Source organism: Ursus americanus, chromosome 13, assembly GCF_024610735.1.
Source record: "Ursus americanus isolate L20-20 chromosome 13, mUrsAme1.1.p, whole genome shotgun sequence".
Taxonomy (NCBI): Eukaryota; Metazoa; Chordata; class Mammalia; order Carnivora; family Ursidae; genus Ursus; species Ursus americanus.
Window position 1 is genome coordinate 61,370,711 of NC_142139.1, and position 121,896 is coordinate 61,492,606.

At 47.2% G+C, this 121,896-nt stretch overlaps 3 protein-coding genes and 3 pseudogenes across 6 annotated transcripts; 4 read left to right on the top strand and 2 right to left on the bottom strand.

The window, feature by feature from the left end:
* LOC148109105 (uncharacterized) overlaps positions 1 to 5,525 on the top strand; it is an 18,594-nt pseudogene extending 13,069 nt beyond the window's left edge.
* A 12,979-nt stretch (positions 5,526 to 18,504) lies between these two features.
* Positions 18,505 to 19,479, top strand: LOC123793552 (small ribosomal subunit protein uS14 pseudogene; annotated as a pseudogene).
* A 21,399-nt stretch (positions 19,480 to 40,878) lies between these two features.
* CTSB (cathepsin B) lies at positions 40,879 to 59,850 on the top strand. The gene is made up of 10 exons (XM_045799410.2): positions 40,879 to 41,033; positions 52,404 to 52,554; positions 53,528 to 53,613; positions 54,397 to 54,511; positions 55,596 to 55,714; positions 56,486 to 56,571; positions 56,819 to 56,962; positions 57,176 to 57,292; positions 58,283 to 58,411; positions 58,870 to 59,850. Exons 2-10 carry the CDS (start codon positions 52,429 to 52,431, stop codon positions 58,965 to 58,967), a joined length of 1,020 nt encoding a protein of 339 aa, XP_045655366.1. The 5' UTR covers positions 40,879 to 41,033; positions 52,404 to 52,428; the 3' UTR covers positions 58,968 to 59,850.
* A 3,361-nt stretch (positions 59,851 to 63,211) lies between these two features.
* FDFT1 (farnesyl-diphosphate farnesyltransferase 1) lies at positions 63,212 to 96,512 on the bottom strand. 3 transcript variants are annotated; one of them, XM_045799409.2, is made up of 8 exons: positions 96,328 to 96,512; positions 87,311 to 87,408; positions 86,210 to 86,393; positions 80,995 to 81,123; positions 78,402 to 78,593; positions 73,121 to 73,297; positions 71,674 to 71,826; positions 63,212 to 64,158 (listed from the first exon to the last, which is right to left on the bottom strand). In XM_045799409.2, the coding sequence occupies exons 1-8, from the start codon at positions 96,424 to 96,426 to the stop codon at positions 63,937 to 63,939; spliced, it is 1,254 nt and encodes a 417-aa protein (XP_045655365.1). In that variant the 5' UTR covers positions 96,427 to 96,512; the 3' UTR covers positions 63,212 to 63,936. The 3 variants fall into 3 exon arrangements, with proteins under 3 accessions (XP_045655365.1, XP_045655364.1, XP_087722715.1); XM_045799408.2 differs by lacking the exon at positions 96,328 to 96,512 and having other exon boundaries at positions 87,311 to 87,796; XM_087866589.1 differs by lacking the exons at positions 73,121 to 73,297; positions 96,328 to 96,512 and having other exon boundaries at positions 87,311 to 87,802.
* A 7,180-nt stretch (positions 96,513 to 103,692) lies between these two features.
* On the bottom strand, positions 103,693 to 121,416 carry NEIL2 (nei like DNA glycosylase 2). 2 transcript variants are annotated; one of them, XM_045799407.2, is made up of 5 exons: positions 121,258 to 121,416; positions 119,230 to 119,369; positions 112,391 to 112,746; positions 106,253 to 106,449; positions 103,693 to 104,763 (listed from the first exon to the last, which is right to left on the bottom strand). In XM_045799407.2, exons 2-5 carry the CDS (start codon positions 119,365 to 119,367, stop codon positions 104,450 to 104,452), a joined length of 1,005 nt encoding a protein of 334 aa, XP_045655363.1. In that variant the 5' UTR covers positions 119,368 to 119,369; positions 121,258 to 121,416; the 3' UTR covers positions 103,693 to 104,449. The 2 variants fall into 2 exon arrangements, with proteins under 2 accessions (XP_045655363.1, XP_087722717.1); XM_087866591.1 differs by lacking the exon at positions 121,258 to 121,416 and adding an exon at positions 121,035 to 121,175.
* Positions 106,859 to 108,796, top strand: LOC123793539 (26S proteasome regulatory subunit 7 pseudogene; annotated as a pseudogene).
* Positions 121,417 to 121,896: the final 480 nt, after the last annotated feature.

The following is a 121,896-nucleotide window of genomic DNA, read 5'->3' on the forward strand; positions in this document are numbered from 1 at the left end:
TAAACTGCTTGGCACAGCTTAGAGCGTGATGTCGAGAAAGCAGCTTTCTCATCTGCACTTGGAGGAGAGGGTCTACCCCAGCTCTGACTCTGCCAATGTCACTAGAGCCTGACTGCCTGGGTTCAAATCCCAGCCCCACCAGAGACTAACCACGTGGCTTGGGCCAGGTTTTTCCGTATGAGTCAGACTACCTGGTTGGAATCCCGATCTGCTACTCCACCGCTCTGGCCTTAGGTGATTTGTTGACCCTCTCTTGGCCCCCATTTCCTATCTGGGCTCCTGTTAGGGTTTTCATGGAGATCAAATGAGTTCACCAATGTACAGAGCTTAGAACAGTATCTGCTCATACTGAGTATTCAAGAAATAGAAGCCACTATTATTAAATAAATAATTCAAATAAAGTACTGGGCACTTCATAAGGGCCCAATTATAGTTATGAATCATGCCTCAGTTGACTCATCTGCAGAGTGAGAATAACAATATCTACTTCAAAATACGTGAGAAAATGCTGAATGGAATGCTCCATGCAAGTTAGTCAACTTCATTTATGTGTTCCATTTTACAAACATCTTTTATCTCTCCCCCAAGTGATGGTGAGCCTGGAAAGATGAGGGCAGTTATAAAACCAGAGAACCTATCACAAATGGGGTCCAGGAGCCAGAAGAGCAGTGGGGGATGGGAGCTAAGTCCACCGCTTTTCAGCTTCACCTCCTGGCAGCCACCAGCCAGCTCTGTCACACAGACCCCTTCAACAGGGACCTTCGAGGGCAGATGTGGAAAGAGTGTTTTTTACAACTGAAGAGGCCAGAGGCTTTGACCACAGAGCTGCAAGAGGCCATGGAGAGCCCCTGGTCCAAACCCAGCAGCCCCACGCCGTTATGGAATGCACCAGCTGACGCACAGCCCGGGTCCTCTCTGCACCAGCTGTGTCAATATTTGTCACCGGGAGAAGGCTGTATAAGGGGGCAAGATGCTGGTGAGAAGGCACAGACAGAACCCAGGAAAACCCAAGACTGGGCTCAGCCCTGGAAGTCAAGTTGCCTCTCTGAGCCTCAGTTTCTCCATCTGTAATGAACATACTGTCCTTGGCCCGCCTACCTCCCCAATGGGCTGAACCTCGTCCCAGATGGTAACTTGGAACTCTTTGTATCTAAAGCATTTCACAAATATGGGTCAGGCACTCCCCCAGCTCCCTGGCTCCTCCCTTCCAACACAGGCAGCAGGCACAACCCTCCTTGGCCTCTAGAGATTGCATGAAAAATCCTGGCCAAATCCAAGTCCTGCCCCCATTTTCACCCCACAAGCATGCCCTCTCATGGCACCCTCCTTCACCATTAGATATCTCCTAAATTTCCAGTGAGCATAATCCGGGGTTCGCTTTCTACCCATTCATTCGCTAAACCAACAGTCTGAACAGCTACTGCACGTGTCCGGCCCATGCTGGCTCCGGGGCCGTAGAATTAGAATGGCCTCTGCTACCAAGGGAAGCAAATGAGCTCATTGAGGCCGGGAGTGATCAAGGAAACAAAACAAAAAAGTTTGGGGTCTCTAGTGGGGGGTGGGGAGTATGCACTCAGCCTCATTGGCCAGGACAGGCTGCCCGGAGGAGGAAGGCCCGAGCAGAGTCTTCCATGAGTAGGTGATGCCTGGACAAAGGAGGGGGGAAGGGCATGCCCAGAGGAACAGCCTGTGCAAAGGGAGGGGTGGCGTCTACATGTCCTTTGGGGGGGGCACAACTCCTCCCCCGACAAGGAGCACATCCACCTCCTGGGACTGAGGGCACAGGAGCAGCAAAGCTCAGAAGCCACCAGCTGAAAACCTGAGTCCCAGACTCCATGTTGGGTCAAATCTTCAGGACCTGTCCCTAAAAATAAGATTCTTTTTTTTTTTTTTCCTCTTATCATGGAAATACCTGCACGTGCTTCCCCTGGGCTGAGACCAGGTCAAGTCTCCAACTTCTGAGTATTTCCTTCCTCAGGCCCTAACCCTTTCCCCTCAGCCCGGGGAGGGGGGAAAGGGGGGCATGGCTCCACACTGCCACCACCACTGCCCCCTCTCAGCTCTGTGTCTGCAGCCACATCCGAGACACTGGTGTCTCAGAGGACAAGCAGGCATATGGGGACACCACCGGGAGATCGAGGGTGCTGGCCGGGAGAGGAAAACAGGAAGGTGGAGGTGATAAGGAGAGAGTCTGAAAGGAACTGGGAGAAACTTTTAAGAACAGCAGGTTTGGGAAAGTCCTGGCCTGAAAATTACTAGTCCCTAGTCATCAGGATATCAGAGCTGGCCAAGAGATGCCCTTTGGTACAGAGCGGGAAAGGAAGGTGCATCTGCGTGCTGTTGCGACTGGCTCCTCAAGGAGGCTGGCCCATTCATTCATTCATTCATTCAACACGACATTTACAGAGGACCTATTTCTTTTACGTTTTGCACAAACACAAATCTGGCAGGTCCCCATGGGCTGAAGTGCCTGGAGAGCAGCCACATTTACTTTTCCTGAACATGCCAGGTGCATTCCTGCCACAGGGCCTTTGCACTTACCTTTTCCTCTGCCCAGAATATTCTTCCACAGAGATTCACATCACTCCTTTCCTCATCTTTCTCTGGTCTTTAGTAAAATGTCACTTTCTCCATGATGCCTTCCTTGACCATTCTGTTTAAAGTTACAGTGACACCCCCCACCCCAGAAAAAGTCCCTATCCTTTCACCCAGGCCTGCCCTGAATATTTGTAGAGCCTGAAGCAAGAGCAAAAGTGATGGTTCCCAAAATCTGACCTGTCCCCTTTCTCCTCCCACCCCTTTTGACCCAATACTGCAAGGAGCTTCATGCATACGTGCCCCTCAGACACGGAGGGACATGCATCTGTGTTCCATTCCACTCTTTAAGGACAGACCCAGGGCAAATCCATGCAAGCCCAGACGTGGACTCAGTGTCATTTGAACAAGAACTTTTGAGGTCCTAAGTAACCAGGGTGTGGTCTAGAAAGAGGATTCAGGCTCCCAGGGGCAGATCCCCTTGGCCTGGCAAGCTCATCCCCTGGAAAGAGGGCCAGAGCAGGCCTCTAAAGTGTGGAGCTTAAGGCAGGGGTCCCATTTGCCCAGGTCTGAGGATGGACTGTCCCTTTCCTACTTTATTTTCCTCCCTCTGATAAACCATCTGTTTTACTTATTTAACTTGTTGTCTCATTCCCTTCAGGAAACTACGAGCCCCAGAAAAGGTCAGGATCTGTTTTGATTATTACTATATTCTCTGTACATTATCTGTCACATAGTTAGTGCTCAATAAATATATGTCGAACACATAACGGATTTGGGGGGTTCGAGATGCAGAATAGAAGCCAGGCTGGGGGATCCCTTGTCTTCCTAAAGCTTCCTTGCTCACCAGAAGGCTTCTGGCACCAAGGGTGATAGGTACATGGTGCCAAACTCCTTCTTTTCAAACAGATAAACCCTAGAGAGGAAACTATGAATGTCACTTTTTTAGTAGCAGCTAAAAAGATACCGCAGTGTGTTTTAATTATGTGCTTGATACTTCCTTCAATATATACACTCTCAATGAATATGTAGTGTGACAAACACTCTCTTTGACGGACTTTAATCGGGCTCCTCGGAGGACCCCTCTCAGCAAGGCCTCGACCTTGGCCCCCATCCTGTCTTCAGACTGCCTAGCTCAGTTTTAGCACGAATGCTGCTAAGTCAGTTTGGCAGGAGTCCCCCACCCTTGATATCTGACCACCCTGCATATCTGATCAAGTGCCTCACACGGCACCCCTGAGGTCTAAGCCTTCAGTAAGAATCCTGTTACGTTGTTCAGCAAGAATCCCCCTACTCTGACGTTTCTTCTTACTAATTTTCCATCTACTGACTCCCCCCCTCTCCTTGGCTGTGAATCCCCACTTGTCCTGGTTGTATTCAGAGTGTAACCCCATCACTCTCCCCTCCTGCCAGAGTCCTGACCCCTACTGCAATACACTTGAACTGAATCCTCCTTACCATCTTAAGAAGTGTCCCAATAATTTCCCCTTAACAGTCAGGAATACAAAAATCTATCACAAGGGTCCCCAGCCTCAAAGATTTCCAGTCAAGTGGGGAAGTCAGATGCATAAACCAAATACAAAACAGTAAGTACTGATATAAAAGTATGCTCAGTAGGTCATCGACACCCAGATAAGAGACCAGTTACTACTACCTGTGCCAATTGGAGTCCTACAGGGAAGCGTGACATCGGCTGGGCTTTGGAGGGTGAGTAGGAGTTCTACTTTCTCACACCTCAATAAACTAGCCGCAGAAGCATCGCTTTTGCACCTTAAAAGATGTTTAAAATATATGATCTTCTATCTGTAAAATGCATGTGTTTGCAGAGAAAAAAATTTATAAGCCTAAAATGAGTTTTAAATTAATAGTAATTATGTAGGATAATGGATGATTCCTTTTCTTTAAACTTTTTTTGTGTTAAACAGCAACTATATTGCCCTTCTGGTTAAAAGACATTAAGATAATTAACAGACGGCATCCACAACTCAACCTGAGCTTTTGATCTTGGAACTCCTGGTGGCCCACTGTCCCTGGATGTCCTGGGAGGCAGAGACGGGGGGGGGGGGGGGGGGGGGTGTTGGACACGACGGTTGGCTGCAGGCAGCGCTTGTAGGAATGTGCCGGTTTCAGGCAGAGGGCGCTGGGGTCTTTGCCTTCCAGCCTGCGGAATGGAACACCAACGGTGTGGAGATGGGAAATCATGGGGATGGTTGTGGCCATCGCGAGCCCATCTGCCGGGGCAGAGAGTCAGGCTGGAAGAATCAGCCTGGGTCTGGAATTGCAGGCGTAGTCTCTCGTCCTCTAACCTTCAGGCTCAGGGGGCTCCGTGGCAGGGCCAGGAGGACGCAAGCCAATCAAGGAAACTCTATTTAATGGCGAGAAGACGCGGCACAGCTGCATCTAAACCCCAAGTCTCTCCACGGCACGCTTGGCTCATTCAGCCGCCAGACACCTGGGAGTCCAAATCCTAAGGATGAAGTTGCGGGAGAAGGTGGGGGAGGAGGGAGGAATTCCCAGGGAGACCTGAGCGGAAGGAAGAGATGGAAACCTGCAGGCACCACGCAGTCTGTGACGTGCTGCGGGCCCACGCGGGGGGCTTCCCCCTTGCACAGCCCCGTGCACGGGTGCACAGGAAAGGGGGGGAAGCTTCGGTCACAACAGCAGAAGCCACGGAGGTGGCTCCGACTAGCCTGTGTGTAGCCATCCAGCCTCCGTGGGGAGAAGACCCCGCCCTGCCTGGGATGGTTTCCGCGGGATCGGGATCGGATCGGGATCGAGATCGGGATCGGATCCGCATCCGGATCGGGATCGGATCCGCATCCGGATCGGGATCGAAGCTGGGCTGTGCCCATCCGCTCCGCACCGGAGCCTGCGTCACAGACGCCTGGAGAAGGATACTAGTTCTCCAGGCTGGCCGCTGGGTGGCGCTGTCGGCAAGAACGGAGGGCGCCGCTGGGCTCGCAGACGCTGGCAGGACACCTGACCTGTAACTTGCCCACACACCCCGGCCCTACCAGGCCCCGCCTGGGTCAGGGAAGACCGAGGCTCCCCGTGACTTCAAGGGGCCACTTGCAGGCCTGAGTTAGAAACGATTACAAGCCCGGGCCGCTAGCTCTTGGCTGCTTTCGGAGTGGGGCTCCAGGAGAGGGTCCGTGGAATCTCCTACGATGACTGGTGGCTGTGGATTTTACAGGGAAGGAAGCTGGCCCCTGGAGGTTACAGGACTTACAAGTTTGTTTGCTTCCGAAGTCTAGTAGGCACAGTTGTTTCTCTTTTTGTTGTTTTGTGAACAGTGCCTGATTGTGCAATAAATCAACAGGGAAAAGAGAGAAGAGAAGATAGGTCTGTTAAAAACAAAACCACAGGCTCCAAATGATATCACTTAAACCAAGTTCCCAAACCCGAGCTTGATACCTAATCTAACGGCAGCGTCAACCTCCCCCGGGAATGTAGTCTTAACCAGCCAGTTAGGAACTTTTCCATCAGCGCCAATGAGCGCACCACATGGGCTCCCTCTCTAGCCCCTGAAGAAAGCTGAGATAATCTGCATGATGAGGCCGCTTGCTTTTCCCTCTCTGGGAACGCAGCCTTGCCTGGAATGATCCTTTTCTTTTGCTGGTAACTTTCTTGCCTGGCCCTCCTTCTATAAAAACTTTCTACTTTGTACACCTCCAGGGAGCCCCTCTACTTGCTAGATTGGGATGCTGCCCGGTTCATGAATTGTGTCATAAAACCAACATCTTTAAAATGTGCTCAGTTGAATTTTTGGTATTAACAGGACAGATCTATGATTTTAGGCCTGGTAAACATGTGGGAGGTCACAACGAGGTGATGCTAGACACTGCCCTGGGAATGACTTCACCCAGGTCTCTGGACTAGAGAAGGAGTCCTGGCCTCACTACTCCTAACTTGGCAGAACCTCAGTTTGTTTCACTGTAAAATGGGCACACTGACCAAAGCCCTGCCCATCACAAAGGGAAGGAGTATACTAGGCCAGGACTTACTTTCAAAATTGTTAGATGCACAAAAAGTATAGAATCTCCCAATCCTAATCACCGCTGTGGGCAAAGTCATTGCCCAGTGATCTGCAAAACCTCTCTGAGGCAGCAGAGCAAAGATCACGAAGCCCATACTCCTGGCTGCTTTGACTTCACACAACTAGCAGTTCGGAGATGGTATTAAGCTATAGTGTTTATGGTTTGCAGCCAAATTTCCTGGTAATTTACGGCTGTAGTCTGAAGGATTTTTGACTCGGAGCCATGGGCTGGAACCAAAAAGTGAGAAGAAGCCTGCAGATGGAATGACCCTCCCAGTCACATGGGTCCCATTTTAGAGGTTCGAATGTTATGCCCGAAACCTCATCCTTCCCTCTCTTCCACCTGCCCTCCTCCCCTGCTATGTGACCATCTTTGCTGCACTTCCCCATGAATTTACAGTGCCCTTCCACCACCACCAACAGCTTTCTGGTCATGACAGGAGCAGCTACAGACAGAACCCACTGTCCTCGTGCAAATAGCTTTCATGTTTATAACTCTATATATGCTTTGTGTTTTATACGCTCAGAAGATGACAGCCCAATTTCAAAAATGGGCCAAGGGCCTGGATAGACACTTCATGAAAGAAGGTACATGAATGGCCAATAAGCACATGAAAAGATGCTCAACATCAGTAGTCATCAAGGAAATGCAAATTCAAACCGCAGTGAGACACCACTGCCCACCCACTGGAATAATTACATGGAAAGACTGCCCACACCAAGTGTTTGTGAGGCTGGGGAACAACTGGAACTCTCAGACACGGCTGGTGGGAAAGTAAAATGGTTTGACCACTTCAAAAACCAGTTTTGACAGTTTACTTAAAAAGTCACTGACAGGGGTGCCTGGGTGGCTCAGTTGGTTAAGCATCTGACTCTTCATCTCAGCTCAGGTCTTGATCTCAGGGTTGTGAGTCCGAGCCCCATCCTGGGCTCCACGCTGGGTGTGGGATCTACTTTAAAAAAAAAAAAAAGTCACCTACATATGACCTAGCCATTCCACTTTAAGGTATTTACCCAAAAGAAATGAAAATATACATTCACACATAGACTGTACTCAAATATTCATAGCACGTTTCTTTATAATAACTCAAAAATGGAAACAAACCAAACTTTCATTGACTGGTGAGCGGATGGATGGATTGTGAAGTACCACTCAGCCGTAAAAAAAAGTGAACTATTGATACATGCACCTGCGTAGGTGACTATCAAACAAAAGACCACGTACTATATGATCCCGTTCTAGAAAGTGCAGTCGAATCTGCAGAAAGAGCAAGATCAGTGGTTGCTTAGGGATGGAGACAGAGAAAAAAGCAGAAGGGAGGGATTCCCAAGGGGTACAAAAGAATTTGGGGGAGTAATGTATGATTTCATTATCTTGATTATAGTGATGTTTTACGGCTTATTTTCATGAATCAAAACGTTCCCAAGTGCACATGCTAAATACACGTAGTTGATTGTATGTCAATTACACCTCGATAAAGCTGCTTAAATTGTTTTAATTTTTAAAAGGGAACAAACTATTGATACACGTAACAGCCTGCATGAATGTCAGAATCATTAAGCTGAATGAAAGAAACCAGACATAAACTAGAAGGCACTGTGTGCTTCCACGTATTTAAAATTCTTGGAAATGAAAACAAATAGTGACAGACAGTATATCAGTGGTTGCCTGGGGACAAGGGTGGGAGTAGGGATGAATTACAAAGGGCAGAGTAAAACTTTTGAGGGTGATGGAAGTATCCATCTTCTTCATTTGGTGATGGTTTCATTGATGTAGGCATATGTCAAAAATCATCAAATTGTACTATATATATATATATATATATATATATATATATATATATATATATGTAGTTTACCATAAGTCAATTATACCTCAAAATAGTTGTTAAAAATGCATTAAAGCATCAAAACATTATGAACACAGTTGCTTGAAATCATGCAACATGAACCAATAAAAATCCACAAATCCAGGATGATAACCAAAGCAGAGAAATCCAAGGCAATAGGAAAAAAACATTCACTTGTTATTCTTTGGAGTGACCATAAAACCTACCCCTTACTTTGAAAATTAGTCATGTAAAAGAAAGGCTTTAACATTGATTCTACTTTTCCAGCAGAAACTGTATTTCGGTTAATGAGAGAAAGTTCTGCCTTACAGGAAAATGCCAGCCTATGAACATAAACGTGTTGACAGAATTGGAAAATCATTATTTTCCAAGCCTAATGCAATTATTGATTCCATTGAGGATTACTCCTTAATGTTGAAATTGTGAAGTGAACTGTAAGTGGGGAGCTGGCTTTTGTGTAATGCCAAAGTAACACCCGGTCATTACTGTCTAGCCACGAGGGGAAGAACACGACTGCCTCGCGAAGGGACCAGGCCAGCAACCCCTAACTCTGGAGTTACCATACACACAAGGGAAAGCGGTTTCTAGGCTCACAGCACTTTTTTTTTTTAATAATTTTTTATTATATTATGTTAGTCACCATACAGTACATCCCTAGTTTTTGATGCAAAGTTGCATGATTCATTAGTTGCGTATAACACCCAGTGCACCATGCAATACGTGCCTTCCTTACTACCCATCACCAGCCTATCCCAGTCCCCCAACCCCCTCCCCTCTGAAGCCCTCATGTTTCCCAGAGTCCATAGTACCTCATGGTTCATTCCCCCTTCTTTTTAACCCCCTTTCTTCCTCCCTTCCTTCTCCTACCGATCTGACACCAAACATGTGGGGCTATTTTTCCCACACCAACCAGTTCTCCAGTTCTCATGAACACTACCTGGGTGTCCTACAATTTAACTCAATGTGACCGTAATTCCCCAGACTTAGCCCAGACCCCCTAGGTTATATTGTCCCCACTTCAAATGCCAGTCACAAGGCCAGGTGTCCCGTACTTCTGACCAACCGGCCACATATACATCAGAGTTCCCACAAACCCCCTTCTCGGGTTAGGTCATTTGCTGGAATGGCTCACAAAACTCAGGGAAAGATTTGCTTATGTTGACTGGTCTAGTATACAGAATATTACAAAGAATACAGAGGAAAAGCCAAGTGAAGGCATACATAGGGTGAGGACCAGAAGGATCTCTAGTACAAGAATTTCTGTCCTGGTGGAGTTGGGATGCATCACATTCCCAGCACCAGGATAGTTCACCAATATGGAGGCTCTTCCAATCCCTGGAGGCCTGGGGATGGGGCTGAGAGTTCCAAGCCTCTAATCACATGGTTGGTTCCACAGGCAACCAGCCCCCACCCTGAGGCTATGGAGGGATCCACCAAGAGTCACTTCATTAGTATAAACCCAGGTACGGTGGAAAAGGGCTTTTTAAATGAATAACAAAAGACACTCCTCTCTCCCATACCACTCAGGAAATTCTGAGGGTTTAAGAAGCTCCGGTGCCAGGAACCAGGGGTGAAGACCAAGCATATATTTCTTGTCTTATCACAGACCAAATATATATTTGTTATTATATTACAATACCACAAACACTAGAGTTAATGTGTCTCTTGATATGCAGAAACATGAAATCTGTCTCCTATGATGTCTCCTAGTTTAGAGAGTTCACTTAAACCTATCAAAATGTTAGACCTAACTTTCAATTATGGGAAATTCAAGGGTTAGATAAATGGGCTAAACTTCTCAGCAAGGAAGCAATTAGACAAGCCCAGAAAAGTGGGACATTCTGCAGAGCTGCTCGCTGGGGCACTTCCCAAGTCAGGGTCATGATAAAAGGGCCTGCTTTTGAATAAAAGAAACTTAAGGGACTTAATGAACAAATGCAATGTATGGTTCTGTATAACCAACTGAAAACGGTATTTGGCAGACTCCTTGGATTGTCATTACAGAATTACTGTTTTTTAAAGTACGATAATGTTAACTTGAGTATATTGGGAGATGGTCTTTTTTTTAAACCTATACTAAAAGTTTAAGATTTTTAATTCATCAACTACTCCCCCCAAAATAATACTATGATTTATGTTAATCCTTTCCAATGTTTACGTTATCGGCAAGCAAAAGCCCATAAGTCCAATTTTCATTATAAAACCATAGAAACCTAAAAAACATAAAATTAAAAAAAAATGGAAACCTGAAAGCTTCATGCTGTCAGCTTCTGGAACCCAATTAACACTAGGAAAATGCTATCTCTGTGTTGGATTTTAACCAACACCAACAGTCTACATTGCTAGGCTACATAGGTAGTATTGTACCCAGACTCCAAGATGGCACCCAATAATTCCCACATCCCACTATCCACGCCCTTGTGTAGTACCCTCCCACATCAAACAGGGCTGGCCTTTGCAACCGATGGGATATTACAGAAATGACAGTTGTGGTTTCTGAGGCAAAGTCATAAAAGACACCGAGGCTCCGTCTTGGCTCTCTCCTGGGTCTCCCAGTCCGGGAAGCCAGCCTCTACATGTGAGGACCCTCAAGCAGAACAGGTGCAGAGAACTAGGCCAGCTGCCAATAGCCGGCACCAACTGGCCAGCCATGTGAGTCAGCCAGCAGGGCTGGACCTCCTCCAGGAAGCACATCCTCCAGGCCTCGTCAGGTCCTCAGGTGGCCAGCAGCCCCCAGCCGACATCTTGGCTGGGATTCCGTGACGGACCCTGAGTCAGAGCAGCCCAGCTAGAAGAGCTCCCAAATTCCTAATCTATAGAAACCATGAGATCACAAATGATTGCCGTTGTTTTAAACTACTAACTTTGGGGTAATCAGTTGCTTAGCAAAGGATAACATAAGTAGTGATGGGCAAAAGCACTGAACAGGAGACAAAGCTGAGTTTCAGATCCTGTTCTCCTATCGCTGTGCCACTTTATTCTTTGAGCCCATTTATTGTCCTAGTCTGTTCGGGTTATTATAACAAGAATACCATAGAGTGGGCGGCTTGAGCAACAAACTGATTTCTCACAGTTCCGGAGGCTGGAAGTCCAAGATCTAGGTTCCAGCAGATCCCGTGTCTGGTGAGAGCCTGCTTCCCAACATGGAGAGAAAGGGCTTCTTGCTCTGTCCTCACGTGGTAGAGAGGCTAATCCCATCATGGGGACCTTGCTCCCATAACCTCATATAAACCTAATTACCTCCCACAGTTCCACCTCCTAATAACATCCTCCACGGCGGTTAGAGCTCCAAATACGAATGGGAGGGGGTGAGCCAACATGCTGTCCATAGCAGTTATCTTTTAAAAATAATGGCGTGAGAATACTATTTGCCTCACAAGTTTGTCTAAAGGATCGAATGAGCGTAAAGCACCTAGTGCAGTGGTAGGTCCGGGGGAGACACTTCATACACGTTGGCCGTCTTCTTCACCACACTGCGCCCCGTTCTCTCACTGAACAATGGATCTTCTACTCTGCCAGATGGACCTGAACCGCTCACCAGTGGGGCTGTGGCCAAGTCAAACAGGACTGTGTGTCTCTGCAAACTCTCAAGTACTTCACAGATGCTGTTATTAGCCTTTAAGAGCCTTACTCAGGAGAATCTGCCAAGCGTGGCCTCCTCTATCAGCGTCTCAGATCAGGGGTCCACCAGGAGTCACTGGGGTCATGTGGATGTTGACGGAAAGCCACAGAAAGACTTTTCCCTGCTGCTGACATCAGGCCCACATGCTATCTATTGCCAAAGAGCTGGAGCTTTATAAAGCTCAAACTCCAAAGTAGAGAAAGGCATGTGACTCCACAGTCAGGAGACACTGAGGTCACTGCATGGACCAGAGATCCAGAGAGGAAGCAGAAAGGCCAAAAATGAAAGATCCTTCGTAATGACTTCCAAGAAACCAGCAGAGTTTTGCTGTGCTGTGAAGTCTGGGCCTTGAGCTGATCTGTCAGGTGTCCCTCACTCGAGGACGGCGCCTTCCCCCACGTTCATCCTGCCCTCACCTCCTCCCACCCAGAACGGGAACTGGCCTGGGGGAGCCTGAGATAAATCACGCCTGACAGGAAATAGGAAATATGCAAAGTGGTGAAGAGAGAGAGACAAGAAAACAACCACCATGACTCGGTCGGATCGTGAGCTGCCTCGGTGTGAAAGTTGTACTGCCTCAAAATGGATCCTTCCCCTCTTCTCCTGTGTTCTAAGATATCTCGACAAAGCTACGAATGCATGCATTTTAAGACCAGGCTATCCATCAGTGAAGTGTAACTGTATGAATCAACACGTATGGTTGTTAGGCACATAACACTGGGTCAAAAAAGGGTGTCACAACACTAGGACGTACAACCATGCTCGTGAACCTCAAAATAAGGGGAACCAAGCAGTGATCATTTGCAGATGCATAATCCACACTAACACTATCTTTTAAAAGGCAAAATAGGGGCACCTGGCTGGCTCAGGTGGTGTAGCAGCCGACTCTTGATCTCCGGTTAGAGGTTACTTAAAAACAATTAAAAAAAATTTTTTTCAAGGCAAAATAGTGATACATACTCAATTTCGAGCAGCTGTAACCTCTGGAAGGAGAGATAGATAGGGAAGGCTATAGGTGAGACACTTTCATGGCTAATGGTGTTATTCTTTTTTCTCAAAAGATTTATTTATTTACTTTTAGAGAGAGAATGCAAGAAAGCTCGGTGGGGGGGTGGGGGGGGACAGAGGGAGAGGGAGAAAGTCTTAAGTCAACTCCGCGCTGAGCGTGGAGCCCCATGCAGGGCTGGATCCCAGGACCCCGAGATCATGACCTGAGGGGAAATCAAGAGTCTGACACTTAACCGATCAAGCCACCCAGGCTCCCCTAATGCTGTTAATTGTACGTCAGGTAGCTGGGTCACTTCATTTCAGTCTGCCGGTCCATAACCTGCATGTTTCTCCGATTTTCTCTCAAACTCTGGATTTCTTTTATTCAATTTTCCTATAATATTATCCACAAAAGTGAATATAAACACATTAAAGAATTTTGAAAAATTAGAAGGGAGAAAATCGTCCCCCACCTACCATCTTATTTCTATTTCAGCTCACAGCCTCCTCTTTTTCCCTATGCAGGCGGTTTCTTTTTAAACGAGTTATTATCATATTGTACATACTTCTGCTTTCTGCTCTTAACACTGAATTATAAGCAGCTTTCCAAATTACCGAAAATCTTCAAGATCGTCCTTCTTCATGGCCACGTAATGGGATATCTATAATTCTTCATGAATATTCCAAGAATCCTAGTGATTCTGTATAGTATATGCGAGTTTAAAAGAAAAGAAGTAATGATGTTTGATTAGCCTCCTAATGCTGCCATGACAAATTACCACACACCAGGTGGCTTAAAACAAGAGAAATTTATGCCCTCTCTCATGCGGGTTAGAAGTCTGAAATCAAGGTGTTGGCAGGACCACACTCCTTTCAAAGTATCTAGGAAAAATTCTTTCTTTGCCTCTCTCCTAGCTTCTGGTGACTCCTGGCAATCCTGGGATCCATCGGCTTGTAGCTGGTCACTCTACCCTTGCCTCTGTCTTCACATCTCCTTCTTCTTTGTCTCTCTGTGTCCTCTCCTCTTCTTATAAGGACATCAGTTATTGGGCTTAGGGTCCATCCTAATCCAGGATGATGTCAACCTAATTCTATCTGCAAAGGTCCTACTTCCAAATAAGGTTACCCTCTGAGGTTCCAGATGGACATGAATTTTGGAGACACTATTTGACCCGCTCCAGCTAACTTCTGCAAAAATCTGAAACACCAAACACTGGCTTTTATATAAGGCACAAATGGGCTGCCACAAGCCAACCAATCCAGGCGTACCAGCTGTGAGCTCTCAACCCGTGTTGTAGAAAGTTTGTACGCAAAGAGATCTCAGAGATCTTTGCAAACTTCTCATTTCATCCTACGGAATTTGAGGTCATCAGTGGTAAGGTGATTTATCCCAGGAGACTCAAATTTCTGGTCACACTCAAGGAGACCACCTCAAACCAATGCTAATTGGGCCCAAGAGAAACCTGTGTCTACACCTCAAGGGCCTTTCTAAGATTGTATTACTTACCTACCACTGAGTAACAAATTAGCACACACTTAGCACTTAAAACAGCACACATCTAATGTCACCAGTTTCTGTGGGCCAGGAATCTGGACTCAGCTTTGCTGTCTTCTGCTTCAAGGTCTCTCAAAAAGCAGCCCTCGAGGTGTTGGTCAGGATTGTGTTTTTATCTGAGGGCTCAGTTGGGGAAGAATCCACTTCAAAGCTCACTGATGTGGTTGTCAGCAGGCTTCAGTTCCTTTTGGGCTATAGGACTCAGGGCCTCAGTTCCTCGCTGGCTTTTGGCCAGAAGTGACCCTCAGTTTCTTGCCTTATGGGCCTCTCTACAGATTGGATGACGTAAACAAGGAAATTTATTTTCTCCCGGTTCTGCAGGCTGAAGTCCTCTTTGGTTGCAGATTGTCACCTTTTCACTGTGTCCTCATATGGTCCCCTCTGTGTGTGCTTGTCTGGTATCTACATTTTCTCTTCTTATAAGGATGGCAGTCAGACTGGATTAGGAGCCACCCTTAGGGCCTCATTTTAACTCAATCACCTCTTTAAAGAACTTATCTCCGAATACAGTCACCCTCTGAGATACTGGGGGTTAGGTCTTCAACATATGAAATTGGGATTGGCAGGGATACAATTAAGCCCATAACATAGACCCGATCTTATTTTAGCAGCCCTACTATCCTTGTCTCTCACCATCAGACTGGTAGCCTCTGAGTGCTTCTGACTGAGGACAATTCCACCAGCAGCCTCAGAGCTCATTGGAGACCCTTCTTATGGGGGAGGGTCTGGGGACCTGCGGGATTGCTGTATTCCCATGTCCCAACCCTGCCCCAGTCTCGTTTACTCTGGGGCTCAACCCCAGTATCTGGAGCTCACAAGGGACACCTGGACAGCTGTTTTCCCTAATCCACAAATTCCACTCTCTCCTCAGGGCCCTCTTCCCCTATACCCTGGCCCTCCCTGAGCTGCTCCTCAATCCCCTTTCCTAAACGCTGGCTCACTCCTTGACTTACCAGTGACCCTCACTCTCAGCAGGTGTGTGGGCAGATCCCATCAAGGACAAACCACCATCAATTGCATAGAGCTCCTTGGAGCACATTCTTCACTGGAATTCCATAAAGACACATCCTTCTGGTTGTCCTTCCCTGGCTGCTTCTCTTCATTTTTTCCTCCTGATTCCTTCTTGTATCTCTGACCTCCTAACCTTAAAGAGTCTTCAGATTCACTCCCAGCACTTATTTTTCTGGCCATTCTCTCTACTTTGGTAAACTCAATCAGTCTACGGCATTAGACACCATCTATACGTTGCTTGCAGATCTTGCTCCTCCATTTGGTGTCTGTGAGCTCCAGACTCAGCTCTCTATTCAACATCTCAGCTTGAATGTTGAATAAGGTATGTCATTCTGGATGTGTCCAAAACAGAGCTCCCGATCTTGCCCCAAAAAACTTCCTCCTCTGATGTCTTCCCCACCTAACTTTACAACAACTCCAATTCTTCCAGTTGCTTAGCCAAAAAAATCTTGCAGTCATCCTTGATTTCTCTTTTTCTCTCATAGCCCTTATCATATCCAGACGAAAGTCTTGTTTGCTCTGCCTTGAGAATATTACTTCTCACTGCCTCCCTTGCAACCGCCCTGGTGCAAGGCTCCATCTGCTCCCACCAAACTAGCCTCCCTGCCTCTGCCCCTCCTCCCCTTTACATCATTCTAAACACAGCAGCCAGATGTGTCTGTTGAAACGTAAGTCAAATCATAGCCCTTCTCTGTTCAAAACCCACCAGTAGTTCCTACAACACTCAAAGTAAAAGCCAAAGCACAGGAAATAGGGCAGGAGCTGCCAGGAGCTGGGAGGAGGTGGAGGAAGTAGTGCCTCATGGGTACAGAGCTTCAGTTTGAAAGTTCTGGAAATGGGTGGTGGTGACGGTTGCATAGCTATCTATCTAACAAAAGATAGATAAGCTTAAAAATAAGAAAAGCCAAGGCCCTACACATTCTGACTCCATTTTATTTTCCTGACTTTATCTCCTACCATTCCCATCTCACACATTCCACTTCACTCACATAGGCCTCCTGACTATTCTTCAAACACATGGGGCATTCAGGGCATTTGCCCTCACTAATCTCTGTCAAAAACATCCTTCCCTGGGGCGCCTGGCTGGCTCAGCTAGTAGAGCATGAGACTCTTGTTCTTGGGATTGTAAGTTGGAGCCCCACGCTGGGTGTAGAGATTACTTAAATATAAAATCTTTTTAAAAAAGTGCTCTTCCACAAATATCTGGATGGTTCAACTGCTTATCTCCTTTACTCTCTGGTGAGGTAGGGGATATTCCCACGGCATCCTATGAAAAATTACAAGCCACACCCTGAACTCCATTGGTACTTCCCATCCACCTTCTCTGCTTTATTTTTCTCCATAGCTTAGCATCGGGGACACATATATTATTATTTATTCGTGTGGTTTTATTGTCGGTCTTCTACCGCCATAATATGTGAGTTCTGTGTAGTTGAGATTTTTATCTGCTTTGATTTACTCCTGCATCCCTAGCTCCTAGCACAGTGTCCAGCACAGGGCAGATGCCCAATGAAATGTTTGAATTAGTATTTTTGTGGCATTGGCAACATTTTTTTAAACCAGAACTATTATAAATTCATGAAAAAAGTATGGTCTTTCTCTACGAGTCTTCCGTGAACAGTAGAAAAGTGAGATCATGAAAGCAATCAGAGACAAAGGGAATTATTTCTGATCAAAGTGGAGCTGGCTAGGTACATCGTGATAGCAAGGATCTAAAATACATTTTCATGTGGGCGAGAATGGAAAGAAATATGCAAAATGAGAATCGTTGTTAGGATAATGGGAGTACATTTCTCCTCAAAAAACCAATTGACATTATTATTAATTAGAATTTGCACAACCTACTGTGTGCCAGATAATGTTCTATGCAAATTACATGGATGGTCTCATTTAATCTTCATCGAAATAAGCTCCAGGCTATGGTAGGAAGAAGTTAAGTAACTTGGTCAGGATCACACAGGTGGTGGCAGAAGCCAAGCCAAACTTATGTCTGACTCACATCAAAATATTAAGCAATTCCTGTATGAGTCAGCTATAGCCACAATGATGCTGCATAACAAGCCACCCCAAACCTCGGTGATGTGCAGCAACAAGCATTTGGTCTCCCGCTCGCTGGTTTTTGAGTTCACTCATTTGGCAGATCTAGACTGGGCTTAGCTCAGGGGCTTGCTTCAAGCTACAGTCTGCACATGTGGTGCAGGTCAGCTCCATGTTCGTTCTGAGCCCCATTCTGAAGAGACAGAGACTCCCAGGGGCACGTTCTTTACCAGTGTCTTACGCAAGAAGGGCCACCTTCTCGTGTACACACCATGCTCCTTCCTACCCGTGTCCTTTGACTCAGAGCATTGTTTCTTTACCTTTTGTGACAACCTGGGTCTTCAAAATTTCATACTCAAAGCTGTGAAATATCTCAAAATCTTGTGCTTTCATAAAAAGAGAGTCAAATTAAGACCTGAGTTGACGGAGGTGGTTCATTTGGTTCAGTGTCTGCCTTCGGCTCAGGTCATGATCCTGGGGTCCTGGGATCAAGTTCCGCATCGGGCTCCTTGCTCAACGGGGAGTCTGCTTCTGCCTCTGTCTGCCACTCCCCCTGCTTGTGCTCATGTGAGTTCTCTCTCTCTCTCTGACACATAAATAAATAAAATCTTTATAAAAAGACCTGAGTTGATGATCTACCATTCACCAGGCAGGAGGTTGGTTATGGGCAAAACCAAGAAAAACTTTCTCAATCTAAAAATAGAAACCATGTAGATACTGTTCAAAGTATTTAGTGACACCAACTTGGTTGGTGCCAGGAGGCTTCCTGCTACCCTAGATATTAACTCGTTAGTATTCTTTAGTTTAAAGGGTTTCAAAGAGGGCTTGAAAGCTGGAAAGGGCACTCGGGGGCTATTTACCACTACAAGCCATGTCACTGTTTTATGACTGGTAAGGGCACACCATTGTATCCAAACTGACTGTCATCCCTAGAGAAGAAATGTCCCCACCTTGCTGTAAGGACAAAGATGCAATCATCAGGAAATTTGGAAGCAAGGTGGGGGAAAGTGCCATCATAATAGGAAAATCCTGCACATCCCGTAGGTAACACCTGGTCAGATAGCCTTTAAAACTGCAAGATGCTGCCCGAAAAATGTCTCCATCACCTATGGCAGAACCGCTGATGACAGTTTCCCTTCTCTGTGACAATTTTCCGTTTGGGGATATAAAGCAGAAATCACTACTCTCTGCAGCCTGTAGGACAAAAACAGTTCACAATCATCTTTCTTTGGTTCCATCTGGTATTTGTTTTTCATTTGAGCCAAGATTTTTTAAAAGATTTTATTTATTTATTTATTTGAGAGAGAGAGAATGAGCAAGAGAGAGAGCACAAGCAAGGTGAGTGGCAGGGGCAGAGAGAGAAGACTCCCCACTGAGCAGGGAGCCTGATGTGGGACTTGATCCCAGGACCTTGGGATCATGACCTGAGCTAAAGGCAGACGCTTAACTGACTGAGCCACCCAGGCTCCCTTGAGCCAACATTTAAAAGCTGGAGGCTTCATCTAAAAATCCAGATTTCCCTCACTCCCCTGAACCAGTTGGCCACACAGTGTCCGCCTCATTTGTCAGCACTGCATTCTGGGTAAACTGTGTCTCCTTCCTGCCTCCCCAAATTTGAATAGCACATGCATTTGGGAGCTCTTCCCTTTCTGCCTCATTGCCTCTGAAAAAGTAAGCTGGGTCACCAGCAGCTCTGCTGGAGCTATCCAAGAAACTTCAGCCAGGGTTCACGTTCTTGCTGCCTCTGCTCAAACCTGCAGGTTCCGATCCAGAAATACAGTCTCAATATGTGCCGCCATGCTTCCATCAGGGCGCAAAGACTATGGGCTTCATTAAGTTGGATTAAGTGGACTGCCTTGAATGGGTCATCCAAGATTTCCACCTTAATGCTAGCTTTTTGTACTTAAAATACAAATTCTTCAACTTAAAAAATAAATAAATAAAATAATAAAAATAGAAAAATCCAGATTTCATTTTCTTTAATTCTATTTATTTATTTTAAGTAATTTCTACACGCACTGTGGAGTTCAAACCCATGACCCCAAGATCAAGAGTCCTAGGCTCTACTCTACCCTATGACCCTGCAATTGCACTAGTAAGTATTTATCCAAAGGATACAAGCATAGTGATTCAAAGGGGCAACTGCACCCCAATGTTTATAGCAGCAAAGTCCACAATTGCCAAAATATGGAAAGAGCTCAGATGTCCATATGTCCATCAATAGATGAACAGATAAAGAAGATGTGGTATACACACACACACACACACACACACACACACACACACACAGAGGAATATTACTCAGCCATCAGAAGGAATGAACTCTTACCATTTGCAACAACATGGCTAGAACTAGAGGGTTTTATGCTAAGCAAAATAAGTCAGTCAGAGAAAGACAATTATCATATGATCTCACTCATATGTGGAGTTTAAGAAACAAAACAGATGAACATATGGGAAAAGGAAGGGAAGGAAAAATAAAATAAGACAAAATCAGAGAGGGAGAAAAACCATAGGAGACTCTGAACTTCTTAACTATAGGAAACAAACTGAGGGTTGCTGGAGGGGAGGCGGTGGGGGGCTGGGGTAAATGGGTGATGAACATGAAGGAGGGTACTTGATGGAATGGGCACTGGAGGTTACTGCAAAAGATGAATCACTAAACTCTACCTCTGAAACAAATTAGACACTATGTATTAATTAATTGATTTTAAATTTAAAAAAAAGACTCTTAGGCTCTACTGACTGAGCCAACCAGACGCCCCTAAAAATTTAGATTTCTACTTCTATCTAATAAACTAGAAGATACGGCAACATTCTTTGGGCATCCCTTGCATGGCAAGAATCTGCTAGAACTGAGTAGAAGTTACCCTTTATGTCGAGCCTATATTCTCCACGGCTCCTCTCTCCTCATCATTCTCCAAGCTCCTCCCTAATACTGAGACATGCACTTGTCATAATGAACTTTTTATAACAGAGAAATATATCTCTGTTCAAGGCTCTCTCAAGAATGAGGAAAGGAACTCAGAGCTGCCAACTCAAGGAAGTCTCTGAGGGACTCTGACATGACCAAGAAAGTGTATGAAGTATGGAAGGGGCCCACTGAGCCGTTATGCACCGTTGTGCAACTCACCTCATTGCCTCTGTGAATGGTGCCCCATAGGGTTGTGCAGTGAGCAACCTGCACAGCTGTTCAGTACATGCTGGCGGCATGAGAAAGATACGGATGTGGCACAGACCTGTGAGAACAGAGCAGGCAGGGAATGGCCCCAAATGGGGTAGGGGGCCGACAAAAGGAGCCCTTTCAGCTTTACTAGAAGAAAGAACAGACATGAGGAAGGCTTGGGTTGATCGTGACAGCAGACCGCGGAAGAAAATGGACGCGTTTGACTCTTGCTGCTTTCATCTTCAGGAAAGCACCTGATCCTCAAAGGGGAGAGGGCAGAGCAAACATCAGGAGGCCTCTGAAGTCCAGGGTGAGCACTGGGCACCTTGCCCTTGTCGGAGGGGCTGGAGGCTGGGCTTGCAGAGGACTCCAGACTCAGGAGCCAATGAGGCATAACTGACCTCCCTAGACTAGGCCTCAACATGATGCTTTTTACGGTAGTAAAGAAGAAGTTTCTAGACACGAGGAGACAGAGACTAGACCAAATGTTTTGTGTTCCCTTTATTTCCTTACCATTGGGCGGCCCTCCCTTGGCCACAGGGTGACGTTGATGGGTCCTGCAGCCAAGTCTGGGGAAGCCACCAGGTAGAAGCTTTCAAGCCCCTTCTTCCCTAATCCTGGGCAGAATGCGGGCTCGCCCAGACCTGCTGTCTTCGTTTACTTACTTCATTTATGGTAACAAGGGGCAAAGGCTTTGAGTTTTATCATGCAAGTTGGAAACATTAAAAAGCAAGCCTACTCTATAGACCCAGAGGGGCTCTGCAAGAGATTTTGCAGGTATGACACTTTCTCCTTTCTCTGCCTGGCTGTGCTCCGAGAGAGGGAAGCGCAAACCTCGGTGAGGGGTCAGGATGAGACAATGGCCCCAGCTTAGTTCCACCTGCACCCCAGAGTATAATGAATTTATTGCTCAGTGAGTTTCAAGACCTCTCGGGATTGACTGAGGGGCTGAGGGGCAGACCACGGATTAATTTAGCCCGAGGGGTCTGGGGAGGCGAGGACTAAGGAAGGAGGCTGCCATGGGCCCTGAGGGGACCATGGGCAGGGTCAGACACAGGGTCCTGAGAAGGGGCGGAGATAAGCAGGGCACCATCAGTCCCTCCTGGGGGCGCCCCAGGGTGCTCACCACCAAATAACCACAGGCTGCTGGCAAGGTGACTACAGAGAAGGGAGAACGGACTCCAGCAGCCTCAGGAGAAGGAGAGAGCACTTCCTGCCACAAGGATCCAGAAACACTTCAGGGGAAAGATGCGTTTATTCTTAGCCTGGAACTCCCGGGGGAGATGGAGAGAGGGAGAGCATTTGAAACAAAGGGCACCACAAAAACAAACTTCACAAGACTGCTGAGTCTATCATTTCTTCTTCCCGGTGCTTGACCCCCTGCCCCAGGTCCGACATTCTAGCCACAGCCGGCCCTCTTCAGGGATGTGCAGCGCCATGCCCCTCCTCCCAAAACTTTGTTCATGCTGCTCCCTCGCCTAGAAGGATCTGAGCCATTTGCTGTCTCACATCGGGCTCCTTATTCATCGAGGAGCCTGCTTCTCCCTCTGCCTGCTGCTCCCCCCACTTGTGTGCTCTCTCTCTGTCTCTCTCTCTGACAAATAAATAAATAAAATCTTAAAAAAAAAAAAAAGAAATCCATAAAATATTTAGGACAGGGCTTTTGTGACACTAGACTTTCCTTAGCTGGTCAACGTTTTTATAACTAAATGAATATTATTATTCATAATAATAAAGAAGATGAGAGACATGTGGCCTCATTATGCCACCCTAACGTGGAGAAGAGAGAAGTCAGGTGACTTCATAAAGTGTCTAAACATTAGAAATTAGCGGGAAAATACTCCTGCCCTTAGAAAAACTCTCTGTGACTTCACTGCCTCTGGAGGAAGAGGTGCGTGGTTTTAGTGGGGAGTGCTGTCCCTCCCCCCCGCCCTGCTGTCCCTCCCCCCCGGCCCTGCTCTACCCCCCAGGTGCTCTACTAGTCCAGGGTTGGGGCCATTCTGGAGGCTCGGCTTTTAGGAAGATGGTGGCGAATGGTCAGAGGCCGGCCCAGGATGATGTCAGGCCTGAGAACTGTATCCCAGGAGCATGAGCTGATGGAGCTAAAGCCATTTGGCTCTTCACCAAAGGATGTGGCAGCCTCGCCTGGACACAAAGTGATATTCGAACCTGAGGAGTGGGGCAGGTAGGGCAGAGATCCAACTCCATATTAGGAGAGTCAGAAAACGAAGAGGCCTCGTGAGGCAGCACGGTTCCCGGCACCCCAAATGTGCAGGCACTGGGCCAGCGATCACTGGCCAGGGGTTCACCTTACATCTGGAAAGTGCTACCACCTTGTGAACTTTTGACAGTGCATGTGTGGGTTGTTGTAGAAAGTTGACCTCTTGGCGCGCCCGGATGGCTCAGTCGGTTAAGGGTCTGCCTTCGGCTCAGTTCATGATCCCAGGGTCCTGGGATCGAGTCCCACATCAGGCTCCCAGCTTGGTGGGGAGTCTGCTTCTCCCTCTCCCTCTCCCTCTGTGTTCTTCCTCTCTCTCACTCAAATAAATAAGTAAAAATTAAAAAAAAAAAAAAGTTAGTTGACCTCTTGGAGAGCAGAGAGCCTGTCAAGAGCCAATCTTACCCCCAAAGCCCACTATGGTACTTGACACATACAATCGTGTTTGATATGCCTTTCAATTTTAAGATTACTTAGACTCCTTCAAGAATCGTACATATAAATAATAATGCTCCTGAGAGAGGCCTTCTCACCAAAGAGCCTCCACTGACGTGGGTATATAAATATCCACGAAACCCACCCTTTCTTCGCTCATGCAGCAAACAGCCCATCTCAAAAAGCACAAGAGGTGTGTGGTAACCACAGCATGTTTTGACCCATTTTCTGCATATACCAGAACCAGCAAATAATTTCTCAGTATTACTAGCCCGGGAAAAGTCCCTGAGGGTAGACTGCTTAGAGAGCAATGCTGAGCAGGCTTTTCGTGTTTTTCTTCCTGCCATTAATCGGCTTTTACTACTGAACTCTGTGAAAAATATCACTATCACCCCCTGCATAATTACCAACTCCCAAACCACAGAAACATTCCAGAAGAGGAGCAGGGAGAAAGAGGTTGGGGACAGAAATGTCCAGGTCTCCTCCTAGTGAGCATCTGTGGGAGCCATACTTAGCCAGAAGCTTCGCCTGGTGTCATGAGCTGAATTGTGTCCCTGCGAAATTCGTATGTGGAAGCCCTATGCCTCAGCATCTCAGAATGTGACTGTATTTGCACATAGGGCCTCTATTTATCTATTTATCTCCAGATTTTCTTTATTTATTTGAGAAAGAGAGTGCAAGCACGCACACGCGTGCACACATGCGGGAGTTGGGGGGAGGGGCAGGGAAGCAGACTCCCGGCCGAGCAGCACCCCGCCCCCATGTGGGACTCCACCCCAGGACCCTGAGATCGTGACCTGAGCCGAGGGCAGATGCTTGACTGACGTCCCTGGAGATAGGGCCTTTAAAGAGGTGATTTAGTTAAAAGGAGGTCATTAGGGTAGGTCCTAACCCAAGATGACCAGTGTCGTTCTAAGCACAGGAAGCTGGGACAGTGGGAGACATGAGAGGTCTCAAGCACAGAAGAAAGTCCGCACGAAGACAGAGAGAGAGAAGACGGCCATTGCAAGCCGAGGGGAGAAACCTCGGGAGAAACCAAACTTACGGACACTTTGATCTCAGACTTCTAGCTTCCAGAACTATGAGAAAATTAATTTCTGTTCTTGAAGCTCCCCCCCTACCCCCAGTCTGTGCAAACTATAGTATCCGGGACATTTCATTTCATCCTCATCACTACTCAGATTTTTTTCCTTATTTTGCAGAAAAAAATCGAGGCTCAGAGAAGTCAGTTAAATTTTCCCCAATTCTTACAGGGAGTGAGTGGCAGAGCCAGGATTTTGTATCAGGTCTGTGCATTGCATTATTTGCAATATAAATGTAAAACCTGTCTTGTATCAGGCTTGTGTATTACAATATGTTGTATTGTATTCTTTCTACCACATCAAGTTGCCTAGTAGTACTGACATTTTACTGAAAAGACTCGAGAGCCTCTTCTGTACCGCACCAGTCAACATAAAATGCTCCAGTGGAAGGGATTTCTTGCCAGTACCACAGGGAGACGGGGCTCTACTCCATTTCATCTCCCGGACGTGCTTTACCACCACCCATGGCAAGGTCGTCGGGACCTGCAGAGCTGGTGGCGGCCTGACAGGGAACACACCATCAGGGCCTCTCATGCTATTAGAGCCACATGGTGTCCAACAGGCCCCAACGGGAAGCCGTCGGGAGAGGAGCAGGCATTCTTTGGACTCTCTCAAAGAGACGCCATTCCACGAACCCTGACCTCAGCCCGCCTCTGTGATGGACAGCGGAGAGTCAGGCTCCTCTTCTGAGAATGCTGACGATGACCACCACCTACAGTTTCCATCTACCAAGCACGATGCCGGGCACTTGACGTCCATATTCCGAGGTGAATGCTCTCCCCCGTCACAGAGGACACAGAGGATGATACTGAGACTTAGAAAGCTGAGTGACTTGCTCGGGGAAACACCAGCTAGAAAGGCAGAGAGCCCAAGTTCAGCACCCCAAAGCCTGTCCTTCCTCTCCACCGCCCTGCCTCACGCTGAGATAAACCAAATGGTACATGGAGACCCACCTGCGCAGCCCACGAGCGCTGCTCCCAAGACCCCTGGGAAGACACCCCCAAGAGCCCACTGAAGCCTCTTCTTGTAGCCTCGCCACAAGAGACAGGAGACCTCCAGGGATAGCAACCTCATGGTCCGCCTCAAAATGGGAACCCAGCCAGGAGGAATCCAAAGATGGTCTACAGATGGCACGTTCCTGCCAAGCCATTTCCCTAACTCCTAGCACCCTGTTCCTCTCCACCCCACGCCCTCGGCCCACGCTGTCGCAGGCAGCCAGGAGATTAGGGAAGTAGCCAGTATCCACGCCAGAACCTTGGTGTTTGTTAACTCTGATTCTGGAAACGCCAGCACAATGATGATCCCTGCCAGGTGAGTGCCTGCGTCATGTTTGTTGACATCTGTGACAAGCAGCGATGCCAGTCATCTGCGTGTGCCTGAGAGGAAGGACAGCACAGGCAGTGAATTCAGATCCACAGTGCCTCCCAAGGACTCGGGTTCTTGTCTATTCTGGCTCGGAGAGTTTCACGTCTGTGTTATTTCTCTAGGCCTCATCTTAAGCCCTAATTAAGGCGTTATGCTAAATCTTCTCTGAAGATCATTAAAGCACCAGAGGTTTCAGATTTTATTCCTTGGATTTCATCTCTATTCCAGACTGAGCTCCTTATATTAGGCAGGGTTCTCCAGAGAAACAGACCAATAGGATAGATCTACAGAGAGAAAGAGAGATAGATAAGAGGAGATTTACTCTAGGAGTTGGTTCATGCAGTTATGGGGGCCAGAAAGTCTCACAATGTGCTGTAGTTGGACAGCCAGGAAATCCTGTGGTAGAATTCAGTCCAAGGGCAACAGCCTGAGAGCCAGGAGAGCCCATGGCATATCTCTCAGTCCGAGGTCAAAAACCCAAGAATCAGGAAGCCGCTGGTTTAAGTCTGGGAGTCCAAAGGGTAAGAACCAGCAGCTCTGATGTCCGAGGACAGAAGATGGTTGTCCCAGCTCAAGAGAGAAAATATTCACCCTTCTTTTGCCTCTTTCTTCTCTTCAGGCCCCCAGTGGAGTGGATGACGCCCACTTGCATTGGTGAGGGCTGATCTCTTTACTCAGCCAACTAAATCCAATGGTAATCTTTCCCAGACACATCCTCACAGATACACCCAGAAACAATGGTTTACCAGCTACCTGGACATCCCTCAGGACAGTCAAGTTTACACATAAAATTAATCATCACACTCCTACATGAGAATCAGAGTCAAATTTTAGAATCCATACATTTATGCCTTTACTCACTCATTCAGCCAACATGGTCTAAGTGCCCCCTGTGAGTCACATGTTGGAATAGCTACAGAAATACTTTGGAAAAGAGTAAAATAGCACTTGGTAATCTGGTTGACCAGACCCCTCAAGGTAGGCAGCCTCTAGATAAAAACCAGAGGCCTGGTGTTTTCTGTTGGCGGGCTGACGGATTAATATCTGTCTCTCCACTTAGACCCAAAGTTCCACATGAGTCAGGCTGGCCGCTCAATTCCCAATGCCTAGTACAGCGCCTGGCATGCAGGAGGCAGAATCAACATACAGTAAACACCGCAAACCTGAAGAATACATTATTTTTCCCATTAAAACAAACATGAATATGAAATTATGAATGAAAGTCAAACTTGACATGCGTTTGTAAGATGACAACTTTGGGGCCAAAGTGAGGGAGGCATGAAGAGGTGGAGAGCAGAGTAGTAGTGGGGCTGTGTGGCTACCTTGAGTAATGGTGGCTACAAGTACGCACAAGAACGTATGACACCAAGAGTGAACCGGAATGTAAACTGTTGGAATCTGGGTGACAATGATGTGTTCATGTAGATTCATCTGCTGTAACAAAAGTTCCACTCTGTGGGGGATGTTGACAGTAGGGGAAGCAGTGGGTGTGTGGCAGTAGGGGGGATAGAGGAAACATCTGTCCCTTCCTCTCAATTTTGCTGTGAAGCTAAAATGGCTCTAAAAAATAAAGTTTATTAAGAAAAACAAAAAAAGTTCAGGGCAAGTGTGTTGTCTGGGTAAGTGTGTCCGGAACATGTCCCCTCTCCCAGGAGAGCTTTGGCAGCCCCATCAAAGCCACTGTGCCAACCGCGAAGGAGCTGTGCCCTGCGCCCAACCCCGTGGCTGGACTCCCTGCTAGCCAGCGCATCCTCTCTCCAGGCACACCCCAGACTGGGAGGCCAGCACGACGCTGGGTCTCCAGGCACACACAATCCCACCAGCAGTCCTGCCTTGACCCACCTAGCTCGACTAAAGGAACTTTCCCAGAGAAGTGAAATTGAAAGGTGAGCTTACGGCTGGCCCCCCAGCTCTGACTGATGCAGGAACTCCTTAGTCAGTCCAGATCGGGGTAGGTGAGCCTTGTGGGACTTCACAGAACGGGGAGGCTGCTGTGCAGGAGACAGGGAAGGAAGGGTTGTTTGGCCCCTGAAAGGGAGGGGGAGAGATATGGGAAGGAGCAGGAGAGCCAAAAAGATGGAGAGGTTGGGGGTAAATGGAATCCAGTGCAGTTGGGGGTCACTAAAGAACGTTTTCTGAAAGGCGATGCTTCAGGTTCTGGATACATTTCCGCAAGATACAACCCTTCTCTGCCTCTGGGCCACCTCCTGCCCTTCCTCACTGCCTACTCCCAGCTTCCCAGGAAGGTCTGTAAGCCCACCGGGGATTTGTGCAGCTGTGTATGGAAATCAAGCAGGTGGAGGAGTTTTCGGTCCTCAGAAAGCAAGCACCCCCTCGTCCCCCACACCTATGCAAACATTAAAGGGACAGCTTTAAACAGCCTAAGGGCCATGAAAACAGAAAGTTTCCATCCATTTTACCTGAATCTAAAGGAAGGGGAAGCCCCAGTTGAAAACCTAAGGCAAAGACAAAAAAATAGCAAAGCATAAAAGGAACAACTTCCTGGAGCACAGGTATCTTTGCTTTAACTATGTCAGGTTAATCTTAGCGATCCAGACCACGGATCCCCTCCTGTCCCGTGGCCTCGAGCTGATGTGCTGGCTCCCCAGGAAGGCTGGCTTCAGGCTTGAGCAAAGCCCGTCCTCTTGCCCTAGGCCACCTGACCTACATCTGGCTCAGCACTACCGGCTCGCTCTGATGACAGGTCTGGTCACGCTACAACCCTACCTCCTACATGTCAGCGCCCCTCTGGTAGCAGGAGCCTCCGTTCTTTTATAGGTTCCGGAGTCTGTAACCCCAGCCAACCTTCCCAACAGGAAACTCCTGTTCCAGGACCGAGGGCCATGTCTGGCTGCATGAAAGGCAGTAAACTGAGTTGAGATTAAGGCTGTACCCTGCACCCCACTGAATGCCCAACCCCTTCTCAGCTCTCGGTACAAAATTCATCAACTTCCCCCACCTGATCCTCTGATGACTGATCCACTACTTCCCTTCGCACTCACAGATGAGATGATTAACAAGTGAAACACGCTTCATAGGTTTACTCATGAGCACACAGCAATTAAAGGAGGTCTTCTCGTCCACATATAACCCTAGATAAACAAACAGGGATGGAAAGCTCACACAGGTAAGTGTCTGGAGGAAACAAAGGATTTCGTGTCTTACCACGGATTTCTAAAATCTGAAGACATTCTTGGTTTCCTGGGTGGTTCAGTTAGTTAAGTACCTGCCTTCGGCTCAGGTCCTGGTCCCGGGATCCTGGGATCAAGTCCCGCATCAGGCTCCCTGCTCCCTGGGGAGCTCCCTTCCCCCTCTCCTCCCTCCTAGTGCCCTCTCTCACTATCTCTGTCTCTCTCTCTCAAATAAATAAATAAAATCCTAAAAAAAGTAAAATAAAAAATTCTGAAGACATTCTCAAGCAAAAGCAGAATTTACAAAAAATAAAAGCGCTTCTCCAAAAATTAATTTTTGAAAAGTACTTATTGGCTATCTATAGCAAATGAGGCAATATTTCTAAAATGATAAAGAAATTAGGTCATTCTCTATGGCCCATCTCACTGATGTCTAAAATGAGCCAGAGCAATGATTATGTATTTAAATGGAAACAGTTCATTCTTAACGTTCCATTTGGACCATGGGCTGGGCCACAAATGATGGAGAAATCCTAAGTTGGGGTACTTCCCTACTGTCACCCCTCCTGGTAACTTCAGGAGTTGGACACTCCGTATTCACTGTTGGAGGGCATGGCGCTGCCTTTTCACAGACAGCGAAGTCAGTAGGTCTGTCCCTAGGGGGACATTCAGCACCTACGACAAAAGCACTCTGAAACATTGCGTGAGACCCAAACTAGACTCATCCATTCTCTTAGCTCAGACCCTCTTGTCAAGCTTCTCAGCAGCCTTGGAATCGGTCCAGGGGACCATAGGGCGCTGAAGGTGGTGACTACGACCTCAGAGAACGAGACAGGAAGAACATTGGCCTGAGTCAGGAGGCTTAGCTGCTTAAGTGCATGTGACTTTGGAAAATCGCCCAGCCTTTCCTTGGTTTTGTCATCTGGAAAAAGTCTGCCTCACAGGGCTGCTAAGCGGCTCTAAGTAGAAAAGGTTGAGGGTGAGAATATCTTGTAAACTGTAAGAAACTCTAAAAGGATAAACACCCTTCCAGGTATTGTCAGTGCTTTTGATTCGGAGAGGCCCTTTACCGAGCTTGCTCTGTGCTGGGCACTCAGGGCTGTACGTGTACCAACTCCCTGCCATAGACGAAACTGTGTCCCCATAAATTTCAAATTTGTCGAAGCCCTAATCCCCAATGGCACAGTATTTGGAGATGGCGCATTTGGGAAGTAATTTGGTTTAGATGAGGTCATCAGAATAAGAAGAGACCCTAGAGAGGTTGCCTCCTCTCTCTCTTCACATGTCCACATGTGAGGACACAGCAAGAAGGCAGCCATTTGCAAGCCAAGGAGAGAGCCCTCACCAGACAGCAACCCCACAAGCACCTTGAGCTTGGACTTCCAGTCTTCAGAACAGTGAGAAATAAAGTCCTGTTCCTTATGCCACCCTGTCTATGGTATTTTGTTAGCAGCCCAAGCTGAGCCAGACATTCCCTCAGTCTCCTAACAACCCTGAGACCACCCCTATCATCACGGCCATTCTACAGATGAGAAAAAAGGAGCCTGGAGAGTTTAATGAACTTGTCCAAGTCCAAGGCCATCACCTGGGAAGCAGTGGAACTAGGATTATGAATTCATGGCAGAGACCAGCCAGAACTCACCTAAACCATTTCTTCTTCTTGGGCACCCAGTTAAACCATGTTTCCCAGCCCTGTTACCTGGAGAGTTTTCTTCAGTGGAATGTACATGAAAACACTGTATACTGCCCATAAGCCAGGGTGGTGAAGAGGACAGGGACGTTTTTGCCATTCTCTCCCTTTCCTTTGGCAGGGACCTCAGTGTCCATGTGTAGGAGATAGCCCTGTAACAAGAAGGGAGCAGCCTGGGTCACTCAGTGACATCTGGAAGCAGAGCACACCCACCCAACCAACCCTCACTGGTCTCCAACTTCAATAAGAAATGAACTGTTGTTGGGATAGGTCTACTCGTTATAGCAGCTGGTATTACTTACCCTGACTAATACGTCTCCAAGAGTCCTTCTTAACAGGGTCTACTGAGCTCTCTCTTGACTAGAGCTACAGGCAGCAAGTGGGTCTTACCATTTAGGATGGTTTAACAATAGAAGGTTAGCTCTAAACATCAAGGCAACCAAACCAGCATCTTCTGTGAAAGTGATGAAGCTATTTGTTTGCGATGTAAAAACCTGAATACTACCTCTAATTATAAACCAGGAAATAACAAAAAGATACTTCTTTTTAAAGATTTTATTTATTTATTTGTCATAGAGAGAGAGAGCACAAGTAGGGGGAACAGCAGGCTCCCCGCTGAACAAAGACCCACCCCACAAACAAGGCTCAATCCCAGGACACTGGCATCACGACCTGAGCTGAAGGCAGACGCTTAATCAACTGAGCCACCCAGGCATCCCAACACAAAGATACTTTTAAAAGGAATAGAGGAAAGCTCATTTGCAGTTGCATTTGTCTTCAAGGAAATGTATTTTGATTACCAACACGTGTGCCACCAAACCCAATTTGTTTCGTAGCAAAGTTTCCTTTTAACTTCCAGTACCCGGCAGAGCACCTGTCCCATAATAGGCTGTCAATTAACATTTGCTGAGAATGATTGCCGTTTGCTCCCTCATGTTTTCTGCTCACTTTTTGGTTCAAAAACATATAATCAGGAAGATCCCCAGTCAGTTTTTCCTCTGGGGTTGCCAAAAAGCCTGCTTCTGAAAAAGTCCAAAGTAGCTCTGTCTTCTAAGACAGTGTTAGAGGCTGAATTGCCTCCCCCCAAATTCATATGTTGAAGTCCTAACCCCCAGGACCTCAGAGTGTGACTGCATCTGGAGACAGGGCCTTTAAAGAGGTGATTATGTTAAATGATTCTTGGGGGGGGGGGGGGCTAATCCAATCTGACTGGTGTCCTTATAAGAAAAGGAGATGAGGACTCAAAAAAGAGACACCAGAGATTGTGTGTGCACGAACAAAGAGAGAGAGATTTGAGCCTACCTTTTAAGTATAGTTTTGGCGGAGTTGTTCCAACTTATATCATGCTTTGTTACATATGGTTCTAAGACCAGAACTTTTATTCCAAAGTGATATTAAGAAAAACTTCAAAGACAACAAAACCGGAAGCATTTTACAGTGAATTTTATGATGAACACTGGTATGTGTACCCAGTATTCTACAATTAATATTTTACTGCGTTTGCTTTATTGCACATCTATCCATTTTCCCGTCCCTCCCTCGCTTTCTCCACCCCATCCATCATCTTAATGCATTTCAAAGTAAGTTGCAAGTATCTATAACTTCCCTTTCAGCATCCATATCATTAACCAGAATCCAGTTGTTGCTTACAGTGGTTTCTTTTCATGTAAATGTATTTACAATGATGAAATTCACAAACCTCAAGTGTATATTCCCCGATTGTTGACGGTGATATATACCTGTTGTTCTGGGGAAGCTAGATATATGCAAAAAAACCTCTAAAGGGGGCACCTGGGTGCCTCAGTCGTTAAGCGTCTGCCTTTGGCCCAGGGCATGATCCCAGAGTCCTGGGATCAAGCCCCGCAATGGGCTCCCTGCTCTGCTGGGAGCTTGCTTCTTCCTCTCCTACTCCCCCTGCTTGTGTTCCCTCTCTCACTGGCTGTCTCTCTCTTTGTCAAATAAATAAATAAAATCTTTAAAAACAAAACAAAACAAAACAAAAAAAGACCAATAAAGGCCTAAGGAGCCCTGTGTTGGAAGAAAAAGTCTGCTAATAAGTTCATCTAGATGAGAAATGACTTATTTAGGGAACTTAGGAAAGAAGCAAGTCTTGCGTGGATGCAAGACCAGTAGATCTCTCTGCAACCTCATCTCCCAGAAGACTTTTATAGCCCTCAGAGGCTGGGAGGACTTGCTGGGGCATTACCCAAAAGGAGAATGTTTAAGAATGGGTTTGCGTTACAGTCGTATCTCTAAGGTAAAGCAAGAACATTATGTCCTGAGGGTGTGTTTAAGGATGTGGTTAAACAAAAGGAAAGAATGGGGGAGAGAGTTGTGCTCAAGGAGGTTTCAGGTCACTGACCAGTCAACATGGCTGATTTGTCCAAGATGGCGTCAGTCTTGTTCATGCACATGGGTTCCCAAACCCCTATCAAGATGTACAACATAACCAACACTGCAGAAAGTGGTCAGGCCCCTTCTCAGTCAATGCCACCCTCGCCATGCCTGGAGGCAACTACTGTTACAACATTTGTTCCACTATAGATTAGTTTTGTTTGCTTTAGAACTTCATTAAAAGGAATCATATAGTATGCATTCTTTTTGCTTACAGTTTCTTTCACTCGGCATAAAGTGTTTGAGACTGATCCTGCGGTTGTGTGCGGGTCATTTGACCTCTTTTTCTGCTTGGGAAGTATTGTTAAATACCATCAGGGCTGGTTGATCCAATTTCCTGCAGATGAGCACTTAGGCTGTTTCCAGTTTGGGGCTATTCTGAATAAAGCCACTATCAACACTCTTGTACAAGTCTTTTTGGGGCCATATGTCTTCACGTCTCTTGGGTAAACACATAAAAATGCAATTGTTGAGTCATGGGGTAAGGGTATGTTTAGTTTTGTTATTAAAAGAAAAAAAAAAACTGCGGGAGTGTTTCTTAAACCAAGGAGCCTGCGCCCTTTTACTCTCCCACTAACAATGTGCACTTACCCCATTGCTCCACATCGTTCCCAATATTTGGTGTCTTCAGTGTTTTTAATAAAACCAAACCGTTCTCTGTATATGGCTCTGGACATTAGGAAATGGGAGGGGCTTTCCATCACTAAGCATGTACAGTCAGCACTTTTATGCTCATAACAACTTGTTCAGAGGCTGGCAGAAGTGAGGTAATTGTGGAACTGGGATTCAAACCCAGGTTTTTCTGGTTCCTTTTTTTTTTTTCCACCTTGGTTAGAAGCAAGGTGTTGAGATGGGAGATCCCTGTGCAAAGGAGTGTTGTCAACCGTTTCCCATTAGGACCCTCCAGGAAGCTCAGAAGATTCTGGTTCATGTTAGAAGCTGATGCTTCTGACCCTGTAGGTTTGGATGACTTGGGAACAGAGGATAAGCGGGGAAAGAGATCCTTCTCCAAACACTTGCTTCCTTCCACCTGCTAGAGGTCTTAGGAAATGAAGCTCTCAGACCTATGAAAGGCCTGAAGGAAGAATGAGGGGCCCAGAGAGACCTTCCAAAGATCTTTTCTGTCTCTGGGGTGAAGGGGTTCTGGGTGCAGCCCTAATCTTGGTTACAGTTCTGCCTTGCTTAAATAATATCCCCCAAAATGGACTGTTTGGCCCAGTGGGAGCCAATGATGTCCCTGGGGAACTCCCAGATTTGAGGGAATATGTCATTGCTGGGGTTGGGGATATACACAGGGAGGAAACAGTGCAGGGAGCCCGTCCATCACAATCCGTATGAGGTAAATACAAACATCTTCACCAGCCAGATGAAGAATCTGAAGATCAGAGGGTTTGAGTCACTTATCTTAAGTCCTGCAGTTCTACACGGAAGATTGCAAACTCTGTCCACCTCCTCATGGAAAGGTTGATGCAAGGGCTTTGGAATTACAGGCTTGGAGCCGGGGTGCTGAGAGAACACTCTTTGTAACCTGCCAGACCACATGTGAGAATCCACTACCAAGGTGACATTCTCAACAAGGCAGACTCAGCTTCAACTGCACCCACTCTGTGTTGAGACCCCACCTCTGAGACAGAATGCTGATGCATGTGGATCCTGAGGGAAGGCAGTGCCTTGGGACTAGAGCCCGAATCAGGTGGGGAAGGGGAGCTTCCCTGCAGAGGGACACTTGGGCACAGTGGAGCCCCAGCAAAGGGAGAGCGAGTCTCAGTCGCAAGTGCGCCAGGGGACCCTGGGCACTCATCTCTCCAAGGTTACGTATAGTGCATTTTAGCAGCAATCTCCTGAGGACACAAGACCTTGGCCGGGGGGGAAAAAAAGCTTCTGTCCTTCCCTAAAATCACATCATAGACACTATGACCTGCGGGTGTGTGAGTGGTGGCCACTGCTGTTGCCTGAGGAAGCAGGAGAAAGCTTGAGGCTGTGGTAAGTGCTACTCTGCCCCTAAGACATTGTCTTAAGATGTCTTTTGAGTGCCTTTTCCTTCATGTGTAGAATGGAGGGAACTTTCCCACGTCCCAGGGTTGTTGGGAATATTCTTTACAAGGTATGTATTACGTAATAGAGCATATTACATTATAGATGATCAATTACTGTTTTTAATTCTCCTTTCCTCTGGTCTTTGGCCAAATAGATTGTTAGAAAGAAAGTTAACTTGTTCTGTTGTGTTAAATACTATCCCATTCCTCTGGGGATCCTGAAAACAGCTCCGTGTTGTTCCAGGTTTGCCTTGGGCCTAGGACCTTCTTGGCCTGCTGCTGTCCTTTTGAATCAGTCTGGGTAGGACGGTTTGTCTGATCTCATAAGATCCTTTTTGTTTGTTTGTTTTTAAGATTTTATTTATTTATTTGATAGAGACAGCCAGCGAAAGAGGGAATACAAGCAGGGGGAGTGGGAGGGGAAGAAGCAGGCTCCCAGTGGAGCAGGGAGCCCGATGTGGGGCTTGATCCCAGGACCCTAGGATCAGGCCCTGAGCCGAAGGCAGACGCTTAACGACTGAGCCACCCAGGCGCCCCTGATCTTGTAAGATCCTTGCAACTCAATGCCTAAAGGTAAATTTGAACTACCAGGTTCAAGCACTGATTGGGAGGAAAGAAAAGGTAGAGAGGGGATTCCCTCATCAGATATCACCGTTGGGTCCGCACTTGGAAGAAAGAACTGACCGCTGCTAAAACTGTTACCTGAAACTGGACTCACCTCTTGGTGAGTGTTGAGCCAAAAGATACAACCAAGTCAAAGACTAGAAAAAGGAAGGGTTTTGCTTGCAACAAGTGCAGAAGAACAGCTGGGACTTTCCCAAAGCAGTGTCTTCCGGCACCACTAGGTCAAAGTCACCAGGGCCAGCACGAGTCAGCATCATCAATTCCCTGGCTCCAGCTGGTCCGGTATCTGAGTGCTTGAACGGGTTTGGTTTTTTTAAAGATTTTATTTATTTATTTGTCTGAGTGAGAGAGAGAGCACAAGCAGGGAGAGCAGCAAGCAGATGGAAAAGCAGGCGGCCCGCTGAGCAAGGAGCCCAATGTGGGACTCGATTCCAGGACCCCGGGATCATAACCTGAGCCAAAGCCAGACACTTAACTGACCAAGCCACCCGGGCGTCCCTCAAAGGGGTTTAGATCCTGCAAAGATAACTCAAGAGTGTGTGTCAATCACATTTCATGTTTGCATGTGATTCAGCCCCCTCCTGGCCTGAGCCTGGCGTCGTTCTCACATTCTTTCTCAAGATGGCTGGGGGCCTAAAATGATTTTTTTCTCGTGTCAAGAGAGTTGTGTCTGTCTTCCTTTCCTGGGGACCCCGAACTTTTTCTGCTTACAATACCATCAGAAACCACTGTTAACTACTGAAGAAGTCACTAGTAGCAGCAGGCTGTCGGTGCAAGGTCCCCACGACGGAATCTAACTCCCTGGGGTTTAGAAGCTGGCAGAGAGAAGCCAGAGGAAAACAGAATTTACCAGCGTTTACAAATAAAATGAAAAAAAAATCAGGCATTTCTTCAGAATAGGGACTTCTTAAAGGACAGCCAGAATAAGTGCTACCTTCATCAACCCTGTTATTCGGTAATAGGCTTATTGAGAGATATTTTATACTATCACTTTGCTATCGCTCAATAAACCTTGCTTTGCTGCCACCACTCTGTCCGGTCTACTTCTTCATTCTTCGAAGTGGCGTGACCAAGAACCGCGGGCACCGAAGGAGAAGTAAATCCTGTAACAGTTGATGATATTGTAAATGCTGCAATGAACACGTGAGCACAAAGTTTTTGTGAAGACATAGGTTTTCATCTCTTTTGGGTATAGACCGAGGCCTCCTTTCCAGAAGCTGAGCAGGCAAACGGCTTCTGCCTGTCCAGGCTCAGGCCCTTCTGTAAGCTCTGAGGGGTATTTGCTGAGCCCCTGACCTGGCAGGTTAAGCCAGAATTCTACTGAACCTTCAAGGCCCCCTTCATGCACGGATCCATTCACTCAATAAATGTGTATTCGTTCTCTACTAGGCGCCAGCCTCTTTGCTCCGTGCCGGGGATGAAGAAAGAACATAGCATTGGAAAGCAAAATTCAACCAAGTTAATGTGAAGATCTAATGAGCTTTATTAAACAGTTTACGAATTGACTTGCATCTGGCAGTTAAGGGGAGCTCCAAGGAGTTCTACAAAATGGACGGTTTTTATGGGAAAGAGGTTGGAGCAAAAAGTTACTAGCCAAAGGAAGGACTGTTCCAAGCAAGGTTACCTCCCCTTAGCCAGAAGGGCAGGGGTCTTCTAAGATGGGTCATGCCGGTTTCCTTGGGGCATGGGGGGATGAAAAGGCCCATGTGACAGATTACCTCATTGGTGCTGACCTGAAATTCCCAGGCTTAAAATTCCATTCTAGAGAAGGTAGAAACTGCAGTTAAGCCTGGGGGCAAGTGCCTCTGAGGGAAAGGGTTAGGGTATAGGCAGGGAGAGATAGGAGGCCCCTGACTCCCCTGACTAGGTTCATGCAAAAGTCTGCGTGACCAGGCTCACAGAAATCCCAAATAGGTTCACGGAAATCCCCAATGTGGAGAAATGCTGAGGTGGACAAAACCAGAGATAAGGGAACAAATCAGACCACCTGGCCCTGAATGTTAGGGAATATTTTTTTCTTTTCTTTTCTTTTTTTTGGGAGCTACAGTGTAATCACAGAAAATGACCAGACCTCAAAGAATTAAGTCATTAAGGATGTTATCATTAGTCCTTGCTCAAACCAAGCCGACATAAGAATTTCAAGGCCACAAGCTTCCTGTCAGTTCTCAATAAAAGACTGCCAGTCAAAGCTCCCATTCCGGACCCCTTTCACTCTAGAGAGCTTTCTTCTTTCCTTTCTGCTCTCACTTTCACTTGATAAACTTTCACTTCACTTCACCCTTTTGTGTCTGCAAGATTCATTCTTCAATTCCGTGAGACAAGAACCCCGCAACCCTATAATAACTCTTCCCTGGGCCTGTGGCTTTCTTTTTCACTTTGGGCAAAAATCCTTATCCTCATGGAGTTTAAGATCCAGTGAGGGCATTGAGGAGATTTAACAAGTAAATTATATGGTGTGTTCCTTTCTCCATGAAGCATTCCCAGATGGGGCAGGAAAGGTTAAATTCTACTCCTGTAGTACTTATTTCTCTTTTATTTCAAAAAAGTGATTTCTATCTCTACAATGGCACCCATTCAGAATTACATAAAAAAGAGCTAATGCAAAGTACTCAGCATTCCGGTTACGAAAAGGGGAGATTTACCATGGTCATCTGTGTGTCCTCCTCATTTGGGTTTCCTTTTATAAGCTACGTTATGGGATCTGAAAATGACTGACACCATGTGGGGGATGACATGTCAAAACACTGTCTGGAGTCCATGGTTCTCAAGATATGACTGCGTAAGCTTGCAGCTGGGACCATCGTGACCTGCAGCCTTCTTCCCCTCTGTTCTGAGTTCCTCAGCCACCTCACTCAATTGAGGGTTTAGTAACCATGGGGGGACTCGGAGACTTCCTTCCGCTCCTTTCTCTAATTGGAACCAAACAGGCATTAAGTACACGTGTCCAACTAGCTCTCTGATGTGCCCTAGCAGGCACAGGTGATGAGGACACGGCAATACCTCGTGAGGTTCAGTGGGGTGGAGTCCGGAGCCGACGATCAAGAAAGAATTCCTTTTTTTTTTTTTTTTTAAGATTTTATTTATTTATTTGACAGAGAGAGAGAGAGAGAGACAGCCAGCGAGAGAGGGGACACAAGCAGTGGGAGTGGGAGAGGAAGAAGCAGGCTCCCAGCGAGGAGCCTGATGTGGGGCTCGATCCCAGAACGCCGGGATCACGCCCTGAGCCGAAGGCAGACGCTTAACCGCTGCACCACCCAGGCGCCCAAGAAAGAATTCTTGAGGCTTCTTTCGTGCAAAAATGGTGGTTTATTAAAGCACGGGGACAGTCGGACCTGTGGGCAGAAAGAGCTGCGATGCGGTTGTGAGGGGTGACTGATTATATACCAAGGGGTTGAGGAGGTAAGGAAAAAGGGAGATTTCAGGAGGATTTTTCATATGTTAAAGAAGACTCACAGGACACCAGAGGCCCTGCCATTGTCGAGTTAAGTTGTTTTTTCCTCTAGCAAGGCATTAACATTAAGATAGTTGGGAACTTCCTGGATTCCTAAAAGTATATGTCTATGGTTTGCAGGCTGTAAGACATTAGTTGTATTTACATATCCTTCTGGAAACTAGGTTAGTGATAGAAATGATTTGTCCTTGTAAACTGCTAATACATTTGCAAACTGAGGGAAACTTAGTTCTGCAAAATTGAGAGATCTATAGGTTAACTGTTTCTTTGTCCTTTGGGGCAGCCAGGAGTGCCCAGGGAATGCCGCTTACATCTGGGGGGAGGGGTTTGCAGGGTGTCAGCTTCTGCTTTGTCCTCAACCTGCCTTCCGTTCCCTCATCACAGGGACTGTGTGACTGCTGGGGGCCAGATATCTGCAAGATGCAGCAGACAGGAGCCAGTGATATGGGAAACAAAGGCAGAAGGAATGTAGAAAAAATTAAACATCCTTATAACCTGTAGCCGGTATTGACAAATACTTGAGACCCGCAGAATGTAACAATTCTCCAGGCAGCTCCCAACTGTCTTAATGCTTCGCTAGAGGGGAAAAACCACCTTAGCTTGACAATAGCGAGGCCTCCAGGAGCCTGTGAGTCTTCTTTAGCATATGAAAGTCCTTTTAGGACTTCCCTATTCTTTACTTCCTCCTACCCCAAATTATATAAGTCGTTGTTCCTCACAATCCTGGGGCTGGCCCTCTTTCTGCCCATGGGTCTTGTCCTCGTGCTTTAATAAAAATCATCTTTTTGGCACCAAAGAATTCTCAATAATTTTTTCTTGGCCGTGGGCTCTGGATCCCAACAACACCACTCAAAAAATAGGACACCACCAGGACCTCTTGGAGTTCTCCAGACCTACAGCTTTCTTATTACCAGGAGCACCTGGATAAAATACTAGACTTTCCTGATCCTCTAGAATACAACTGGGAACATACCTAGGTTGCAAGGTTGTTCAAAGGATTGGAAACATGGGGATTCGTGGAGGGGGTGGGTCTTGAGCCACCCCACCGTCTCCATCAGCCTCCCGAGCCACTCCCCACATAAACTCAAGGTAAAATGGTGTACTTGCTGTGCGTGTCCCTTTTAGGACAGGTCTGGCACCCCTCTTCCAAACAGATGTCGGCCCCTAAGGCCCTTCCCTATAGAAATCCTGACGCAGGTCCTGAAATTCATACCCATTTACTATTACGTAACTGGAGGATCTTAATAGGCATGTTCTCAGAATATCAACGCTAAAGAGCTTTTTAAGGCTCTTCTGGGAGGCGTGCTATCATGATACCCCCAACTCAATCAGTGGTTTCTGAATGAATGAAATAAGGGGCAGTGGTCCCCTCCTCCAAGCAGAGATCCATCAGGCTTTGAAAGGCGGCTTTCGGGCGCCGGCGGCCCCAAGGGAATCTCTCCCAGGCTGGACGGAGGCCCTTAGGGCCACCTTCGTCTCCCCTCCGCTCCCCACTGGCCCCGATCGGTAAGATTGGAGGCCGAGCAGCCTCGGAGACCCTCTTCCCAGGGCAGGGAGCCCACCCCCAGCGGCGCGGAGGAGGGCGCAAAGTCCCCGGGGCAGCGGGCGGCTGGGCGGAGGTAGGGGCGGGCCCTGGGCTCGCAGCCGTCACGTGGCGAGTCAGCCGGGCGCGCAGGGCGGGGCAGGCGCGGTAAATAGGCGCCGGGGCAGGCTCCGGGAAGCTACGGCGGCTGCTCGGGCACCGGCGCTGGCAGGGGCCACCGGCGCGCTCGCAGGCTGCAGGCCCAGAATCCCGGTTGCGGGGCTCGGTGAGTGCGGGCGGGTGGCCGGGGCGCGGCGCCGGCGCGGTGGACTTGACCTTGGAGGGGGACGGGCAGGCCGGGGCCCCTCTGCGTCCCCGCCAGGCCCAGGCGCGGCCCCGCGGCATCCCCGGGGCGGGCGAGAAGGCGGGGGACCCTCGTGCTGTCACAGCCCGGCGGGCAGGGGTGGCAGCTCGCACGCTCCTAGAAGTCGTTGCGGTGAGAAAAGTAAAAACAAACCCCAGGCGGGCAGCCTGGCACCCACCCCGACTCCGGCCAGAAAGCAGGCGCCCGCCGGCCCGCTCCTAGGGGCTGTGTTGGCCACCCCGGGTCGGCTGAGCCCGGCCCCGCCGCGGTCCGCCCGGCTTTGGGGTCGGGCCTGGGAAGCAGCCCGGGAGGAGCTGGGGAGTTTGCGGGGGAGTTCCAGGGGAGGAGCTTTCGGGAAGCGCTTGGCTTGAATCCTGGGGACTTATGGCTAGAATCTAGCTCCCCAGCCCCTTGTGAGCTTCGGGGCCTTAGTTTCCTCAGGAAATTGCTGAGATAATAGTGTCTCCCTACATCTGTTTTCGGTGTTTTCTTATTACAAAGGGTTTGCTTGAGTAACTTAATTACGCGCAACCACACGCACAGTTCTAGGGACCCCAGAAAATAGAAACCAGAAAACTGGAACCTGGAACTGGGTGGAGTAGGGTGGAGGCCACAGGATGAGTTAAACCCACTGATGCGAGGACAAATTAAGCAGAGGGGTTAGGAGACTAGGTAAAGGCCTTGGGATCCCCCAGTCGTCCTCTCCCTGAGAGGCTGGAGTGGAAGGGGGAGATGCCACTCCCTCCTTCTCAGCTGCGGCGGAAGGGAGCCAGTGCCTTCCGGAGGCCCAGGATTGTTTGGGAGAGGGGAAAGCAAGGCAGAGCCCCTGGGTCACCACCTCTTCCCTCAGTTAATGACTCTGGAGGCCTGGGAGAGGGAGCATCTGGGGAGCAGTGAGGGGTGACTGAGTCCAGGTAGATATGAATTGCATTTGCCTTAGTGGACCTAGGTCGTTCTCTTCCCCTGGCACCGAGGAAGCCAGCAGGCTGTGCAAGGATAAGGACAGTAACCCAGGCCCCACAGCCCTCTACCCCTTCCTTTCACCCAGTGGGAGGGGCGGGGGTGGGGTTCAAACGGAGCCCTAGCATCTTGAGTTAGCTTCGAAAAAACTGATCTTCAAGCGCCTCCACTAGACGCAAACGCAGCTGGGATGTGTGCAGCCAGGTGATTCTGCAGATTCAGGTACAGGTAAGGTGAAGAGGCTTAGAAGGGTGTCTGGTTGGGTAAGGGCCGCTTTTCTTCATAATGTCCTTAAAATAATGGAGAATTGTTTCAGGTTTTGTTTTGTTTTGTTTTTAAGTAGGCTCCGTGCCCACCGTGGTTTGAACTCACAACCCTGAGATCAAGAGTCACATGCTCTACTGACTGAGCCAGCCAGGCACCCTGAGAGTTGTTTCCTGTTGGCACTGGTGATGGTGACCTAGAGCCCTTGAACTTTATAGAGAAAGGGGCTGAGCTGCACCGCCCTCCACACACACACACACACACACCCTGTGTGGCTTTCCCAAAGAGAGTGGAAGGTGCCCTGGAGAAAGCACCCAGAGCTGGGGTATTGTCACTCAGCAGTGGAAGCGTGTAGATCCCTTATCTGGGGCCTTCGCCAGCCAGTCCAGCCCTGGCTCTAGTAATTCCCCTGCTGTTGGGTCAGGACATCTGTGTTTCGGGCCTGGTCGGGCGGTGAGGGTGGAAGCTCTTTGGCCCCAGGATGAACCTGTCCGTGCGCTGGCGGTTCAGCAGCTTGAACTGAGGCCGCCGAGGCTGGCTTGTTCTTTCCTCAATTATAGGACCTGGGAGTGGGGGTAGCAAGTTGCACACATATTAGGGGTAAGAGAGATTTTGTATTCCTGTTGGGCAGTGGGATTGAGAAGCAAGGGAGAGCAGATTCAGGGGAGTTGTGGGGCTTCTGTTGGGTGATTTTCTTAAATGTGGCAGGGAGTTGTGGTTGTGTGGAATATCCCTGTCCTTGGCAGGGAAGGGCTGGAGTGTTCTGGAGTAAGGGCTCCTCATGGCTGCTGCCTGTTTTAGATAGTTTGACATAAGGAAAATGCGAAGATGGTAAGAACTGGGTATGTTCTAGATCAGGAAGGATGGAAATCAGACGCTTCTCATATGGTTCAGCCTCACGTGCCGGGAGGTGGGGGGGTTGACAAGCTGATGAATGTAGTTGGGGCACATGCAGGTGGGGGGTGTGTATTGTACTCAGCGGATGTTGGGAGGCCGTCAGCAGTGTCTACACCCACTCCCAGGTATATCATCACCTCTTGGCTTAAGCTCAGAAGCCACTAAAAGGTGTGTGGGCAATAAATCCTGAGTCTTTCCATTTCTGTTCATACCCCATCTAGGGAGCAAGTGCCAGTGTATATTTAGACTTGAACCAGTCTCATTTTTAACCTCCAGCCTCATCCCCACACCCTTTCCCCAGCATCTGGGGTCTGCACATCTTGGGCATGTGTGCGGTTCACAGGGAGTGCATTTCCTCTTTGACACAGGTCCCTTTGGCAGGAGGCAGGTTTCAGCTTGTTTGCTCTGCAAACCCATTACGGCTCCCCTGCCTGCTTCTGGGCTTCCCAAGGGGCATGGTAGCTCCTATCTTGTTCTCTTTATAATTCTCCTGCACATTTTTGGGGGTACTTTTAATACTTGGTATCAGTCCATGAACCGTGTTATTAAAAGTGATACAACTGTAATTGTGCTGTCTGTATCCTTTTCCATTCCTGTTTATGAGGTTTATTACTTAATGTTGATACATGCAGATCTCGTCCATTCATCTTAAACGCGCAGTATTCACTGAGGGACAGGTGGGTCTGACTTCTCACTGTTCACCGTAGCGCTGCAGTAAATCCTTGTATCTCACAGGCACTCCCAGGAGTTTCCGTAGGGCAAAAGCTGGGGAAGGCCTGTTTATTCCTGGGTCGTACGATGTGTGCGTCTTCCGTTTTGCTGGATCCTGGTAGAATGCTGTCCAAGTTTGCCTGTATGAGCAAGCTATCAGCAGTGGTGAGGGTTCCTGTTCCTCAGTTGCCACCACTGGGTATTACCAGACTTCAGTTTTTACCAACCTGATAGGTTTGAAATGGTGTCACTCTTTTAATTTTTCTGACCAGGAATTCAAATAATTCTTTATTTTTGGAGATCATTGGCAAGTGAGGATTTCTGTTTTTGTTGTTGATCCCTGACAGTGCTTGTGGTTTTAATATGTTTGTTAACAGCTAGAGCTCACCGAGGTTTCTTTAGATCCTAACAGCTCCCTGGACTTCTGCGATTAGATAACTTTTTCTAACTTTTAGAATGCATGTGAGTTTTGGGTAGTGCAGTTTGACTCTTCCATTTTACAGATGAGAACACTGAGGCTCCTGCCAGCTTGTGAGATGACAGGGGTCACTAAAATAATTGTGGAATTTTAGACTTTGATCTCTTGGTAACTGTCCCTGCCTACTCAGATACACTCCTCGGGGCTCGCTCGTGGCATTTTCTCAAGCACCGGTTTCCCTCATTGGTAAAACAAGTTCTATACAAGACCAAAGTTCGATACAGGACCAAAGTAATGCTTTCCCAGCATTACTGTCTTTGGACTGCTGGGTGCCAAGGAAGCTGCCTTCCTACGTTATCTGTCTCTCCCACACTCGTAACTCACTTCAGTCTGGTCATCAAGATTACCTCACCACTGGCAAGGGTGAGGGCAGGAGCATGGGATAGGTACCACCAAAATAGTAAACTGATCCAATCCAAAGCACTGCCAGAACGTGGAGGTATTCTGCCAGGATACCCAGCCGGGGCTGGGCTTCTCGGTGACCCTCTGACCTGGGCTTGGGCGGGGTGTGCTTACACATGCACAAGTCACGCAGCCCCTGGGCTTGCACAAGACCTGGGAGGGTGGTGCCAGCTGGGAGCCATCTTTGCTTCCACTGAACCCTGTGGATGCTTAGGGTGCTTTGTTCTGGGGGTCAGGAGAGCAGAATGAACCAGTATTGGAGGGCTTGTTGCTAAAAGTAGGGTGATCATAATTTTTCTGAGAATAAAAAACAGACTAGCCTGGGATGGCACAAATTGACCAGCCTGTGAGTCGAGAGCTGTGAACTCCCCTCCCCAGTAAGGACACAACCATTTCCTGTGGCAGTTCATCGTCAGGGCTGCCTGCTCCGAGCCAGGCTGCGTGGAAGGCACTTTGAAAAAGGCCATCTCCTTCCGTCTCCCAGCAGTCTCGTGAGATGAGTACCTCTTCCTGGGGCCTCGAGAGAGGAACCAGGGCCAAGCTGGGGAGGCAGCGCTTTTCTGTTGCTTGCTTTTGTTACCGCCAGTGTCTCAGGCACCTGAGGACCCAGCCGGCAGGGAGATGAGATCTCGCCTGCAGTGGAATGAGCGACTGGGTGCTCTTGTGAGCTGGGGAGGCATGGGACGCTAATCTCATTGAAATCTCCAAGGCTTTCTGCAATCCTGTATAAAGTAGTCCTAAAGTCCTTCAGAATCCAGGCAGTATGCCCGTTTTAGAAACAGAGACACCAGAATGTAGTGCCCCCTTTAGCATCTCAGTAAGTCAGGATCAGACTCAGTGAGCAAAGCTGGTGAGCAGAAGCTTCCAGAACTTTGCCCAAATTCTTGTTTCTCAACAGTGCAAAAATTTTCACCTGCTGAGGGCCTTCCTGGGGTCCATTGTTTGAAGCCCAAGGTAGTGATTTTCTTCTGTTTGCAGGATGTGGGCCGCTATGACTGATCTGAAGCCATGTTCCATTTTTGGGCACCATAGCTAGATGGTTTCCAGGCACTGTGGGAGATGAGTTAAGTAGGCCCACCCTGCTCACCCTGGTGGGAATTAGTCCCTGATTTGGGGACAGATGGTTGGCAGGGGGCAGCAGGGGGAGTGCCTGTTACTGCCTAAACTGTTTAGATGGGTGAGGCAGGTGAGGCCGCCTTCTTCTTCTTCTACTTCTTTTTTTTTTTTTTTTTAAGATTTTACTTATTGAGAGAGGGAGAAGCAGATTACCTGCAGAGCAGGGAGCCCAACGTGGGGTTTAATCCCAGAACCCGGGGATCATGACGTGAGCTGAAGGCAGATGCTTAACCGACTGAGCCACCCAGGCGCCCCCAGGTGGGGCCTTCTCACTGCTGCCCCTGCTTCCCCTGGAGCCAGCAGGGCTGGGGGCTTGCGCGGCTGTGGCCACTGCAGTGACTGCCTTTCCTGGGTCACACAGCGGTTGCCTGGGGGCCCTCAGCTGCAGGGGACCTGTTTCCAGACAACAGAGCCGGCTGGTGCCGGTTCACCCTCGCAACTCTAAGGAGACAGATGGTGACGAGGAGCCCTTTCTGTTTTGTTATTTTTCATTAGAAGATCATAAGCCATGAAGCAGTCAGACACGTTTCCATTACGAGCAGAGACAGGAAACATCAAGGCCGTGATTCAGACTCCAGGGCAAGGTCTGGTTCATTCAGATCGGAGCGGATCTGAGACGAGGGCGCTTGACTCAGCCCCAACACGGAGGCGTTGCTGGGCAAGCTGCCGTCGGAGGAAATGAAGATCTGCCTGGTTTTGGTGTGTAGGTGGTACGCTGAAGTAGTCGAAACTTCAGGACCAGCTGCCGTGTGAGTGTGAGCAAGAAAGCTGCAGCCAGGTTCTCTGGCAGCGTCGCACTAAATCTTCCCAGTGCTCCTCCCGGTCCACCGTCCCCGTCGTCTGTGGGCACTCTGGTGACGATCTGCCGCGCACAGCCTTACCCCGTGGCTCTGGGCAAAACCGAGGCGCTCGGTTTTTGATTCTTTAGAGCCAGCTGTGAAGGAGGTTCCGTGGACACCCATTCATCTGTTTCTGTGTTGCCTAGAAGCTTGCAGCTGGGCGCACTTGGAATTTTCAGATGTCCTGTCTCCTTAGATTTGGGACAGATTGAGAATCCAGACTACCCGAGGGCTCTATAACCTCATAGGGAAGATTTTTTAAAAACCCAGCTGGTGGCAGCCCAGACCGATTCCATGCCCTTAGAGAATATCAGGACCGAAGCCTTCTGCAACTTGGCAACAGCTCCTCTCCTGCGTTCATTCCATCTCCTTCCAGAGTCCCAAGGTCCACGTTAGTCCTGAGATGGCTTCAGAATAAGTCTGAGGAATGGTTATGCTATGGGGGGGGGGGGAGCTAATAGGATCAGTGGGCCACAGGCCCCTTTTGCGCACGACAACGTTCTACAAAACTTGAGTGGGATGTGCTTCCATAGAAACTGTCGAGTGCTGTGGGGGTCTGGAGAGAGAAGAACTGCCAGAGCCTGTTTTTTTTTAGCCAGAGATTGGCTTGGCAAAGGGCCAGAGGCGTAGTGGAACCCCAGGTCCACCCAGGAGGACCAGCTGCCTGAGGGCTGGAAGAAGTAGGGTCTGCCCACAGCTGTTCCCTCCACCCGTCCACGCCCTGCAAGGGAGTCTGGTGACTTGCAACTGTTCTCATCTAGTTGGCCCCTCTTTTCTCACAGAATAAGGACTTTCTGTTCATTCTGTCCTGCAATTAAAAAAAAAATAATAAACCCACAAAACTGAGAAAATGGGAAGTATTTGCCCCGAAGAGGGGAAGCGAAAGCTGGTTCTGTTTCAGGTGAAGGCCATAGGCCCCACTTGTTCAGAGCACGGCCTGTGTTAGCCAGTTGCTGCAGTTGGGCGGGGGTTGATGATTTGTGCAGATGCAGGAAGATGCCTGGCCCTCCCTGGAGTGAGATTGCTGCTGCTCTTGGGATAGCTGCGGCTGGCCCTTCCAGCAGGAGAAGTCTGACTTCGTATTCTTCCGGCTCAGCATTCTCCTGAGCTCTAAAAATGGAAGCCCATTTGGAGGTTAATTGAGGTTAAAAACCTCATTTTTAATTCAGACTGTTTGTGATGGAGAGGTATTGCAGAGAGGTCTGGAGTGAACTGGAATTATCTGGCACAGGCTAGAAGTGGGGGAAGGCAGGGGAGAGGGAGGGAAGAAAGGAGGGTAGTGAATGGGACCTGGAAATTGAGGGTGCCCAAGTGAGCAACCCTTCGCTGCTTTCTGACTATAGAGCAGGCACCGTCATGGCACTCTTGACTTCTGCCTGGAGAAACGAAGGGTCATCAGCCCCATTTTATAGCTGGTGACACTGAGGCTCATTGCAGATTGGTATTCAAGGGTCCACGGTTAATAAGTGGAAGATCTGAATCCAGGTCTCCTGACTCCAGGCCCAGTGCTCGTCCTCACCATGGTCTACAGCAGGTATTCACTACTTGAACCCCAGTCCAGACCACAGCCCTCTGCCTGGGGTGCGGAGCTGAAGGGAAGAGCTGCCCAAGTGCTCACTGCTAGTGGGGCTTGGAGTCAGTGGTTCAAGCTAAGCTCCCATCCCCCAGGCTCACAGCTCTGCAGTTCGCTGGGGCCCCTGGTTCTCCCTGTTATGATGGGGAGAATGACGTTGACAGGAAGTACGGAGGAGGACCTGTGGAACCAAGAGAAGAAGGGCAGGTTCATGGAAGTCTCACTTGAGGCCTGGCCAGCCTCAGGAGTTGGCCTAGCTATGGCCATGACAGCCATTGGCACAGAAACGGAGAGCCATCTGGGAAATGGGGGTGCCTGTGTTCTCTGCCACCAGAAAAACCAGAAAAAGCTTGTTTCAGGTCCAAGTTACTGTGGAATTGCTCCCATTCTCCACTTGCTCATGACTTAACATCTCAGCAGATGACAAAGCCCCCAGGGATCACCTTGGGATGCCTCCCTAGGACCTGTGGGGAGCATTCACCTGGGGCTGCCTCAGCACCCCGCCATGTTCCCGGACCCCTGGTGAGTCACGGTGAATGCCGAGGAGGGTGACCCTCCTGGGTGTTATTCTAGTGGGCTTGTCAGCCAGGCCTGGCCCTGCTGGCATGGGTCTGACATGTGCCCGGAGCGTACATCCCAGTGTTCGCTCGCTAGGCTCTCCTATCCTGGGAAAATGTGAAGGTGCCAAGTGTAAGTCAGAGGGTGTCAGGATAAAGGAGAAAAACCTGACTGCTTTGCCTCTTTGCCTAGAAGATGTTACCAGACAGACCTCAGCTCCCTTGCCCCTTCCGCCGCGTGAGGACACGGTGAGATGCTTACCTAACAGTTGCAGGCCATGTGCGTCCCTGATGTAGCCATGGGAACACCAGCCTCCCCTGAGTCACTGAAGACCAGAAGGTGAAGTGTTGAGAGCAGAAGGTCACTAGGAGAAGGCCTCACTATTGGCTAGGAAGTGCATAGTGGAAGTGCATTTGGGGGCTCAGGGTTTGGGGTAGCCCTAGCTACTCTTCTTCCTAAAGGAGCAAAACTTGGAATATAGTATGTCCCTTTAATTTTTTAAAAAAGGATAGTGAAAAATAAGTCTCCCCACCACACATACTACTTTCATGGTTTTTTTGGTGGTTTGCATGTGGTAACGGTAATAGGCATGTACCTTGCCTCAGGGGCTCACACGCTTACCATGACTCATCTGCGACTTGCTTTTTTTCCACTTATGTGTATCTTGGGCATATTTACTTTATCAGTATAATATGATTCACTTCACCTAGTTCGGTCTTCGTGGCTGCTTTGTGTTCTGTTAATCATTTACCATAACTTAACAGTATTCTGTCATCAGACACTTGCTTTGTTTCTGGTCTTTCGTTATACAGAGAATACTCAGTAAACATCTGTATACTTAACGTCTTTGAACTTGAGGCCAGTAGGATAAATTTCTAGATGTCACATTGCTGAGTCAGAGGGCGTGCAGATCGCAGAATTAATGGAAATGGCGCAGCCATCCTCTCCATGATTGTGCCTACTGCTGGGGTTCAGCCCCCCAGCGTTTCTGCTGTCTGACCGCTGCCAGGAACTGGCCAGCTGCCCAGCCTTCGCAAGTCCTCCATTTTATCCGTACTTCCCTGTGGTCGAGTATCTTTTGCTATCTGATGGCCATTTGTAGTCCTTTTTTTTTTTTTAATTTTATTTATTTATTCATGAGAGATGGAAAGAGAGAGAGAGAGGGAGAAGCAGGCTTCCCGCTGAGCAGGGGGCCCGATATGGGGCTGGATCCCGGGACCCTGGAATCATGACCTGAGCCGGAGGCAGACACAGAACCGACGGAGCCACCCAGGCGCCCTGTACTTCTTTTTCTATAAATTTATTGTGTGTCCTTTTGCCATGTCTCTATTTTGTTTTTATTCATATTTTTAAGCGCCTTTTGCGTATTAAGGAAATGAAGCTTTAAGTATATGGACGTACTGTTTTGTCGGCTTGCCACATTTGTTTTGTTCTGTTTGTCTTCTGGAAAAAGAGGCTTTATTGTCATGTAGTCAAGCATTGTCTCTTTAAGGTTCTGCTTGTCGATCATAGGTATTGCTCACTCTGATACTAGTGTTTAAAGTGCATTTATGTTCTTCATACTGCTTGGTTTTATTCAAGGTCTTTGTTCATGTAGCCCTTCTTGTGTGTGAGAAATCAGGTGTAAAGATTGCGCCTTACTATGGTTTTCGAAATGCAGAGCCAGGGGTGCAGGCCCTGTCCACGGAAACGGCACGTGCCACGAAGCTAAATCCCCCCACGGAGGATATGCCTCTGACTGGCCTGTTTTGTTGGTCAGACTGCTCCCGGGCCAGTGTCACCCAGGGTTTTATAATATCTCGACTACCCCAGAGGGCAGGCCTCCATCGTGCTCTTTTCCAGAACTGTTTGCTGTTGTCACACCATTATCTTCAGGATAAACTGTTGCTTAAGCAACCATCAAGTTGAAATCTTGCCTCAACTGTAATTCACCGTGGGAGGCAGCGTGCCCAGTGCATCTTCATGTAACCCTGTGACCTGGGAGGAGGTGGGTCCCTCTGGAAGCCCCTGAGGTCAGGGATGGGAAACCCTCCCCCTCCCCTCCACCCCTCCCCCGGACATGGGTCTCCCGCACGGCCCTGGGGTGCTGTGGCACCCGGAACATTTCTTGCTTTCATTGCAGCAGCTTGCCTAAGAGCCTGATTCAGAGGCGGAGCCGGGCTCCTGACTTGCAAGCCAATCTAAGATCCAAGGACTGTGGTTATAATTTGATGGGTGCCCTTCCTGGAAGGACCCGTCTTTGAAACAGAGCCCTTGGCTGACTGGAAAAACCAGAGAAAGTCCCAGACTTGTGCCACTGGCCAAACCAGCTCTGCCTCCTGGCGCTGCTGAGATTGGCGCATGCTGGGCTTCGCTGGCCGCTGTTTGCTTGTTTTATATCCAGAATGTGGCTCATGGAATATATTTTCTTTTGCATTTTGCTTATCTTACTGGTCTTCCACCTGGGACCCATAACTAAGACTGCTTCCTCTCTCAGCACAAACCTGGAAGAGTCTCAGACTTGGACAAACCCAGGGGAGAGGTGGCAATGGCAGGGAGGGCCCTGAACGCCATTTAGCCTGAAGATCTGGGTGTATTGATGTGTTTCGGATGCAGTCGTCCGTACCGCTTGTGGCCTGGGCCTTGGGGTTCTGACAGACGGCAGGGCGGTGCTGGCCCCATCCTCGCAGCTCCCGAGAGAGCTGCAAACTAGCCAGGGACCAGCGCCATTTCAGACTGTGAGCCCGGCTTGACAGCCGGGAGACCCCAGGAGACCCAAGCAGTATGCGCTGGTCCCCAGGCCGCAGCCACGGAGGGGCCTCGCTGCTCGCAGCTTTCTCTCTCCTGGCCCCCCGGGCCTCTGGAGGAGGAGAGAAGCACACGCAGTCCGTCTTAGCCCCTGTGGCGGCTACAGCAGGATACTACGCGTGGGGTGGCTTCTAAACAGAAATCCGTTTCTCCTTTTGGGACAGAGTGTGGGAGTCTGAGGTCAGGGTGCTGGCACGGTCAGGTGAGGGTCCTCTTCCAGGTGACCTTCTTCTTGTTGCGTGCTCACATGGCAGAAGGCGAGAGGGAGCTCTCTGGGGTCTCAAGGACACTAGTCCCGTCATGAGGGTTCCATCCTCATGACCAGTCACCCCCCAAAGGCCCCACCTCCTAATCCCATCACGTTGGGGTTAGGATTTCCATGAGTTTGGGTGGGGGGCTGGGCTGGGGTGGACGAACACGGAGTCCACGGCACCACCCTGTGTGCTCTGGGCCTAGGTTGGGACTTTGCTGAGACGGGGCCTGGGAGCCCATGCACACTGTAGGTCCTTGGGGGCTCTCTGTCCCCACACCCGGGCTTTACAGAAGAGGAGGACACTGAGGAATGGAAGGAGGCAAATGGCAGAGCCGGGAAAAGAACATGGGTCTTTCTGGGTGGTTTCTGGCCCCAGAACCATGCTGCCTGAGCCGGCACCCTTGTGTATGTTACGCACTTGACCTTCAGTGGCCTGATGCCTTGTCTTTTCTAGGTGAATCGAGGATCCAGCTTCCAAAATGTGGCAGCTTTTGGCCTCTCTTAGCTGCCTGGTGGTGCTGGCCGGTGCCCAGAGCAGGCCGCCTTTCCAGCTGCCGTCCGATGAGCTGGTGAACTATGTTAACAAGCGTAACACTACGTGGAAGGTGAGCTGTGGGGACCACTTCTGCACGCACCCCTTCCCAAGGGGTTTGGTTGGTGCGCTCTGCCTCCCAAGGGTGGTGGCTGCTGCTGTGGCCCATAGGACGGTCTGCCCCGGACAGTTGGTCTGATTGAGAGTCATAGCTACTCAGGACTGTGCTAACCTCCTCCCTGCTCCTTCCCCTTTGTGCCGTGTGTGCTCACGTGCTCGTGGTGGTGCATGGGGGATGGGCAGGCTTTGGAAGGGCTCACAGCCAGGAAGGCCCTGAACGCCCCCCCCCCCCCCCATGGTAGTTGGTTGGCTCATTAGCAGCTGCTTGCTTCTGCCCAGCCCTGAGGCCTGGGACTGCAGGAAGAAAGAAGCAAGAATGAGCCGTGTCAGGGCTGTAGAGGGTTTCTCTGGACCTCAGCCAGTGTAGCAGATCAGAGAAGCTAGCCAGTGGTCCCACAGCGGCGTGCCCCCCCCCCCCGCACTTCCTGTGGGGCGGGGACTCACTTGCGGCCGGGTGCCTGTCTTAGTCCGTCCCGCTGCTGTCACAAAATGCCACGGATGAGGTGGGTCATAAATAGAAGGGCATTGGTTGCGGTCCTGGGGGCTGGAAGTGCAGTTTCAGGGTGCTAGCGTCGCTGGGTTCTAGCGAGGGCCCTCCTGTGTCGCAGATGGGGGACTTCTCATTGTACCCTCGCTAGTGGGAGGCGCTAGCCAGCTCCCTCGCAGCTCCCGGACGGGCACTAATCCCATTCACGAAGTCTCCACCCTAGTGACCTAATCACCTCCCAAAGGCCTTACCTCCAGGTGCCATCACCTTGGGGGTTAGGTTTCAGTGTGAACTTGGCGGGACACATTTGTTCTGTAGCAAGGCCCCAACCCCCTTGCTCTGCTGAGCCGGATGGGACCCTTGGCCTTGTCAGGCCTTCATCCACCCCCACCCCTAGACACCCCCTCTGTTGACAGCTGGGGCTGGGGCTCTCTTCCAGGCTGGACACAACTTCCACAATGTGGACCCGGGCTACCTGAGCAGGCTGTGTGGCACCTTCCTGGGTGGGCCCAAGCTGCCCCAGAGGTGAGTGCCTGCTCTCTGGGGGTCGACAGGCCACCGCACCTGCCCCACTGCCACACGAGCAGCAGCTGTGTGTTTGGGACGGCGGGAAGGAGGGAAGTAAGAAGGCCTCCTTGGCATCCAGAGGTCTCCCTTCTCCCGGAGCTGCGAGCCTACCTGACAGGGCTCAGCCCCCCGTGCCGTGTTTCCTACTGTGCTTCTCCACGTGTCTCAGAGCCCAGTGGGCACGGCTCCGGGTCTGTCCCGTATGACCTGGATGCATCCAGTCTTCAATAATTGAAGGAGAATCTAAGAAAAGCCATCTGATCCACCATTAATGTTTCATTTTTTCTAGAGAACTCTGCGCTGGGCATTTTCAAGTGAGCATTACTCTTGTAGGAAGCATTAGAACTGTCTGACAATGTGGATGGAGGGGTTATGGGATATCACACAATGGAGAAGATACTAAAAGTGTTGTGAGGACTGTGGGCAGACCCCGGGGTGGGGTGAGGGGAGTAAGAAACACAGTTTTGTGGATCTTGTGGCCAAACTCCTGGAAATACCTGATGAAATAAGACTAGAAAGAAGCATAGGGAACGAGAAGATGTGTTGAACGGTAGAATTCCTGGTTTGGTTTGGTTTGGTTGCATAACATTCCCAGGGGACATCCCTGCAGACGTCACCTTCGGCTTGTCCTCCCTGTGCCTCCCTTTCCAGGTGATGACCCAGCCAGCAGTCGCTGATGTCTGCGGGGACGGGGGAGGGATGTAAGATGCAAGTTTGTCATGGAGGTCTTCCTTTATCTAGAGTTTGGTTTGCCGAGAACATGGTTCTGCCTGAAAACTTCGATGCCCGGGAACAGTGGCCTAACTGCCCGACCATCAAAGAGATCCGAGACCAGGGCTCCTGCGGGTCCTGCTGGGTGAGGCCCTGCTGGCGGGGAGGGGCTGGAGCCATGGCGGGCGGGGGCCCGTGTCAGACCCGCCGTGACTAGGCAAGTTGTATAAATGTTCTGAGTCTCCAGGTCTGTCAGCATACAAATCAGGAAGGTCCCCATGGTCAGGAGTTATGCAAGGACTAGGCGGGAAAATGTGCAGAGTGCCCTCTGTGGAGTATGGGTGTGGCCCTTGTGTGGGTGGAGAAGCTGTTCTCTGTTTGACACGCTGTCCCGGGCCATCAGGGCCATCAGCAGATACCATTAGTTTGAGCCCTACTCTGCTTCACAAAGAAGTATCCCATGAGCTGTCTTTTTTTTAAAGATTTTATTTATTTATTTATTTGACAGAGAGACAGCCAGCGAGAGAGGGAACACAAGCAGGGGGAGTGGGAGAGGAAGAAGCAGGTTCCCAGCAGAGGAGCCTGATGCGGGGCTCGATCCCAGGACCCTGGGATCACGCCCTGAGCTGAAGGCAGAAGCTTAATGACTGAGCCACCCAGGCGCCCCTCAGTGAGCTGTCTTAATTTTGTTTCTACCTCTGGTAAGGTACACTTGGTATAAATTTAACCATCTATTTTCCGTCTCTTACTGACCAGTCAAGATACCTCATATTAGTAAGATCATACAGTATTCGTCGTTTGTGTGAGCTGTTTTATGTTAACAAAAACCACGTTTTAGAAATGAACTGAGGAAGGGGCGTCTGGGTGGCTCAGTTAGGTAAGTGTTTGCCTTCAGCTCAGGTCATGACGCCAGGGTCCTGTGTTGGGCTCCCTGCTCAGCGGGGATTCTGCCTCTCCTTTCCCCCCTGCTTGTGCTCTCTCTCTCATGCTCTCCCTCTCAAATAAATCAATAAAATACTAACAAAAAGAAAAGAAATGAACTGAGTGTGCAGGTAGAGATTTGGGGTGGATTGGTGTCTTGTTTTAAAGACAGACTTGAGCGCCAGGACCCTCCCTAACATCGGGAGAGAATAGCCACCAAGAAGGTCTGCAGGGTCCACTGTGGTCCTCTGGCTGGCAGAGCCCACGGTCCAGGAGTGGGGCTCATCTGGTGGGGCTTGTCCCCACAGGCATTTGGGGCCGTGGAAGCCATTTCTGACCGGATCTGCATCCGCACCAACGGGCACGTCAACGTGGAGGTGTCTGCCGAGGACATGCTCACCTGCTGTGGCGACCAGTGTGGGGACGGGTGAGTCAGAAGCCACCCCTCCCACCGCGGGCGCCAGGCCCTTGGGGATGGCACCAGGAGCCCCCAGCCTGAGGCCTCCCTGACAACAGGAGCGTACTCCGGGCCGGATGAGGGTCCTTTGCTGAGACAGCCTGGGGACCGGGGGTGTCTGGAAGCAGGCCGCGGTGTGACTGCTGCCGTCCCGGAGCCACCTAAAGCCGGGCTGACCTGCAGCGCTGGGTGTGGGCGGTACGCTGCAGGCACAGCCGAGATGGTCTCAGAGTACGTGGCTGAGTTTCTGATCTCGGGCCTTGTTGGTGTCATCCTGTTCCCACCATGGGTGCCTGCCTTTCTGCCAGCTCTGGCCTTGGTTTTACAGCCGTGGTTCTCAGATACGGCTACAGATTAGAAGACTTGGGAGTTTAAAAAAACGTGTCCAGGCCCCACCTCATTCCAGTTAACCCAGCCCCCAGCATTAGCCTCGTGTGTATTAAAACAGCAGGGAATTGCAGTGTGCTGACTGAGAACCCGTGTGACAGCCTGGTGTGGGGTAGATGTGAACACCAGAGTCCTTCTGTCTTGTGGGGGACGGTGGTGGGCAGGCCTGGGAGCTGGGTGACTCCCAGGGACGGAGAGGTGGGCTTGGCTGGGGCCCGGGAGAGCTCTTGGGCCAGCTACGGGAGGCAGCGGTGGGTCCGTACGCGACCCCGGGGCCTTGGGCGGCAGGCAGTGTGGTCTGGGAGCAGCTGGAAGTTCTCTCACGGTGAATTTAATGAGTGGCTCTTTTCTTAGCTGTAACGGGGGCTTTCCTGCTGAAGCTTGGAACTTCTGGACAAAACAAGGCCTGGTTTCCGGTGGTCTCTACGAATCTCATGTAGGTGAGTGTCTGCCCTCAGCCCGTATCTGGCTAGCTGGATTTTACAAGGCGTGAGTAAGAATGCTCTCCGCTTGCTTTATAAAGTGAGGGTTGAGAGTTGAGGGCAGGAAGCTAAAAACTCCGTGGACACAGGAGGCAGTCCCCTCCGGGGAAGAACAGGGCAGAATTGGCCACGGTGTCAGGGCTGCACACAAGGCGCTTCTGAAGAGGCTGTCAGCTGATCCTTTCCTTTCTCCTTGGCCCTTCAGGCTGCAGACCCTACTCCATTCCTCCCTGCGAGCACCATGTGAACGGCTCCCGGCCCCCATGCACAGGGGAGGGGGATACCCCCAAGTGCAGCAAGTTCTGCGAGCCTGGCTACACCCCGTCCTACAAAGAAGACAAGCACTACGGTAAGGTGGGGCTGGTGCTGTCCAGCACCCCGGGTTGTCCAGAGCCGTCATTCATTCACCGCCCCACCCCCCCAAGCCTTTCCTGGCCCCGGGGCTGGGCGCGTCGCCAGATGCTGTCTTCCCTGGCGGCTCCCGTTGGTCAGTGAAGAGCTGACAGGTGGAGCTGCAGGGGGCACGGGTCACCCACGCTCAGCGGGCGGGTTCCTTTGCCAGGATGCAGTTCGTACAGCGTGTCCAGCAGCGAGAAGGAGATCATGGCGGAGATCTACAAGAACGGCCCGGTGGAGGCGGCCTTCACCGTGTATTCCGACTTCCTGCTATACAAGTCTGGTGCGTGGTGGCCCCTCGTGGCAGCGGGGGCTGGGGAGGCGCGGGTTCTGGGGGACCAGCAGGACTAGATCGAAGTCCCAGGCCACGCCTCACTTGCGGTGGCCGGGGGAGCAGGGAGCACCAGGCCCTGCGCGAGGCTGTGGGGCGTCACCCCGGGGAACCAGATGGCCCCCGGCCAGAGGGCTGTCTTAGAAACCCCCCATTCTAGAACAGTCTGTGGCTGACCACTGCTGTCTCCAGTTTTCCATTCTGCCACATCTAACACTTCAGTGCTCTCCACTCTTAGGAAACATCGTTGGATGAAGGGAGACGATTCTAGAGAGACAAGATTATAAACCTGGCAGGTTTAACAATTTAACAACCTCCTCCCCCCCCCAATAATTTAAAAGGGTGCATTTCCAGCTTGACAGAGTGATTCACTAGTGAGGGGATCGCCTGCTTCAGAGGCTCCGTGAGCACCTTGGCCTGTGGCTGTCTTGTCTTCCTCAGTCAGCACCGGCTGCCGCCACCCCGGCCTCTCTCTCTCTCCACCCCTGCAGGGTGCATCCCAGGGCAGCAATGTAAAACTCCTTAGGTTACAGAACCCTTTTGACAGATCCTTCCATGGAGTCCTAGCATGTAGAACAGATAGCTGGAATTGAATGTTAACATTAAATTGACTTCTTAAGTGAGAATTTATAGCTTCATTTTTAAAGACAACCAACAAGCTCATTTTGTTGGGACTCCACTTTAATATTTACTCAACATATTTGGGTGTTGGGCTTTCAAAAACCTATTGAAATAATTGCCCCATGTCGTGGGGGCCCCTGGAGCGTTCTGAGAGAACATCAGAGCATGCTATGTATAACCTTGTTTGCAAACAGTTTCTTGGGAGGGCTTGGTGGGCCCTGTGGACCCTGTCCTGCTGGGGCAGCCAGCTGAGTTGGAGGGATGCTCCGGGGAGTGGGGCAGTAGCCCCGTCTCTGCCTGAACGGGCCGTCCCTTTCTCAGGAGTATACCAGCACGTCACTGGAGAGATGATGGGGGGCCACGCTGTCCGCATCCTGGGCTGGGGAGTGGAGAACGGCACACCCTACTGGCTGGTTGGCAACTCCTGGAACACGGACTGGGGCGACAATGGTGAGTGGCGGCCCCCTGCCTGCTCACGGGATGTGTGAGCCAGGACGGAGTGGTCATCTTGTCCTGCTCTGCTCCAAACACTGGTCCTGGGACTCAGCAGTGACCTCCCGGGTTTCTGGGTGCTGGTGAGCTCTGGGGGTTCCCTTGCCCTAAGGGCAGGCGCTGATCCCGAGAGGGTGGTAGGGATCAGCACACGGCTTCAGGTCACTTGTCCCTCACAGTTCCCCACACCCCGGGTGCAGTGCCTGTTTATGTGGGGTCAAATGGAAGTGGGGTCCAGAGGCCTCATGTTGTGGAGTCCGGCTACTGGGCGGACAGGAGGAGTCGGGGCACGTTTGGTGACTGCTTTGGGGCTGGGCTGGTGTCTCCTACTCCTGGGTCTTTCTGGGTGATTCTGAGTATGTTGGCAAGGATCAAAACTCAGCACGCTTTAAAGGCATATTATTTTTGCTTTCCAGGCTTCTTTAAAATCCTCAGAGGACGGGATCACTGTGGAATCGAATCAGAAATTGTGGCTGGGATCCCATGCACTGACCAGTACTGGAAAAAGATCTAATCTGCTATGGGACTGGTCTTGCCAGCTCTGGGGCAGTGTTTCCCTAAATACAGCCAGTTGGGCTGGTGAGGAGATGGAGGGTAGGAATGTCTTTTATTCTTTTGAGTTCAAATAAGATAGAAGAGGTTTTGGACAGGGCCTGAAGGATTGGGCCAAACCTCGTGTCTACCATCAGAGCCGTCTTCCAAGGAGGCACATCCAAGGCCTAGCTACCTCCCAGCCCGTTGGGTGGACTGCAGTCCCTGTGCACACTTAGACCATGTGAGCTCCCGCCGCAAGCGAAGCAAGGCTTCCCCCCTACCCTAGAGCTGCGCCCAGTGCCCTCCGCTCCAGCACCTGCTGCCGCCGCCCCGCCCCCTCCCAGTCCGCGCACACCAGGAAGCCAGCCCCAGACCTGGGGGGTTTGTTAGGCACTCCAGACCAATAGAAAGTGGAGTTCCTAACAAGACCAGCCCCACCAGCGGCGGTACTTCGAAGCAAGTAGCTCGCTAGATTTGGCCTAGGTTGAAAAGAAAACCAATGGGGCGGCCCTTGGGAGAAAGCCATTCCCCCAGGGCCCCTGCATTTCTTGAGCTTCGCGGTGTTGCTGTGAAGACCCTCTCTGGTCTTGTCCTTGGCGTGATTCCTTTTTAAATATACATTTTATTTTGTGTACACCTCAGCTGATCATGTGAATGAAAAGAGGAACAGTTGGAAGCTGTCCGGGCTTCACAGACTGTCTCCCAACAAAACCCCGGGTGGTCATGACCTGACTGGCTACCAACCTGATACAATGAAACTCATTTGGGAGAAACCAGCTTCAACTATGTAAAAATCACTGCTTCAGTCTGTTAATTTAACAAGAAAAGGAATGACTGTGCCAATAAAACGTTTTCTCCCTTAACATGAAGTCTGTGTTCTGGTGGGAGCCCGCGGTCTGTAGGGTTGCAGCTGCCGTCCGTCCTTACCCCACAGAATCCTGTTTCCCTGCATCTGGGTGTCCTTGAAACCAGGAAACTCTTGCCTCAAACCGTGGTTCCTCTCTTCGTTCCCTGTCACTTTCATCACCCCTGCTCTGTATATTCGTCCCCTGAACTGTCTCAATCCCCGATGAGCTGTGCCCCTGCTTCATTTCAAGAGCGGTAGTCGGTTTTGTACCAGCTGCACGCCAGCAGCAACCGCATGGGGATTCAAACAAGCATGGCGTGTGGGCAATGCTGGGTCGCCCTGGTCCCTGGCGATGTTGGGACAGGGTGGAAGCAGAGCCTTGTGTCCCAGTCTGAGTTCCCTCGGTCGCTGCATTACGTTGCTGGTTAAGAACTGTTGCTTTGCATAGTACTGGTTAAGAATCCCAAGCTGCAAAGTACACTAGTGTTTGAGAGAACAGGAAACTAGAAGAATTGCCCCCATCCCACTGGCCCGTCAGTACCCGACTTCTTTCCCAGCCGAGGGCTGGACTAGTTCTAGAAGCACAGGGAGTTTGACTTCCGACTGGAATTAGAAGTTAGGGATCAGAAACTGCCTCATCAGATAAGCTCTAAAACACCTGGTGAATGTGGAAGGGAAAATTTGTGAAAGCCAGAATTATCAATGAAAAACTTAAAAATTCGTGAAACCTGGCATAATACTGAAGTGTTTAACAAAGGCTACGAAAGCCACAACTTTGCAATCACTTTATTCGTAAAATTTCAGTTGGAAGACATTCATAACCTCACTGTAGTTCTGACAAATTCGACCTGCCCTGAACGGAGTTGGACGATGCCACGTCCGCCCCGTGGCATCCTGCACCCACCCGCAGCCCCACGCTCAGCCGGGAAGCCGGCGGGGATGCAGTACAGCAAGGACCCAAGGGAACTTCAGGAGTCCTTGTTAGGACACAAAACCAGCAATGTTTATTTAGGATTGGGATCAATGTCAATACTTAAATAAACCTCAGATGACCTCATTGATTACCCTGTCACCTCGGTTCAACAAGCGGTATGTTTTTCTCGGGTGCCTGTCCAAACAAGAGGATCGATGGAAGGGACCGTTCCTTTTTGTTTTTTTACCCAGGGGAGGGTGTGGTTTCAGTTTGGACTCAGAAGTTTGCGCACATAGCGGAAACTTCTCCACTCTTAACGTGCGTCAGCTAGCTGTGCTTCAGACCAAAAGCATGGCCGTCACCTAGCAGCTTGTTAGAAATGCGGAACTGGGGCCAGAGCTCTGAATCCACCCTTGGAATTGAACAAGACTCCTGATGATTCGTATGTTCATTAAAGTTTGAAAAATAAGGCGTTAGAGCAGTGGTTCTCAAACTGGGCTCCCGACCAGCAAGCAGCATTTGTATCACCTGAGAACTTGTTTAAAAATGCCAGTTTTGGGGTACTCCCCAGACCTGAGAGACAAATGGTCCTAGCAATCTGGGACCTGCAGGCAATTTGGAGGCTAAAATTTGAGAACCATCGTTTTAGAGCGCTGCTTCCAAAACTGCTAAGATTAATCAACAAATGGCTAGGGACCACTCCCCACCCCCCGCACACGTGTGCATGCAAGCCCCAGAGAAACGGTTCAGACAGAATGGGGCTTCCAGCTCATTGCTCCAAGCACTTTCCCGAAGGGAGATGGCTGTGCATGTGTGCAGGTTATCTGGAGCTCTAGAAGCTCCCAAAATGCGGAGATCAGGCTCCTGCTCCTGTCTGTTGTAATGGAGTTTTTAAAATTTAGAGCCCTAGATTCAGATGGGTCAGATAGTCCTCTGAGGAAAAGCTAGAATATACCCCTGTAAATAGAAATCAAGTAGACTGTAGGCCAGAGATGCTATACATCTGATTGATTGAAGTGCGGGACGCTTTAATTTTAAGTTTTTAAATCTGGGTTGCCAGATTTAACAAAAAGGGTGCTCAATCAGATTTGAATTTCAGATCAAGTAATTTTTTAGTAGAAATACGTCCTGTGCAATACTTGGGACATAATTCTACTTAAAAAAATAAAAAACACTAGTGTGTCAAATTCTAGTTTGGGCATCCCACATTTTATCTGGCAATTTTAAGAGAGAAATATATTTAGAAGGAAAACGATCTTTCAAAGAACTCAGGAGTGGGCACAAGAGCTAAGATTTTGCATGAGTCCGTGATAGTAAAAGTTACATAACTTCATGGCGGGGAGGGGCCTAGGACATCTTCTAAACCATGAAGAGGCTCACGAAGTCCCACAGGTCATGACTGAGCCAGGAAAGAAACCTTCCAGTACACCCACCTCAGACCACAACTCTCCACCAGGTTGTCCTCTGTCCTACATCCGGCATTTCAACACACACATTTCTAACAACCTACCTTGGACTCTCGAACCAAGTTCTGATGCTTAAACTACTAGGAAAATTCCTGTGGAGCCCAGTTCAGAGCTGTACTTCACATAGCAAATGACTAGCTTCGGCATGGTGACAAGTTTGTCCAGGACTGAGCCTCAGATGAACCGATTCACTGCAGCTTCCATGGCCCCAAACTAAGCCACTGTGTCCGGTGGCAGCCAGGGACACGGAGGAAATCAGTGTATGTGTATAACAACGCAAGGCGAGCATTCCCGCCGGGGAAAACCCTCAGCTTCGATGATTTAATCACCACACACAAAGGACAGCAGCAAAAGAATAGGCTAGATACACTGAGAGCATGAATGTCTTCTAGAAAGTACCTTCATGCCCCACAACAGTGATTCCTCAGCTTGAGGGGTTTTTTCAAACACCCTTAGAGAGGCGCCGTGTCCTCCCCGGCCCAGGCCAGGATTCACAGGAAGTCACTGGGTGAGTGGGCCTCACATATCCCCCCAACCTTGCTGTGCGGGGCTAAAAGCAGCAAATAGCGATGCTAGAAGAATGAGGCTAAATGCCATTCGGCTTTCCAGCCCATCACCGGAAAACACATTTTACCTTTCTCGAAGCTTCTGTGTATAAACTAGTGATTTTTAAAAAAAGAAAAGACAAAAAAAAAAACAAAACCCACAAAACCCCTGGACATAATATTTCTGCATGCAGCCAAGAGTTGGCCAAAGTGAGAGCCGGCTGGCAGAGGGAGTGCAGGTCACAAGCTGGCCAGGGAGGCAACGCTGTACATGTTGGTCTCCAGCGGGCACAGCCGTGCAGGGCCCAGGGAGCTGGATCCTTCTTCTTGGTCCTGCTCTGGCTGGCTCTGTGGGGACCACAGATGGCCATCTGTCCCTCCATCACTAGCTCCATTCTTGTGTTCCTATTTGCCATGTGAATCCAGGCTTTCAAATGAGCTGCCCTCGACAAATGCAAAGTAATTCAGTTCTTTATTATAAACACATCCTTATATATGATGTCTTCTTAAAAAGTCAGCCTTAACTGGAGGCCAATCTTCGACGATGGGGCCCAAAGCAATCCCGCAGTTTCCTTCTGAAAGCTAACCTCCTTTTAAACCAGGAAGCGATTCCAGAACCCCCAGAAGTCAGTCCTTAGCCTTCATGGGCAGAAGACAGTCTGCATTCTTAGGACACCTGGGGCCATTGCCTAGACCTACAAACACAGACATGTACGACGTTCAAATCAACGGAAGAAAACAAAATGATGAGAAAAATGGGAACCCAACCGAGAAAATTCACTTCACTTTGTATAAGGACATGTATTCCAAGGTTGCTTCAAATTAAATACATTTAATTATAATTCTAGCCAGGATTCACACTAAATAAGATCTCTCAGCAGCCCCATATGCCACCATGTCCCCTGACCTGCAGTGAGGGGCCCTCTGCTGCCGGCCATGGCGTGCAGACCTGAGCACTGCCCACAAGGGCCAGTTTGCCGAGGGTGAGGTAGCCTTCCCTTTTATTCTTAGCTTCTCGACTGCATGTCACAGTTTCTAAAAATCCCAAGTCCACAGAGTTCTTTCAGGGATTAAAGCGGGAGGGAAAAAAGGGGGAGAGGGAAGAAAAAAGATCCTTTTTCTTGAAGAAAAGGCCAATCCATTTCATGGCGAACTGGAGCTTCCAGACTAATACCCAATCAGTGTTCTCCAGTCTGAACATAGTCTTCTGTGACCTGGGACAGGGTGCTCAGGTACTGCCAGCTCAGGGCGGCCAAGAGCATGACAAATGACAGGTAAATAGGGGAGTAGTGACTTCGGGAGATGAGCTGGCAATTGGGAAGATTCTGTGTCCTGATGGTGGAGATGATCTGCCTTGTTTTACCAGAAGATGGGTCTGAGCTGGGGATTCTGTGATAAATCTGTTGAAGAAAGGAGAAAATTGTAAGTGCCACTTGGTGAGTCCTAGGAACTTTATAAACACCTCTGTGTTTACTTTTACAGTAACCCTACACAGAGGTATTTTATGTCCCTCTTACCAATGAGCAAACAGGCTCAGACAACACAAAAGGAACAGCCCAAAGTCACTCCACTAATAAGGCAGGATTGTCCACGGAGGCCTGTATCATCCCGCAGCCTGTCCTAGGGAGCACCAGGGAGTTGTCCCTGCCTCCAGGGACCCACCCAGGTCCTCACCGGGCTGCACCTCCCCAGCACCTCACAGAGCTGGGCGCAGACGGGGAGGCTGAGAATGTCAGCAGAGTTTGTGCTGGAGCAGAGCAACACGCAGAAGGGGGAGGCTACTGAAAAGATGGGGCACACGCAGCCAGACAAGATGGACTCTGTGGTGTGGACCACAGGCTGGATGAAGAACGGCAAGAGCAGAGGCTGGGAGCCAGAGAGTAGTCCTACTAGAATCCTCTTGGTGCCCCTGCCCCTCCTACCCCCTTCACACACCTCCAAAGTATTTGCTGAACCTGGGCCTCACCTCCATGCTTGCAACAGCTGCGGGTGAGGCCCTCAGTGCCTCATCATCTGAGCTCTGACCAGCCTCCAAACTGAGCTCCTGACGCTACCGGACCCTGAAGTCCACTCACCAGCTCTCTACACCATCACCAAAGAAACCAAAAACCTCTGCCTGACACCCCCAGTGGCTCCCTACTGCCTGCTGAGTAAGGTCTGAGCTCCGAGATGTGGAGCGCAAGGCCACCCATGACCTGGGCACACGGAACCTCTCCAGCTTCACCTGCTGCTGCCCACCTGTCTCTTCTCACTGTTGGAACAACTCAACTGTTGTCTTACACGTATGATGCTCTGCACGCTTCTGTTCTCCTCCCCGCTCACACCTTTCCCCCCTCCTGGAATGCACCCGTCACACTCCTTCACCTGGCCAACTCTTGCCCATTGTCCAAGTCTCAAGTTAGGTTTTAGGTCTTCTAGAAAACCTGTCCTGGGGCACCGGAGTGGCTCAGTTGATTAACCAACTGCCTTCAGCTCAGGTCATGATCCTGGAATCCCAGGATCGAGTCCTGCATCAGGCTCCCTGCTCAGTGGGGAGTCTTCTTCTCCCTCTGATCCTCCCCCATCTTGTGCTCTCTCTCTCTCAAATAATATCTTAAAATAAAAAAAAAAAAAGAAAGAAAAGAAAATCTGCCTTGAACCCTCCAGTTGCCCTCTCCTGCACATTCTCCTACCGTATCACTGAATTCAGCTATTTCTTTTTTTTTTTTTTAAAGATTTTTTATTTTATTTATTTGACAGAGAGAGAGACAGCCAGCGAGAGAGGGAACACAAGCAGGGGGAGTGGGAGAGGAAGAAGCAGGCTCATAGCGGAGGAGCCTGATTTGGGGCTCGATCCCAGAACGCTGGGATCACGCCCTGAGCTGAAGGCAGACGCTTAACCGCTGTGCCACCCAGGCGCCCCTGAATTCAGCTATTTCTATGTGTCTCCCTGGACTGCAAGTCTCAAAGGCACCACGTCTTACTCATCTTTCTGCCTCCAGCCCGGCTCTGTGCCTGGCACGCAGGAGGCCCTGCACAAATGGTCACTGACTCAAACTGACAGAGCAGCTAAGAGATGACGGATGTGGGAAGTGACAAGGATCTGAGCCAGACGGAGGCAAAGAGGAGGAAGACGACAGAGCAGGCATATTTTTAAATAATTTTTTCCCAAAATTTTCATTATATAATGGGTATTTTTTTCCACAGACATATATTATATTCTTGCCATCCTCCCACCTCCCCACCAAAAGGGCAGAGCTGCAATTTAGCATAAGAAAATAAAAGAATATGCCTACAGGGGCGCCTGGCTGGCTCAGTCAGGAGAGCATGTGACTCTTGATCTTGACGTCATGAGTTCAGTCCCCACAATGGGCACAGAGCTCACTTAATTAAAATTAAAAAAAAAAAAACATGCCTACAGAAATATGCTAATGATATCCAATATCTAATATTATGGTAAGAAGAACAGCTTTAGAGAGAAAAACAGAAACTGGGATGAAACTACAAGTTCCTCTTTACTTTCCTTTTAAAAATTTTTATTTTTTAAATTTCTTAAAAAGATTTTATTTATCTGAGAGAGCAAGCACATGTGCATGAGTTGGGGGAAGGGGCAGAGGGAAAGAGACAAGCAGACTCCCCACTGAGCAGGCAGCCCGATGTGGGACTAGATCCCAGGACTCCAAGATCATGACCTCAACTGAAGGCAGATGCTTAACTGACTGAGCCACCTAGGAGCCCCTCTTTTAAAAAAATTTTTAGATGATGGAGTTATACTTGTTAAAACAAGCAATACAGGGGCACCTGAGTGGCTCAGTCAGTTAAGCATCTGACTCTTGATTTCAGCTCAGGTCATGATCTCAAGGGTTGTGGGAATCAGCCCTGCGTGGGGCTCTACACTCAGTGGGAAGTCTGCTTGGAATTCTCTTTCTCCCTCTCCCTCTGCCCCTCCTCCTGCTGCTTGCATGCATGCTCACACTCTCTCTCAAAATAAATAAATGACACCTTCAAAACAAACAAGCAATACAAAAATAAAAAAATCAGAATTCCTTTATAGTACTCTTCCCTCAGCCACAGCCTAGTGTAGTTACTGTTATACCTTTCCTCACTATGCCCTAATAACCCTACATAGAAATGTATAAAATGTCTTCTATAATAATAGAACATCATAAACTGGTGTAGTTACTTTTATATCTGTTGCCATGTGCATATATGCCTATACATAAACACATAAAATGTATATATGTATTATATATTCTATATACTATATAGAATAACTGGGTTCTAGGGGCGCCTGGGTGGTTCAGTTGGTTAAGCATCTGCCTTCAGCTCAGGTCATGATTCCAGGGTCTTGGGATCGAGCTCCACATCGGACTCCCTGCTTGGCAGGGAGCCTGCTTCTCCCTCTCTTACTCCCCCTGCTTGGGCTCTCTGTCAAATAAATACATAAAATCTTAAAAAAAAAAAAAAAAAAGACTATATTCTATATAATGTCAAGTAAATAAAATCTTTAAAAAATGACTATATTCTATATAACGTATAAATATATGACTAGATTACGCATATAAAATTATATACAATTTTATTTTTTAAATAGGTTATAAATAGATTATGCTGCAATTTGACTTTTTTCACTCACATAAATTTTTACGGACATTTCTTAATGCCAGAACCTAGAAACTAAAATGTCATTTTGTTTTTAAACACAAGCCACATAATGTGCATGTACAATAATTTAATCAATTCCATCCCAATGAGGACTAAGGACAAAATGTTACAATGAGCACCTCTGCACATTTTCTGGCTAATTTTGTACATAAAGTCCTAGAATTGCTTGGTCAGAGGGCAATGCATGCAAAATTCTGACAAGTAAGAAAGCCTATAGGTAGAACAGGCAGGATATGGAGATGCCTATGGATCAGGGTTAGAGAGAATAAAGGAGGAGCCTGCGTTATCTGGATTCCTTGATTTGGTGAATAGTAATGTCATTAACCAAAAAAAAAAGTTTATGACCACGTCCTGAGCTGGACTAATCAAGTCAGGAGTGATGAGCATGTGGTGGAGAAAGAAGCCTGGCCATCGAAGAGAATACCAGAAAGATTTGTGCAGTGAGAAGAAATGAAAACCAAGACAGAACTCCGGGAAATACCAGTATAAGGAGCCAGAAAGGCAAATGAGTCGACAGGTAACAGGTTAAACCAGAGGCGAGTGTCACAGAAGCCGAGCGAGGAAAGGGCTCTCAAGGTAAGAACCAGTGTCAAATAATACGGTGGGATCGGGGAGAATGTTTTTAAAAATTGGTCATTTGAAGGCCATCAAATCACTTCCATAAGAAAAGTTATGTTGGGGCGCCTGGGTGGCACAGCGGTTAAGCGTCTGCCTTCGGCTCAGGGCGTGATCCCGGTGTTCTGGGATCGAGCCCCACATCAGGCTCCTCCGCTGGGAGCCTGATTCTTCCTGTCCCACTCCCCCTGCTTGTGTTCCCTCTCTCGCTGGCTGTCTCTCTGTCAAATAAATAAAAAATCTTTAAAAAAAAAAGATGTTACCTCATGACAAGGTAGGAACAAAAGCTAGCTAGAGTGAGGTGGGCTGAGAAAACAATGGGAATAAATAACATGAAGTACATGTATCTTTCAAGAAGCTTAGTTGTGAGGGAGAGGGAGGGGAATAGGTAGAGAGGAGCAAGTCAAGCCAGAGTCATGATTTGTTCACTTTTTGAAGCTGAGTGGCCTGAGCTCACATACAAAGGAGAGGAGTGACGGGGGAGGAGGAGGCTTTGGATAAAGAGGTGGCACAAACCCCCACTCTCGAGAGGGTCGCAGGGGGGAGCAGGAGTGCGAACAAACAGGGCTTAGGCTCACAAGGGGAGGCGGACACAGAGGAGCGGAGGGGCTTCACGACATACAATCCCGCACTTCCTCACGTGGTGAGAAGGCAGGGCCAGCTGAGGAGGACAGGATGGGGACTGCAGCAGTGCTTGTCAAACTTCCTGTCCACAGCTAATCACCTGGGCATCTTGGTAAAGGCAGATTCTGATTCAGTGGGACCGAGTAGGGGTGAGACTCAAGCAAGTGTCCAGGGGCCACGGCTCCCACTGGCCCGAGGACCACACTTGTGAGTCGTGAGCACAAAAGGGGCTTGAAGGGCAGGACAAGGCTCCAGACGAACCATCACGGCACAGGGTGAAGTGGGAAGCCGCGCCAGCTTGAGAAGATGGCCCTCGCCAAGGAATGTGCATTGGCAGAGAAGGAAATAATGGTTTCTGGCTGTGTGCCTGAGCATTTGTTTCTGTCCCAAAATAGCTGGTGGAGCTTCTCGCCAGCTGACAGGTATCCAGACTGGCTTGAAGCGGAGGCCTTTCCAGAGGACGCAGGACACTGAGGAGCAGGGCTCACCTACTCGGCAAGGTTCAGCTAACACTGACTCACCCTGTAACACTAGAGTTGCGTGAGGAAAACCTTCAGGTGCCCCGCAAGGGCATTACGGTCACCACCAGTTAGGCCCAGACACCTGACAGAATAAATGTATCTTCCTGTCTTCCTGCAAAGGACAGGCTTGATCAGTGAGAAGTAGGATTCAATGTTAATATTTGGACAGCGGCAAAAACGGGACTGGGGGGCTCAGTCGGTTAAGTGTCTGCCTTTGGCTCAGGTCATGCTCCTGGGGTCTTGGGATCGAGCCTCATATGGGGCTCCCTGCTCGGCAGGGAGACTGCTTCTCCCCCTCCCTCACTTGTGCGCACTCTCTCTCTCTCAAAACAAATAAAATCTTTAAAAATAAAAAAAGCCAGACAACTTGCGGACTTGATACAAAAAGTTTAACTTGAAATTTCATTCATGCCAACATCAAAACCATGATTATATTTTATTCCTTCTGACTTGGAAGTCTTCAGAGATTTTTCCCCATCAAATCAACTCAAGTATTAACATCTCCCCCAAATTACCTTGAGTTTCACTGGAGTAGCTTTGAACAATTAATGCCCTAAATCAGGGGTCTGCACACATTCTTAAAGGATCAGCTTCATGGGCCACCCTCTGTTACAGCCTCTCAACTCTGCTGCTGCATTTCATGAGGCAGCCACAGACAGTGCATAAGCAAATGAGTGTGTCTATGTCTTAATAAAATGTTATTTATGGGGGCCGGGGTGGGCAGCCAGCTGGGGTTTGCCAACCTGTGTCCTAAATCAAACTGTTAATCACAACTAGGATTTAATTCCAGTGGTAAAGGAAAACATCAGATAAAATCTGAATCTTAATAAAGAAACTACCTACAACCTTTTTTAAAAAATTGTATTCTAAAATTAGTGGTCAGTAAAAAAATTGTGAAACGAAAATCTTTTCTGAACTACATACTATATAAAAGGTTTCTAATTTATATAAAATGGTGAAAAGGTGCCTAATATGGTATAAGTCAGTTTAGAAAAGGTAATCCAACCCCCTTAGAATTGTAGTGAACAGCATAGACTCTAAAGTCAGCCAGATCTGGGTCCAAATTATGGCTCCAGCATCAAGTTTCCTTGATATTAATAGTACCCACCTATTCGTTGCTATGCCAGGCACAGAGTAAGCTCAGAGGAAGGGCTAGCGATATGGTGAACCAGACTGTCCTCAAGTCTCATTAGTAGCAATTTTTTAGTCAATGACTGAATACTTTAGTCACTAAAAGAATTTAAGGATTTTTAAAAAAATTTGGTCTTCTTTTTTTTTTTTTAACATTTTATTGGTTTATTTGAGAGAGAGAGCATGCATAAGCCAGGTTGGGGGGGGCGGCGGTGAAGGGGCAGAGGGAGAGGGAGAAGCAGACTCCCCACTGAGCAGGGAGCCCGACACAAGGTTCCAGCCCAGGACCTCAAGATCATGACCTGTCTCTTATGTCTTCTATAGGTGTCTCTGGTAGAAATGCAGAGGTCCAAACTTGTCAGATAGAAGAAAGGGAGAAACTCCAAGGAGAACGTGCAATATGCAGTAGAAATCATTGTTTTGCAGATTTCGGTTTAGGAGAAACCACTATTACATATCGCATCCCTGTAAAGGTGTAACCAGGGGACGGGAAGAAGGCAGAAAATTATTGACAGCAGTAGCTCTCTCTGGGAGAGAGGAAGGAGGAAGGTCTTTCATGTTTCATGTATTTCTGTAGTAGTTCAATCTTCAGTAAGAACATACCTATCTCAGGGCCTCCACTCACCAGAAGGCCACCCCTCTCGCCAGTGTGACCATCATAAAAATTGTCTCCAGACCTTGCCAAATGTCCCCTGGGGGGAGAGAGCACCAAAGCCCCTTCAATTATGAACCACCTCTCTAGTGCCTAGTGATTAGTTTTAGCCTCTAAGAAAAAGTTTTTTGAACCTAGTCATATACCCTCCACAGTAGGAGATCAGACTTGAACAAATAAGTTTTGCTTTATAGGGTGGTTTTGGCATTTGAAATGAGATTTGCATTAGAAAATTGAGAAATCGTTGCAACTTGATGGTTGTCCTTTGCTGAAATTCCCTACTGTGGTTTCTCAGTTGAGGCTTATGACGTAATGGAAAGTACTGGATTGGGTGTCAGGCAACCTAGCCTGGGGTCCGAGATCCACTCGGTCAGACACTGCATGAGGATGCACAAGCCTCGGCTTCACTCTGCTCACCCATGAACCAAGAAGCCTGGTTGGCCTCTACCATCATCTTCCGCCTCAAAAAATCTGACCCTCCTCAGGGGCTCCACCCTAAAGGCTTGCTGCGTTTATACCCTCCCTCCAGGGTGCTGGGAGGCTCTGATCAATCAGCAACCTGTGCCCACGTTTTGTCCTAATAAAGGACACCAACTCCTGTCTCTTTATACCATAACATAGTGAGTTGTTAGGATCATCTAATATTAAATATGAACTGTTTCAAGAGTGACATTATTTAAATCCTAAAAACAGCTACAACTTCTCCAGGTAGTAAAATAAGAACCCACCTCTTCCATGTACTGGTAGATTATAGCTTTGACTGCCGGCATATTGGTGGCATCCATCATGAGAGTTACTGCTTGCCCTTTTCTGATCTTCACTACGCCTTTGAACACCTGCTGATTATTGTAACAGGCAGCCAGAGTGGCAATGGCCATCACCTACAGATACAAGGAGGGAGAAAGAAAAAGAAAAGAAAAAAAAAACACTAATTCATTTCATCTTGTGAAAAAAAGTAAGAAATGGCACTCTAAGCAATCATCATTCTGAAAAAGTGAAAAAACGTTCTGTAGAATAAGAAAGTGCCAAAGGGCTAAGATGGAATTAACCAAGAAAAAATACCCACGTAGAAAGCAATGTCAAAAGGTGGACCTTTCCCATTCCTCCCTTCCCCAACAACACACAGAATCAAGTGGTCTTTGTGTCTTAAATGATTCTTTGGTTTGACCACGAAAGTTCCTTTTTATTTGGAGAAAAACATGAAGTCCATACATCATTTTCTATGCTCAAGTAATGAGTTAGCCAAAAAATGTATCTCAAAATACTATCTACAAAGAATTTTCTATTTTTCCTACAACAAACATAACCATTATACATGAAAAAATAGCATGGAGGTGGGAGACAAGTGGGAAGGGGGGACAGTTCCCATGCTCAATGGCAAATTATTTCTAGGATAAATCGGAACGTAAATCAAGCATGCAGAGTTTAGTTCCAACAACCACTCAAGATTGGTCATTAAAAGATCAAATCAAGGGGCGCCTGAGTGGCTCAGTCGGTTAAGCGTCTGCCTTCAGCTCAGGCCATGATACCAGGGTCCTGGGATCTAGCCCCACATTGGGCTCCTTGCTCAGCATGGAGCCTGCTTCTCCCTCTCCCTCTGCCCTTCCCCCTACTCATGCTCACTCGCTCTCTCAAATAAATAAAATCTAAAAAAAAAAAAAAGATCAAATCAAGTTTCCAAATCAGTTAAATCCTATGACTTTCATGAATTTGAGTTAAAAACTGAAATAACTGGTAAAGGCATTTAAAAAAGTGTAAGCTCCCAGAGGACTAAGGGGCTAGTTCCATAGGATCAGGTTGTGTTATCCCGAGTCTGGGAAAAGGACAGCAAAAACTAGGCGCTTAAGTAAGACTCTGTAATGATACACCTTCACCTACATTTTACCCAGCATTCCCCCTAAATCTAAGCCAAAGCTCTAGATTTAATTGTGAGGCTAAGGATCTAAGGAGGCGGAGCTGGGTGTGGTGGTTGTGGGGCAGAGGGGAGGTGTGATGAAGCACCGCCTGCCTCCCCCCGAGCAAAAGAAAATAGACCAGAATCATCTTTTAAAGGACCCATATTCCTGAGTACAGCAACCCAAAATAGTACATGCATTCTCTCCAACCCCATCACCACCACCACGCTGCTCCTTTTAGCTTCCACCTCTCATATACAAGAATAGCTCCATTGCATACCTGTGGAATAGCACAGAAGTTAAACACACTTTGGTTTCTAAGTCTTGAAAGGTAAGTGATGACATCTGGGATGTGGTGTAGTGCGTTGGTTATAAGTTCGTTCAGGCACTGCACGGCTGAATCAATATTCTGTGGCTTAGCAAAATCGCCCAACTTCTTAACATACTTGCTCCAAACCTTCAAAAATAAGTTAGCACGTGTATAAGGGGCAGAATCCACAAGCAATAGGAAAGAATCTTTGCGAATAAGAACTATGATCTATAGTAAAGTTTTTCTTAGCTGCGGACTCATCTTTCACCAAGACTGAGTCCGTTTTAAGCTGCACGCAGTGGCTATTTATGACGACCAGTCAGGGTCTGATCACAACCTAGTAGTCAGTTAAGTATTTGAGAAACTGTCCCTTAGCAACACTTAGTACAGCATGTACTAAGCAATACTTTAATTGATGACTTTAGATAAAGAGGACTCCCGTTATTCCAGAAGGCATTAGTCTCCTCCTGAAAAAAATAATCAGATAAATACAAAATCAGCTACAACAGTAGTGCAAGCTAAATGTTAAAAATTCTGAAGATGGTCAGGCCTCAAAGTAATTCATGGTTAACATGGCATTCCCAATTCTGATAAGAATGCTGCCGAACAAGTGTAAGGGGGAAAATGAGCTGAGTCTATACCATGAGAACATTAACTCCTTGGATCTTAGTAACTCAAAAGTGAAATAATGTCTTCAACTCCAACGGTGGGATTGATTTGACAATTTTTAATGATATTATTTAAAGGAGTCTCTGAAGCTAGCAAAGAACTTACTTTCATTTTTGGTCACTCTGAAGCTTCCCAAAGAATGCTTATTGTCACTTTATACACTCCTCCAAATAAATGACTGGCCACCACCACTACCATTTTTACAAAATCCCAAATTCCTGCTAAGAGATGCAGAAAGGATGACAGAATTAGGACAGCACCTTTTGGCATTTCCAATGATAAGGGATCTAGGCAGTGACCACAAAGGAAAAGAAAAAGAACCCATAACTTACAAGGAAAAGAAAATTATCCTTAGATTTTCAACAGCCAGTCTGTAAAGCAGAAGAAAATGGGATACCCAAAAAATGTGAGCTAAAAATTTTTTTTCTAGGAAAACTTTCAAATATCAAAGCCACAAATTGTTATCAATATGTATAAACATGGGGAATTATTATTTTCATGGGTCTTCCCTATCTACCAGCATGCAAGCTCCAGACAACCAAAATGACTAGAGGCATCAATATAAAGACTGGTGGTGAGCTTAAACTAAGACTAAGTAAGGGGGAAAGGGAGATATTACAGTAGCAATGGTTATCTAATCTGATGATTCAGAAATAAATATAATCATAAAAAATTGGGAATTAGTATAGCATATGCAAAAAATGTCTTCAATTATTTTCAATAATCATTTTGGTGGTAGTAGCATTAGTATCATTATTCAGAGACTGCAGGATCTGTAATGTGGGGAAAAAAAGCAAATGAGTAATCATGGCATATACTAATTCTAGCATCTATGATTTCCTGCAAAGTATGAATCTTGATGAGGAAGAAATGAAGTAGAGATGTAACACAGAGGAGGAGATTATGTAACAACCTACGGTCCTGAGTTTGAATTGGAAATACCAATATAAACTTACAAGGTATTTGAGCTTTAAAACTCAACACATACACAGTGACTATCCCAGGAGCAGCTGCAGTGTTCTTAAGAGCTGGAAGAGTCCAGGGCTCAGGCAAGAAATGTACAAAATGAGCTTAGAACATCTTCACATACCAAAGGGCAAGGAAGCTATCAAAGACTATTAAGAGTCCCCTCATGAGGACATAGGAGCCAACCTGAACCTCTTCCTGACCAAAGGAGGGAAATTTTGAGCTTTAAGAGTGATTATAATTACAACAGATTAAACCCAGTCAGATAGGGTTTTTTTTTTTAAAGAACTAATTTATCTATCTATCTATCTATCTATCTATCTATCTATCTATCTATCTATCTCAGAGAGAGAGAGAGAGAGAGAACACAAGCAGGGGGAGCAGGAGACAGAGGGAAAAGCAGTCTCCCTGCTGAGCAAGGAGCCTAATGCGGGACTTGATCCCAGGACTCTGGGATCATGACCTGAGTCGAAGGCAGACACTTACCTGACTGAGCCAACCAGGAGTCCCCAGTCACATATGTCTTAATCCCTGAGTTCATAATGATAGCAAAAAATAACTAACTGGTCACCTTCTGAGGATGACAGAAAATTCATCATCTTTCTTTCTGGGAAAATGAAAATGTTCTAAAACTAACTGTGGTGATAGTAGCACAACTCTGTGAACATACCAAAAAAAAAACCCACTAAAATCTTTAGAAGGATGAACTGTATAGTATGTGAACTCTGTCTCAATAAGGCTGTGATAAAAAAAATACTATTTCGCAACCCCAATAAATTAACAGAACTAGGCATGAAGCCTAATGACTGCTAATATCATAAGTGGGCAAAGATCAGACGTTGTGTGCCTCTCGATAACAGAACACACCATCTTTTTTTTTTTTTAAAGATTTTATTTATTTATTTGACAGAGATAGAGACAGCCAGCGAGAGAGGGAACACAAGCAGGGGGAGTGGGAGAGGAAGAAGCAGGCTCATAGTGGAGGAGCCTGATGTGGGGCTCGATCCCATAACGCCGGGATCACGCCCTGAGCCGAAGGCAGACGCTTAACCGCTGTGCCACCCAGGCGCCCCCAGAACACACCATCTTTCAAGAGGCGCATGCTCATTTTTCTTTAGATTAAAACACATTTGGTGTGTTTCAACCCATTGCAGTTTTTATTCTTTTTGATACTCAAATTGTTTCATATGTGGTCAGTGAAAGCCCCTTTAAATTGGATCCTGTACCTTTTTATCCCGTACTTTTTACATTGATAGCCTCCTTACTTCCTGGTGTGACAGTATATTCCAAATTCATTTTGTATATTTCCTGCCCCCACTATTCTGTGTGGTGGGAAATGGTATTAAAAGACCAAACTGGAACACCAGCAGTACATTTTACTACCGGTTTGTTTCTACAACACTTGGTAGAGAGAGCCAGACTTTTTTTTTTAAGAGAATCTGTATCAGGAGTTCATATTGATATTTCTAATTCAGTTTAGGATTATGGGAGTTCTGCTTAACTTTATTAATAGTTTTATATTTGTACCTTTTATTTCAGACTTGGTTCCTAGAATGATACAAACACAATTGCCTATTTGCTATATGTTAGAGTTTCTATAATAGCTTCAGTATTTCAATAACAATATTATTCACAGTATAATTACTGAAAACATTTTATTACTTGGAGTATGTTTACACTACTATGCACATTGGTTTTTTTCCCTTAATAATATAACCTGGAGATTATTCCCTAGTTGTATAGTTCTTTCTGTGCTCCACCAAGTGAATATACCATAGTTCATTCAATCGGTCTTGTCTAGAAGGACATCTCAGTTGTTTATAAACTGTAACTATTAGAAGCAAAGCCGCATCAGTATTATTCAGTATCAGTATTAGTCACTTGCCAAGCTACCAGCGCTCAGGGCTGTTTGTATCAGGATATACTCTCACCAGCCACACAGAGTGCCTGTATCCCCAGTCTAGCCTGGCGATTACCAAACTTAGGACTTTTTGCCAATCCGATGCCAGAAATAGTCTCTCAGGGTTCTTTTCTCTCTTTTTTGGTTAAGCTATTGAACTGACATTTAGTAAGCACCCAGGCTAAAGGTTTTCTCATTTTATTCACACCACCACCCTGTGGTCTAACAGCTATTCAATATTACAGAAGAGGGAAGTGAGCTGTGTGCAGGCCTGCTGACCCATGCTGGGGGGACGTGCCTGGGTGAGAGGCAGTGTGATAACGGGGGGGGGGGGGGGGGAGTGGTGGAGGAGGCAGGCCCCGGCTGGGACCCAGACACTGAGGCGGCCCTTCCAGGTGGGCACTGACTCACTGTGGGTCCTCATACACACCCCATCCCTTCGCTGAGCCTTGGTGTCCAAGGAAGAGTGGCCAAGAGCTCTGTGGCAACCCTGCCCCCACAGGAGTCACCTGGGAAGCTTGCCAAACAAGGATGTCTCAGCCCAGGGTAGTTTTAATGTGAATTTTTTATTGATCATCTTCTCAGCTGTTTAAGGATCTTTCTTTTCAAAAAAAAAGAAAAAAAAAAGATCTTTCTTTCCATGAACAATCTGTTTTTATTTCTTTGCCCAGTTTTCTATAACATAGCTGGTCTTAACTTTTAGCAGTTTTTATATTAGGAATATGAGCCCCATATTTGCAGCATAAGTTGCAAATATTTTCCCTACTTTGTCACCTGCCTTTTTTTCACTTTAAAAGCACTTGGTTGGGGTGCCTGCATGGCTCATTCAGCTAAGCATCTGACTTCAGCTCAGGTCATGCATGATCTCAGGGCTCGGGGATGGAGTCCCACATTGGGCTCCCCACTCAGTGGGGAGACTGCTTCTCCCTCTCCCTCTGCCCCTCCCCCTGCTCATGCTCTGTCTCTCAAATAAATAAAATCTTTAAATAATAAAAAATAAAAAAATTAGAAACACTTGGTTTCAGGAAACCATTTTATGGAAAGCAATAAGCAAATGCTGGAGTAAAATCAGGAAATAGTCCTAAGATTTTCTGGCTTTCCCTCTGAATAAAGCCAATGTCCAAGCCTTTCCTTGTCCTATCCTTTTTTAAAAATTAAGTCAAAGATCAAGATGAACATTCTATAGTTTTCGTCTCTCTAGCATCTTCCTCCTTCCTGCCATAGAATCCTTCTTTTGGGGGGAATCCTTCCTATGTGTGCTGGGAAGATATAATCCAGGTCTGGCCAGAGTACTCAGCCCTCTGGCTGCGGTAACTGATTATGGGTTGGGCACAGGATCCAAGCCCCACCAACTGGGCCTTCCTAAGAACGCTTTGTTAAACTAGTAGATTGTGAGTCATGAGTTGTTATATCCACCACTTGGAGAAAGCCTATCCAAGAGAAAGAATGGGGACAGAGCCTCTCTATGAGTTTGTGTGTGTGTGTGTGTGTGTGTGTGTGTGTGTGTGTGTGTGTGTGTGTATGACTATATATAGTCTGAACCCCTGGATTTAGCCAGTCTACCATGAAGCAAACTAAATCCTAACCTGTTTTATACATTTTCTTACATTGTCTAAGGTAGTTTGATTCACATATCTATCACCTGCAACCAAAAGATTTGTTTTGTTTTCAGAAAGTATTTAAAATTATTTTTCCCAAATCCCCTAGATCTATTACCTCTTGAGGCCAAAACTCTCTTCCTTCTCGCTGGTCTTCCAGATAATCACGAATGATGTTTGTTTTCTGCAAAAACAGGCCCATAGAATTGGCACACTCTAGGTCTTCACCAACTAAGGGATCTTCTAACTCTGAGGCTGAGAACAGACGGGAAAGGCCAATTCCCACCAGTCCAGCAACATAGTGACAGTACTGTAAGAAATGATGAAGTATTTACTAAAATGGAAACACCCAAGACCATTAGCTACAAAAAAAAAAAAAAAAAAAAAACCAAAACCAAAAAACAAAACCCCAAAACAGTTTCCAAACAGAATGTACAAGATCTCATTTTGATTAAAAAACACAAATATACATATGTACTACGGCTCTGTTCTTGCCACTGTTTTAAGCACTCTGCATATTCAATCCTCACAAACACCTTTATGAGGCATGTATCATTACCATCATCATTTTACAGATGTGCAAACTAGGGCAGACAGAGGTTAGTTAATTGACTGCCCCAAATCACTCATCTGGAAGACAAAGGGCAGGGACTCAAAGCCAGGCAGTCTGGCTTATGAGGCAGGCTCTAACAACTTCGCTGAAACTGCCTCTTCTCAAAAGAGATCTTGGTAAACGTCATTCTTGATTGTCAAAGAATTTTTTTCCTGTAAAAGTGGTTTTTCAAAGTTATCCTCTCCTGAAAACAGTATTCCAAGACAACTTAATGCAATACTCTTACAAAATGAATGTCCATTACACAATTTAAGAAGTGGAGAGCAGTTAAAGAAGGTACACTCTGGGGTGGACATTAGGAAGGGTAAAAGTTCGGGAAAGACCAAAGGAGGGCTCTGGATGAAAGTAAGACAAAGCCAGACTAATGAAAGGGCAGAATGAAATGGCAAAGAGAAAAGTACTTGAAATATGGTCTAAGAAAGGAAGAATCTGGAAAGAGTATAGATATGCTAAAATATACAGAGAAATGAGCTGCAGACAGCTACAAGAAGTTTAAAAAGAATTACTAGAAATTAAAGAACATAGTATGTCCTTAGTGCTGCCCAAGGAAAAGTAGATTTTAAGATAATAGTTATTCGGATAGAAATACTCCTAGAATGGAAGGAGTCTTCTTCCTTCAAAGTTGGGGGTAGGCGGAGCGGATCACTAAAAGTACTGAATTTCATCTAATCAGAACTTGTATTCAACAAGCTATCATTGGGTCTCCTGAATAGGTCTGCACGGCAGAAAAGGGAGTCAACTGTGCAGCTAACCAGTGCTGATTTTCGGCCAGGAGGAGTTTCAGCTTTAACTTTAAATTCATAAATGAATAATTCCAACAGCAACCTCACTCATGCTAACTTGGAGAGCATAAGCCAGCAGCCCCAAAGATGTTGCCAGTAAATTTTGAGGATCGAAGGATTAAGAGGCCAGACTTTGAACCTACACTCACCCAAGGAGTATGTATGTAGTTGAGTCTCTTCTGAGATCCCAACTTAAACACTATTAAAGATACAAAATACACACATAGTTCAGATGTTTAAAATGTCTTTGCTTCCACTGGGGAAATGAAGAAGTCTCACAAACATCTTTCCTATGGAAAATCGGCAAGACCCCCCTTTCCTATCCGGTGTTTTGATGTTTAGTTTAGTCCCCATTGTCAATTAGGTCACTTTGTCTGGATAAGCACTTTCTCCCTGCCCCCTCACTCCTCCCCTGGCCAATATCCTCCACAGCTGCTGCTCAGGAATAAACTCGGGCCAAAGAAAAGCCATTATAATTTTATCTGCCACATCATCTGCTCTCACAGCCCTTTCCAGCTACCCTGTCTCCTGAGGAAGACAATCTCATCCACGTAGGGTCTCCCACTGCTAATCCCCACACGGATTCGTTTATAACCGCCATATGAACTTGGGGAGGGAGGTCGAGAAACTTGGAACTTCTCCTATCGTGTTAATTGTGTAAGGAGATGATGGGAAAGGAAGAAGTAAGGTACTGGAGAGGCACTCACTCCTCAGCACAACACACCTACGATCCTAAGTTAGTACCTCTGGATTCTCCTAACTTGGAAAGGAAACACACATACAGTTTAACAGTTTAAGTGATACCTACTTCTCGTCAACAAATGGGGTCAAGCTGGCACGGAATTTAAAAGTCATCTTGTGCAAAGATGGAACTGGAGATTGATTCAGATACTAAGGTGTGTCTACATACACACATACTCAGTAATGGAAGAAAGTAAATAACAAAAAACACATTGTTAAGATGTGAAAACCTCGGGTATCTCTATATTACATGAAGTAATTTGGCCATTTATTTAAAATTTCACAGCAAGTCAGAGGCACTTTTAGAAGCTTCATATCTGTACCTCGGGGACAGGTTATATTCACTTTGGCCTAACTTAATGGTAAACTCCGTAGGGCAGGGATTATTTCAAGCATTCAACTATAAGCCCCTTTATTAAGTGTTTATGATGAGACATTCAAGCTACATTGGAGGGTTGTAAAACCAGAACGTTTGGAACCGGTAGACAACTTTATTCCTCACTCCGAACTTCACAGCGCATACTGCCAGCTCTGTCCTACTCACCACACAGCAACGCTGCTTTGTAAACACTGACCTTGTCCCACTCCTGTTCAGAAGTTAAGTGTTTATCCAAAAACTCCGCCATCCCAAATCCCATTTTCCGGCAAACGTCAACAATCACTGTTTGATATTTCTCAGCCAAATTTCTAAACTCGAGGGAGATCTGAAATGGAAATCACAAAAAACAGAAAATATGAAATACATATTTACACTGGGAACCAACATGGTACCTACAGATCATAAAACAAAGCAATAGTAGAATTAATATTAGAACTGTGCTAGTTTTCTACATATTGCATAATAAGCTCAGAAATGTTATAATTGTTAAAATAGAAGGATCTAAAAATGCTGAAGCTTCTAGACTCAAAAGAAAATCAAAGTCTCACTCTACACTCATCTTTCCAACAGATAATAAATGAGGTGCTTCAACATAAAGTGGACATAAATGTAAGAATTTTAGGAAGAACGCCTCCTTTCAGACAAACCTCATGACAGGGAAGACTCATTCCTGCAAACATGTATCAAGCACTTCCTATTTCACAAGCTTTGTTCTAGGCACTGGGGATACACAGCCTGGAAAGGAACAGAAACTTCAGCCCCAGTACAGTTTACATTCTACTGAGGAGATCAGCCAACCGTTTTCTATCATCAATTTCCCAATTTCTATCAGGAAGTTATAATGTCTCCCCCACTATAAGGCTACACATTTTAATTCCTTAAACAACTCAATTTAGCTCAATCTGAGGCACGGTACCCAACATTTTTTTTTCATTGTCTGAGCTCTAATGTAGAAATTGTACTGATGGGTTTTAAATTCATTGCTATTGCACAACATCCTGTTTAAGTTTAAAGAAGTATTTCTAGATGATCAAAATACAGTATAGAAACACCACAAAACTTCTTAAAATGCTGCAAAATATTACTAGAGCCAACACACAATACTGAAAAAAGTTAACAGACTTTATTAAGCATCAAAAGTGAGAAATACTTGGTGTATGTCTACAGAAAGGTTAGAAAAGCTTCCTCAGGAAACACCTATATTTAAGGACCTGAGGGGAAAACCAGCTGGTTACACAGCACCAAAGCGATTCAGAAGCCTAAGAAACCTTAGGACTACTCTGATCAACATCAACTGTGAAACTCCCCCACAATCCATAAAATTAACCCAGTCTTTCCACAATGCTGTTCTTTCCAGAATAGTTGTTCCAAGACAGCCAAAATGTCCTTCCTATTGTGGATTGAAACAAATGAGCAACTGTATGAAAGGGTATCTGAATCCCTGAAATCTCCCTATGACCCCATTCTTTCAACAGACCCTGGACTAGGTCATTCTATTTAAGAGAGCAAAGCCCGGTGAGGTGGGGGGAGGAGTGGCTTGATTCTGAATTAGGTTACTCCAAAATGAAGTAAACACTTCACTGCTGAATGAGAACAATCCCCTTCAACAACTTTTGGGGACTTATTATCTAATGCAAAAAAAATGGAAACAAAAATACCTAGGGAAAAGTGATGTTTTCCCAGACACGGGAAGGAGGGAGAGAGCCCTGCTGACTCCTCCACACTAGGCACCCAATTTCACGACTCTGTAGGAGTGACGAGCTCTGCCGAGTGAAATGAACCACAAGGCCTTTTTACTGTCCCTCCAGGTAATTGTTCGACAACTACAGTAGATTTGTAGGGGCTTAAGTCACTCTCTGGTGACTCAAGTACACGAAGGAAGGATATCATGGTGAATCCACTAGCATAATGGAGGAGGATCAAATACCAAGTAGGGGTCAAAGGTGCAGGACACTTCCATTCACCTACAAATAAAAATTTCCTATGAACTTCAGGACGTTGATGGTATGACCAAACACTGGGTAATTCTACCTTCTTCCCTTATATGCAAAATTCTGTTTTCAACCATTTTTTTTTTCTGGAAAAACCAATAGTTTCATTGTTTTTAACCAATTTTTAAAAGAGCAGAAAAGTATGCCAGTGATTAAATGTTAAAACTACATTACCATAAAATAATACAAATAGTAAATCAATAATGAAATATATTTCATAACTAATTCATAGCTCAATAAATGTATGTTATCATTGCTATTAGCATTTAAAAATAACCCTATGCTATTCCTTAAGTTGTGTTTAAGGGTAGATCTCCAAGACCACCAGTTTCCACCAGTACCAGGTGAAAAAGATACACTCTAATCTAATCCATAATATACAGTGAAAGCTCTAGAAAGCCTGGCTTCAAACGATACCAACTAATGACCACTAAAGCATGAAACACCAGGTTCAATTTCAATGCACACACATTGAGGAAGGGCTCACTTGGTGAGAATACTTTGTCTAGGCTTATGCCTGAAGTCTGTGGGGCCCGGGACAAGAGCACAAATGGAGGCCCACATACCGTACTGGCTCAAAATCTTGAAATTATCAGTCACACTAGTAACTTGTTTTTTTTTTGTTTTTTTTTTAAAGATTTTATTTATTTATTTGACAGAGATAGAGACAGCCAGCGAGAGAGGGAACACAAGCAGGGGGAGTGGGAGAGGAAGAAGCAGGCTCACAGCAGAGGAGCCTGATGTGGGGCTCGATCCCGTAACGCCGGGATCACGCCCTGAGCGTGAAGGCAGACGCTTAACCGCTGTGCCACCCAGGCGCCCCACACTAGTAACTTGTTAAACAGTATGCGCTATTCTCGGGCTTTTACAAAGACACCTTCACCACACCCTGAAAGACTCAGATGTGAATTTAAATTTCTCTCAGGGCTTTGTTCCAAAATGCAGCAGAGCAGAGACTGCTGATCCCCAGCTCCCAGCCTGCACCCTGGCCTTCCCACTCCCAGCTCTGTCTAGCACCAGAAGGCCTAGGGGCAGGATCGCTGGTATATGGTTCATCCTGGAGAAGACAGACCTGAGGAAACAGACTGCAAACCCAGGAAGTAGGCTCAGGGAATCGAGGGCAGGGAATTCCACACAGCCAGAACATAGTCTAGAAGGGGAGCTGCATAAGCTCTGGGCAGGCACACTCCCATGGCCCTGGGGACCCCTCACCTCTTTGAGTAGGGCCCTCTAAAGTGAGAGGCCAGGAGGGGGGGGGGCTTCTTACCTCAGTCTAAGAGCAGTATTGTGTGAGTGAGTCCAAGTTATCTGTTCTGCCTTAGGACCTCGCCCAAAACCGACGGTACACCTAACCCAAGAAGACTGCACTACCCTTCAAATTGTGCATCCTGTCTCAAGGAGATGCTGGGACAGATCAGCAGGTGCACAAAGCATTCCCTACGAAAATAAGACACTATGACTTTTCATATATTCCTATCTCAACCGGAAGGACAGGCTGAAAGGACCTCCAATTCAAAGTTACATCCTCACGAAACACATAGCTTCATATGTTTCACATTCTTAAGGATATAAAAGGTTAACACCAGCGAAATAGTGATGCCTGGCCTGTGCCCTCTGCTCCCTTCTACACTGCCAGGGGGAGTCTCTGCTCTCAGGAGGGGAGTATCTTTCTGCTTTCACCCTACTACCCAACACAGGAAAAGATCAATTTCATGTTGAAATTTGCTTGAACAAACTGTTGTTTTTCCACTGGAATGCAGTAATTCTTTATAAAGAAGACTTTGGTTTTCTAAGCATATTGAAATATTAGCTAAACATTTACTAGCTATACCCCCCCCAAATTATTCTGACATTCACACATTTTCATATTCTCTCATTTTGGCTGAGTGGGTAGGGCTGCCTTGATTTTTAAAATACCGATGACCTTTAGTCCATGACTAGAAAGTATTTGTTATGAATCTACCCAATTCGGAAATAGTTTGGAAGGGTTTTTTGGTTTTGGAGGCTCTAGCTAGAATACAACTTTTTTAAGTGAGAATACACATCAGTTATAAATGCTATGGGACCCTGTTTGCAGCACTTCCTCTGTGTTAGCAGAGTTTCACAAGCTCATCAGTGAATGGCCCCAGATTTCCAGTCAGAGGACACCCAGCCTCTGGTCACGTGAGAGATGTCCTGGGAGAGCCAAAATCACTGGTACCTTCTCTAGGTGAGCTCTCTCATTCCCCATCTAATTCTTCTTCACAGGTCTTTTTCCTTTTTCTTCTTTTCTACTGTATTGTACTGTATCAGCTCCATCTAATTACTCCTCACAGGTTTTTTTCTTTTGGTTTGAACTTTATTGTCTTTTATTTTTATCTCTGACTGCAAAGACATCATCTCAGTAATCTGAAATAGCCCTTGATCCAAAGAAGTCTCTCAAACATTCTTTTGTATCAGGTGGATTCCTCCCTTCCCCACTCAGGAATATAGATCTGTTTCAGTAGCAACGGCCACATGAGGACTATTCTTTTCCCCAAATTCTGGCAACTGCGTACAAAAAGAAGGGCTTCTTTGGTCTATTAGAGAACATGAGACTTCACTAAATCAACCTTTTATTTATGAGATATGAAAGAAGTACTTATTTGTGTGATAAGACACGCAAATTCCTGAAAAGTAAGACCTAGTCACATATATAACATAACCTTGCCAATTTTCTAAAACTCAAGATTTTAATCACAACCCACTTTAGTCCAACGGAATGGACTGAATACCTAATATATATAGAATACTTAGAATATAGCAGGCACTCCTCTATGTACTTTATACATACGAACTTATCAATCCTCAGAGCTCTAACTTTACAAATGAGGAAGCTGAGGCAGAGAAACTTAGGAACTTGTCCAGGTTCACACAGCTGTAAGTGACAGAAGATCACCCTGCTTCGGTCCTTCCCCCAGCTGGACCCATCCTGAACAGTATATCCATGTTACCAGGCTAAGGGTACCAGAAGCCAGCAGCCCTCTACACTCAGGCTGTATTAGATAGGCAACAGGTTTTGTGAGCGAGCCTGAGAATCCAACTTTTACAACGCTGGAATTAGAATGTATTTTTCCAAAGGAAGAAACACTGGACTATCTTGACTCTTTTAAACCTCACAACAATATGAGGCAGGTACTGTTATTATCTCTATAAATGGAGAAACTGACGTTTACACAGGACACATCACTCCGCACCAGGTAATAACTGGAAGAGATGGGATTCCCACCCAGGCAGTGTGGCTTCAGAGTCTCGGCTACCGGAGTTCTTACCCATCACATTAGATTACGCTGCCCTCACACTGCTTATTTTGCTGTTCTCTACAGGGATGAGGGGTGGCTGACAACTACATCATCAGTTATACAAACAACCACACGCAGAAGAGAGCTGTAATTCCGCTACCGTTGGGAAGTCCTCTAGCACTTGCCGATCCTTCTCCTTGCTCTCCATATACCGCCAGTCTGGTTCGTAAAGGTAAGAGTGAAAGTTGTGTAGCAGTGGAACCTTCTTTTCTACACTGATGGTCATGTCATCTTCCAGAGTGTCCAGAGCTCGGAGGACCAGATAAAATATGCATACGGCATGGCTGTAAAAACGGAATAACTATTAATATAACGGGACAAACGTTCCAAGATATTTATTTTAAAATACACGTCATTTATGCAAACCCTCCTACAGCCCTACCTCTAAAGAACTATGAAAGGATAGCCAAAGGTTTTTGTACTCAGCGAGACATCTTAGTTTTCCTTTCTTGGATGGGAACAATGAACTTCAGTGGTTTATTCAGAAAAAACAAAATTAAAATAAAACCCTACCAGCTGGATGTCACAACTACTTCCAGAATGAGTTACATTTAACAAACACAGAACAAATGTACAACGATCAACAGGCCAAGTGTTTACATGGAACTATTTTTGCAGATAAAAAATATAGTCAAAAGACACAGTAACTTTTCAGTATAAATACTATCATACACAAAGGCAATTGGTCTAGGTTCATGTATGAATCTGCCCAGAAGCAGCTTGGACTGGTTCAGTCAGGAGTCCTAAATTTGAGCACCAGGTGGGGTACAGAGATTACTGAAATAAAACTTTAAAAAAAAAAAAAAGCAACTTCATTAGAATTAACCCCATATACTAGAATTGCAAAGTAGCATGGTGAAGCCAAGAAAAATGCATGACCTACTCAGAGACAGGTTCAGCTGCCAGGACTAAAAAAAGTTAATAAACACCACCATCCCCCACCCCGATTCCACCCCGCTTCCCTGAAAGAGCTGGGCCCACAGGGACACTATTAGATGGCAAAGTGCCTGGAAGGGCATTCTAAAGTAAACACATGGGTGTTCCAACCAGAACATTTCCTTCACTCTGGTGGGGCACGCTCTAGCTGAGCCACAGCGGAGACTGCAACGCTAGGGGCTGTCAGAAAGTAGCCTCGAGCGGCTCAATGTCCCCGGGAAAAGCTCTCCTCCCCCAAGTGAAAAGGAGCTGTCTGGCCACTCACCGCATTTCCCCATCCAGCGCCTCAATGACAGCTGCAAAACTGCGACTGGTCTGATTGAGATACTTGTAGCAAGTTTTCAAGCTGCTGCTCAGCGAGTCCTGGGGGCAGAGAAGACACACGGAGGTGGGAGATGTGGACGAGCAGGAGTGGGACTGGGGCAGGCGGCCAGCTGCCGGCGGGGTCCGCAGCCTGCCGCAGACGCCCTCTCCCCGCGACCAGTCCTTGGACGGCCAGGCGGCGGGAGACAAGGGGCAGCCGCGCGGCGGGGAGCCTGCGCCCGTGCCCGTGCCTCGGGGTGCCGCGGTGGGGCTCAGAACTAACGTCCGCTTGAACAGGGACATGGCCTTGGTGCCGCAGGCGGCCACGGCCATGGGAATCGTAGGGCCTGCGTAGAGTTTTTCCTCCATAGACCCGAGCGGGGCTGGGAGGCGCCCCCGAGGGGCGGGGCAGGCTCTCCCTCCACCCCTGCAGGCTCGCGGGTGGCCTGCCCCGCCCCCCAACTGGGGACGGAGGTCAACCCCGCCCCTGTCCCGCCCCGCCCCCTGCCCCCCCCACCCGCCTGCCACCCCTTCGCCACCGGTGCCTCCCTCCAAGTCTTCCCCTTGTTCCCGGAACCCACCGGTAGCTAGCGGAGCCCAGGTCACTCTGAGAAGCTGGCTCTTCCTCCTGGTGCCAGAATCTTTCCTTCACCAAACTTTAGTCTGGCTCCACTGAACCCTCCACTCTTGTACTTCTATGTCTATCCCTGCATCGCCCAATTTTAGCAAGAATCCTGCTACTGATCACCCCGCCTGGTCCGGCAGGGTTCCTCATTCCCCATTATCCCATCGCTCTGGTCTGCCTCCAGCGGGAATCCCGTTAGGTTAGGTCGTTTGGCGAGAATGGCCCTCACCCCAAATGTTCCACCTTCGTTATTTTCCATCCACCGACCCCTCCACTCTGCTCCTTGGCTAGAAATTCCCACTTTTACTTGTTGTATTCAATATTGAGCCCAGTTCTATACTGAGGTCTCTTTTCTCCTACTGCAATGGCTATTCTGAATAAAACCTGTTTTTACTGCTTTAACTACTGTCCACCTCTGACTTTTCTTTAACACCTCTTAAATGTCTTCTATCCTCCTGAAAGCTATTACTTTTAAGATTTCTAATCCTCTTTCTCTTTCAAATTAGTGAGCTATAATGAGCTGCTTTCTGAACTTTACTCTTCCCTAAGGAAAACAAGAATCGTTTTTTCCAGGAAAAAAAAAAGCCATAGTTTCAAAGCAAGCATAGCTGAAAGAACTGCTGTGTGTTTGTTTTAGACAGACTTTAATTTTAGAGTTGTTTTACGTTCAGAGGAAAACTGAGTGGAAAGTACAGAGTTCCCATATATCCTGCCAGCCCGCGGTATCCCTCTCTTTTTAAAAGAACGAAAACATTTGAAATATCTAACAGAAGAGTGGTTAAAAATATACATATGGCATATCCACTGGTGGGAAATACTGCAGTCGCTTTAGAATGTTAACAGTGAACCTTGGACCCTAGTGGACCCATGTTTTTTTTATATGTATATTATTTCCTCAATTTCCTATCATGGATGCATATCATATTACCAAGAGTAAAGCTTTAAAAAAAATCACATAATCATGAGAATTTCATTTCCTTGCCATGTTCAATAAAAAATGATTAGTAAAAATTGATGTTTACTGAGCACCATATATTAGTAAAATCATTTCATGCAGTGTCTGGCATATAAATATACTCAGTGAAGGTTTGATGAATAAATGAATATCTTCAGAGTATTTATTTATTTTTAAGACATTTTATTTATCTGACGGAGAGCAAGCAAGCGAGTGCATAAGCAGGGGGAACAGCAGAGGCAGAGGGAGAAGCAGACCCCCGCTAAGCTGAGGTGGGGGGGGAGCCGGACTCCTGGGTCATGACCTGAACCAAAGGCAGACACTTAACCAACTGAGCCACCCACATGCTCCTGTTCAGAGTATTTAAAAACCATTCACCATCTCCTTCGCTCTCCAGTGTGGAGAGGCCAGGCTTTGCAATCAAGTAAGACACAGAATAACAGGTATTACTGAGCTCTATGGCAGCTCTTCACAGGAACCGTTGTTACCAGGTCACAGTGATTCCTTTCACCGCATTGCCCAGCGTTTTAATCCTCCGCTACAACTAATGGTTTGGGGGCTGACTTCTAACCATGAGCTCCAATAAAAGCTGGACAGGTTTTTGAAGAGCAACAACCTTAAGGAATACAAGCCCTGCTTATCAACACACCTCCACTCTGAAAATGAGCAAGGTCCATAAATCCCTTCCCTGTCGCCTTCCCTCACCATTCTTTTTCCTGTCACCTATTTGCTTCAGTTCCTCACTCCATAACAGTAATTTCCTCAAATTACCAGGACGATACAGGAAGACAGAACTATTAAGCACTGGAGAACTTGACTCACTATGAAAATTTCCACTGCTTGATTCCCATGCGCTGGCAGGGAGGAGAGGGTGGAAAAAAGACCAGAGCTAACTGCTGCCTGTCTCTAGAGCCTCCTGATGCTTCCCACTGCTGTGTGACATGAAGCACACTCCCGCACACTCCCAAGAACTCTCAAGTGAGAGAAAAACAGGGATGAAGGGCATTTGGAGGAAGACTGTGCAATGGCTAGAAGAGCAAGGCTGAACTCCCAGACTGGGACTCCCAGGAAAGACAGTCCCACAGGTGAACAGCTACCAACCATTCCCACATTTTTCCTTCAGACTTCAATGCAGGTTCCTCAGAATGGGGAGAAACCCCCCAAATAACCAAATTTATGTTTAACAGTAAGATTAATAACTACCGTTTACTGGGCAGCTACTGCATACCAAGCACAATACAAATATTACTTTTTATTCTTACAAAACCCTTTAAGGAAGGTATTACAGACCTATATTCACTTTCATTCAAACTTCATGGCCAGATGTATGGCAGAATTCAGAATTTTTAGCGCTTTAGGAAATAGGCAATAAGATGAATATACAGCCCCAACTGCTATGGAGTAATATCCCATAATTAACTGTTAATATTTCTTCAGCAAAACATTTGAATATTTATACTAAGCCAGGATCACTTCAAGTCGGGGCAGGTTTGCTGTCAAATGACTTTGAGTGAGATTTAGGAAAACACTCCTCATTTTCAGACCATTTCCAAGTTGAGAAATCGTGGTTCAGGAACTGTGATTAGTATCTCTATTTTATATATGAAGAAACTGTTGCCTGGAGGTTAAGTTACCAAAAGTTATTCAGCTAAGAGTCAGGATTTAGACTTAAGAGAGGCCAGAAATGCATGATATAAAACACCTGCTTTTTCCATGATGTGCCCTGTGAGTGATCACACAACTTGCAGGCGGCAGCATGACCTGATTTATGGATCGGCTCCTAAAAATTCAGTAGAAATCAAGTTTACTGAACCCTAAATTCCTACAGCCAAATCCTTCTGTGATAGAAATAGTCAGCCATCAATATCTGCTAAGTGCACATTTTCCCCCAGTTTCTTTGTTACTTAAGAGTGAAAGGGGACGCCTGGGTGGCTCAGCCGGTTAAGCCTCTGCCTTCCGCTCAGGTCATGATCTCAGGGTCCTGGGATCAAGCCTGGCATCAAGCTCCCTGCTCAAGGGGGAATCTGCTTCTCCCTCTTTCCACCCTCTCCCCCTGCTCCTGCTCACTCTCTCAAATAAATAAAATCTTAAAAAAGAGAGAGAGAGAAACTAAGATCATGTTAAGTGAAAGAAAATATGTGTTCCTATGTTTCCTCTATATTCAACCATTTTCTTTTTTAATGGCTCTTGGGGCTTTTAGGACTCAAAAAAACTGCGAGCAACAAAACAAATAATATTGTACTATATTGTTCATCAAATCATAGAGCTAAGAGTCTCACTTAAAAAAAAAATCAAGGGATTATTGTATGGAAAGTCTCTCTCCTACCCCTTACCACTTCTCTCTCTAGGGGTGATAACCAACACTACCATTTTCTCCAAAAGTCCTATTTTATAGAGAGGAAAATGAGTCTCAGAGAAGTTTCTGGACCCAAATCACAACCCTATAAATTGTGTCCCCTGACTTTAGACACTCAGATCCTTTGCCCTGCTATTATTTTTCTTTGTAGTATTTACCCCCCTCCACCTGAAATATTACATACAATAGACTCTTGAACAATGTGGGGATAAGGGGCATGGACCACCACACAGCCAAAAATCTGCGTATAACTTTTACTCCCCCAAAACTTAACTACTCATAGCCTGCCATGAGCAGAAGCCTTACTGATAACAGTCGATTAACACTTAGATTTTGTATGTTATATACTGTATTCTTACAATACAGCAAGCTTGAGAAAAGAGAAAATAAAAAAAGAAAATACATTTACAGTATGTACTGTATTTATCAGAAAAAAATCCATGTATATCTACACAGTTCAAAGCCATATTGTTTCAGGGTCAACTGCTTTTTCTTCATTCTGTCTTCCTTCAGAATGTAAGTAAGTTTCATAAAAGCAAGGTCTTCACCGATCTTGTTCACTCTTGTATCTCTAGCACCTGAGACATTATCTGCCACGCAATTGGTGGTCACAAATTTTTAAAGGAAGGAAGGGGGGAAGAAGGGGGGGAGGGAAGGATGGAAGCTATTATACACCAGGTTGGGAAGGGAAGAAAGGAACTAGGAATTATAGAGTGTCTGCGATGTGCCAGGAGCACGTTTGACAGTGCTGGGATCCGATCAGCTGTCTGGGGCCAAACCTGAGCTCTTCATTGCAGGCAGCCTCCAAACCGGGAGCATGGAGGTTGTCAGAGTAGCCTGGGTGTGCACCCTGGAACCACTACTTGAACAAGTTATCTGATTACTTTATGCCACTGTTTGCTAACCTGGAAAAAGAGCCGTAATAATAGTGCTTGTCGCTTTAAGGTTGTTGTCAAGATAGACTAAGTGTGATGAGTTACAAAAGGGCCACAAAAGTTTGTGGCTCTTTCCATCAAGGTATGGGGTCTCTCTCTGCCTCCCTGAATCTGGGCTCCCTTGTGGCTGTTTCTGGCCGATGAGACAGCACCAAATGTGACTCAAGCATTGGCTTGAAAACTCCAGCTGCCATGTGGAACCCCAGGGCTAGCCTGCAGATGATGAGACACATATGGCCCAGTCTTCCCTTAACGGTCCAGCCTACAGTCTGCCAAACACCAGACTGTCTAGCCACAACCCGGCCAGCCAGCTGAGCAAACCCAGAAGAAAGCAACCAAACTGGCCCAGACCAGTAGAACTCCTCAGCTCTCCCAGAGAACTGTGAACTCAAGTTGTTGGTATTTTAAATTACTAAATTGCTTTTTTTTTAAATTGTGGTAAAATATACATAACATAAAATTTACCATCTTAACCACTTTTAAGTATACAGTTCAGTAGTGTTAAATACATTCACACAGTTGTGCACCCAATCTCTAGTTTAGGCATGGGTTTGTTACTCAATGAAAGTTAACTGATACGCTGGAGATAACAGAGCTTAGCATACTGCCTGGCAAACATAAAAACTCAATAAATGCGGTCTGTTGTTATTAGCACATGGTTATTATCATTATTAATTTTATTAGTCTAACTCACAATATAATTTCTTCCTAATCCCACTCACTTGCCAAATTCGTGTTCCAAAAACGTTGCTTTCATCATATCATCGTTCTGCTCTTAACCATTACCTGCTTCACTGCTTAGAGCTCAGCTTTTGGACTCCCACATGCCCTTACTGAACTTTATACTTCTAGCTTGTGTTCTTCAATTCCAGGTTGGTTTTCTCATCACTCCATACAGGTCATGGTCAGTCCTCTATAAAACTCACAGTAGCTTTTTCAACTGAGGAGCCTCCCTACTAAATTAAATCTAGTACCTTACAAAGCACTTTTCCTGTGTTTTCTAAAAACCTTTTGCTTGAAGGCATTTCCTCATTTTGCTAAAATTTCCTGAAAGCAAAATGTTCTTAAGATTACTTGGCACTTCCTAGGTTATCTGACTTTTGGGACATCTATTTATTCTCCATGAGACTGTGAACATACTCAGGGTGGGCATTTTCCACTCTGTGTCCATCACACGGAAGTGTGTCAATTTTTAGCTGACTCTGGACATCCTCTGCTTAATGTGTCTCCTCCGCTTAATCATTTACCAACCTGGCATCTCTCGTTTTAAAGTTTAGTGTTCAAAGTTCAACAGTACTCTTTCAGTGTGGTCTGGTCCATCATTTGAATGACAAGCAGCACAGTGGGGGTAAGACAGTGAGCTATGCAGACAGACAGCCAAGGTCAAAGAGAGGCTCTACCCCTGAATAACTGGACCCCAGGCAATTAATTAGCCTCTCTATGCCTCTGTTCTACATCTACAAAACGGGAAAAATAATAGTACCTTCCTTATAAGGTTACTGTGATGTTTAAATAATAGATGTAAGGAGGTATATAAAATAGTGCTTGGTACATTGTAAGAGCTCAAAAAATGTTAGCCATTATTATGATACTCTTTATCTAAAAGGTAATGATCTAGGTTTAAAAAGTCTCTCAGCAGGGCATCAGAATGGAAGAAATTATCCCGAGCAAGGCAATTAGGGATCTGACTGACCACAATTCTAAGTCCACAGCATGATGAGACTACCTAAAAAAGATAGGGAACACTGATGTGGTGGGGAGGTGGGACGCGGAAAAGGACTTTATTTGTACATGGCCGTTTTATTTCTTAAGGAAAAAAAAGATGAAGCAAATACAGCAAACACTATACATCTAATCTTGGAAATAGACACAAACTGGTTACAGTATTTTCAATATTTTTCTATTTGCTTGAAATATTTTATAATTAAAATATATTTTTTAAAGTGAAAGTAGTCTTAAACTACATTACATAGAAATACGCATCCATAAGAAAGGAATTTAAAGTTCTGAAATGACCAGACTGAAAGAGTACTGTTCAACTTTGAACACTAGACTTCAAAAGGAGAGACACCAGGTTGGTAAATGGTCTGGAAAGAGTAACAGATAATGATAACTAAAGGAAGAACATAAAACATTTGGCTTGAATATCAGTATTCACAGAGAATATGAGAGTTCTCTTAAAATATGTCAAGTGCTATATTACACAACAAGGATGAAACTCTGGTTCCAGAGGGAGAACAGAGTGAAAAAAGGTCAGCTTACTGTAAGGTAACGCTTCCTAAAATCCAAAACTGTCTGGGGATGGAGTGGGCAAGTCTCCAGAGGTAGTGAACTACCTGTCAGAGGAGGTGTTCAGGAGACTGTACAAACTGGATTATAAAGCACTGACTATCTGTTTTAGAGCACAGATCCCTGGAAGAATATGTTCCACTGTTCTCCCCTCAAAACACACAAATGCGCAATAACATAAATATTTGCAAATAATTTCAGGAAAGCTCCAAAAACTCGTAGTAAGAATCTCTAATTAAACATCTATTGAGCAAGGCACAGGAGCAATGTAAAGTTGTAATTCCTTTAGGCATCCCCCAAAAGATGAATCCCCTATCCCAACCAGAACTGAGTTTTCCCTACTGTAAACTTCCTGATGGCATTTACTATATTCTGCCACAGTTACTTAAGTTTAGCTTGTTTAAAAAACTAGAGGTTTCTAGGGTAGTGCATCCACCTTTTATTCATTAATTCACTAAAGGGACATGGAACAAGATTCCTATATCCGAACAGCTTAAAAGTCCAGAATCAAATATAGAATCTTAAAACTGAAAGGGATTTGCGGATCATAAAAGCAATACACAAATAACCACAATACAAGGCTATGGGACTGTTACAGGTAGTACCAGAGAAAATGGTGGAGGGAGTTTCACAGGTAACTTGTTATGGTGCCTACCTGAATTTTCCATGAACAATCTGGTAATATTTTATTGACCTGACAAGATGGTGAGCTCTTTGTAAGTATTATTTGTCTATACATGCCATCCTGCCATGGGGCACACAGCATAACACCTAGCACAGAACAGGTGTCCAAAACTGTCCGCTGAATGGTGACTAGAAGTGGCACTTACTGAAGCTAGACCTTGAAGGATGAGAAGGATCCTGAGTTATGAGGGAAAGAGAAGAATTTTTTTCTGATGAGAAATTAAAGTGGTTTAATAAAGGACACCAATTAAGAGTACATTAAAACAAAGAATAGTCCTTGTGATGTCCCCATTGGAGAAAAGAATTTAAAAGTTTTGATATAATCCACATATTCAGCTGAATGTGTCCATTCATTTATCACTTAAGAATAATTTTCTTGTATTAATAAATACCTTTGTAAACAAGCATTCATTTAGCAAAGGATACAAGAATGAGGCAGATGAAATAGAAGTAAATAAAACCAAGTTTGGCCTTCAAGAGACCAACGTTGCTAATCAACAGACATACAGATAACTAATAAGAACTTGTAAGAGTAAATATGTTATAAAAAACCGAGGAAGGACTGAGAAATAGGGATTGATAAGGCTGCAGGATAGTGAGGGAAGCTTTTGAAAGTGTAACCGAAAACTGGAAAGATGAGCAAGGTTTCATTCCCGAAAAGGTACTGTGGCCATATCTGCATAGTTCATTCCCTTCATGAAATTCTCTCACACGTTCTCTCCCACTTAATCTACCCATATAATCTCAATTTTGCAACCACCTATTAAGACACCGATAAATATCAATGCTCCAGGGCAGAAGGAAATATGAAGAAAAACTACCTGACAACCAATGTCTTGAAAGAACAGAAACATTTTAAGCATCAAGACCATCACCTGAGGGAGGGTGGGGGCGGGAAGAGGAGGCCCGCCTTAGGGACGTCGGCCAGCTGCGCGGGATTTGGGGTAAGGAAAGCGGAACCAGGCTGGGCGGGTGGGGCCGCCAGAAGGGGTGGGGGTCTGCTACCCCGGAGGCGTTTGGCACTCGCTCGCCGCGCCCCTCGCCCTCGATTGTGGGGCCTGCCGGTCAGGCCCTAGGCCGCGGCAGCGCGCGCAGCCGCCCCGCCCCAGCCGGGATGCAAGGATGCTCGACCCACCTGGTCCATCTTGGGTATCACCTTCTGCCGGCCCCCCATCTGGAAGCGCAGGAGGTTGTAGAACTCCTCCGGGCGCCCCAAGCACTTCACGAACTCCATGCTGGCGGCAGGCGGCAGGTTGCCGGGGCTGGGCGCTCAATACCCGCACACCTCTGGAAGACACCGGCCGGCACTCAACGAAGGATTAAAACCAGAAGGCGCGACGACTGGGGCGGAGCAGAGGCGGGCCCAGAGCGGGGCGCCACGCCCACTTCCCCGCCCCCCCAACGGGTCTCCGGCTCTCGCTCCACTTCTCGTGGCCTCGCGGGGTGGACTGACGGGCTCTGATTGGCTAGGACCGCTCGCCCCAGGAAGACGCCGGCCAACCGGCGGTAGGATGAGGCTGGCGTGACGACCATACCCTCTAAGCTAATTGGAGAAGAGAAAGGGGCGGGCGAGCGGGATTGGTGCTTCTATGGGGGTGGGCCTTTTCCTCCACTTCCCCAGGTGGAGGTTGGAACGCGAACCCAGACCCGAGCTGGGAGTGCAGTGGATCCTGGCTTTAGGCGTGCGTGGGCTTTTGGTGAGAGCCCAGCAGGCGAGAGTTCGCTACGATTTTGTCAATAATCCCACCACGTGTGTAATCGTGTTTGTCCTGCCGGCCAGATTAGCTCTTCAGTGACGCACACCTCCTGTGCTGTATCTGCGCGAGGCTGCGGACCATTTAAAAGGCGGGTGGGCCCACCATCGAGTTGGCGTTTATCGTTGACACAAGAGAGCAAAAATCATTTGCGGCACTTAACAGCCCCATAAAACACCGGGCACCTGGTCCAGCAGTAACACCCCTCCTTTTCCGGCTTCACAACCCTCAAAGCTTTTCATTTCTCTCTGGGTGATTTTATTCCTAGAATTTCAACTCTAGGACCTCTTTTTAATGTTTTGGACCCCACTTTGTCCCCAAAATGGATCTGAAGCGTTTCTACCCCTATGTAAAGAGTGATGTGGAAATTTATATCTCCATAGTGTTTTTGTTTTTTAAGAGAGCGCGTGAGCGAACAGGCAGAGAGGGAGAGAGCGCCTGGCTGAGCGGGATTTCCCCACCCTGAGATCTTAATCTGAGCGAAATCAAAATCAAAGGTCAGACCCTTGACCGACTGAGCCGCCCAGACACCCACTGATCACGGTTTTAGACTGCGCTTGTTCCCCACCCACCACCACCGCCGCTAATCCCCATCCTGTTCTAGTTTTTCCCATAGTATTTATCACGTGCTAATATAATACAAAATTTGCTTTTGATGTTCAGTGTCTTGTTTCTTCTTCCTAGAACGTAAGCTCAATGATTGACAGACCTTTATTTTGTTCACTAACATACCCCCAAGCATCTAGAACAGTGCCTGGCACATACTAGGGGCACAATGAATATTTACTGAACTGCCCTGTACCTCTTCTTCCTCCTCTTTGATGTCCCCCAAAGTTATGATGTCCATAACTGAAATCTCTCTCCCACTGAAACGGCTTCTTCAGTTAATGGCACTAACAGCGTCCCAGTTGACTAATTATCAAATCCTGATGTCATCCCTAACTCCTTTCTCTTCCTACACCTACTCCCTTTGAAATCGTTCATCAAGTCTATGGAGCCTAAGAAATAAACCTCTTTAGTCTTAATCTCTCCTCTTTGATGCATCTTGGTTTAAGCCCCATCTTGTCTCCCAAACTATTTTTCAAGTCAACTTCCCATCTCTTTCCATGCATTCCCATGTGATAGCTTGAGTAATTTATCTAAAACACACACTTTATTATATTGCTCTCGTGCCTACAATTCTTCAATTTTAAATTCCTTAAAGGAAATGCCTTTCAAGATAAAAATAAGGATTCTGGCATAGAATAAAGACTCCCTCATCAATTGGCACCTATATTCCTGTTTTTGGATTTTCACTGCCTTCTATTCCATCACTACCTTACTTTCTAGCCCTGATCCAGCCCTGGCAGCACTTGCGGTTCCCAAACAGGCCACAGTATTTCATACTCCAGTCTCTGCCAGAGTAATTCACCTCCAGAATGCCCTTCCTTGCTCTTCGCCTAGCTCTTCACCCTGATGCCTCAGAGTCATCACAGCTCAAGTGGAATCCCTTTCCTTCAGAAATCCTTTTCTAAAGTTTCCTGGCCTCTCCTTTATCTGTTCTTTAGATTCAACAAACATCCACTGAACACCAACAATGTGGCAGACACTGGGGTAAAAAACAAAGATGAGCAAGATGAGGTTTGACCCCAAAGAGCTTCCAGTGGCATCAGACCAGAGGAAAAGACAGACGTGGCTGATGGAATGGTGTTGCTGTTTATTAGAGACATAGTTGGATTCTAATCCAGCTTCCTGAGTCTGACCTAGGCGCCCAGAGACTGCATATACAAATAGACAATGGCCAGACCATACACCGTAACAGAACTCCAACCCACAACCTCTGTACAATAGGCCCAGAGTAGTCAGGACAAGGTAACTTCTCTATATTTTGCCCCTACTTTCAACTCAGGGCCAACCAAGAGAGCCAAATATACTCTGCAAGCAAATCACGTTAAGATAACCCAGCTCCTGGTTAGACTGCTTCCAGCTTCTTCATGCCAACCTCCTCCAACCCGAGCACACCTGATTCCTTCACCTTTGTTCATTATAAAGCTTGTCCACTCCCCTGCCTGCCTCTGAGTTTCGGCCAATGCAGGTGACAGGTGACAATGGCTCATGCCCTTGCTCTAGCAAGCTCTGAATAGAGAGCCTCGTTTGTTCTCATTTCCATAGACCCAGTACTTCCATCATGTTCAGTGGATGCTCTCGTCTTGAACCTGGTGTATTCCAATGATCTCATTTCTGTCTCTTCACTGTGAAGTCCTCAAGGTCAGAGACGCTGTCTAAACATAACATCTGGCACAGTGCTTGCCACATAACAAGTCTCCACTACTTTTTGTGGAATAACAATGTTTGCAACTGGGACTGTACTGGAACTTTTTTTTTTTTTTTTGTATTTATTTGCTTGAAAGAGAGAGGAGAGCAGAGAGCAAGAGCACAGAGGGAGAAGCAGACTCCCTGCTGAGCAGGGAGCCCAATGCAGGGCTCCATCCCAGGACCCTAGAAATCATGACCTTAACCGAAGGCAGACGCTTAACGACTGAGCCACCCAGGTGCCCCTATACTGGAACTTCTAGAACACACTTATATCCTCCCCGCCCTCACACAGCATTTTTTCTACAACCTACTGAAATACTTTTAACATTCTTTGTAATAAGCCAGCCTCCTCCTATTAGTGTAGGGGTTTGCTTGTGTTTTTTCTCCTTGTGTTCCCAGAACCAGCATTTAGGCCGCCTGTCAGAAATACTTATTGAATGGCTAGGGCCACTGAAACCTGACATTAAATATCAAGTTTTTCACAATTATCACAAAACTCGAGTTCAGGAGATAAATAAATCTTTCCCCTAGAATCTGCTGAATACAAATCTCACCTCTCCAGATTACCTGGACTCTCCCTCTATGTATCTCATCCCTCACCTGCAATTCTGTCAAGCAAGAAGCCCCTCCTTCCATCCAAAAGGCACAGGGACAATCTGAGTAATTCCCACTGTTCCACACCACCGCCCCCATCACCTCTTTCCTAGCTCCCATTCACTCCACTTATGCCATCCTTTCCCTCCCTCCTTTCAGGACTAACTGAAACTTTCTGAGAGCCTCCTGCCACAATGAGGGAGCATGGCAACTGTGGTTTCAGTCAGCCAGCCACGTTTCTGCTTCTACATTTCTTCCACACTGAACCCAGCCTACGTACTTCCACTAGAATTCTGATGGTGCTGACAACAACCCCTACAACTCCACTGCTGGGCGCTGTTTTCCCCACTCAACAGACTTTTAGTAAGTCCCTGAAGTCAGAGGAATATGAAGTCTGCTCCTGAGAGGTCAGATCAGGTGTGAGAGTTATTCTTCCATGTTCTGTTCTGTAAACTTTTTATCACTTTAATCTTTTGCTATCTGTAATTTAAAAATAATAATAAAATGTTTAAATAGAAAGGATTCTCATTCACCCTCCTGGCCTTCTACCGTTCTTACCCTCACCACTTTCAACTGTGGGCTAATACAGCATCCATTTCATTGGTTTTGAGCCTCGGCTACTGGGTACTGCTGGAGAAAGTCGGGAGGTGAAGCAATCTAGCCTGGATCTCCAGTATGGCTCTACAACCCTTCCCTGGAAACCTAAGTGGCTCTAAATTCCCAGAACAGCTGTTACAAACCTTCCCCTTCCTCCTTTCTACTTCAAAAGACCTCGCCTTCGGTGAATTTTCTCTGGATCTGTTTTTCTCTCCCTATCCTGGCCTGGTCATCTTTAAGTGCTGGCGCTGGTGTGCTCTCTCGCCCCGCTAGTGTTTCCTCTCAACTCATTTACAAATCCTCACATTATAGCCACCCCTTAACAAGTGACTCTCCTCCCTGACCTCTTTTCCCCTTTCCTTCAGGACTAACCTTCCTGGACAGCAGACCACTCTCATCACTTCTACTTCCTCGGCTCCCATGCAGGTCTCAGCCCCTTTAGACTGGCAGCCACTCTGCATAAATTGCTCTCTTGGGAGGTGATCATGACCTCAAATTTGATCAACTGACAAATCCAAAGTCCTCTTCTTATTCTCCTCCTTCAACTCAGCGTAAGCCAGTATTATGGACTACCTGCTTCCACCTGAAGCTTGTTTTTCCTCCTGTTACATTTGATCTTTCATTGGCTTCTTTCTGTGCTCTTGTCCCTTCAACACAAGACTTTCTCTATGGTTCCACTGTGATTGCCATCTTTTCTCATGCCACGTGATGGCCCTTGTTACCCTTCTCTGTCACACTATGAGGAAAGCTCCCAAATCTGTGCCTTCCAGCCCAGCCTGCATCTGTGGAGAGCCAGGCCTATGTCCTAGCTATGCTGTCCCCCCAGCTGCAGTGCCACACAGGTGATCACCTTCCTTCACAGAACCTGCTCATCTCCTGGCTGGCTTTCCCTATCAGCAGCTGGGCTGGGCTCCTCCGGTGCAGGTGCCAGACCTAAGCCATCTTCAGCTTCCACACCTACCCCCCATCGCGCCCAAGTCTGCACAGCTAGTCACCCAGGAGCCCAACCCCTTGATGCCCTTGTACCTCTCCTCCTTTCCATTCCCACTGCTGTTTCAAGGTTCCAGCACTTTTATCAACAACAGCAACAGCGTTTTCCTTTTTCTTTTTCTACCAATCACAATGGGTGCAGACCCCCATGCAGGCCGTGGTGCACAGCCCTCCCCTCGTATCTCTAGAGCCTCCCCATCCCATCCCCCCTTGCACTCTGAAGCTGCTGTACTGATCGGATGTTGACTTAGAGGAAATGGGCTGGACACCATCTTTGCCCCAGCTTATACCTAACATTTCACACTTCTGTTATCCCATATGGGTTAGAAAGGTCAATTCTTATTAAGGGAACATATATATGTGTGTATATATGTACACACACACACACATTTTTAAGATTTATGAGAGACAGAACAAGTGGGGGGGGGCAGAGGGAGAGGGAGCAGACTCCCCGCTGAGCAGGCAGCCCAACGTGGGGCTCAATTCCAGGACCCCAAGATCATGACCTGAACTGAAGGTAGACCTGAGCTGAAGGCAGACACTTAAATGAGCCATCCAGGTGCCCCCCACACATATATTTTCACACGTGTGTGTGTGTGTATACACAAACACACACACGTAAAAGTGCATAAATATATTCTTGTAGATACAAATAGCAATTAACTCAAATAGTATTTTCACAGCATCTGGTCTGGAAGTAGGGTTTTACAAACTAATTCAAGTTAAAAAAAAAAAGTGCAGAGACATGGCCTCTGAGAACTTGAAGATTCTCTCCAGAACACCCTTGCATCCTGTTATGGACTGAATTGTGTCCATTACCCCCACCACACCCCCCAGCAAATTCTGACACTGAAGCCTTAATCACGTGGGATATCTGGATAGGACCTTTGAAGAGGTAAATAAGGTGAAATGAGGTCATAACTGTGGGGCCCTAATCCCTCTATAGGCCTGGTGTCCTTCTAAGGAGAGGCAGAGGCCCCAGGAGTGCCTGCACTTAGAGAAAAGGGCCTGAGAGGGCACAGCAAGGACACAGCTGCAATGCCAAGAGGGAGAGCCCGGGACAGACCAACCTGCCGGCACCTTGATGGGACAATTCCAGCCTCCAGGACCGCGAGAGCAGCAATTTCTGGGGTTTAAGTCTCCCAGACCGAGGTGTTTACTTAGGCATGCATAATCTAAGGCCAAAAGAACTGGCACTTCTGTCAAGTAAAAGAGATAACTGAGGTACAGTTGTGTAAGATTATTTAAAATATGTGATGCAAAGGAAACACAAAGCAGGAAGGATTCAGATTCGATGTCAGAACTGTCATGACTGAACCGGGTTGCTAAAACTGGTTGCAGGAAAGGATCTAAAGGAAAAACAGACCACGGAGAGGCACATTTGAAAGCAGAGTCAAAGGATATATCTTAGTGGATTACACCCTTTTCTACACTCTGTCCCAAAGAAGGGTAAAGGTAAAATGGGTTTCACGGTAAAATGAAGTTTGGAAACAAAGTGTTTTACTTTGCTCTACCGCAGAATTTCTTGGAGGCTTTTATGAGCTCCACGAAGGTCCAAGAGGGGGACATTTGATGATAGAACCCTTCATCTGTGAGACACCATGGGTGACGATTCTTCCTAGGGGTCTATTTTCAGAGCAGAGGGATCAAAGGAAGCTTGGCTACTTTCAGTGACATCCTCCTAATGGTGTCAGCCACCTGCTGGGGTGGTGCTGGGCAGTTACAGAGGCCTGATACCGAGAGGACCACAAAGTAGTGCGTGCCCTTGAGCCCTGTTAGCCGTGTGATCTTAGGCAAGCTCCTCAGCCTCTGGTCTGGAGTTCAGTTTCCTCATCTATAAAACACGTACAGTGAGTACTCATCACCACGGGGATTTCTGCAGATATGGCAAGAACGAGGCTAAAGGCTTTCCATGGGAGTATTCAGACAATGAACTATCCTACAGGTTACACGTCTGACATAGTGGCTTTCCCCACTGTTAACAACTCTTGGGGAGCTGCTGGGCACAGTACGTTCACTCATGCAAATCACTACCTTCTGCAGGCCAGAGGCTGGTGCAACAGAACGAAATCCATCTGTGCTCTGCCAGATCTCATGTAGGGCAGCGTACTATGGACAGAAGAGCAGCTGTGTGCTCACCCCCTCCCTACCCTGTTCCTTTGAAGTGGACCCATCAGACCAACTCAGGGAGCCCTACTTAGCCGCCTTCACTTAGGAGCTCAGTTATTCCCAGTGTAAAGAGCCTTGACCGCCAAATAAAGATGACAACAGAAAATAAAAAAGAGCTTTATTTTCCTGTCACCGTCCTACTTTCTTCTAGCTGTCGCTAACAACCTGACAGTGTGTCTCTACCACCCTTGATTCCTGCACCATTCAACATAGCAACAGTCACAAACGTATCACCTTACGGAGAACATAAATACTTTTTTCTAAAGCTCACTGGGCACAGCAGGAAGGTGGCCAATTCCCTGGTCCCTCTCCTCCTCCCACCCTTCTCTTGGGGTCTCCATCCCACAGGAAGGACCCAGGCGGGAGGCTGAGTCAGCCTCAGCCTCCTCTCATGTGCTAATCCACCCTCATTGCTGGATCCCTCTAGGGGAACAAAGGAAGGGAATTCCGTTTTCCCGTTTCTTTCAAATGGGGGCCTAACAACTGAGGTTTCAAACACAAAACCAAACACCTGCAAAGCAATGTTGAGGCACGGCTGTTTTCAGGTGCTTTCATTTTCGTCGCCGCACTGGGAGGTGTTTCCTTTTATTGTCCTTGTGACTTCTCCTCATCTTTCACAATGGCAGAATTAGATGGGAAGAATTAACCAAAATAAGAAAAAAATCTAACCCTATAGAAACCGCCTTCCACCGAACTCCAGTGATGGCTCGCAACAGTCCTGACATCCATCCCCCTGCCCCAACCAGCCCTCTAATTCCTGTAGCCAGGCCCAAACACTGACAACACCCCCCTTTCTGGACATTCAGGAGTCACAGTCCCTGAAGGGCCAGGTTCTGTGCAGACGGGGCGGGAGCACCCCTAGGAGATCTGGACCTGCGCTTGCCCGTCGGGTGGCAGCCTGGGCTGGCACTGCGGGCACCACCAGGTGAGCCTCTGGAAGCCTCCTGGAGGCCCAAACGCCTCTTTCATGACCCGGTGCCCCCCAGGGCACTGCTCTTTCTGGTAGATCTGCGTGTGCTGCTGTTTGCCCTGGAATTTGCCCTGAAGCCAGTCTGCGCTGAACTCCACCGCGTGATCCACGAGGGCCTCAAGGTGCTGAGGACTGAGGAGCGAACCGAGAGAAAGGGGATGGATCCCAGCTCTGTACAAGGCTTCATTCTTAATGATGTTCCCTGGGAGGAGGCAGGGAGAGGACAAGGGAAGGAAAAAGAACACACTGGTGAGAGCCCCGTCCACAAAATCAGCAGAGCAGATGGAAGCTGGCATGACGGCGGCAGGAGAGTTCTTCCAGATGACCTGGAACCAACTCTGCCACGGCCTGGGGGCTCCTGGGCAAGTCACCTGCTCTGAGTCCACTTCCCTGTCTGCCAAGTGGGTTGGCTAATACTCACCTTTAAGGTTGTTGTGGTGAAATAAAATTCATGTGCGGCCCACGTTACAGCAAAGAGGTTATCAAGGCAGGCTAGGGAAGCTGACTGCCTGCGTCTGAACCCCGCTCAACCAGATCCTAGCTATGTGACCCTGGGAGCTTCCTTAGCTTCCATAAGCTTCACAGTCCTCACCTGTAAGATGGGGATCGCTTTTGTCAGCGGTTATTATTGTCGTTAGTAACAATGACTAGTCAATAGAGCATTAGCTCTTGCTGTAAATATCCCAAAGGCGCTTTCTGGAGGTCTGTCTCCCTCAGGGTGCAGGGGCTCCCACAGTCTTAATGTGAAAATGCAAGGCCACTGTCTGGTGAGCCCCCGGGGCCTCCTCCCCGCTGAGGGGAGCTGTGCCTGCAGCAGGCACCACCACGCCTTGGAGATGAGGTGGTTTTGTCATCAGCTCACGCAATTGCCTCAGCAGCCAGTCACAGGGACACTCAGTCCTCTGTGGAGGTAGTAAGAGCAGTCAGTTCTTACAGTTCTGCTAGTTAGCTGTTCTAGTTTTCAGATTGCTCAGCTCTTTTCCCCACCTGAAAATGCTCATGGTTTCATTGCTCAGGACACTTGAACAGAGCGAGGGAACCTGCTTCTTCACTCATGCCTTTTAAGATCCTGACAGAGGCCTGAGGCATCCGTGCTTTGCCAGCAGGCAGCTCCTCTGACCAAGAGAGGCCCCATTAGCAAACACCCTGCTCTCCCTAAGCAAATTGCACAGCTTCCGGTTCCCGGCAGATACTGGCTGAGTAATCGAGTACCCCCTGTGTGCCAGGCACTGCACCAGGCAGTGCAGGATTCCAAGAGAAAGAAGACACGACTCCTGCCCTTTAGGAAGTTATGCTATGATGTGGCCACAGGCAGATTCCAGCTGATAATATAATTAGGATGTGAATTCTGAAGCCAGGACAGAAGTTAGAAATTGCCTAATCTAACTCCCTCAGTTTATTTTTTTAAAGATTTTACTTTTTTATTTGAGACGGAGGTGGGGGAGAGCATGAGTGGGTGGAGAGGGGCAGAGGGAGAGGGAGAAGCAGACTCCCCACTGAGCCCCAATATGGGGCTCGATCCCAAGACCCTGAGATCATGACCCGAGCCTAAGGCAGATGCTTAACCCACTGGGCCACCCAGGCGCCCCTAACTCCCTTAGATTAAAAATGAAGGAAGTGAAGCTAAAGAGATTAAGTGACTGCCACAAGCACGCAGGAGGTGGGTCTTATCCCTTTCCCATCAGTCATACCTAAGCCTGAGAAGTATCTTTGGTCCAACAGTGTATAGCAGACAGGCTGCTCCTGGCCCAGAGCTTCCAAGGCTTGTCCTCGATCGAACTTCTCCGACAAGATGTCAGAGGTGGGTCTGACCACGGGGGAAGAGCTCCAAGACATCTGACAATTATAAAATGCCAGGAAGCCACCACCACCAAAGTACAGGACCAACCTAGGAAGAAAGAAAAGATCCTAAGTGCATGCTGTTCAGGGCACACACACATACAGCTCCCACTCGGAGACTCAAGTCACATGTCCATAGCGCTCCCACTCCACAGCCAAGATTCACCAGGGAAGCTAAGAACCCAAAAGAGAAAAGGGATGGCTCTGCCAGAATCATAAAAATCTCATGGCTAAATGCAGTAATTAAAAGAAAACATATATATCGCTCCATCTTCCTGATCACAGCCATACACGTTCACTGAAGACCACGTGACGTACAGAAGCCTCAAAGCTCAGGAGGTGTGGCTACCCGCACAAAGGCAGAGTTTGTTAGGAAGGACAGAGAAATGGATGCTAAAGAGCCACCGCTCCCCATCCAGGCAAGATTTACCAAGAAATAAATACGCACCCATACGCCCATGGACTTCCTGAATTCCAAGGACAGGAGAAACTGTCTGAACTTTGATAAAGAAATAATGGGTTACTGTGTAAGGGCAGATAATCAGACTGCAACTGGACTCCATATCTGAAAGGGAATATCCATGTATCTGACCTAGATGGTATTCTGATGTGGAAGTAAAAGGACAACCTTGTTGAGAGAGTGAGAGAGAGCGAGCGAGTGAGAGCATGTGATTCGGGGGAGGAGCAGAGGGACAGGGACAAGCAGCTTCTGTGTTGAGCACGGAGCTCAGGGCTTGATCCCACAACCCGAGATCACCACCTGAGTCGAAATCAAGTCAAACGCTGAACCAACAACTGAGCCACCCAGGTACCCCTAAAAGGACAACTTTAGAGGAGAAGGCCTCAGAGATACATCTACCGTGGTATCTCACGTAATTACTCAAGGAAAAATAAATGCCCAACAGAAATGAGATCAGCAGGGATTTCAAGCCAAGGGGTGAGGGAGAGGGCAGGTCGTAAGGGGCAGCCCTGGATTGCATAATATTTACTGTGAGAGACCTAGAGGACTGGACGATAGCACAACAGAACTGTGACGTGTTAAGAAGGAATTCTTGAATCAGAAGATACCCATGTTGACCACTGGAAGAGAGAGAGAGGTTCTGTGTGGTCACTGAGGAGCTGAGGCACTTGGAGCTCCTTAAACACTGGATTAGCTCAGTGCTCACCAGTGGAAAACAAAGAGGATGAGGAGGACGAGAAGCCCACCTGAGCTCTGGATGGGGGGGATATCGCCTTGCTGAGAACGTCTGGTCAGAGCACTGACTCTAAGCAGATGAAGCAGCTTAATAAGCTCACTGGTATGAAAGAGTCTGATACTGGCCTGCCCCCATCGGCACTCTGGGATTTGGCCGCCGAAAAGCAAACACTGTAGGGTGATCAGCCTTTGTAGGTTGCAAGGTGTACAAGGATAATGTGTGCTGATTCGGGGGACCCAAGTACATTATCAACGTGAAGCAGTTTGCCAAGTGTGCGGTGGATCTTAGTGATCAGGTAGCACCTACCGACACAAGAAGGAATGAGAGTCGGCAGAATATGACAGTGGACAGAAATAAGTATCAAATTCACATTCCACTGCCTCCTAAGACTGATCCACTAGTTACCACGATGCAGGGGGAGGAAAAACCTATGTCATATACAGCGATGTGGCTGGTTCTAAGGAACAGATTCAGAAACTGTGGGGAGCGGTTGAAACTCTGTTACTTTATCCAGAGACGTTTGTTAACCTTGACACTGAGCCTCCCAAGGGTGTGCTGCTCTTTGGTCCACAGGTACAGGCAAGACACTCCGGGCTTGGGCAGATGCTAACAGGACCGATGCTTGCTTTTAGAGCAATTGGATTTGAACTTTTACAGAATAATGTCGGTGAGGGGGCTTGAATGGTTCATGAACTCTCTGAAATGCCCAGAACAAAAATAGCCTGCCTTATCTTCTTTGCTGAAAGCGATGCTATTGGAGGGGCTCATGTTGAGGATGATGCTGAAGGAGACAACGAAGTGCAGAGAATGATCCTGAAACTGATCAATCAACTGGACGGTTTTGACCCTCGAGGTAACATTAAAAGGCTCATGGCCACCACCAGACCTGATGGTTCGGATCTAGGACTGACGAGGCCAGAGAGACTGGACAGAAAGACTGCATTTAGCTTACCTGATCTAGAGGGTTGGACTCACATTTTTCAGATTCGTGCTTGTTCAATGAGTGTTGAAAGAGATGTCAGATTTGAATTGTTAGTGTGCCTGTGTCCAAATCGCTCTGGTGCTGAGATGAGAAGCATCTGCAGGGAAGCTGGTATGCTTGCCATCAGAACACAGTGAAAAATCGCTACTGAGGAGGATTCCTTGCAGGCTGTAAATAGGGTCATTAAGTCTCATGCCAAATTCAGAGCTACTCCCTGATATGACATACAACGGAGCCCTGAAGGCTTTCACGAAAACGCTGCTTTTCATTAGAATCCTAACCTTATTAAAGAGGCTTGTTAATAACCATTACACACACAAAAATAAAAGGTTTCAAAACTGAGTAAAAACAAAGAAGATACCCATTAATGTGTTTTTAGTATTAATTAATTTAGTTATACATAATTAATAGTATCATATAGTTAACAATCTGGAACTAAAATTCTAAACTATCTCAGCAAACGCAGGAAATAGGGTAAAAAAAGTGGTGAAGTAGAAATATTTCGAAGGCCTCCTCTCAGAAGGATGAAGGAAAGGAGCAAAACCCAATTTTAATAAGAAGGGAGACATGTTATTAATGTTATTAAACATTTGGTCATTATTAACTAAGAAAAACTACGAGTCTAATTTAAAGGGAACGTTATTACCAACAGAAAGAAGATGAATAGCAATACTTGCAATTTATACCCAACAGGAGTGGAAAAAGGGGGGGGGGGAAGAAACTTGAGAAACCCAACAGAAGAAAAGAAACGAGGTATTAAAAAAAGGCAAATGGGGGCGCCTGGGTGGCGCAGCGGTTGAGCGTCTGCCTTCAGCTCAGGGCGTGATCCCAGTGTTATGGGATCGAGCCCCACATCAGGCTCCTCCGTTGTGAGCCTGCTTCTTCCTCTCCCACTCCCCCTGCTTGTGTTCCCTCTCTCGCTGGCTGTCTCTATCTCTGTCAAATAAATAAATAAATAAAATCTTTAAAAAAAAAAATAAATAAAAAATAAAAAGGCAAATGGAAGAAAATACAAACACCACAGTTACCACATTTCAAAACAAAAGAGTTTTGGTTTGAGTTTAAAGAGATATAAAAGCCAGATACTCACTCTAAGAAATATACCTAAAATCAGTTAAAAAGCACACCTATAAAGCACAGACTATAAAAAGACCAAGTGGGGGGCCAAACACAGAGTGGCATTATTACCATCAAGAAAAGCAGAATTCAAGATCAAAGGTAAACAGAGGGTATGTTATTATTTATTTTATTTTTGTGTGTGTGTGAGAGAGGGAGGGAGTTGGAAGGGAGGGCCAGAGGGAGAGGAAGAGAGACTCTTAAGCAGACTCCATGCTCAGCATGGAGCCCAACAGAGGGCTCAAACTCATGACCCTGAGATCATGACCTGAGCCCAAATCAAGAGTCTGATGCTTAATCCACTGAGCCACCCAGTGCCCTGAGGGTATGTTATTATTTAATAAAGCTGCAAAGAACCTATGAGAGTCAGAGACCTTGATGCTTTGAACAACAGGGCAGCAAACATAGAAACACACTAGAAAGACAAGGAGAAACTTCATACAACTACAATCACCCTAGAGGATTTTAATGCTCCTCTTCCTACCTTTAGCATATTAAGTAAACAAAAAAGAAGAAAGTATAGTTTGAATTATCAAATCACTAACCTGTTCTTAATAGTTACAGAAGGTTTTACTTCTTATGAACATACTATCTTCATTTATGTACATAAAATGTAAGCAAAGATCAATGATGTGTTTGCAAATTTTAATAGATGCCCAAAGTAGAAAATTTACAGGCTGATATCCTGATCACAATCCAGTAAAAAAAAAAAAAAAAAAAAAAAAAAAAAAGTCAGCAAAACAAAATGATGACCCCACTCAAACATCTGGAAAATCAGAAAATACTCTTCTCATACAGAGTATATAAAACTAATATTACTTATTTGAAAGCCCAACAAAGTTGATAAAACTCTGGTAAGCCTAATTAAGAAAAAAAAGAGGGAAGGTGACAAAGGAAAATAAAAAACACTTAGAAGAAAAAAGCAGACATAACTTCACAAGAAGAGATTCAAAAAAATAAGAGAATGATATGTGTTAACTCTGTGACAATAAATTCGAAAAGCTAGTTAGGGAGCAGGCTTGTTAGTGAAGAGCATTTCAACTGCCCCAGCTGGTGGCTAATCTAGCAACCAGCCCAGGCACCAGCTTCAGGCCATGAGAGGTTTGCTGGGAGGCTCTGAGCTCTTTTTGCGCATCGGAACTTCTAGAAATGACCCTCTCTTCCCCTCTTCTCTCTTTATGTGTGGACATAAGGCCTGGGACTGCAGGAGTCTCCTGCTGCTGGTCTAAGGACGAAACCAGCATGTGGGAAAAGGCACAGACAGGAGAATCACAGAACATGAAGCCCAAAGCTGGGAACTGAGTCAACACCAAAGCCCACCCTCGCCTGAAACTTCATGATCTCCTCCCCACTTAATCCAGTCTGAGTTATCCTTCCACTCCAAAGCATCTTACTAACGCTACATCATACTGTAAAGAAACACTACAGTTTTGAACATAAAAATATATCATTATGAAACTTTAGACAATGGAAGAGTAATGGGGCTTTTAGGCAGAAGGGGCCTTCTTCAGCAAGAGGGGAAAACTCAAGAGCTATTGGGAAAAATACTGACCACTGACTACCTAAAAATTTAAAATCCCAGGAGGTGGGAGGATGGGCAAAATAGGTACAGAGGATTAAGAGGTACAGACTTCCAGTTATAAAATAAGTCACAGGGATGAAAACTACAGCATAGGGAATATAGTCAATAATATTTTAATAACACTGTCTGGTGATAGATGATGATTACATTTATCATCGTGAGCACTGAGTAATGTCTAGAATTGCTGAATCCTGACGTTCTACACCTGAAGCTGAGATAACACTAATGTCAACTACACTTCAAGAAACATTTTTAAAAAATAGATAAAAATTTAAAAACTTTTTAGATTTATTTATTTTAGACAGTGAGAGCACATGAGTGGGGGGAGGGGCACAGGGTGAGAATCTCAAACTGACTGCCTGCTGAATGTGGAGCCCGATGCGACTTAGGGATCCATTCCATAATCCATGAGCTTGGGACCTGAGCTGAAACCAAGCGCTGGACGTTTAACTAAGCCACCCAGGTGCCCCTAAAAATTTATAAACCCTGAAAGCTAAAAGGCACAAACACTGTCAAAGGACACAGGCAGAGTTGAAACAACAGTGGCACCAGATATCACAAAGATTAACACGCAATATACAAAAGCCCCTGCAAACTGATAAAAAGTATTCAAACAACTCAGAACTAGTTAAGAATTCAGCTAAGCGAGTACTTATGCAAGGACGAGAGGATGTTCATTCTCAGTGACCAGCAATGACTCCTCTGGGAATCTACAGAAGTAATAATCCTGAACATGGACAGAGTTTTACACACCAAGATATTCTCCTCACCATGAGCAGACGAAAACTAAGACAATTCTGTCCCTAAATTCAGAGTGCACTAGTCAAGCCATAAAATGTCCTTCAGAGCCATCCCTCTGGAGGGATGTGCTTGTTGGGAAAGTTCTTCCCTTCTTCTAAGCTGCCCCAGTATGTTTCCACCCCTCTCTGGATGCAGACCACAGTCTACTTTCTATCATGGGTACTCTTCCCTAGGAAGTGGGCTGCTGCAGAGCGGGGGGGATACCCACCTGAGTGAGCCCACAGAGCCCAGCCCCAAGCCTGCACAGGGGCCGTGTGAAACACCACAGACCCTGCAGAGCCATAGCCCACAGTCTGCCCAACCACACCATTACCTTGGAATGGGGTCCCTCCAGTCGCCCCTCTTGTTTGCTTTCTTCGCTCTGGAGAACTCGTTCACCCAAATGCTGCCGAACAAACCAAAGCTGACCTGCAGCCACCTCTCAGCACCTTCTGCAGGCGTGTCTCCCCGCAAACGCTCCAAACCATGGTCTCCCCTGGGAGCAACAAGCTCCAGGGACTGAGAAGACGGGTGAGAGATCTTCTGGCTGCTGGGTCCCGAGGCCTGCTTTTGGTCCGAGGCCTCTTCCTTCCTCTCTCCTTTTTCTAGAGACTCTGGCAGTGAGATGTTGCCAAGGGACCCAAATTCTTCATCTGGATCAAATCTAAGGAATAATTTCTTTCCATGGACCTAGAAAAAACCGAACATGATCTAAGGCTTTGCCAAGGACTTGTTTGTGCCCCTCCCCCCCACAATGTGTTACGCTGAAACTTAACCCACAATGCGGTGGTATTTGGAGGTGGAGCCTCCAGGAGGTAATTAGGTCATGAGGGTGAAGTCCTCGTAAATGGGATTAGTGTCCTTATAAAAGCGGCCCCAGAGGGCTCCTTCGCCCCTTGCACCATGTGAAGACAGCCAGAAGGTGGTGGTCTATGAACCAGGAAGCAGGCTCTCACCAGACACCAAAACTGCCCTGCTATGTGATCTTGGATTTCCAGCCTCTGGACCTATGAGAAACGAACTTCCGTTGGTTACAAGCCACCCAGGCTGTGGTGTTCTGCTATAGTAGTCTGCATGGCCTAAGTAAGACAGCCTTACAGACCCAGAATAGGGAAGACTAGAAGAGGTATGTGCAGATGTTTATCCTATGCAAACTTATTCCTTCTTGCCTCTTCCGTGAAGCTTTCCCAAGTTGAGTATTTCGGACCTGCCTTTTGCTCTTTGCTCCAGTGGTATGGGCAGTTAGCACATGGTTTTCAAAGTGACTGAAAGCTAGAAGAATTGGATTAGCAGTAACACAGATCCATGCCAGATAACAGGCCCACCCTAGAATAACTGAGGGAAAATGCTCCCGATGTTTTCACAGATTGGCTGAGAAATAAATATAAATTGTCATCTTGTATTTAATTCATAATACTTCTCTGTTAGAAATAATCAGCACGCACACACACATACACACACCATACACAAACTGACTGCAGCTAAAGTACTGCGTTTTATATATTGTAAATACACAATGTATTTTACACATCGTAAAATTTGGTACCTCTCACTCACTGAAATAGGATTTGGTAGAAGAAATGGCCACGAGAGAACCCACAACAAAAAAACGACAATCAATAGAAACTGAATATTGACACAAAAACTAACCAACGGATCAAACCATAAAACATATATAATATGTACAAAGGAAAAGAATTCACCTCATCCCGAAGAAAATGATTTCAAGAAAAGAAGATGGGAAAAAGAAATATATGTAAAAGAATGGTCCAGCTGCTTTGTATTCTATTTTCATATTGCTAGCCCTACTATGCAATGTGCATATCCAGATTCCAGGATGAGCCAGTTCTGCATGATCTGAAATTCAGGCAGCCTTTCAAAACCAAAACACCTGGCATCAATAATGGAAATGCCTGTGTTACTTTTTTGGCCTCCAAAAGTACATAGAGACCACAGTTCTGATACGATCTCCAACTTGTCAATTAGTATGAAAAGTTTGAAATCCTCTCCCTAAAAGAGGGCATTCCCTTTCTAAATAATTCCAGAATAACTCATCTGCAAATGTGAGCACAGCAGTGGCTGCCACGTATCAGAAATGGCTTAACTGAGCTACACAAAAAACTGAGCAGGAACTCAGAGGGCATAATAGAATTCGCTCCAGAAAATACTTTCTTGGGGCGCCTGGGTCGCTCAGTCGTTAAGCGTCTGCCTTCGGCTCAGGGCGTGATCCCGGCGTTCTGGGATCGAGCCCCACATCAGGCTCCTCTGCTGGGAGCCTGCTTCTTCCTCTCCCACTCCCCCTGCCTGTGTTCCCTCTCTCGCTGGCTGTCTCTCTGTTAAATAAATAAATAAAATCTTTAAAAAAAAAAAAAAAGGATGGGGCGCCTGGGTGGCACAGCGGTTAGGCACCTGCCTTCGGCTCAGGGCGTGATCCTGGCGTTCCGGGATCGAGCCCCACATCAGGCTCCTCCGCTATGAGCCTGCTTCTTCCTCTCCCACTCCTCCTGCTTGTGTTCCCTCTCTCGCCGGCTGTCTCTATCTCTGTCAAATAAATAAATAAAATCTTTTAAAAAAAAAAAATAAAAAAAAAAAAAATAAAAAAAAAAAAATTAAAAAAAAAAAAAAAAAAGGAAAAGAAAAGAAAAGACTTTCTTGATGCAAATTCACCAGCATTGGTATAATGCTGATGAAAATATTTGTCAAATGCCCCTCAGGGTCAAAACATTTAGCAGGTCAAAAATGCCTAGGTCAGGACATCTTTGTGTTCTCTACAACTACGGCAATTTCTACTGTCCCTCTTTTAAATTCATGGGACATTGTTGTTACTTCAATTAACTGACCATTAACTGAGCCTTTACAATGTGCCAGGCAGTATGCTAGGCTCTGAGGGGATACTGATGAGGAAGGCTCCACTTGCTGGGGTTAATGTAGAGCATGAAATCAGCCACAATACCTGGCTCGCTAAAGTGTAACACAGAGGCCGCTGAGGGCAGAGGAGGTTTGGGAGAAGGAAGTAGGCCTTTGGAATGCCTAGGCCTGTGTGACCACTCTGCGGCTGGAATGCCACAGGGAGGTGCCTTCCTGAAACTTTCCTAGCCCCAATAGCCGCTCTGTGGCCTAAGTGATGTAGGCTTTGCCCCTTAGGCCATGTTTAGCAGAACTTGGCAGAACATGCATATTAGCACATCGTATCTTTCCCGGAAACATATCCTCCCAGTTTCAGTAAGACCCCCCTCGTCACACATCACATGCTTGAGGAACAGTGATAAGGATTTGTGATTATCCTCAAGCACCAATAAAAGCGGGACCAAAGAAGAGCAAAGGGTCTTCGTCTCTTGAGTGTTAAGCCCCGTGCCTTCTCTCTTTCACAGCAAAGTTTGGAGTAATCTTTCATCCGTTGGTATAGGGATTGCTGGCCATTCCAGCATCCACTAGTTCCCTCTGGAAACTAAGTATTTGAAAAGAAGGAAATTCTTTTTTTTTTTTTAAGATTTTATTTATTTATTCGACAGAGATAGAGACAGCCAGCGAGAGAGGGAACACAAGCAGGGGGAGTGGAAGAGGAAGAAGCAGGCTCACAGCGGAGGAGCCTGATGTGGGGCTCGATCCCAGAATGCTGGGATCACGCCCTGAGCCGAAGGCAGACACTTTAACCGCTGTGCCACCCAGGCGCCCCAAGAGAAGGAAATTCTGACACACGTTACAACATGGATGAACCTTGAAAATATGCTCAGTAAAAGAAGTCACAAAAGGAGGCGCCTGGGTGGCTCAGTCGTTAAGCGTCTGTCTGCCTTCCAGGACATGCATCCCATGGAGCCCTGGGTCAGGTCTGGCTTCCTGCTCAGCGGGGAGTCTGGGAGTCTGCAAGTCGGCTTCTCCCTCTCCTGCTCCCCCTGCTTGTGGACTCTCACTCTTTGTCAAATAAGTAAACAACCTTTAAAAAAAAGGAAGTCACAAAAGAACACATGTTGTAGGATTCCATATATGTGAAATGTCCAAAAAAGGGCAATTCTATAGAAACAGAAAATAGATGAGTGGTTGCTTAGGGCTGGGGGTGGAAGGCAGGGGTGAAATGGGGAGGGACTGCTAGTGGGCACAAGGTATCTTTCTGGGGGGATGAAAATGTTTTAAAATCTATTGTGGTGATGGTTGTACAACTCTGTGTGAAGACACTAAAAGCCACTGAACTGCACACTTTAAGTGGGTGAATTGTATGTAATGTGAATTATATCTCAGTAAAGCTGTCATATATTTTTTAAAAATTGGAGGACTGGTTAAAAGTCTTAAGTATGTAGGGGGATTGGATGAGAGCTCCCACACCATCCGAACTAGGATGGAATAGAAACATTAACAGTCATGTAAGTCATGTGACAGTCATGTACTCAATACGTACGCCCCATGTACTCTTTCTCAGGCAGCTACTGGAGTACATGCTTTGCAAAATGAGAGGGTTAAACGAAGGAGAAGATAATGGACAGGGTGTAAGGAGACTACTGACTAACTCCCAATATCCCTCTACCCTCTTCCCTACTAACAAATCTACCAATTTACAGGGACCTCAAAAACCTCTGATTTAGGGAGACCTCAATGTCTTCAGCTAAAAATCTCTGTCTCCCAGACTCCCTTAGAGATGGAGCAGCCAGTGAAATACACGCAGGAGTGGTCAAATGTGGTTTCCAGAAAAGCTCTTTGAAACAGGTGAATCAACTTCTAGGTCCCTTCTGCCCTATCTCCTTTCCTTCCTCTTTCTTCCTGCCTAGAATGTAATGGCTGGAATCTCAGCTGCCATGTTATCACCATGAGGATGAGGGTCACACCCCAGGGAGGGCAAAGCAGGAGCTTGGTGCCCAATGATCTTGTATTGCTCCCATACCATCCTGGACTGCCTCCTCTGGACTTCCCATTATGTCAAGGGAGGGGAAAAAAAAAACACCACACAAACTCCAGACATGAATAAGCTGTTCTGAATCCGTTATGAATAATCAAACACAATTCCAACACAGAAACTGGAGAACCAACAAGGAAAGACAGAGAAGGAACATGCCAGAAAAACAGGTAGCACAGAGTGGAGCCAATCTCTTCCCTGCTTCGTTAGCCCACTGCACTCATTCTATCTCCATTTGCCTGTCTACAACTGCTTCTCAAACCTGGAAATGCCCTTTCCTTTCCTTTTGGTCCATCTAAATCCTCCATCCTTCAAGGTCCAACTCAAATCCCACCTCTTTCATGAAGTCTTTTTCTTAATAAAAATATTTTATTTATTTATTTATTTGAGAGTGAGAGAGTGAGAGAGAGAGAGAGCGATCGAGCGCAGAAGCAGAGGGGAGGAGCAGAGGGAGAAGCAGACTCCCTGCTGAGCAGGAAGCCCACATGGGGCTTAATCCCAGGAACCTGGGATCATGACCTGAGCTGAAGGCAGAGGCCAAACAGACCGACCCACCCAGGTGTCCCCATGAAGTCTTTTACTCCAGGCCACAAGGACCTCTTCCCTGCTGAGGCCCTCAAATGGGGCTTAATCATATGATGCCTTCCTTCCCCTTCACTGTTACCTAACAGTTTCCCCTGTTGTTGATACAGGTCTTACTTTCCAAATTCAACTCTCAGATCCTTAGGAGGTAGAGGTGCAAAGAAGGGAGCACAGTGATGAGAACTCACCCCCCACATGCCAGGCAGTTCCTGAAGGCTGTGACCCTCAGGGTTCTCGGGCTCCCACAACACTGATTTCTGTCTTGGTTTACTAGGAAACCAGCTCACAGTTCTATCTCAAGGCTCCCTGTCCACACATTCTTCTGCCCACTCAGACATTCCATAAATATTCTCTGCGAGCCAGCTCTGTGACAGGCACAGGTGAAATGCTGGGGTTCCAGAGATGAAAGGATCTAACCCTGCCTCTGCAAACCTTGCGGTAGTCTGGGCAAAGAGTCCAAAAGCTCTCACAGAGGGGAGCACAGAACTGGAGGTCAGGTGGCCTGGGCTCTAGCTAGCTATGTCAACTTAGGTTGAGTGTTCTCTCTGAACCCCTATCTCCAAATGCAGAAAATGTAAGTGAAGGTCTACAAGACCTCTTTCAGTTCTAACCAAGAATGGCTTTGTAACCCGCGAGGTGTGTGTGAAGACAAGGTGGTAAAAAGAGAATCACCACTTATTGAGCCCCTGTCCCACATATAAAGTCTGTTTAATACAATTTTAACCGCTAAGTGATTTATCCCCATTTTACAAGTGCAGAAACTACAGCTAAGAGATTAAGTAACTTGCTTCAGAGCACACAGCTAAGCAGCAGAGCTAATTTATTTTTTCTATAGCCAATTACCAACATATGCTTCCTAAGAGCCGGCACTCAGCAAAGTGCTAGGCATACAATACTGATGGGGGCACAGGCCCTGCCCCGTTGCTCTGTCTCCTGCAACTCAACCAGCAGGACAAATTCAGCAATGAGGATCCACTAGGAGGAAGTACAGGGTGCCCCACAAGCACAGAGAAGTCTCTCCCCACCCTTAGAACAGGCAGGCCAGGCTTCTCAGAGGATGTGATGGCAAGTCTGAATCCTGAAGACAGGAATTACCATGATCACATGAAGGGACGGGAACGGGGGCAGAGTTGGGGGAAAAAAAGGAAGATCCAAGCAGGGGAGCAGCATGTCAAAATCATGGGCAAGAGGATTGGGAGAGGAGCCCCATACAGTTCAACAAGACTGGAAGAGAGATTTGGGACAGGGGAAGAAATGGGCCTAGAGAAGGACACACAAGTCAGACCACAGGAGCCCTGGGAGCCCCTTGAGCCAATTCTACCTTATGCTCAGGGTATGGATAAGGCCACCAGAATCCAGATCAGAAAGCTATGCTCTTTCCTTACGTCCTTGCTACTTCCCAGCCACAGGTGCACATCAGTCAGCTGGAGTGACCAGAATCACTCCAGACTCTCTAATTTGGAATCTCCAGCTCATGAGTGCATAGGGTACTCTATCTAGTTCTAAAGGCCACTGAGATGCCCACTCCTGGCTGAGAAACATCAGACCTAAAGAGGCGGAGCTGCGTGGGGTTCCTAGCGTGGTTGCCTTGGGCACAAGGAATTGATGGCATCAAAGTCTTGAGATAAATTCTAAGGGAGTCACAGGACGGGCCAATGGAGCCGGCCCATTTACATGAGGTATGGGACAAGCCCGGAAGAACTCACCTGGGTGTCTTGGAGCCACAGGGACTGGAAGCTGGCAGGGTTCAGCTTCTTACTGCTGCCCCCTGTCTTGACCACCTCCTGCCCCACAAAGGGGGAGACCAAGTGGTGAAACTTTCTCACAGATGGTCCTTCCGGCATCCCTGCAGGCAGAAATGGGGAAAAGAAGCCACTGACTTCACTAGTTCTTCTCTAGCATTTCTGGTGGGTGCCAAGTTCCAAGCTTTCAAGCAGCTATTTTTTTGCCATCGACTTGAAATGCATACATGGCCAAAAGGGGGTGTGGCTCGGAAAAGGGGTCAGATCAAAGAGAAGGACCAGCTGTGGCTAGGTGTGGGTCAGTTTCCCAGTAATGGTTTCCCTTTCCAGCCCCTCTCACCTTCTTCTCACCTCAAACACTTACTAAGCACCAACAGTGTGCTAAGCCATCAGGTCATGGGAGTCCTTGTGGCACCCTGAATGGGAGCTGGCCCTAGGTACTTTTTGCCTGCACGGTGGGCCCGCAACTCATCTCCACACTTCCTCTGTCCTCCTCCTTCAGCAATACCAATCATTCGAACCCACTACTGCTGATTTATCTCCCCACTTTTACGGGAGAAACAGTGACGGAAGAGAAGACTGTAAGGGACACAGAGACAGATGTGAATCTGGTCCTCCCACGACCACCCCACTAGAAGGGGCACTGTGTATGTGATGACAATGCAGAGCTCAGAACCATGACAAGTGCAGACACAGGGTCATGTTAGTTCAGAGCAGGGAGAGGCCACCTCCAGCTTAACTGCAGATAATTATCCCTGGAAACCAAAAACAGCTGGGGTTGTTTTAACCCTGATGTATGGTTATCTGTAACCCCTATCCCTCTCTGCCCCAAATAACCCAAGTTCACTCAGAGTTTATGTATAAAGCCTTCAGATGTTTGAGTCTGAGTGGTCTGTAACCTGGCTTCTCAAAGCTAGGAGTTCCTCCCCATCCCCCTTACCCAGGGCACACTACTTAACCACCTGTCCTTGTCCCCCCCCTGCACAAGACTCTGTAAGTTATGAACTCAGTAGGTACTGCCAGAGTGGTAGCTATTATAGTTCACCAATTCTAAAAAACAATTAAAAATTTCTAAAATGATGCCTCTTACTATATCCATGCTTTCTCATAGTTGAATTATCAGCACATTCAATAATGTGTATTTTACATTTGATGGTGCTTTATATTCGTTAAAAAGTAGTGTTGTTTCCCCTAATCAGACCTTCAAGTCACTGGAGAGGCCATACTGACAAAAGTGCTGGGTTGCAAGACTTGCCTGACTGCAACCCACCTTAACCTCAACCAGCTCTCAGTGCCCAGGTCATCTCTAACAGAGGAAGCTTCTGGAAAAGCTTTCATCCGAAATGCACCTAATCCTTGAAATCTCAACACAAGCGCATAGTTTTTAAGGTATACTTATGCAGAAATAAAACTGGGCAGCAAGTGGTCTCTGCTCTGGCCTTAAGAGAGTAGAAGCGGAAAGGACACAGGTTTGATGGGGCCGTCTTGCCTACCCTCAAACCCCCTCCCTCAAGAGGCTAACTGCACTGAGGCTGGTTAATGGCTCCCTAGGGTGCCACACTGAACGCGGCAGGGGAGAGGGGCGATAGGGAGTCCTCTTTTCTAAGGTTAGCCACTCACTCCCCAAGGGAGACTCTAAAATGGCTGCTTATCCCAATTCTTTCCTGGGGTGAGGCGAGGAGATGGGGGGCCGCGGAGACAAGGCTGAAGGGCACTGGGGGAGGCTCCCAGGGGTAAATGCAGGGCGGCACAGTGGCAAACCAACCAACCAAAAAACTGGGCCAGGGGTGCGGCTCCATAAGGGATGCTCCTTCAAACTGTCGGTCACTGCGTTGGCTCGCCGGGACGACGGCGCGCAGGCCGCGGGAAAGCCGGGCAGTGCCAACGGCAGCGGCTCCGCGCACCGCCGGGCGGAGTCCGCGCCGCCTCCCCGGCCTGCTCCCCGCTCCCCGCCCGCGCGGGCCACGGCGAAGGGCGGGCGGCTGCACTCACCGGCTCCGGACCCGGGCCCCTCGGTCAGCCCCAGCACCGAGGCGATGCCCGCGCGCCGCCTCCCGCGCAAGGCGGAGAGGGCCGCCCGGCGTCCGCACACGCTCTGCCCCGGGATGGACGCAGAACGCTCCCGGGAGCCGGCAGCGGGGATAGGTCCCGAGGAGGGGATGGGAGGGGTGGCGCGAGGCTCCTCCTTCGGGGGGGGGGAGGGCTCGGGGTTCCGCCGGGGCGTGGGGTAGAGCGGGACTCCGCCCCTGGGGCGGGTCCGGGGGCGGAGCCCCGCTCTGGCAGGGGAGGAGCCCTGCTCTGGCAGGTGAGGGCGCGAGGCTCCTCCCCTGAGGGGGTGACTGGAGGCGGGGCCGCGGCCGCGCCTGGGGTGTAAAGGGCGGGAGAAAGTGGGAGAAGGGCGGAGGTACACAGATCTGGCGCATCGTAGAAACGAGACAAACCGCCTTGGAAACATTTATTGTCTTTCGGAGACAGGCGGTTATAGAGAAAAGTGAAGTTCCCGTATAGGAGAACTTTGGGTAGTTCGGGCAAAGTCTTTGAGTTGATTTTGAACGGCTTCCAAGCTCACGTCATTTTGCAAAGGAAACAGGTTGTCAAGAAATTCTAAGGAAAAATTTAAAGAGTGGGATC

Excerpts from the sequence above, each read along its gene's own strand:
- NEIL2 (XM_045799407.2), bottom strand. The coding sequence starts at position 119,367 with ATGCCGGAAGGACCATCTGTGAGAAAGTTTCACCACTTGGTCTCCCCC. Across the intron at positions 112,747-119,229 it reads TGTGGCTCCAAGACACCCAG|GTCCATGGAAAGAAATTATT; the intron begins GTGAGTTCTTCC and ends GGTTTTTTCTAG. Across the intron at positions 106,450-112,390 it reads TGGAGGGACCCCATTCCAAG|GTTGGTCCTGTACTTTGGTG; the intron begins GTAATGGTGTGG and ends CTTTCTTCCTAG.
- CTSB (XM_045799410.2), top strand. The coding sequence starts at position 52,429 with ATGTGGCAGCTTTTGGCCTCTCTTAGCTGCCTGGTGGTGCTGGCCGGT. Across the intron at positions 54,512-55,595 it reads GCTCCTGCGGGTCCTGCTGG|GCATTTGGGGCCGTGGAAGC; the intron begins GTGAGGCCCTGC and ends TTGTCCCCACAG. Across the intron at positions 57,293-58,282 it reads CTTCCTGCTATACAAGTCTG|GAGTATACCAGCACGTCACT; the intron begins GTGCGTGGTGGC and ends TCCCTTTCTCAG.
- FDFT1 (XM_045799408.2), bottom strand. The coding sequence starts at position 87,717 with ATGGAGGAAAAACTCTACGCAGGCCCTACGATTCCCATGGCCGTGGCC. Across the intron at positions 81,124-86,209 it reads TGCTAGAGGACTTCCCAACG|ATCTCCCTCGAGTTTAGAAA; the intron begins GTAGCGGAATTA and ends TTTCCATTTCAG. Across the intron at positions 64,159-71,673 it reads TCTACCAGTACATGGAAGAG|ATTTATCACAGAATCCCCAG; the intron begins GTGGGTTCTTAT and ends TTTCTTCAACAG.